The sequence below is a fragment of the Melozone crissalis genome, unplaced genomic scaffold (genome assembly GCF_028551555.1).
Source record: "Melozone crissalis strain CALT ecotype California unplaced genomic scaffold, PUWL_Pcris_2 ptg000068l_1, whole genome shotgun sequence".
NCBI classification, from domain to species: Eukaryota; Metazoa; Chordata; class Aves; order Passeriformes; family Passerellidae; genus Melozone; species Melozone crissalis.
The window spans coordinates 7,862,103-8,003,113 of NW_026535846.1; the positions used below are offsets into that span (position 1 = coordinate 7,862,103).

The following is a 141,011-nucleotide window of genomic DNA, read 5'->3' on the forward strand; positions in this document are numbered from 1 at the left end:
CAGTCTGGGGTGGTGACACTGGGACCCCAGGAGGAGCACCTGAAGGGTCACACAGGGGAGCTCCTTTACAGGAGCATGGATCTGCTTAGTGTCAATTCTCCATTTCATGGTGAGCTTAAATCAGTTCACTAGGCCTAGTTTGGGTCTCTGAGACACTGCTTTCAGATCTCTAATGCACAATGTGCTGCCTGTTTAACCAAGAAATACCTTTAAATCTGTAAAAATCCAGGTCTCAAATGCCACAGAAAATTCTTCTGAAGTCACAGTTTTGGAGATCTATGCTGCCTCACAGCACTGGGGGACTCTAAATGATGCCACAAACTCAAAGGTTCCCATCCTGCCTGCAGAATCTCCTTGGAGCCTGCTGGGCTGGCTTTAATTGCTGCTCAGTTCTGACTTGCACACACATAAACAGGTAAAGGTGTCACACTGTACCTGCTCAGAAAGGCCATGCTTGCCCAGCAAGTGCAAGGAGGTAATTACATACAGCCATAGAAGGCAGCAAACAAATGTGGGTTTGCCTACAGCCAGAATGGTTTGAATTTTTCCCTTGCAGATACTCTGATTTCTTTTATGCTACACACAGCCCTGAAGAGCCTGGATCAGATAAGTTTCAGACTCTGCTGATAGCACTCATCTCTTCCTGCACATTTTTACACAGTGCATTTTATTCCAGGCTTAGTATTTACCAAAGGGTTTATAAGTAGGGCAAGAATTCCTCTCCTAGTTGAATCAGACTGTAATTAGCCATTTCCAGTGGCTGTTCCCTGTAGGTTGTTTGTGTGCAATCACACCTTTGCAGGTGTTTTCTGGTCCAGATGCAGGCTGGTCCAGGCTAAATGTGCTTTACAGTTCAGTACCCCATCGAGGGTGACTGTGGTTTATAAATGTTTTCTAAACCAGCAACAGCTGACTTGTAAAAAAATAACAGAGCTGTTCATTCCTCCCCCATTCTTACCTTTTCATTGATCCCTGTTTTCTTTCAGCTCAGAGCTGTGTGCTCATCCCTGGATGTGCACAGATGGCTCCAGAGGGTGGCATTGCAGCTGTACTTTCCTATTTACACATCACTGTGGGAGCTCCAGGGTGTGCTGGACACTGGTTCTGTGCTGCAGAGCCCTCCCAGCTTCTGAGAGCACAGATGGATCCTCAGGGCAGGAGGTCACAGACTTTTCCCTAGCCAGTATTTTCTGCCCTTTTTTGCCCCTAATTTGACTTCTTAACCGTTTGGGGAGGAGCAGCAGTGCACAGGCACAAGGGAATTGCAGTGTGAATTGGGTGAGTCCAAACCAGCACCTGGCATTGATGGGGCAGGGAGCCTGCCCTGGGAGAAACGTCCTTGCTGAGAAATGTGGGGCTGGGGCAGGCAGGGCAGAGAGGATCCCAGCCCAGCTGCTGAGCCCTGGAGCCCCTTGCACCACCTCTCACCCAGGGCACCTGCAGCAGGAGCAGGGCTTCTCCACAGCCTGCACTGAGGGTGCACCTCCCGGCAGGCCCTGGGGACAGAGCTCTGCTCCCACTGCTGGGGCTGCACTGAGCACCTGGGAGGGGCAGGACAGGGACAGGGGCTGGCCTGGCCACTCACACTTAGAAGTGGCCACAGTAATCAGAAATGAAGGTAATTGGAAGAGGGCTGAAGCTCATTAGAGGGTTGGGCAGGAGATTTTGTCAAATCAGTGCACTGTAACTAGGGGAGGAAATTCCACAGTCACCCTGTGCTGAGTCAGGTGTGGTCCCAAGCAGGTCCTGCAGGTCCCAGAGGTGCTCACACGTGCTGGTACCACTCAGACATGCTGCACTGATTGACTCTAACTATGTGTAATGCTTTCCCTTAGGGTTAAAAACCCTAAGGGTAAACAAATGACCCTCATTTGGAGGCAAGGGATATAAATAAACACTGAAGGTCAAGGTACCCAAGGATTCTTGAAAGAAAGAGACACCTTTGACAAGATGATAACTTTACCTGCTTCACAGCAGATGCTTCAGTGCCATGAATCCTGCTGTGACAGCCTGAGGAAAGCAGAGAACAGCAGTTCTTGAAGATTGTGTTGCCAAGCATCATTAGCAACAACAGGCGTATCTAAGACAGCTCCATCAATGGGGAAAATAATTTGGAGAAAATTCTAATTACATTCCTTTAAAGCCCCTCTTCCAGTAGCCTCACAGCACAACCTGTGCTCTCCTGCTTAGCTAAGACAGCTAAATACCCAGAGCTGCAGACAGAAGCACAGACATGTTTCTCTAGAGCACAAGCAGCTTACAGTCTAATTTTCTAGAAGTGTCTTAGGGCAGATTAGTTTCATGCCTGTTGCAGGCAGCTTTAGCAGGACATCTTAGGAGAGGAAAGAACCAGCTCCTACATTTCACAACTGCACAGGAGCATTTTCAGGACAATGCTCTGCTATTTTCTGGGCCAGGACTTTGCAACTTAGCCAGGAAAATGGGTTGTTACAGCTTTAACAGAGCCAGTTCCTTCTCCAAGCCGCCCTCTTTCTCTTCACATGGTGTTTCTCTTCCAGAGGTTGTTCTGCCTCACAGCAGTGCCAGGGTTTATTTGAGAAGATAACCCCATGTTCCTCTCCCCCTGGAGCCTGGATGTTTTGCTGTCACAGCAGCTGAGGTGACACAGCAGCTCAGGACAGGCCATGGGAGGGGTGTGTGCAGCCCCACATGGGCTGGGCAGAGCAGCAGCAGACAATATTTCTGTGCTGCTTCATCCCTGGCTCCACATCTGTCAGCAGGCAAGCAAAGTTTGATTTTTGAGTGGTAATTCTAGCATCAGGTCTGCTTAGCAACTGCTGAATCTTCTGGTGTTTTGTGGGCAACCACCACCACCGGGCTGCTGATCTGATCAGTTAAAGGAGTTTCTAAATGGTTTTGAATTTGTCCAGTGAGCTTCACAAACTCAACAGTCAGCAAACTGTATGCCCATGCTCAGTGGGTACAATATCCTTGTTCTCCTGAAATCATAATTTGCTTCTCTTCTGTGCAGTTTGAAAGTAAAAAAGAAATTGAGTATTTAAAAACCAAGCCCCTTCACCCTTCCTTCAGCTCAGCTAAATGACAAAGCAGATTCAGGCACAAGAGTACTGTGACACTCCTCTAACCACATTTGTCTCTCAGTGAACACTCCTTTTCTTTGCATTTGAAGGTACTAAAAATTATACCAGTTGTCCTTACAATTTTTCTTCTGATATTTAAACAGCATGTTAAAACTGTAAAAAGAAGCTCTATATTAGCTGAACTATGTATTTGCTTTGTCTTTATATCCAATACAAGAACAATTATATAGCAGCCCATGGACTGCTATATAATTTGTAAAGCAACTTCCCCAGAATTCAAGCCATGATCCAGAACACATTATGGTGTTGTGTCATCAGGCTAGACTTAACCTGGCTTAAAACAACCCAACCAAAAGCACTTTTCAGTGGCTGAGTTGCAGCTCTAAATAAGCCCACTTCCTTTCTTTTATTTTCTATTTTCTATCTTTTTTTTTACGTTTCCTTTTTCCACTAGGCAAGTTCTCAGGTATCGCCTTTTATACTAAAAAAGGCTATTTTTTTCCCCTAAATCAGTGTCAACACTCCAGTTTGCCATAAAGAGACCATATCAAGAGTTGCTAACACCAGCACCAAAAACCCCATATCTGGTACACAATGAAGGACTCTACAAGAAGGTCTCAAAGACAAGAGTTCTTTGCAACTCTCTGTTTATTAAAAATATATGTCTCCTTGGAAGAAACACTGTTAACCAACTACTGTTGTCATGATTGATTCAGTACTGTCAGCTATGCCATGGAGTACATCATCTTTTCTCCACGTGACTCGAGAGAGGGAGACAGGCTATTAGGAAAAAACAGAAAAAAGAAAAGAAAAAGACAAAAAAAGATAGGAATGTGTGACTAGCACCTTAAGGACTTTTGTTTCACTTACTCCACTTCTTCAGGGACCGACATTTATAGCAGCTGGAGCAGGACCAGCGGGGCAGGGGCTGGATGCCCGGCAGGAACCCATTGCCAAAGTTCTGTGTGCTCCTTTAGGGTCGGTCCCAGCGGCAGCAGAATCCTCCTGCCCTCCACTGTGCTCACAGCTGGGGCTGCTGCAGAGCCCTCTCCTGGCCCCAGGAGCTGCTCGGTCCCTGCAGGGCTCCTCCCCAGCAGCACAGGGACAGTGTCACTGACTGACACACACAGAGCCATCACCTCGGGGACAGGGACCGCAGGAGGAGACTTACCTGGGCGTGCTCGGACAGCGACCTCCTGTGCTGTGGGTGGCTCTGTGTGAGGAACAGCATCCACAGCTCTGGGTAAGGTGGGAGCACTGGGACCTGGACTCTGAGAACCCAGCACACGCTGCTCAAAGGCCACGAGAGTGTCCCCAGCTCCACACAAGGACCTGGAGCCCACTCAAGCACAAAGTGTCCTCAAAGACAGACATGTCTCAGCTTAGGGCCAAGTGTCTCCATGCCTCTCCTGAAAAATGCCAGTGCCCAGGGCATGGGGCACCTCTGCCCCTCAGCTGCCAGCTGAGGCACCACCCCAGGGCGTTGGGGTGGCTGGGGCAGGCAGCAGAACCCAGCTCCAGCCACAGATTCACACAGAATGTCAGAGCCAGGCACGGTGGCCGTGCTGTCACCTCTGCTGCAGGGAGGGCCCCTCGCGGGACAGCCAGCCCTGGCACGGGCACACAGCAGGGCAGGGGACAGAGAAGGGTTTAATCTGTCACTGATCTGCAAAATGGGAGTGTCCATCCAAGGCACAGCTGGGGGCTTTTCCTGCCAGTGGCTAATGCAGAAGGGAATGCCAGTGTGCTGCCACAAGCCAGAATGGGTCATTCCACCTGCACCCACAGGTACAGGGCCAGTCCAACATCCCAGGTTTTTCACAGCAACACAGGACAGTGAGTACATTTGTTCCATGTGGCCAGTAAAGTATTTCTTAACTAAACACCACAGATCTAGATTCTATTTACAATAGAGCCAGCTTAAAAAATAAGTTAAAAAACTGGATTTTATACCCATTCAGTTCATCATTGACAAGAGAAAAATGGAATAATAATAATAATAATTATAATAATAATAATTAAAAAAGCCAACACAACAACACAATATGGTTTTGGTTTAAAATCAGCTTAAAAAAATAGAACCAAAAGGAAACCTCTCATGCAAACACATAAGGTGATGTGTAAAACAATGTGCAATTTAATATGTAGCATCATCCATTCTCTTGCTCCGCAGCCTCCTGCTCAGTCTCTGTCTCTCAGCCTCTCGCAGGCCAGCTGCTGCTCCTTGCTCTGGTCCCTCCTGCACAGGCTGTACCAGTCTCTGGCCTGTCTCAGACCCAGGGGGGCTGCAGGGAACTGGCCTGCATGGGAGAGGTTTCCAAAGCACCTGGTACCGTTTGAGCTCTTCCTGCCCAAGTGGACTCCCTGCGCCGAGTGCTCGGGACAGAGGAACTGAGAGAACCTTGCAATAATACAACACCTTCCCAGAGAGGTCCCTCAGATTTCCTAGTCCACATACATATATATATATAATATATATATAATATCTCTCCTCTATATTATATATAAATTACATATACAGATAAATAAAATGCTTTCTGCTGCCCCATCTGTCGCACTGTTCAGAGCTGCTAGACGGTCACACTTGGAAAAATGCCCCTGGAGCTCTGATACCAGCTCATGTGTTCAGAGTCCATTGTTTCACTTGTCTTCTTACATTAGTCCTTAGCTGCCTCCTCCCATCTTGATTCTTCGTTTAGTTAATAATAATAATAATAATATAATAATAACAATATAATAATAATAATAAAAAAACGACCTTGAATGGGTTTTCGTCTGTCTCTACTGGAGCAGTGGGAAGGTCCATGCAGGAATGGTGGGAACAGTCACGTGATGAATGATATGAGTTCATCCCAACAAAAGAAACAGGACTAGAAAACTCAATTTTGCGACGATCTAAAAAAGGGAGCAGGAATAGTTTTCATATCCCTCCCCCTCGGGGCAGAGGGCTCGGATGGGTGGGACTTCAGAGATCTTCTGCTCACAGGGAAGCAGGAGGGAGACATCTTCAGAGTTTCTCTGGGGACGGGACCCAGATGTAGTGCCCGGACTGGTCCTCAATGATCTGTTTGATTTTGCTGTAAATTTCTTCAAGAGAGTCTCCTTGTACGATGGCTGGAAGAGGAGAGAACAAGCAAGACCCTGAGCCCCAGGCAGCACTGCCCTGAGTCAGGGAGAGCCCTCCTGGAGCCCCAGAGGGCACAGCCTGCAGGGGCTGAGCCAGGCGGTGTCAGGGGAGCTGCCCTGGGCCCCGTGACACAAAGGGTTAAAGCAGCACCTCGGTGGGGATTAGCCAGCGCTGATCCCAGCTGGCAGAGCTCCTGGCTGTGTGCAGGGCCCTCCACACCAGGCTGCTAATCAGCTTTGCACGCTGTGTCAGGCACCGGGGCTGCGCTGACCACAGCAGGGAAGGCAGGGCTGGGGCAGCTCATGGGGTGCACCAGGAACCCCCCCGAGGTGCCAGCTTCCTCCCTTCCCTCTGGTTTTCCCTCTGGCTGGCTGCTGAGGGCTCCTCCTGTTTGCCTCCTGTGCTGCAGGGTGGGAACACAGAGCTCTCAGGCTGGAAAGGCTCCCAGCCCCAGCCCCATCCTGCACTCCCCTGGGCTGCTACACCACAGCAAGATGCTCAAGAAGGGCCAAAGCTTTCCTGCCTCTGTCACCCAGCCAGGACCATCCTCCAGCATCTCTGCTCCCTCCTTCTGAGTAGCTGGCACAGAACCTGTGGCAGTGACCATCTCTCTGCCCATTACCCAGTTCTTTCAACACATTTCAGCCAACAGCATTCCTTTTTCACAGGTCAACATCAAACTCGCCCTCCAAGTGCACAGTGGCATGTTGAGGGCCTGTTTTCCTGGAAAAACAGCCAGCAGCTCTGGAGCCCAGGACAAGAGGTCTGGGGAAAGCTCACCGTGTTTGTACCCCATTATTTGCCCAGCTGAAATCAATTTTTGGAAAACATCCTGCTTGGGGTTTTTCCCAGTAGCTGTTAGGCAGGTAATGCACAGTTTGGCAACATTTTCATTCCTCAACTTCAGAGGAAACAGCTATTGCACTGGAAAAAGGATGGAAGACCAGTTCCTCTGCCTCTTCACCTGCCTGTGGTTTTCCAGAATTAATCATGTTACAAACATTAGTTCCCTAATGCACAAGGATGCCTGTGTCATGAGCAGTTCATCTCAGCAGGCACAAAGTGTCAGCAACCCCTGACTGGCTCTTGAGCAAAGACTACTTAGGAAGCAAGCCAAACTTCCAGTCTTTTTTGGTAGATGTTTTATAATAACTCAGGACTGTCTCCACCATTTAGGTCACTAATTTTTAATCTTTCCCCTTTAGAAACTTCTCTTTTCTCTTTTTGAAAATGCTCCCTGTTTCTCCCATGCAGGGAGTTTACTTCCTGTAGACTTGTAGCACTCTGAAACCCTGTGCTTCCCCTGCTCGGGGATTTTTAGATTTTTATTATTGTTGAAGTTGGCGATAAGCTTTCACAAACTCAGAAAATCCTGCCTGACAACTTGTCTCCTCCTCTCTGACTGGTTTACTCCTATCCACTGATCTTGGAGCAGTCCCCTTGCAGAGCCCTCCTGGCAAAGTGCCATTTCTGTCTTGCTTTGATGAAGCTGGACGTTTTCCCATGACCCTGCAGTGGGACAGTGCTGGTAGAGAGGTCACAGCTGCTGGATGGAAAAATGAAGTAAATCAGATACAAGCCTGCTCAGGACACTCACCTGTGAAATATTCTCCAAACTCTTGCTCAAGTTTCATGGCTTTGTCAAAGACCTTGTTGGCCTGTTCATATGTCTGTCTCCGGTTCATCTCCCTGCCACACACAAAAAATAAGAAAATTTTCAGCTCTTTTTCTCAGCAATGAACAGAAGCAAAAATAGCCCACAGAGCCAGGGTGCCTGGGAATCCTCTGCTCACAGGAATGGAAGGTGTGCAGGACCCAGCTCCACCCCCCACAGACCCCAGGCTGCCTTGGCCCTTCATCTCAACCTCCACAGTTCCTCCCACTGCCACCTACCCCAGCCCCTGCACCACAGCACGGTGGAAGGGAATTCAAACCCAGACAACCCCTTAAACTTGTGAGACTGCTGCTGCCTGCCTAGGGTTTCTCATCTCCATAAAACACAGAAATAAGCAATGTGACCCCTTCTGACTTGAGAAGGGTTTTCCCAGGCCCCTTGGTGCCAGCAGAATTCCTTCTGATCTCAGGGTCACTCTCAAGCTGTTGACTCTCCCCACAGATAATACTCTCTGCTGCTGCTGCTGCTCAGAAGAGTTGCAAGCTCAGCTCTCCCATTCTTTCCAGCCTGCTCTACCCAGGGCCAGGAGCAGCAGGACAGGCACAGAACACGGTGCTGCACTTACATGAGGGCTTCAATGGATTTAGGTTTGATGAAAATGGCAATGGGATAAAGTTGTGCTTGTCGCAACCTCTTGATAGCATTGCCAGACACATCCAGGATGCAGTGCTTCCCCTGGAAAGGAGACAGGCAGGATCAGACCTACCCACACACTCTGCTCTGTGTGGGAAACAGCTTGCTCATACAGATGTGCTTGGAAAGGGAGGAGCCACAGAAATGAACCCCACTCCTGAGGCACGAGCCAGCTCCCAATGGCCTCACACTCCTGCTTGCTCAGGGCAGGACAGCAACAATGCAAAGGGACTGAGCCTTTGTCTGGACTTGTGAAACTATTTACAAGCCCTGGGTAGCTCCAGGACTCCTCCAGAGGAACGCTGCTGCTTTGAGGGCACCCAGGTATCTCCATCCTGTGAGTCCTGAGCACAAGGCTGGGCCAGCAGTGCCAGGCTTTTGGGTGGAGTTTGGATGACAGAGGTACCATACTGAGGCAGAGTAACACAGCTGAGAAAAGCAGCCACATGGCTTGGCAGGACTCTGGAGGGAGGAGAGGATCTGCTGTGCTTGCTTAATGTGGTTACAGCCCTTGATTAACACCGGGGGGAAGGAGGGGAGCTGCTGGATGCATCCCAGTGCCAGGAATGGCACCTGGCACTCACCCGTTCTGCCACCGCCCGCACGGACTGGATGCTGGTGCCATAGAGATTGTCATTGAACTGCCCAGCCTCTATGAACTTGTTGTCCTGGATGTCTTTCTCCATCTGCTCCCTGGACACCACAAAGTGATAGTCCTGGCCGTCCACCTCGTTGTCACGCCGAGGCCGGGTGGTGTCTGCAGAGAGTGGGGACCAAGAGTGAGCCCAGAGTGACCCCACAAACCAGGAGGGACAAACCCACCCTGTGCTCCTGCCCCCTCCCCACGCCACAGGCAGGACCCTGCAAGGAGCAGAGCAAGCCCTGTGCCCTCCCTCCAGCTGTGGCCCCGAGCTGGGACTTACGGGGCACGCAGGAACCAAACTTGTGAGGGAATTCCGAGATGAGGTCGTCGTTAATTCTGTCCTTGGTCGGGCCCAGGATGATCACTGGCCTGGCATAGTGAACTGCAAACAAGAGCCACAACTTGAGCCCCACCTGTGCTGCAGAGCTGACCCCAGTGCCACTTTTGGCATGGACCTGCCCTCTCCCTGCTGGCAGTGGGTGCTCCTGCTCACATGGGCACCCAAAGGTGCCTCCTCTGTGAGAGTTTATCTCCTCCTGGGCATGGTCAACATGTCCTTCCCATCTGACCCAAACCATCTGCATGGCCCCAGGGAAGGTTCTGCAGGTCTCCAGGGTCGTGGATCAGCAAAGCTGCTCCCTTGCTTGGGCAGGAGCCAGATCCAGCTCCTGGCAAGGACAGACCACCGAGGCTGGGACTATTCAGCCTGCAAAAGGGTCTGCAGGGTTTGGGCATCAAGCAGGGTTAAAGGCTGTGGGCTGTGGCTGGGGGGGGATGCTCTGCTCTGCAGCAGGGACTGGGTCTGAAGCAGGAAGGGATAATCTTGTCCTCAGCTGAGGACTAAAGCCCAGCTCAGATTTAGCTCTGGATCTCTCCCTTGGTCTTGCAGATCACACACAAATCTTTTCTGATTAAAACTGGGCAGTGAGGCCAGGAAAGCCGTGCACACCTGGCTCCCCTGCTGCAGGCACCACACGGGACTCCCCTTGCACCCACCCTGCCCCGCTGCTGTGGCAGGAGGGGAGGGCCCACAGGACCCCCTGGCTGTGCTGGGCACACAGGTGGCCCCACTGCAGTGGGCACAGGGCAGCTCAGCTCAGGACTTACTTTCTTGCCGCGTCACTGGCTCGTACGACAGGATGGTGTCCTCTTGTCCTTCTGCAACAGAGCCAGGGGATGGAGGTGAGCACTTGCAGCGGCTTTCCAGCCCCTCTGCAGCTGTGAGGAGCTGGCCCCTGCCCCTCCAGCCTCCCCCAGCTCTGGGGACACTCCAGACCGTCCCCTTCACTCCACCCACCGATGTGAAGCATGCCGGGCATGCAGCTATGTGCCCTTGAGCCACTTTAATTATTCATGTCCCAGCTCTGGGTCAAGCCTCCTCCTTCCCTCCCCCACTGCTGCAGGCTCCAGCCCATTGGGATGTTGTGTCCTCCCTGCAGGTATTTAGAGGACTTTCTGGGGACAGAGGGAGCATCTGTTGCAGCTGGATCCCATACTCTTGTACAGGCTTGGGCTCCAGGAGCCATCTATGCTCCAGGCCTGGCCTCTGGCCATTGCTGCCCGTAGCAGGCACTGAGGATGGGGGATCACCATGGACTGGGAGCCACCACCCTGCCCTGGAGCAGCCAGGAGAGAGCAGGGAAGCAGGCAGGCTCACTGCTACTGCCAGCCCCTGCTGTCCCTGCCCCGAGGAGGGAGCTGGCTGCAGCATCTCAGTGTCACCAGCAGGAAGGAGCAGCCTCCAGACAGACAGGATGGATGTGCCCAGACGTGCACACGGACACACAGACACACGGACAGGGGCGGGAGAGCAGGTGCACACACACTTACTGGAACTGCTCTCGCTGTCACTGGTGTTTGATGTCACGCCCTCTGCAAAGCAACCAGAGAGATCCCTTCAGAAGGAGCCTGGGCAGGAGGCACGGGGGCAGCCAGCTGTCACCCAGCACTGGTGACCAAGGGCAGGACAGCAGTGGCTCCCCAAAACCTGCAGCCCAGCACCCAGTGGGACGAGTCTGTGCCTCGTGGGCAAGGGCGGCATCGTTCACCCTGGGCTGGGAGCCCGGGGACATGCAGGGGATGCTCCAGGAGGGGACAGAGAGGCCAGGAGGGCCTGCCTGGCACATGTGAGGGCATCCCAGGCCGAAGGAAGGGGGAGTGCACAGGGGGTGCTGGCAGGGGAGCAGTGCAGCATGCACACAGCGGGCAGGGAGGGCACGGCTGTGCTGGCACAGGGATGGGGACAGGGGATCCACTGCCTCTGGGGACGGGGCTGGGACACACAGAGACAAGACAGTGACAGAATGGGACAGAGTTTGGGGCTTTGCTTGCTCAGGCTGATCCTAGTGCTGCGACCACCCCACAGAGCCTTGCTGGCCGCTGCCTGCCCCAGTCAGGCTCTGCACTGCCTGGGGTGTGGGGCTTGGCAGGGAACCCACACCCCAGCTGAGAAGCCCATGGGGCTCCTCTCCCTATTCTGCAGTTCTGCACATGTGGTAACCCAGAGAAAGGTGGGAACACCTCAAAATGTTGTCACCCTCCCCATTCAGAGCAGGCCCACCATGGCCACGTCCCACCCACACTGGAAGTGGCTCCGAGTGCTGAAGCACCAACCAACGCACACAGGAGCAGGAGGAAGAGGATGAGGAGGTGCAGCAGGCACTCAGGGCACGGCCACCACCCCCACACAAGCTCCCCCACCCCGTCCCACGTGCAGCAGAGGCACCTCAAGCCCCGCAGCCCCCGGGCTCCTCCTGCCCTGCAGCCAGGGAAGCACAGCTGCCCCAGGCACGCCCCAGGCACCGCCAGCCACGCACAGGGAACAATGTGCATGAGAATTCAACTTACTCAGGTTCTTTGCTCCATAATAATCGTCACTTAACCCAGGGAAGTCCTGATTTCACAGACAGCAAGAAGGGGGAGAGGGGGAGAGAAGACAGTGCAGGAAAGGGGAGTCGGAGGGACGGGGGAGACAGAGCCAGACCAGCATTAGTGACAGGAGTGCAGAACGGCCCAGAGCTGCAACTGCAAGTGAGGTTAAATATCTTCAGAGCTGACACCATCAGCCCGCTGCCAACACCCTGCCTTGTCTGGCTGGACCCCCTCCGCCCCCCAAGCTCACCCTCTCTGCCACAGAGCCCCCAGGAGCCACCCTGGGCCTGGGGAGGGCAGGGCAGCCACAGCAGCATCGCTGGCAGCAAGCAGTTGCAGCCCTGAGCTGCTGGCACAGGGGCTGAAGTGTTTCTCCTCATGGGGTGCACCGGCAGGGCACAGCGGCTCTGTGCCAATCCAGCACAGCACACAGTCCTCCTCCATGGCAGGAGGACACATTTTCCCCAGCTGTGTGTGTCAGCTGCCCCACACCACAATGCTTGCACAGGTGGAAATGGGAGGCAGAGTCCCCCCAGTGCCAGCTGGGATGGACAGGGCAGAGCACAGGGAGGGAGCTGGCTGTGTGCCTGTGACACAGGCAGGGAGAGAGGGGCCTGCCCCATCCCCGTGCTGTGTCACCTCACTGCAGGGCAGCCAAAGCCAGCCCCAGGTTCAGCACGGATCTCACTGGAGCCCAGCCATGTGCAGGCACTGCCAGAGACAGGCGGACACACAGACAACCTCAGCACAGCCAGAACCTTGGGCTGTCTGCTAAAATCAGCTGGCACCAGCCTGGCATGGGCAGCACAGGGATGCAGGGAGCCCTTGGAGCAGCCCAGCAGCAGCTCCTGCTCTGTGTGACACCAGGACAGCCCCAGAGGGAGGGGACGTGCTTGCTGTGCTGGCACTGGGGCACAGACACAGCTCTGCCTTGCCCACTGCCCCTTCCCAGAGGTGTGGGCACTGCCAGCTGGGCGCCTGCCCGAGGAGTGGATGCAGCCCAGCACTCAGAGGAGGGGCTGGGTTTGGGGAGCAGCTCCAGTGCTGCCCACATCTGCATTTGGGGCAACAAGATAAACACCCTGCCTTTACTGGGAGCCCCAGGGTGGTGAGAGCTGTGGAGCCCCAACATCTGCAGCCAACTACCAGAGATGTGCCTCAGCCATGGGTGGGCAGCAGGGTCATGGCTTCCCTGTGAACACACTGGAAGGGCTCTCCAGTGGGAATGTGAAGCTGTGAGTCACTTCTAGGTAAGATGGAGCTGGGATTTCCCCAGGCCTGAGCCCTGGCAGGGACAGGAGAAGCTCTGCAGGAGGCAGCCAGCCCCTCACTGGGAGGGCAGCAGGCAGAGGGAGGGAGCAGAGCCTGCAGCAAAGGGGGGAGAGCAGGGGGAGGCAGAGCAGGGAGCTGGGCGGGTGTAAAGTTGGATGAAAAGATGAAGACATTGAACATGAGAGAAAGGAAGAGAGTGCCAGACTGCAGCTGTTGCTTTCATTTCCAGCTCCAGTTTCTCCCTAGCTGCTGGCACGACTGTGGAGCACAGACCTGAGTACAGGCAGGTGCCAGGACCCCTGGCTAGGGAAAGGTGCTGAATCTCTTCCCTCAGGGCAGGGAAGCTCAGGGGTGCAGGCTTTCCCTCTCTGGCCAGCTGCTACTTACGTTCCTGTCCGCTGCTCTCCTGGGCCAGGTTCTCTTTGCTCTTGTAAAATGGGAACTTTCGAGAGAGGCGGAAACTCTTTTTACGTTTCGTTTTGATCGACTGAAGAACAGGAGATGGGAGGAGGACAGAAAAAACAATGGTGTTTAACACATGTGGGAAAAATTAAAATGGAGACACAATGAGGAGCTGTGGCAGGGCAGTCACCCTCAAATGAAATCATGGAGATTATGTGAGAACTGTAATGCAGGAAAAAAATTAAGCATGGAGAAAAACATGTGGTAGGGATGCTGGGAAGCTGATGGGGCAGTCAGTAGCTCTGCAGGGGTAGCCAGGCTGCTCTCCCTCTCTTGTTGGCCTGTTAGGCACTGCTCGTGAGGTGTGAGGGCAGCTACCTTCACCAGCTACCTTCAGGCAGCTCCAAGCCATGAGCTCTGCCACCCCATCACTCCAATCATGGCTCCTTCCCAGTGCTTTCACACCATCCTGGGCTCCTCTGCTCAATCACTGAGGGTTTGTGCCAAGCAGATGTGGGCCTGGGGCAGGTCCAGTCACACAGCTCTTTGCCTTGGGATTGGTTTGAGCTGCCCCATGAGGAGCTTTTGCTGCTGGGACTCATCCTGCCCTCACTAGGTACCAGTTCCAGGTGCCCCACTGAGCCCCAGATCAGCACTTACCCTGTTGGACTCAATCATGCCAGTCCTGGCGTGGAACTTCACTGTTTTCAACCGTGCTCTCTCCTTCTTCTCCACCCTGATCAGGAGAGAAAGAGCTGCTAGTCCCATCCACGTGCCCTCCACGCTGCCCACGTGGCTCCTCAGGCAGCCAAAGGCACCCTTGGGTGGTGGCCCCATTGGCAAATGGAAGCTCCTTCCAAGGAAGGGGCAGATGTGGAGCTGCCTGCCCTGGGCCTGGCCCAGGCCATGTCTGCAGCAGCAGGAGAGGAGCCAAGCCAGCCTTCCCAACAGGGATAGGGACAGACTCAAGGCTGGCTGTGCAGACCTAAAGGCAGCAGCAGCCAGCTGCTCTGCTCTCTGTGACTCCCCGCCGCACAGTGAGAGCTGGCTCCAGAGCTGGGCAGACTGACAGAGGACACAAGGAGCAGCCCTTGCTCTCACACGGAGACCCAGACTGGCTAACACCAACTCCCCATCCCCACAGGCACCACAGAGGGGGCTGACCACTCCCCTCCTCACCCGGAGTCTCCCCAGCTTCGGAGAACCTGCCTAGGGCAATCTGCACACGGCCCCAGCTTGCAACCCAACCCAGCTGCCCTGCAGGCTGCACGGGGGCAGGAGCACTGGGACCACAGGGAGATCCCTCCTGAGCAGGGCCCTGGGGCTGCAGGGCTTGCAGAGCTCAGGGAAATCCTGGTGTCACTAGGTGTGACAGCTCCTGGTGTTGGACACTCACCTCTTCTTGCTGGGGATGACCCCGATCTGCTCGCTCTCGCCGTGGGCTGTCACCAGCCTGGCCTGCCACCACTCGTCATCCGAGGCGTTGATGACGTGCAGGATGTCCCCGTAGGAGAAGCTGAGCCCCTGGCTGGGCAAGCAGCTGTCCCTGGTCCGGTCATAGTCAAAGAGGGCTCTGGGAGGGGCAGAGAGCAGCAAGGCCTTCTCTGAGCACGGCCAGGCAGCGAGGGCAGCAGCAGTGCCACCCTCCTGGGGCACTGCCACCGTCACACCTGATAAAGTTCAACCCAAGCCCTGCCAAGGTGAGCAGTGCTGGCAGCCACCTGCACACCCCTGGGCTGGCAGGCTCAGCACAAGCCCTGAGGAGTGCAAGGCAGGAACAAGAGTGACTGAGAGAGAGACTGGACTGAGAGAACTCCCTGCTGACCTCGGCTGCAGGTGCACATGAGCCACACTGAAAGTGCCTGTGGTTGGTGAGCAGGCCAGGCCCACAGCAGCAGCCTGAGGAAGGGCTGCTCCCCACCATCCCTCCATGGCTGTAGGGCCAGGGAATGGGATAGGGAACATCAGACCCCACTGCTGGTGGGTGGTTGCACTGGCAGAGACCACCAGGCCACCACAGCTCTGAGCACAGCCTTTATTTATGTACAGAGCCTGTGAGTGAGGAATGCATCTCAGAGCATATATATCTACTTCCACAACTGATCCTTTTCATAGCCCTGAACACCTCCCCTGAGAACAGTTTATTGAGTTTAAAATTATCTTCAAAATTAAACTAACCAGCTATAGAAAAGACTTTGGTTTTCTACTAGAGGAGCACAAATGCTTTTCCTGCACACCAGCATCACACACAGCACTGCACCCTGTACCCATAAGCTGCTCTCAGAGGCTTCACCTGCAACTTGTTCTACTAATGTCAGATCACACAAACTGTGTCTGCTTTGATGCATTAACTTGCAAAAAGACAAAGAAAGGAACAAGTCACTAAAATTACTGGCAGCAAAATCTCTTGTATTTGGTCCTGGGACACTGGCCCCGCTGGCCCCCAGCCCAACATGAGCCCAGCATGGCAAACACTGGGTTGCTGCTGGTTTAATCCTGGCCCTAATAAACCTTCTGCAAGCAGGAGAGATGTCCTCTGCTCTGCTCATTACCCCCTTCCACTGTGGGGACTCCAAAAGCACACTGTAAATGGAAGGGCTGTGGGATCATGTGGCACGTCCCTGGGGAGCTGCAGAGCTTGGAGAGCATTTCTGCAGGGGAGTGCTGGGCTATGAAACCTTCCAGGGCACTTGGGGATGGGTCTTGAATGGGAAGAAAGGCTGCCCCATGGGGAGGGACAAGACCCAATGTGCCCTGTGCATCCAGATACATTCAGCCACCAGATCTGCTCTCCTTGCCCAGTCTGCTCAGGGCTGGGGCAGCTCCTGTGCCTGTTCCCCCTGCAGGGCAGCCTGGCTGGAGCTGGCAGCAGAGCCCCAAAGGGTGCTTTGGCTAGAGGTAATCGAGCCTTGCAGGCAGCTCCAGGCCAGAAGATAAGGCTGCATGTGGCTGGCAGGCCAATGTGAGGTCAGTGCCGCTGGCCAAGGCCTGGGGAAACTGGTCAGGCCGGTTTCAAAGGCAGGCAGGCTGTGAGGAGCCCTGCCCACTGCGTGCAGCCTGCCCTGAACAGGGCCCGTGCTCCTCCTGCCCACTCTGTGCAGCCTGCCCTGAACAGGGCCCGTGCTCCTCCTGCCCACTCTGTGCAGCCTGCCCTGAACAGGGCCCGTGCTCCTCCTGCCCACTCTGTGCAGCCTGCCCTGAACAGGGCCCGTGCTCCTCCTGCCCACTCTGTGCAGCCTGCCCTGAACAGGGCCCGTGCTCCTCCTGCCCACTCTGTGCAGCCTGCCCTGAACAGGGTCTGTGCTCCTCCTGCCCACTCTGTGCAGCCTGCCCTGAACAGGGTCTGTGCTCCCCCGTGCCCACTCTGCACAGCCTGCCCTGAACAGGGCCCGTGCTCTCCTCCCTGCCCACTCTGCACAGCCTGCCCTGAACAGGGCCCGTGCTCCTCCTGCCCACTCTGTGCAGCCTGCCCTGAACAGGGCCCGTGCTCCTCCTGCCCACTCTGTGCAGCCTGCCCTGAACAGGGCCCGTGCTCCTCCTGCCCACTCTGTGCAGCCTGCCCTGAACAGGGCCCGTGCTCCTCCTGCCCACTCTGTGCAGCCTGCCCTGAACAGGGTCTGTGCTCCTCCTGCCCACTCTGTGCAGCCTGCCCTGAACAGGGCCCGTGCTCTCCTCCCTGCCCACTCTGCACAGCCTGCCCTGAACAGGGCCTGTGCTCCTCCTGCCCACTCTGCACAGCCTGCCCTGAACAGGGCCCGTGCTCTCCTCCCTGCCCACTCTGCACAGCCTGCCCTGAACAGGGCCTGTGCTCCTCCTGCCCACTCTGTGCAGCCTGCCCTGAACAGGGTCTGTGCTCCTCCTGCCCACTCTGTGCAGCCTGCCCTGAACAGGGCCTGTGCTCCTCCTGCCCACTCTGTGCAGCCTGCCCTGAACAGGGTCTGTGCTCCTCCTGCCCACTCTGTGCAGCCTGCCCTGAACAGGGTCTGTGCTCCTCCTGCCCACTCTGTGCAGCCTGCCCTGAACAGGGTCTGTGCTCCCCCGTGCCCACTTTGTGCAGCCTGCCCTGAACAGGGCCTGTGCTCCCCCGTGCCCACTCTGTGCAGCCTGCCCTGCAGGGCAGCACAGAGCCCGTGCTCCTCCAGCAGCAGCCACCAGCCCCCAGGACAGGTACAGCAAGGTCTGTGCAGGGTCAGGGCACCGCAGAGCCAGCACAGGAGGCCCTGGCACCCCAGGGCACCGTGCTCCATGAGAGCAGCCCCTGGCTGTGCTGGCATGCAGCACACCCGTGGCTCGTGGCTCGGTGCCCCTCAGGGCGCAGGGGCAGACGGCAGCTCCGCTCTGTCCCCAGGCCAGCTCTCACAGCCAGCAGAGCAGATGGCTTGGCTGGAGGGCAGGGGAGCAATGCCAAGGACTCCCATGGCTTCCTCCTGGTGCCCAGGCACAACGCCTGCCTGACCTCCATCCCCACCCAGCACGGCCCCGGCACTGCAGACTTTGCCCTCAGCAGTGCAGGGAGGTGACAGGCAGCATGTGAACCCGCCTTGCCCCTGCCTGTGCTGCACCCCAGCACCCCCAAATCAGCTCCAGCAGGCACTGGGGTGCCCAGCTCCAGCCCTCCCACAGCACACAGGCTGCAATGCAGCCACACAGGGCTGACTCAAGCAGCTGGGTAGCAAGTCCTGTAATTGATGTCCTGTCCACAGCACAGCAGCTCAGCTGGTTTCGGGTGAACTGTGCTTGAAACTACCCCGCCCAGAAGGGCTAGGGCAGCCTGGGCACCCGGCAGCTCTTCCCAGCACGTCTGCAGGGTGTGTGTCAAGCACAGTGCTGTGATGGGCCACACTGGGGAAAAGCTCTCCCCCGGGATCACCCTCTCAGCAAGGGACAGCCCAGCTCCTCCTGGGTGTGTGTGAGGGGCACAGCGCTGTGGAGGCCTCCAAAGCCCCATGGGGGAGATGCACCAAGAATTAAGAAATGCTACAAGTACTGTGGAAGCAACACGGAGCTCTCTGTTTCATAGGAATACTTTGATCCATGAGCACCTTTCCAGGCAGAAAATAGGCTCAACTCAAGCTGGACCCAGCCTAAACCCTCCTCCACACATGAGGGTGCCCACAGGACAGCAGGGGAGTGAGGGCAGGCCTAACAAGATGATGTTTATTCAACACTGCACCCAGCTTGTCGCACACCCCCAGGAAGCCCTGGGATGCTAAATCAAGCAAGATGCCTGCAGAGACTTGTGGGAAGGTGTGAACTGCAGGAACGCAGAGCTGCAGCTCTCCCCTCCTGCCATGCCAGGCTTGCAACATCTCCACCCTGCCTGAGGTCCCTCTGCACAGAGCAGCCATGCAGTGGGAGATGCAGCTGAGGCTCATGCAGCCTTGGCCCTTGCCATCCTTCTCACAGGGAAGGAGAAGCAGCATCCCTTGCTCCTGCCAGCCTCACCTGCAACAGGCTGCGCAGGGTTAGGATTTACAGCATTATTTTAATTACCAAGTTAAAATTACTCATTAGCGCTCATCCCACTGGCGCTGTGGCAGGAGGCAGGCAGGGATTGTCCTGTCCACACAGGACTTGCAGCAGTTTGAGCTGCATGGCTGTTTAACCCCTGCCTGCCTGTCCTGCACCTGGCTGCAGACCAAAAGTGCTCTGAGGGCTCAGAGCAATAATCCTCCTAAGAGCTCATCTCCCATCCAGCCAGATCCTGCCACAGCAATGGCAGGACGAGACAAGGAGAAGCCTGTTAGCTGCTTCAGAGAGAGTGCCCTGAAAGCTGCCACGAGCTGCCTGGGGCACAAGCAGGGCTGGATGCCCCCCATTTCCCTGTTCTCCTCAGTGTGTTGGGCTGGCCAGCAGCCACCCAGGCTCTGCAGAGACCACTGCTTTCCAAGCTGGAGCAGACCTTGGGAGAGGCATGCGAGCACCCAGCCTTGACAAGCCAGTGCACAAGTCTGGTGCTCCCTCCAGGCTTTGTGATGCATCCATGGCACTCACCCTCCTGGCCCCTGACACACCGAGCTCTGAGGCTCTGCAGAGCCCAGGCTGAGCTGTAACATCCCTGCAGCAGCCACGGGGATGTGTCCACGGCACTGTACAGCCCAGGCTGAGCTGTGACACCCCATGCAGCCCACGCTAGGGGATGTGCCTGTGGCTCTGCATAGCCCAGGCCGAGCTGTGACACCCCAAGCAGCAGCCATGCTGGAGGCTCAGCACAGCCCAGGCTGAGCTGGGACCACCCCCTGCAGATGTGCCCATCCCTGCTGGAGGCTCTGCATAGCCCAGGCTGAGCTGTGACCCCCCTGCAGCCCATACTGGGGGATGTCCCTGTGGCTCTGCACAGCCCAGGCTGAGCAGTGATCACCCCTTGCAGCCCACACTGGGGGATGTCCCTGTGGCTCTGCACAGCCCAGGCTGATCTGTGCCCCCGCTGCAGCCCTCCCCACCCCCGGGGGCCGTGCCGGTCGCTGCCGGGGCAGGCGGGGCCTTACCGGACGTAGAGCGATCTCTTTTCGCTGGTGCGGAGCGAGCCCGAGCCCGAGCTCATGCTGCTGTTCATCATCTGCTCCCGCAGGTCGTGGATCTTGGACTCGAAGCGGCTGTACTCTGTGGGGACAGGGCTGCTCAGTGCCGGCACAGCTGGCCCCGGGCTCATCCCCACAGGGCATTGTGCCCACCGGCCTGCCTGGCACTGCACACGGAGCTGGAGAGGTTACAGAGCCGTGCAGGGGTCCGGGCAGGGCATCTGGAGCAGGCAGGGCTCCAGCTGCTCCCAGCCCCACCACAGCTTCCCACACAGCAGCTCAGGCAGTGCTGCTGTGACCTCCACTGCTCCTTGAGGGAATGGCTGGGACTTGGCAAGCTGCTGACCTACAGAGCAGCTCAAAACATGGAGAGAGAGAGCAAGAGCCCCTCCAGGAGACCACTGCCCACCAGCTGGAGCAGGGAAACAACCACAGCCGCTGGGGGAGTCCCCAGCTACCGCTCTGCTGGCAGCAAAAACCTTCTCCTCAGCAGGAATGGGGAAAGGGAGGCAAAACACAAAGTGCCTGCCCTTGGAAGAGGAGCAGGGAGGAGGAATTCACCTTTTGCTTCTACATCCCAGCAGCAGAGACGTGCAGGAAGAGCTGGGGAAGCCTCCAGAAGACACCAGCCCCTTCCTGCCAGGCAGCTGGGCAGGAGCAGCCGCCAGCCCCGCACCCAGCGCTGCACAGCCCGACCTTCAGCCTCCAGCTGGGTGTAAAGGTCGGGCTGACACGCAGGGGTGGAGGCTCCAGGCCTCCCTACCCAGGGCTGAATGAGGAAAGTGCAGCTGTGGCTCCAGGAAAGCTGCTGGCACTGCCACAGCCCACACTGCCAGACCTTGCCTCACAGCCTTCATTTTGTCCCATGGGCAGGTACAGGTGAGAGAGGACCAGGCTCATTTGTGCTCTAAGACTTGCCTAGAAAGTCTTGTCCACGACCCAGTGGTTTAAATGTGGCTTGGGATTTAATTCTGGGGAGGGGAGCATGGCAGCTGTTGAGGAGCAGAGCCACAGCTGTGCTGGGCTTGTGGAGCCACCTCACATGGGGGGAGCAGCAGCATGGGGGGAGAGCTCAAAATGCTCTGTGGGCTTTGTTTGGGAGCCAGCCCCTCTCCCATGGACTGTCAGTGCAGACAAAAGCAGGGCTGGGGTTGTGGGATGGTGCAGCTGCAGCTCAACATTTCCTGACTCTACAGCCTAGGGATCCCCCTGGTACACCCACTTACCAAAGATACATTTTTACTTAAGGATTGGGGAAAAAAAAAAGGGCAATACACACAAAACCTGCCAAGTGGCACACAGAAACTCCATGCAAAGTCCCTTCTCCTGCCACGTAACACCCAGAGCTGCTGCAATCCCAGGCAAGGTCAGTTAATGTGGGGACCATGAGAGCCCCTGGCTGCCCCACACCAAGGGGCACCCACTGCCCCACCTGCCTTCCTGCTGGCAGAGGGAAACACAGACCCAGCAAGGCATGGACAAGGCTTATTTCACAAGACAACTGAATTCTGCCACCCAAGCAGCACCAGGGTTTTACTGTGCTCTCAGCAGAGGGAAGGGAGCTCCATCCCACTCCACATCTCTGGACCCACACAGCTCATTCTGCCCTGCAATACCCACAAGCTCTTGAATCCCAGAGGAGCATCTGTCAGAAGTGGATACAGCTGCTTTTTAAGCCCTCTTTGGTACAGAAGGGCTGTTTTCCCCTCAGAAAGCACCACTACAGCCCTTGTCCCCAGCCAGGTCATGGCAAACCCTGCTGGGGCAGAGATTCCCTGCACACCCAGCACCGAGGGGAACACTGCTCCTGCTGCACAGACTCACTCCTCCACAAGAACTGTGGAGGATGCACTGCCTGGGACTGGGCAGGGAACACAGGGCAAAAGGAGAATTCTCCACCCAGCATCGGGGTGGGGGTGTTGGAAGGGCAACCTGTGGGTGCCACTGCCCTGCCAGAAATGGCACATGCATCCCCCTGCAAGCAGCCCAAAGCTCTCAAATGCCCCCATTTCAGCTGGGGCACTCCATGGAAAGGGCCTTTCCTAGTTTTGCTGGAGTGGCCACACTGCTGGGAGGAGTGGGCAAAGCCCACTAACATGACAAGAAGCACAAACCAGGCTGGCTGCAGCAAACTGAAGGACACAGGGGCTACTCTGGCTTTAACCCCAGAGAGCAAACAGAGTCCTGCCCTAGGAAGGGTCTGCAAGGAGCCACCAACCCAAATTTGCTCCAGCTGAGGAGGGCAGAGAGTGGAGGAGCAGCCAGCCCCAAAGCAAACCCACTGCCTCCCTCCCAGAGCAGGGGAGATAAGGATACCCCAGGATTGAGCACAGGGCACTGCCAGGTGCCATGGGCACCCTTTAACTGCACATTGGAACAGCCTGAGACAATTACCAGCAGATCACCCCCAGCAAGGAGTGCCCCTGCCTTTGCTCCCCAACTTAGGGCCAGCTTGGCTCTGGAGCACCTCCTGTGCAGCTGAAACCCTCGCAGGAAGCTTGCCCAGGGTGCAGCAGGGAGGTGAGCCAGGGCTGATCCCCACAGTGCTCAACACGTTCAGGACATGCTTATCAACACTGCAAGGTATGTAACAGGTGAGCTGGCACCTCCTGCCCCAAGTGCCAGGGCACTGTGTGCCAGGATGTTTGCTCTTCTCACTCAGCAGCTCGATAAAAACACCCCTGCACCCTCCCACTGCCTTTCCCTTTCCAGGGTGTGGGTGTTCCTAGAGCTGGGCCTGATTCTGTCCATCCTCAGTGGAATCCCTGAGTGTGCACATGCTACAGACCACCACCAACAGGCAGGGATCACCTGCCTGCCCCAGGATCCCAGCAGCAGCACACGTGTGTGACACACCTGCAAACACACCCAGCAGAGCCAACAAAGCCCTGGCTCTGCAGCTGAGCACCAGGAGACAGCACAAAGGAAAGACACTGCCAGACAGGGGAAAGCAACTCCTGAGTACACATAAAGCCCTGGATCCAAACACTTCTGCCCAGGCCACGCCATCAGCAGAGCCCAGAAATGCTCAGTCACAGGTTTCAGCCCAGCCATTTGCAAAAACTACTGACAGCTTCAGCCCAGCATTTTAGCACCCTGACCCCAGACACCTTCCCTCTGCACAGGCCTAGGAAAGCAGAAGGAAGCACAGCCACAGGGAAAGCTCAGAAGCTTTTACAACTCATTGCACAGCCTTGGAACTCCCCTTTGAACAGACTGACTCAGAGAAGGGCCATAATGTGACTTTTTATACTTTCAGGTGAGGAATCCAAAGCTTTCTTGCATGGGGTGTGAGGAGGGGGAATTGCTAAATCCAAGTGCTGGTGATAGCAGCAGGCAAAGGTCAGGGGGAGCAGTGCTCAGAGGGAACAGACCTCACAAAAACTCTGAGGAACCATCACTCCCCCTCCTCAACAGCAGGCAGCAGTGGTCAAAGGTGCTGTGCTCAGAAGAAGGGTTAGAAAGAGGAGTTGCTGTCCTGCCTTTCTTGGTTTGGTCTTTGATTCTTTTCCCTCCTAGTGTCTGGAAGGACAAAACAGGGAGGGCCCCTCATGAGACTGCACAAGCAGCCTCTCTGCCCCCTGGAGCCCCAGCGAGGACAGGCACAGAGCACACTGTGCTCACCCAGCACCCAAGGCAAGCCCTGCCCACGCTCAGGTACAGAGACAGGTGCCATCCTCCACCTCTGCTAGCAGGGAAGAACTTCTCAAATCCCCTTTCCACCAGCATCTCCTCCTCTGGCATCCTACAACCCAGCTCTCCTGCTCTTTCCACATGACAAGCACAGAAAAGGCAAACATTTGAGAGCACACAGCCCATTGAGTGGGTCCAGCCACACCCACAATGGGGGCTCACACCCACCAGGGAGATCTTTCTCCATGACTCTCAGCCCTTCAGGCCGCTGGAGCACTGAGGACAACTTCCAAGTCACAACAGCCTGCACTTTACAGCCACAATGCTGCCTCCTGGGATGGCTGCAGCCCCTGTGCCGGGTGCTGCTGCCCCAGGAACCATCATGGACGTGGAAAGTCACCAGCTACAACACACTGACATTTCCGCCTTGGTCTAAGGGGGTTTCAAAACATTTTGTCCAGTTTGACATTTAAGAATCACTCTCGGTTGGTGTCTTTGCCAAATCTCAAGTGGCAAAGGGAGCCAGAAATACGAGAACATTAAGCTCTTCCTGGAAAGAAAGAAAGAATGAAAAAAAAAAAAAAAGCCAAAACAAACAAACCCCACACCCACAGCAGAGCCCGAGCAACACCAATGACTCCGCACCCCAATGGCCTCTGCCACGGGATGGAGGAACAGCGGACAGCGGGACCTCGCTCCGCGATGCCACAGGAGGCACGGGATGAAGGGCATGGCCTGGGGGCCATCGGCCTCCTGGAGAGGACAGAGCAGCTGGTGGGGAAATCTGGTGGAGAAAGCCGGTGGGGCCCAGGGGAGAGGCGGTTTCCAGCGGACGGGAACGGCGGCATCCCGGCACGTGCACGGTGCGGCCCCGGGATCAGCCCCGGCCCCGCTCCCTCCCAGCGCTCGCCCTCGCAGCCCCGGGCCACGCTCCAGCCGCCCAGCGGAGCCCCGTTCCAGCATTGCCCGCTCCCTTCCCGCTGCCCCCGGCGGCACCGCCTGCCCCGGCCGCCGCCGGGGAACCCGAACCCAGCGATAAGGAAGGGCTGGGGCGGCGCCGCAGGTGGGATGCTCGCAGGGGGGACGAGCCCCAGCTCAGCAGCGATGCCGCGGTCCCAGCCCCGCCCGCACCGTGATCGCCCTCCGGGACCCCTGAGCTCTCCCGACCACGGGGTACCTCCCGCAAGGCCCGCGGGACCCCACGGAGCCGGGCCTCGCGGCGACGCCCTCCGGCAAGCGGAACACTTCCTCCTCCCCCGAAGGCGACCCCGGCCCGTGGAGCCCCCGCGGCCCCGCTGCCGGTGGGTCCCGGCGGGGCTGCCAGCGCTCACCTGAGGCGGGGCGGCCGCGGCCCCGCACCCCCGGCCCGCACACAAAGCCGCGCAGGCACGGCCGGCGGGACGGCGCGGCCCCGCCCCCCTCCGCGCCCGCCAATCGGAGCCCGCCCCGCCCCAGGGCCACGCCCCCGGCGGAGCCTCGCCCGCAGCCCCCCGCCCCGGCCTCCCGACGGCGCGCCAGCCATGCCCCGCCCCCTCATCTGCATAACACAACTACCTCATCTGCATAGCCACATCCCTCATTTGCATATCCCGCTCCCGGTGCCGGGGCCGAGCGCGGTGTCTCGTGGCGGTACGGTACCTTCGGGCCGGTACTGCGCGATGATGGTCACCGTCTGCCCCGCCCGCTTCAGCGCCGCCGCCGCCTGCTCGTGGGTGGCGTTGCGGAGGTTCACGCCGTTCACCTGCCGGGACAGGGACACAGCGGCTCCGCTGAGCCAGACCCACGGGACAGGAACCACGGGGTCTGCCCTGCGCCTCGGCCCCGCTGCCCCGCCCTGTACCGGTACCCACGGTACCCTCAGAGCCGCATCTCTCTGCCACTGCACGCTCAGCACCACGCCCGGTACTGGCACCCTGCTACCCCGCCCGTTACCCACGGTATCCTCAGAGCCGCATCACTCTGCCACGGCACCTCCCGCACCACGCCCGGTACCGGGACTTCCAGCACCGGCATCCCCGGTACCTGCCCCAGGCCAGGCCCCCCACCGCAGGCAGCCCGGGGCCGTGCCAGCACACTGACACCCGGGATGAATGCCCCAGAACCGTGCCCAGCCGGGGCTGTGGGACCATGGAGGGGCAGAGGGTGCCCCACCGACTCACCGAAAGGATCCGGTCTCCCCTCCGCAGCTCCCCGCTGAGGTCAGCCGGGCCTCCAGCCAGGATGAAGGACACAAAGATCCCCTCACCATCTTCCCCCCCAACGATGTTGAAGCCCAGGCCGGTGGAGCCTTTGTGCAGGATGATTTTCCGGGGCTCCCTGAAAGGACACACAAGGGACAGAGAGAGACTGGGGTGAGGAGCAGCAGAGCTGGTGACAGGCTCTCCTGTGCCCAGGGCTCGTGGCACATTGGTGGGACTGGAGTCACCCGAGTGCAGCCTGGTGTGACTCAGCCCTCAGCACTGTGGAGACTGATAAACCAGAAGAGGTGGCAGGTGGAGTGACATGAGACACAGCATGGACAGAGACAGAGGATCCACCGTGAAATGACACACAGAAACACTGAACTGCATGGTGGCATCAGATGCTATGAGCCAGGAGGGTGGGATCAAGCCCCTCCATAGCATGGGAAGTGTGCCTGCAGCCCATGAACCCCTCCAGTGCCACAGACCCTGCACAGCTCAACAGAAGTCCTTCATTTTTTGATGACTTAATTCTGTCACAGCTCAAACAATAGGCAGGCAAAAGCAGAAAGACAGCCTGGCTTCGCAAAACTCCTGTGTCAGTTTTTGTCTGGGAGAAAAAAACCAATGTGATGGGAACAATGGCAGCTCCCAGCTCAAGCTCTGGACTGAAATAAGGAATAAATGATGCCAGACAATTAGCACAGGCTGGTGGTGATTGTCAGCCAAGATCATACCGGAGACCATCAGTGCATCCACTGTGGCTGGATCCTGGGCACTTCAGACCAAAGGCCTGACATTGAGCTCAGCAGCCTGATCACCGATTCACCTGCCAGCTATCAGGGGAAATCTCTGGGCTGTGTTAGGAGGGATGCTGGAGCCCAGGCATAGCACTGAGTGAGGTACCCTAAAATGCTGGCAGACTTGTGCTGAGAGAACCCCAGGGCACTGGGGTGGGGGGCTGGAACACACCAGAACCAGCAGATCAGCAAAACCATGGAGATGCTCAGTCAAAAGATGCTCAACACCAAGTCCTCAAGATGTTACCAGCACTTGGCTTAGGGGCAGTGGTGAGGGGGCAGGGAGGGCTGCAGCCATCAGTCCCTCTGCAGCAAAGCTGTGCCCAGGGCTAGAGTTCTCTCAGGGGAAGAAATAGGTCAGGTTTCTGGGTCTGCAAACCCTGCCTCCAACCAGGAGATGAACTTGCTCTGCCCTTTGGGTTTTGCTGCTGCCCAAGCAGCGTGCAGGAAGCACAACCTCAACTCAGCACCCCCAGCACCCGTGAGGACCAGACAGTTTGCTGGAAGGCAAAGAGATCCTACAGGAATGAGGGGAGGAAATGAAGCCCCAGCCAGGTACATCGCAGATCTCAGTCCTGACGTGCACTCTTGGCTTCCATCCCTCTCACAGGAGGCATGGCACAGATCCTGCAGGCAGATCCCATGCTGAATGTCAGTGTTAACACTGGGACCTCGGCACAGAGCAGCTGAGGGGATCCTGTGGGGCTCTACTGGGTCTGGGTTGCTGTGGTGGAAAACAGATTCTTTGGTTCCCAGCCCTAGGTGCTGCAGGACGTGAGGGTCACTGGAGCCACATCCGCATCTAAGCAGCACCTGTGCCATAGGAGGGGGAGAGGGTGGAAACTGGACTCTGCTATTCCTGAAAAATGGCTGGCAGGAGCCTCATGGGACACAGCTTCTTTTCCAGGGCAGCTGCTGCCTTTCCCCACACTGGTGAGTGCATTTGGACCACACTGGTCCCAGTGCACAACCTTGGTGCCAGCAGACCTGCAGTGATGGAGCTGCTCTGGGGGGTCAGCAATGCACAGGAGGCTTTCAGCACTGTTCTGGGGGGTCAGCAATGCACAGGAGGCTTTCAGCACTGTCCTGGGGGGTCAGCAATGCACAGGAGGCTTTCAGCACTGCCCTGGGAAGCACGAGCCAAGTGCTGAGCCCACTGCAGGCTGTGGATCTGCTGGGTGGCAGGGGGCTGTGTCTGGGCACGCTGGCCCAGTGGTGCCAGCCTGTCTGCAGTGGGGCCTTCCACAAGGCAGCACCATCCTCTAGTGGCCACCAGCACGTGCTGCATCAGGGCCACTGCTGAGCCATCACTGTCACTGCCAAGCCTCTCCTGGGCCACTGCTGAGCCATTGCTGCGCCCCTGTCACTGCCAAGTCACCACTGAACCACTGCTGAGCCATTGCTGTGCCATGGCCACTGTCAAGCTATCACTGAACCATTGCTGAGCCATGGCTGTGTAACTGTCACTGCCAAGCCACTGCTGAGCCACCACTGTGCCATGGCCATTGTCAAGCCACCATTGAACCATTGCCAAGCCATTGCTGTGCCATTATCACTGCCAAGCCACGACTGAACCATTGCTGAGCCATTGCTGTGCCATGGCCACTGTCAAGCCACTACTGGGCCACTGCCAAGCCATCACTGTGCCACTGTCACTGTCAAGCCATTGCTGAGCCACTGGAGAGCCCTGATCATACCACTGCTGGGCCAAGCCACAGCTGAGCCACTGCTGGGCCATCACTGTGCCACTGTCACTGCCAAGCCACTACTGGGCCACTGCCAAGCCATCACTGTGCCATGGCCACTGTCAAGCCACCACTGAACCACTGCTGAGCGATTGCTGTGTCACTGTCACTGGCAAGCCACTGCTGAGCCATGGCCACTGTCAAGCCAGTACTGGGCCACTGCCAAGCCATCACTGTGCCACTGTCACTGGAAAGCCACTGCTCAGCCACTGGAAAGCCCTGGTCATACCACTGCCACTGTGAGCCACTGCTGGGCCATTGTTGTGCCACTGCCACTGCCAAGCCACTGCTGAGCCCTCACTGTGCCATTGCCACTGGCCAAGCCTAAGCTGGGCTGCTCTTTCTGCTCTCTAACCCACAAATGGGAATGCTGGCAGGTGCAAGAAGGACACCCTGCTGGGACCAGGGTCTCTGGTGTGTTTTCCAAATATTGTGACTCAGCCCCTTCTGTGGTGCACTGTAATGGCAGACAGCACTGCTCCTGCCTGTGGCATCATCCCCCTGTGCCCTGACAGCACAGAAGCTGCTACACCTGCTGGGGATGCAGTGCCAGAAACAGGCTCCAGAACTGGCACTGATGGTGCCAAGCCCAGCGGGAGAGGTGGGGAGGGTGGGGGACAGTGCTGCACAGGTCATGGCGTGCAGGGACACCCAGCTGTAGCTGAGCACCAGGAGCTGAGAAAGCCCCCAGGTGACAAACATGAATGCAGACACTCTCCAGGAGGATGGCAGACCTACAGCAGATCAGTCAGGGTCTCCCATTCCAGCATCCAGCACTCAGCTGCAGAGTGGGAGAATCCTGGACAAAGCCACTGCATCCTCCACTGTAGGCACACTCCCAAAACCAGCTGCAACCTTGCTCCAAACAGCAGAGCCAGCCCTAAGCCTATGTCAAATGTTGGTTCTTATTAATCACCCTAAGCCCTACAGTCCTGGCCCTGGGGACAGCACATTCAGAGCACTGGCCCCAAGGCTGTGACAAGAAGAGGGGAAGCTGTAACAATCACCTGTAGAGCAGGACTTTCCAGGTCTCTCTCTCCCACCCTCACCTCAAGGCTTTGGAGAAGTTTTATACTGCATTTAGGCTCAGAGCAATGTTTCTTTATTTCCTGGCTTCAGGAAACAAACCTGTTCATGCAGATTAAAGGATTCTACTGGGGCAAAGGGGGCTGTGCCAGGGCTGGACAGGGGGCTGTCAGGCCAGGGGCTGGCAGAATTACACCTGGGTGCAGGTGGTTTGGGCTGCCAGTCTCAGGGAGCACAGCTTGTTTGCAAGGCTGAGCTCCCCCTGGCCCTCCACCCCAGTCCCAGCTCCACCTGGGGACATCCTGGCAGCCTGCGGCACTGCTGGATGGCACCATCAGGGCAGGGAACACCTTGTATTGCAGCCATTGTGAAATAGGCAAGAGAATGAAGCTGAAATGCAGTTGTGTAAGGCTTGTGAAAGAGCAGGAGAGGGAATGGAGAGGGAGTGAATGCAGCAAGGCAGAGATTGACACAGCAGGGCTGGTCTCAGGGGGTGAGCACAGAGCTCATTATGGGGACCTCAGGCATTGCACTAAATGGCCTTTTGAGGCTCTGCACTGGCAGTGGGGATGACATTGAGCCACCACAGAGGGAAAGTGATGGACTGAGAAGGAGCATGATGGGGATGCTGCTGCCTGGTGCTCACCTGGTGAAGTCATCATCTCCAATCATGTGCCGAGGGATGGGCGAGTACCGGGACGGAGTCACCTGGGCAGGGAGGGGATAGGCAGGCTTGCTCTCAACGCTGCCCAGGTAGCCCAGACTGGTGTTATGGCTTATGTGGTTGTCAGCCAAGCCTGAGAAGGCTGCAGGGAAAGAGAAGGCCATCAGGAGCAGAAATGCATAGACAGTGAGGACATGAAACCAGCCCAGCCCTGCTCCCCAGCCCCGCAGCCTGAGGTTCCCCAGCCCCAGTGCCCCCAGCCCCGGATGCCCCCAGCCCAGCAGGCTGAGGTGCCCCAGCCCCAGTGCCCCCAGCCCAACCCTGCTCCCCAGCCCCACAGGTTGAGGTGCCCCAGCCCCATGTGCCCCCAGCCCCATGTGCCCCAGCCCAGCAGGCTGAGGTGCCCCAGCCCCGTGCCCAGCCAGGCGTACGTACTGCTGGCGTAGTCGGGGGGCGCGTACATGTCGTTGAGGTGGATGTTGCCAGGCTTGGCCACTTTCAGGTACACCATGTCAGAGGTGTTCTTCAGGGCGGCCACGGCCTCCTCGTGCCGCACGTCCTGCAGGTTGGTGTTGTTCACCTGCCAGAGGGAAAGGTGGCACGGCTGAGCAGGAGGGCAGGGAGCAGGGCAGGGGAGGTGCCACAGCAGCTCCAGAGGCATTGTCCCATCACCTTGGGCTTGGCCCTCCTGCCTGCAGCCATTACTGAGCCTGCCCTGCCACAGCAACATGCCAGCAGGAGCCTCAGGGAAGAGGGGTGAAGATGCTGACAGGATGGGTGCTGGGGTTCAGGATCAGCACTGCATGGCAATGGGAGCTGTTCAGCCTCTCCTCACAACTGGCTGTGGGCACGGGGCTTACCGCAAGCAGCCGGTCCCCGATCTGCAGGCGCCCGTCCTTCTGGGCAGCGCCTCCCTCGATGATCTTGGTGATGTAGATGCTGTTGTCCCCAGGGATGTGCTGGTTCCCAATGCCCCCTGCAATGCTGAACCCCAGGCCTGAGGGAGAGTGAGAATGCAGGTGAGGGACAGACAGACAGACAGATAGACAGAGACCACAGCCACTGTGCCTCACAGGCATTCACACCCTGCTCAAACCCAGCAGGCAATGGGTCACCCCAGCCTGGCCACCATGGGGCTATCCCATACCCCATGTCCCACAGCACTGTGGGTCTGTCCCATACCCCTGTCCCCCAGCACTGTGGGTCTGTCCATACTCCCTGTCCCACAGCACTGTGGGTCTGTCAGTCCCATACCCCCTGTTCCCCAGCACTGTGGGTCTGTCAGTCCCATAGCCCATGTACCCCAGCACTGTGGGTCTGTCCCATACCCCCTGTCCCACAGCACTGTGGGTCTGTCCATACCCTGTGTCCCACAGCACTGTGGGTCTGTCCCATACCCCCTGTCCCACAGCATTCCACGCTGCTCAGGCACCCCTCAGCACCCTGCACTGCAGCGGTGCCACCCTGCATGCCACACCCCCCTGAGGCTGCACCTCACAACATCTCACACCAAGGGTCACCCCACGCTGTCCTGTGGGGCAGGGGGGCACCCTGGCCCAGTGAGCAGAGCTCAGGGCTCACCTTTGGGGCCCTTCATGAGGTTGACCTCCATGATGGTCTCCGGCGGGGGCTGCCGGCGGCGCACCACGAGCCGCACCACGGGGCCGGCCTCCTTCAGGGCCTCCACTGCTTTGCTGTGCACCACCTCAGACACGTCCACATCGTTCACCCGCAGCACGCAGTCGTTCACCCTGTGGGCACAGCGTGGCCCTGAGCATCCCTGGGGAGTGACTGGCCCGTGCCATCCTCCTCTGGTCACCCTGTGCCACCCTCCTCCAGCCACCAAATGAGAGCTGCTCAAGCTGGCAGATCACGCCCTGCTGGGGTGAGAAAGGAATCCCTCCCAAAGCAGGGCTTGGTCCCCATAGTGCACCCCTGATGGAGATGGGAAATGAGAAGGAAGGCTGGGTCCCTGCCCTGGGCTGTAATGGGATGGGTGGGACCACGAGCCTGATACAGGGAGGGGAGGATGGGTGGCTACAGACAGGAGGCTGGTGGTCAGCGATGGTGGACAACCCTGTCCAGAGGGGATCTGGCTGTGGGAAAGAGACATATGGAGGCCAAAGACCATATTGGGAAAAGGGGTTAGGCCCAGAGGGTCCAAGCAGAGATCCTAGGTGACCCCCTGGCTGCTCCCCCAGCCCTGTACTCACCCTAGACGGCCATCCATGGCTGCTGCTCCCCCGGGGATGATCTTGGTGATGAAGATGCCCGGGTCATCTGGAACGTGGGGGTTGTCGATGCCTCCTGCTATGCTGAATCCAAGGCCGGAGTTCCCCTGTAGGAAATCAAATGCTGTGTCCTGCCCCCATGGGCACCTGCGTGCTGCCAGCCCTCCTGAAGCGGTTCCCCCCAGCTTTGGGACTGCCTGGGGCGCAGGAGGAGCCCTGACAGCAGCTCTCCCACCGCGGGGTGCCCAGCCCAGGGGGCTCAGGGATGCTGCTGGAGGAGAGGCTGGCGTTCCTCAGTGCAGCAGCGTGGAGCACTGAACAGATGGAGGCAGAGTGGGAACCTCCCTCAGCACCGCGTCTCCACGGAGAGCGCGAGGCAGGCGGGGAGCTGGGGGAAGAGGAGGTGGTCCTTGGCGGAGAAAACCTCCCCTTGCTGGCTGCTCCCCAGGAGGAGACACTGATGCTGCAGCCTGCATGGAGCAGCGGGGATTGTGCCAGTCACCAGCATCCCACTCCTGCCCCTCTGCACCCTGGGATGTAGCCCTGGCACAAAGCCCAGCTGGAGACCAGCAACGCTGATGACAAAATCTACAGCTTTGCGTGGAGGTGGCGATCAGGATGGAGTGGGCTCTCCAGTTCTGTCTCCTTTTCCTCACAGACATGCTTGTCCTGCCCAATTCTGCCTGGGGGGATGCAGGGACCACAGCTCATCTCCAAGCCATCCCCCCAGCACCTCAGGATTGAGTGCCTGTGGCCCTGTGCCGCCTCTCCCACTTGCAGGATCCTCATTAGTGACACACTCACAGGCGCTGCTTCCGGATCCATGCCTGATGCAAGTGGACAATTCCTGCCTTTTTTGCTCTGCCTTGAAAATCAGATGGCTCCTTGCCTTGTTTCCTCATGTGGAAGAGCTGACACTTACTCACAGACAGTTGTGCCTGCCTCTCTCATAAACAAGTGGGCTTAGGCCAAGCTCTCCTGGCTGCCCATGGCCCTGGTGCTCAGTGGTGGATGAGGGGGTGCTCTGCTCTTCCAGGGTCCCTGTGGACTCCATCTCCCCAGGATAATTTAGCACCAACAGCCAGATGGGGATTGCCCTTCTCCCCAGCAATTTTGCCCCAGCATCAGTGATGCAGAGCTGGCTTGGTGACACTTGTGACACAGCACCACCAAGAGCCACCAATGCCTGTCACTGTGCAGTGCTCCCGGATGCTCCCTGGCCAGCTGGGATTTGGCTGGCATGTGACACAGAGGCATTCAACAGTAAAGGGTCTAGGCTGCTCTCTTTCCTCTGTGCTGGGTTCTGATTACCCTGTGCCTGGCTCAAAAAAGCTCTTTACTGTCACAGAGACCAAGCCTGGCTGCAGCAAGGGAGGCGAGATTGCAAAATGATCTCCAGCCATTAGTTGTGCCTGTCTGTGGAAGGTCCTTGGTTAGCTACAAAACCTGGAAATGATCTGGGAGGTGTTAATCTTTATTCTGATAAATCTCAAAAAGGAGTTCAAGGGATTTCTTAGCTGACATCAGCGTTGATGCCCTGATGCCAGGGCAGTTCCTGCTGTGGACATGTGTGGTGGGTAAACACAAAGCCATGTCCCTCTGCAGATTGTGTTTCTGCTATTATTGCCCCCAAAATGCTGCTGCATTTACGTTTGTCCTTACAACAAAGACAAGGATTAATAAAAGTGACTGACCACGATTTTGGGGTGCACTGAGGTAAATTCTGGAAGCCAAACACCTCAGCAAGGAGACAGTCTCACCCACAGGCACCAGGGTGCTTCTCCTGCTTTAAGACAGGATTGTTGGATCCCACCAGGGACCAGGGGAAGGACCTGGGTATGGTCCATGCTGGCCCGGGCTGCTAAGCAGTGAGATTCCCTCATGATTCTTTGCTGTCGGAGAATGAATTGCTGCTTGGGGCTTTGAAATGAGGGCATCAATGAGTGCTGCCTCTCTGCGTGGTCCTGACAGCTCTTTTCCTGTTCCCACCATGTGCTGAGGACAGAGGATGCTCTGAATCCCTGAGACAAGGCTTCTGCCCGTGACTGGGGCCCGGAGCAAGAAGCACTGAGCCCAAAAAGGAAGGAAGGAACCTCTGGGCTGGTTTCGTCAGGCACGCCGGGGAAGCGGTGGGTGAGGCGGCAGCCCCAGATAACCTTCCGTCCACCCACCTCTGTGATGCAGAGCCAGGGGAAGGAGGGAGATGACTAAAGGCACAGAGGAACAGGATAATGAGCGCTGCCTCTTCCCCTGCAATGCCGGCCACGCGGCGAGGCTGAGCCGCCGGCACGGCACCAGGGGGAGGCAGGGGCTGAGGGGAGGGATGGGGTGATGTGGGGAGGGAAGGGGGCTGTGGGGAGGGAAGGGGTGATGTGGGGAGCAAGGTGTGCTGTGGGGAGGGAAGATGGGCTGTGGAGAGGGATGGGGAGCTGTGGGGAGGGAATGTGTGCTGTGGGGAGGGAAGGGGTGATGTGAGGAGCAAGGTGTGCCATGGGGAGGGAAGATGTGCTGTGGAGAGGGAAGGGGGCTGTGGAGAGGCCAGGTGTGCTGTGGGGAGGGGAGATGGGCTGTGGAGAGGCAAGGTGTGCTGTGGAGAGGCAAAGGGAGCTGTGGGGAGGCCAGGTGTGCTGTGGAGAGGCAAAGGGAGCTGTGGGGAGGCCAGGTGTGCTGTGGAGAGGCAAGGTGGGCTGTGGGGAGGGAAGGTGAGCTGTGGGGAGGCAAGGGGAGCTGTGGAGAAGCAAGGTGGGCTGTGGGGAGAGCGGGCAGCCTCCCACCACAGCCACTCCCAACCAGCAGGGCTGTGCCTGTCTCTCAGAGTAAACCCTGGGCCAGCTTTTCCCACTCCATCACGCCATCTCCATCCCTCCTCCCCGGCTGCTTCCTGGGCAACAGAAAGCCCTTGGTGCCCTGTGTGGTGCTGGCTTGCCCCTGGATAAACCCCACACATGGGGGGAGCTGATTCCAGCCATGGCTGGTGCGGCACATGCCATCACCTCTGTGTTGCCAACAAAGAAAAGGCTTGAGCAGGAGCTTCCTCCATCGTGGTTTGTTTCACTAAATAACCTGTTCTTGAGCTCAGCATCCCAAGGCTGTGTGCCCTGGAGTGACAGGGAGCCTGGTGGCAGGGTGGCTTTGGTCCCCGTGCCCAGTTGTGGGGTGCACCCAAGCAGAGCTCCCCACACCTCTGTTTTCTGACAAAGGCAATAACAAAGAGCCCCCCCATGCTCTGCACTTATCAATTTGTGGGGGTGAGGGTGTGAAAGAGGGAGAAACCCTCCTCCCTCCCTTCTGTGTGCAGGGGGAGAGGGTAGCAGCAAGCCCACCCTGGTGGGAGCCAGGCTGGCACAGCAGGTGTAACAGCCCTGAAAGAGAGGGGGACCAGGGACCAGGCTCTCCCATGGCTGTGCAGGGATGTGTGGGGGCAGCAGGGCCGGGGGTGGGCGAGGGGGAGGAGGCTGCTGGTGGGTGGGTGAGCAGTACTTACCCTTTCCAAGACAATCTCTTCATACTTGAACATCCCATCACTGCCATTCATCTGGAGAGAGGGAGACAGCGTGTTACGACTCTCTGCTGCTCCTGGGGGAATTTGTTTTTCCTCTCTGGTAGCTGAACATGAAGAATCCAACCTAAAAGCTGCACCATCACCGCTGAAAAAGCCTTAAATGCAACTGCCTGAGCCTGCCCTGGAATTAAACCATGTGCTGCTTTTCTCTCTGGGCATGAGCCAAAGCCCACTGACTTTAATGCACTTCTGTGCAAAGCCTTTATTCTCCCAGCTCATTTCTCCAGCCATGAAAAGGAACACAACCGAAGGCACAAAAAGAAATAACACCTTTGTTACGCAGCATATAATTAACCTCAGGAATTCACTGCTTGAGGAAGGCAAGAGAGGGGGTCGGTCCATTTAAAGGGAAAAAAATGTCTGTACATAATAACATAATAAACACCTTTAGCAGCTTATATTTTTTAAATCTTTTCGTAGCATGACTGTATTAACAGGAAATTCGGGATAATTTATTCTACGAAATTAGCTGGGTGCAAAGGAAACAAGGTGTGAGAGAGTGAGGCACAGTGAGAGGTGCAAACATTGTGATGCCCTTCTGTACAAAAATGGTGTAGCCTGTCTCAGAGCTGTACACCACACTGATCCCCACGCTCAAAAGTCTCCCATACCCCAAGCATCAAAGCAGAGCTCTTGAAAGCATAATGAATAGAAACAAAAAGGGATGCAATTGTAGGCTGTAAAATGGTAAATGTAGACTCAAAAAAAAAAAATCCATTCTCCACATAATCAACAGTGCACAGGAAAAATGGTAATGGTTTCACTCCATATCATCAGGATCAGGCCAGAAACAGCTGCCAAGGTCTAAAATTTAGCAAGATTTGCAATGCAATTGGCTACTGAAACATCCAACACTTAACAGCAACAGTTTCAAGGAAAACTGAGTTGGAAGGGGGCCATGGAATCCAACAGCTGGCCCTGCACAGACCCCCCAACAATCCCACCATGTGCCTGAGAGTGATGTCCAAATGCTCCTGGAGCCCTGGCAGCCTTGGGGCTGTCACCAATCCCTGGGGAGCCTGTTCAGTGTCCCACCACCCTCTGTGTGAAAAACCTTGTCTAATGTCCAACCTAAACCTGTCCTGACACAGCTGCATGCCCTTCCCTCAGGTTCTGTCCCTGAGCACCTGAGAGAAGAGATCAGTGTCTGCTCTGATTCCCCTCAAGGGGAAGCTGCAGACTGGGGAGCTCTGTCCTCAGTCTCTTCAGTCTCCTCTCCTCCAGGCTGAATGAGCAGAGTCACCTCACCCTTTCCTCATATGGTCTCCTCTAGACCCATCTCTACCTTTGCAGCCTCCTTTGGATGCTCTCCAACAGCTGTAAATCCTTTTATTGTGGCCCCAGGGCTCGAGGTGAGGCTGCCCCAGCGGGATCAGAGCCTGACAATCCTCCCTTGCCCATCAGGTGATGCTGTCCTTGCTGCACCCCAGGCCAAGGATGCCCTTTTTGGCTACCAGGGCACACTGTTGACTCACATTTATTTTGGAGGGGACTGAACTCAACCTCATAATTTGAGTCATTCTGGAGAACAAGGGATGGGACACGGGCAGTTCTGTATGGCAAGGCAGAGGCAGTGGAACCTGCACTCAGCAGGCAAACAAACCCCTCTCTCACTGTGCAGTCCTGCCTCTGCCTGTGGCCTCTGGACACCACGCAGGGCTCCTCATGTGGGTTTTACATCCATCATTAGCTGATGGCTCACAGATCATATGGAGCCACTTTCTGCATATGCTCTGTACCCCAAACTGGAGTTGACATGCCTTTGTTTGGACACAGTTTCCCTCATGAGGCACCAGCATGCTGGCTGTGTCCTGCTTTCCCAGCTCCTTGCTATCTGCACAGCCCTGCCATGCTCCACACCCCCAGAGTGCTGGGGCATTCCATGGAGGGGCCAGCAGCCATCCTCTATGCTAAAGCATCATCTGACACCACAGAAGAAAACCCAGCGAGGCTGGCTGAGGCTCTATTGATGGGTAGGAAGAGGAAACAGGAGTTTTTCTGGGTGGCAACAATCAGGGGCCCAGGCAGAGGAGCACTGCTGCAGGACAGGGTCTGGGGTAGGGCTGTGCCCCCTGTGACACACACACACCCTCATCCCCTGCCCTGGCATGCCAAAGCAATCCCACACCCTGTCCTGCACCTCAAGGATGAGGCTGGGCAAAGAGATGGGAATGAGGGTCCAGGGAACACAGGCTGGGTGTGCTGTCCCTCCTTGGATGTGCCCTGTGCCTGGTGCCTCTCAGCCATGGAAAGATTTCAGGGGACAGTTCAGGGTTGGGACATCAGATACTCCAACAGTAGGATACTCAATCCTCTCAGCACATTGGGAAGGGCTTTGGCCAGCCCTTACAGGAGGATCTTGCAGCAGAAAAGCACCAGAAGTGGTGAGGTTTGTTGCCCTGATTTTTTAAGATTTTCTAAGCCTTCTGATGTTGACACTCTTGTAACAAACTTACACACTTTCTGTAAATAACTCATTGTTTTGCATTCTTTTATGGAGGAAGAGAAAGTTGATAAACTGTTGGTTTGTCCAGTGCCATTGGAGAGGTGGCACTGTCACCCTCCAATCCACTGTCACTTTTGGAAAACTATAAATGTTGAAGTTAGAAAAGAAACTTCCCTTTTCTTCACCCTGAGAACAGCAGTGCGTGCGCTTGTGTTCTTTCATGTTCTATAGTGACAGGGGTTAACCCACAACAGGATCACAGCCAGCCTCAGAGGGTCGGGCACACATGGTCAGTGCCACCTTCTGCCACAGTGGGCAGACAGGCATTGCTTCCCTTGCCACAGGTTCCCCCTCGGGCATGGGCTGCTTGTCCTCCTCTCATCTTCCCATATTGACTAACCCTAAGTGCAGTCAGCTCGCTGGCCTGTGCCACCCTCAGAGCCTCCCTCAGCACAGCCTCCATCCCATCCCATCCCATCCCATCCCATCCCATCCCATCCCATCCCATCCCATCCCATCCCATCCCTCTCTGCAGTTGCTATCCCGGTGCGTGGGGTGCAGCCTGGCCTCTCCCTGGTTTTCCAGCAGCTCGGATTGCTGGCACCCTTTGCTACTACACACATTGTCCTCTGTGCTTTGGCACTCGGCACAGTTGCCACACAGGCAGCCATATGCACACCCACGGGCGCAGGGAACAGCGTACACATCCCTGCAGGATGGGATCTGCAGAGAGCTCTGACAATCTGTGAGCCACGAGCAGAGCCAGCGCGGGGCGGGACTGCCAGCGGCACCGGGGCTGCACCGAGAGCCCAACACTGAGCCTGTCACACACCGGGGCTGCACCGAGAGCCCCAAACAGACACCGAGAGCCCAGCACAGAGCCCGGTGTCACACACCCAGGGTGCACCAAGAGCCCAGCACAGACCTCAGTGTCACACACCTGGGCTGCACCGAGAGCCCCACAAAGAGCCCTGCACAGACCCTGTAACATGCCTGGGCTGCACTGACAGCCCTGCACAGACCCTGTCACACACCCAGGCTGCACCAAGAGCCCTGCACAAACCCTGGGCTGCACTGAGAGCCCCAAAAAGACCCTGTCACACGCCTGGGCTCCACCAAGAGCCCTGCACAAACTCTGAGTTGCACTGAGAGCCCTGCACAAACCGTGTCACACACCCCAGTGCTGCCAGGCAGCTGAGCTGGGATAGCCCCCCTCCCCAAATCCCCAGGCTGCCAATGCTGAGCAGTGTTCTGTACTGTTCCCACAGAACCAGTGGTGTAGGTGCTTGCTTGGTGCTGTGTCTGCTGGGGTCAGCCAGGCCTGACCATGAAGTTTTGGCACTGGTTGTGTTTTCAAAATTCACGCAATGGAATGCCAGTTAATTGTATAAGGAAGGCAAACGAAGAACTTAATATATACCACGTAACCAAGGGAACAAGCCAACAAAGCGAACGTTCCAGCGTCGGAAAATCAAATACCAGTCACTCACCGATGGCAAAAACCTCCCCATGATACCCACCAGAGCTGCCAGGACCTGGCTCTGCCACAGACCGATGCCCCTGTCCTTTGCCAGTGCCCTGTGCTCCTCCCCAGATCCTGTTTGGGGCCATCTCCAGAGGGAAGATGCCTGGCTGGGAAGATGCACCACACCCTGCTCTCCTCGGGTAACACCTGCAGAGCTCACAGCAGTGTCAGGGGCCAATTAGCTGTTCCCAGCATATCCTGATCCTAAGCAACACCTGGTTTCTCATGGAAAAGAGGATGGATATTTTTTCCCAGGCCCTTCCTGTGCAACAAGCCCACCTGAGGGCTCGGGAAGAGGCGCCTTTGCTGGCCCTCTCCTCCTTTGAGCAGGAGGGGAATAGTTACCGATGATGGCATTTAGCTCATCAACAGAAGGCTGCAGAGCGAACACTCATCTGATAAACAGAGGAGCACACACCTTCCAGAGCTACTGCAAGCTGTCTGCAGGCTCTGCCGGCCAACACCGCCACAGCCCACGTGGAACACCCCTTGGAATTTGCTGCAGAGTAAGGATTTGAGGTGGGTTTTTGGGTTGGGGGGTGGTTGGCTGGTTTCTGTGGTTTTGCTTGTTGGTTTGTTTTTTAAATAAAAAGAAGGCCAGATTCATAAGGCAAAGATCAGGTTCCTCAAATGCAGCCCAGATAGGCAACCAGGCTGCAAGAGTAAATCCCCTGCAGGAAGGGTAACAGAGCTCACAGTCCCTTTTGGAGCAAGGTCCTGCCCGTATCCTGTGCTTGGGATGTGAGCACTGGGACCTGCTGGTGGGGCAGCCCTTTATCGAGATAATGGAGAGGGTCTGAGGACTGCAGAGCCAGCCCCTGGTTGTGCCAGCCAGCCCTGGGCGTGGAGGGCACCTGGCAATGCCCCACAGCTGCCCCAGCACGGGGAGAGGGGAGCAGCCCCGTGCCAGGGCAGCGGGTGCAATGGGCACCTCCCTGCTGGCACTGGCACCACCAGCGCTGGCACAGGAGAGCTCTGCCTGCCTGCACATGGCAGGGGGCCCAGGGAAAATAGGTCAGGAGCTGCCTCCCTTCACCTGCCCGTGTCCGTGTGTCCTGCTGCAGCACTGAGACCTCCTGACTGCCCTCCAGCCACCCCCTGGCCTCAGCCCCTCGTGTGCAGTGCCCACGGGGCTGGCCTCGTGCACAGAGGGGATAAATGCCCTGTTTGGGGTCAGCCTTTGCCAGAGGAGCTGAGCTGGGCAGAGTGAAGGGTTTGCAGCCCTACAAGTGCACAGCCACACTGCCTGGGAACTGGCACTGGGATGGGCCCAGCCAGCACCTGGACCAAGGTGTGAGGGACCCACTGGCTGAGATCAGGCCTGGAAAGCACCTGCCTTCCTCACACCTGGCTTTTAGGCAACTGAAGGTGATTGCACCTCATTGCTGGGCAATGAGGCACCAAATCAAGCTCCAAGGAAGCCTGAAAACCTTCAACTGAAATCCTCACTCTGAAACCTTCAACTCCTCAAGGGCTTTGGAGTGACTTTCCTTGTTCATTTTGGAACTGCCTGGCAGCAAGAAGTTGTTTTAGCTTCAGAGAGGCAGCTCTGAAATGCAGAGACCTCATCTGCCATGGAAACTCTGTTTCCAATTCTCCATCTCCACATTATGGACATGCTGGGCAAAATACACCAAGATGTGAAACTGTGAGCATGGGTGATGCCCTCCAGCACTCGCCTTAAAATCATCAAGGGATGATTTTAACATTGCAGGCATTTTATAATGGGTTATTTGGGTTTTTACACCCTGGGGGTGCTGGGCTCTGCTCAAGCCACAGACTGAGCCCCAGCCATCCCAGTGCTGCAGCCCCCACCTCAGAGTGCTGCTGGGGATGGGAGTGGGTGGATGGGGACATTGAAATGCAGAACAGACTTCTTGATAAACAGGCAGGGCCAAATCAAGCCCAACAGCCAGTCCAATGCAATCAATGGAACTAGAACAGGAAGGAACTAGACTACTTCCATCTGTTTATCATTAAGGAAAGCAATGAATAGTTAAGTAATTAAAGACTGGAAGACGTGAATTTAACCCTTCCAAATACATGCTGTACGAACGGGCTTCAGATTTTGGGTTTGTAAAAAACCCTCATGTTTCCAGACTGGGCATTTTGGTTTTTGCAGCAAGCTCCTGGTGTGGCTCCTTTGCTGACCTGGGAAACTGCTGAGGTTCTGGGCAGTTGTTTTCTCTGAAGCCTGAGGAATCCAGCACCCCAGAGAAGGAAAAGATGGAGCAAGGCCTGTTTCCTGGTATAACGTGGAGTAGAAGGCAAGAGTTTCCAGGCTGGATGCTGACAGGAATCAAACTGAGCTGTCTCCCCTGCTCTGGGCAGCCAGAGGTGACACAGACCAGATCACAGCCAGCAGGGCACAGCTAATCTGGCGGCCCTTTGGACCCCTGCAGGACAGGTGCTCCCAGCATGTTCTGCTGAGTTTGGATGGATGGGAGCAGTGACTGTCACCCCCAGCATGATGCTGGCACCTGTCTGGGTGCAGAGCACCCCCTGAAACCCAGCCAAAGTGCAGGGAGAAGGGGTGGACACGGATAGGGAGGTGGAGGGAGGGAGGGATGTGAGGTTGATGAGCTGGAGCCAGGGAAGCAGCCAGGAGGGCAGGAATGTGGAGTGCCCTGCACTGGAAGGAGTGGCTGCTACCCACATGAGGGCTCCCAGAGGTTCCTGGGCCCTGCAGGGCTCAGGAACCTGCCTGGGGTGACAGAGCCTGTCCTTGGCCCCTGGGCTCACCTCTCCTTGCCCTTGGGCTCACGGGCAGGGAGGAGGGATGGGCACGGATGGAGGGTGGCACAGGATGCAGTGCTGGTGCCTGCAATGATGAGTGGACAATGTTCCTCCAGAGGTGTGACATTTGGTACTCAGGGAGGGTACAAAATGGATGTGAAAGCAGCCTTTCCACCCAGGAATTCCTCTCTGCCCTACCATGTGTTTGGGGAAAGTAACCTTTGGGGACAGCTGCTCCCCTCTGCCACATTGATACAAGGCTGCTGGACCCAGGGCCAGCACACTGAGAGATGCACCACTGCCTTCCTCCCCAGTCAGGTGGCTTTAATTCAGGCTTAATTAAACCATACAGCCAGGGCTGAAGAGGTCTCAGCCAGGCTCTCCTCCTTTTCTGTGGCTCTTCTCCACAGCCCAGTGCAGCTCTGATGGGCACTGACCCCACCACAGGCTGTGGGCTGAGATCTGCAGATTTCTACAGGGCAAATTCAACCCCCAGAAGTCACCTGTGGCAAATTCACCTGTGCCCACTACCCTGACTCCAGAGATGGACCCACCCCAGCGCTGAGTCCTGGTGCTGCTCCACTGCTGTGGAATGCAGCTGCAGTTTGATTCATCAAAAGTAAACCTGAGGCAAAGCACCCAGCCCTGGCAAGCTGTGAGCTGGGCTCCTTTGGGCAAAGAAGGGAAACACCCCACAAGCACAGAGCCAATGCTGCTGGCCAGACACCCATGCTGGCCACCCTGCTCCCTTCATCTGCCCCGCAGGAATGAGTTACAAATGTTCTGGGGACGGATGGAGCAGGAGGCAAACCCTGTCTGCCACAAACTGAGGAGGATTATCTTATACTACGCCACTACTACACGGTGCCAAATGCTGCAAACACACTCACCAAGCACTGCTCAGCTGCTGGCAGCCTTCAGTGGCAGAGGAGCAGCACCTGGTGGGCCCTGCTGCCCTGAGGACTGGTGAGCGAGATGCCAGCAAGCACCCAGAGAGCTCTGCACCCCTCCTGAGGTTGCCTAAGGAGGCTGAGGCAGTGCAGGAAGAGACCCTCAACCCCCCTGTACGGGAGGCAGAGGAAATGGCTGTATGATTAACCCTGACACAACCATCTGGGATCCCCAGCTCCTCTGCTGAGTCCTTTTGCCTTGTGCCTCCCTGTGCTGGAGCCCCAGCATCACCTGCTGCTGGCCTTGGCTCTGTGCTGTGTCACCCAGCCCCAAGGTTTGGGGTGGGATGAGCTGTGGGGACATGGCGTGGGTATCAGGATCTTCTGCTGCCTTACCAGGGCCTCCTTGAGCTGGGAAAGTCTTTCCTGCCTTGCTGAGCAGGGAAAATGCAGCACTTGATCAAAGGAAGCAAAAGGAAACCGGGAGACTTACAGAGAGCCCTTGTTCCAGCGAGTCAGTGTTCACCATAATGGGAGCGGGGTTGGCCTGTGAGGAGACAAAAGGGGGATGTCACCAAGCTGAGCCATGGACCCAGCCCTGGTGGTGCACTGCCTCTCCCCTGGCCACGCCAGCACGGACCCTCCAGGCCAGGCAGCACTGGGAGCTTCGGGAAGGGCTCTGTTTGTCCAACAGCCCTGGGACAGGAGCAGGGCCACAGCACAGCTCTGGGCATCAGTCTGTCCTCAGAGCTGGTGTGTCCCAAACACCCCATGGCCTTGGCTGCTGGGAGGGACATAGGGAACACTGGAAATTCTCTCAGGCCTGCGTCAGACTCCCAAAATTTACGTGAATTTCACACTAGCGAGAGGTGAGATATGAGGAGTAGGGAAAGAAGCCTTTCTGGGGGAGGAATTTACTGCCAGCACACCAAAAACCTTCCAACAGCTGCTGTTCCTCCGAAGCACAGGGCCACCATGCCCTGAGAGAGGTGACAGCATTTGTTCCCTGATCCTCATGACTGCTGTGCTGGGCAGCCTCGGCCCATCCTGACAGCAGCAGACGCATCTTCCTGTCCTGGAGGGCTCCCTGTGACCCTCTCCAGGTCCCTCCTCCTCGGCTGCCTCTGTCTCGGCTCGCTGCACATGGCGGGGCAGGCACAGAAGGAGGGAGGGCCCAGAAAGGGACGGGAGAAGGTGCAGCGCCGTGGGCCGGGGGCGGGTGAGGCCAGGGGAGGGACGGGACGGGACCGGACGGCTGGGGATTAGGGACGGCCGAAGGAGGGACAGGACGGGACGGCCGGAACCATGGGGAGGCCGGAGGAGAGAGGGACGGGACCGGGAGGGACGGGACAGTCGGAGGAACCGGGATGAGACGGGAAGGGACGGGGAAGGACGGGACGGTCGGAGGAACCGGGATGAGACGGGAAGGGACGGGGAAGGACAGGGAAGGACGGGACGGGACGGTCGGAGGAACCGGGGTGGGAGGGGACGGGACGGGACGATCGGAGGAACCTGGGTTCCTCCGGAGTGGGACGGCCGGCGATCTGGGACGAGGGTGGCCGGCCGGAGGCACGGGACGGAACGGGGGGCCGGAGGAGGAGGAGGAGGAGGAGGAGGAGGAGGAGGAGGAGCAGGGCCGGGCCGGGCCGGTGAGGGTCCCGCCCCGGAGCTGTCCAGCGCCGCCGCTGCTGAAGGCGGGGGCTGCCGGAGCCTCCCCGGGCGCTGGCAATGAGGGAGGAGCGGCAAAGCCAGAGGCAGATCCAGGGCTGGCATTCCCCCCGGCACACAGCGGAGCAGGGCAAGCCTGGAAGGGCAGCGGGGGCTGGAGCTCGCTTCATCATCCTCGGGCTCGTGAGGAGAAGAGCAGCGGAGTGAGACAGGAACCACCGGGGAGGGGGAGTGAGCCTGCCTGGGCATCACCAACACCAGCCGGGCAAGGTGGGCTAGGGAAACAACCACCAGCACCACTGCCTGCCCATTAACAGCGTGTTGGACCACACGGCCCCACAGCCTCTGATCTGTGATGTTTCCACAGGAACCAGCTGCCTCCTCATCGCTCCTGTCTGGGTTTGCCCATCCCTGACTGAGAGCACCTGTGAATGCCACACCAGCCTCCCCCGTACCCCAGCACAGCAGCCCCACCGTGCCCTGCTTTAGCTGACCCTGTTTCTGACTATTCACTCTCCTCAATTAGTGGAGGAGAGAGTTAAGGACCAACCAGCCTGTGGTTTAAATCCTGCCCTGGAAGGTTCTGCTCTCATATGGATGGAGCAGGAGGTAGTTAATTTGATTTATTCAGATGCTTTCTGATCTTTCCTGCAGCTGTAACTATTGGTTACAAAACCATAGTTTTTATGGCAATTAATTCTCTAACTCAGGCAAATATGACCGCTTCCAAGCACTCCTGCCAAACCCCTCCTCCACACAAAGGAGAATCACAATTTTCAGGTCCAGTGTCTTGGGATCTCCAAGTCCCAGAAGCAATGTTAAATGGGGAATATCCCCTCTCTGGCAGTACACAGTCCTTGTATTTAATCCAGATAATTTGAGAGATAGAATATATTAAACCTGGCAGTGGCTTTTATTAGTCCCCAGTGCAATTCTAGGAAGGGATTCCACATTTCAAGGCAGAAAAGAAGCACTTCTACTGCCAGCAATTAACAACCGGTAACACATCAAGGTTTGAACACCCAGATGCCAGCTCTTATTAGATGAGTTTCCAGGAAGGATGCAAAGAGGCAGCCTAAGTGAATGTAGCCCATCATGTGCCCCATGATTTATAAAAAGAATTCACATCCACAAATGATGCTTTGGATCCCTCCCAGGGAGAAGTGCTCTATATAATAATGTTATAGAGGCTTTTGCAGGTCCAGCCTGAGTCTTCCACTGAGCCCCACTGCACTCTTTGTTGAATTAATAATAGCCCAAAAATCACACATCACATTGCCTCTCTCACACACTGGTGAGCCCTGAGGACATATTTTGTTCAGCCTGCTCCCTGTGCACCGAGCATCCTTTGCAGCCATTCCACACTAGTGATTTTTTACATCTCAGAATACTGCTAGGAGCACAATTTACCACTCAGGCTCCAGATGGGACCCCGGAGATACCCAGTGTGAGTGGCTGCTCTAAAACAAAGTCACACATGGTCAGGAGGAACTCAGACCAGGAAATCCCCACTTGCTTTCTGCAGCCAGCTATTCCAGCTACTACACCAAAGGTGTTTGAGCATTAGTTCTGACTTCCACTTGTAAATATTTCAATATCTGCACTTTGCCTGTCCTACTGAAGAGACAGATAAGACCTAAAACTCAGAAATAAGCAGAGCACCTGAAAATAAAAGCTTTTGCCTCCCTCCACCAGTCAGGCAGAGGTACTGAGCAGCTCTGCTAGCCAGGGGAGGACAGAGACAGTCATAATTTTTTGCTGGGCAGCAGGAACGTGCTGGTGAATTAACCATGCCTTCAGTTCCATAGGGAAGGGTAAGTAATTTATGCCCTAAGGAGCAGGGGCTTGCAATACAGGGAGGAGAGGGAACAGGGCTGTGCATTCAGCCCACATTCAATGGCGGCTGTCAGATCTCTTCCATCTAAACCCCTTCATCACAATATTATTTACCAAGCCCTGTTTGCGCTTGGGGGGATTTAGAATAGAATATATATATATAAAAATATAAATATATAAATAAATATAAATATATAAATAAATATAAATATAAATATAAATATAAATATAAATATAAATAGAAATAGAAATAGAAGTAGAAATAGAAATAGAAGAGGTCCAAGTGCCACCAATGTCAGCAGAGCTGGAGGTGCCCTGAACTCTCTCCATCAGGCCCCTGGTCTCAGGGGATGGAGGCTGCAGGGACTCAAGGAGGACCTTGGGCAGTGAGGAGGGCACTGCACAGCTGCAGAGAGATTGATCTGGGCACAAAGCCAGCGAGGCAGAGGACAGCTGTTGAGAAAATCTGGGCAGCAACAGGAGTCAAAGGAAACCGTGGTGAAGGGGGATGAAGTTTGAAGGTCAGGATTGAAGAGCTCTCTGGTCTCACGGGGCTGAGAGGAGCAGAGCCTTGCATTCACTGAGCTCAGCACAGCAGTCCTGGTGGCAGCCACAGCCCAGGAGCTGATGGAGGAGCAGCAATCTGCCCCAGGCAGCCCCAGAGAGGGACTGGCTCCCTGTGCAGACCTTCGTGCCTGTCTGGGGCAGCTGCCTCTGTGGTTGAAGCCAGGAGGAGGCTGTGGGTCTGTGTGCAGGGCAGGAGGGATGTCTCCTCCTCTACAGGCTCAGCAGTACCACTGCAGCACGTGCAGGGAGCAGGCCAGCAGTGTTGGAAAAAATCTCAGGTACAGGATGTGCCCTTCAGAAGCACCCTTAGATATCCCCTCTGGGTAGTGATCTGAGAGGGACTGCTGCTATTTGGGCTCCACTTGGGCCCAAAGTGGCAGCCCAGTGACACTAACACAGTCACCTGGGATCACCAAAGCCCCAAACAACTACAGGTATCACCCCTCACCTCAGTTCTACTGCTGTCATCTGCTGGCACAAAGGTAGGAACTGCAAAACATGATGATTTTCCAAAACTTCCAAGCAAAAGAAAAGCTGCAATTACATGCAAATGGAGGAGGCTCACTAGCCTGCTGCTGAGGGTTGGGTCCTGCCCTGTGGCATTTCCCCAGGACTGCTCTCAGGGCTGGCACACAGGAGCTGGGCAGGGAGACTCTGAACTGAAAGTCCAAGATGATGTCTCCAGAACTGAGATCCCAAAGCTTTTCCAGCTTCACATCCTCCATAAAACCAGCATGGGGCCAGCCCACAGAGGTCAGGAGATGTGTACCTGCTGGAGGCAAAATACACGTGCTACAGGCGTCCCAGGACAAGGCAACTGGATTGTGATCACAGATAAACACATTTCCATCTTCACCAGCAACAGGAACAACAGCAGCCTCCAAAGCAGGCCAAACACACAGAGCTGCTGTCTGCAGGAGAGTGGGGTGTCCCATGTGTGGTGCAAGGAGGAATGTGCAGGACATAGTGGCTGCTTGAGACACTGGTCTGCTGCATGAGAAGCAAAGCACTAATTTAACTCCTTTGTTTCCCCAGACTGGATCAGAGTGAAAATTCAATCTGTCTTTTAATATCCTTTGTTTCATATCATCTGAGGTATAATAGCAGTGCTCAGAAGGAAATGGCTCTGAAGATAAGTGAAATTCCATCTTTACATCCCTTTAAAAGCTCTCAGGAGCAGAGGTCACAAGTGGGGAAATGCCCAACAGAATTATCTAATCAGGGCTGACACTGAGCTGCTTGTAGTCCAGCTCCATCTGCTTTGATTTTTTTTTTAAAGGGTGTTAAAGCATGGAGAAAGCTGTGCATTTCCAGCTCTGGAAGCAGCTGCTCTGTGGCAGGACCCAGCCCTGTTGAGTTCTGGCTGTGAACAAGCAGGTACAGGCTCGGGGTGCTGAGGGTGCTGCAGGATGCCCAGACACAACAGGATCCTGTGGGGAGTGGGTTTGCACCAAGCTGCTGAATCAATGTCACAGGAACGAGCTCAGGTCCTGCCTGCACAGCCCACACAGAGCCCCTGCTCAGCTCTCACCCTGATGAGCCCTGACACACTCATCTGCTTTGTGCCAGCCTGACTGCCCACACGTGCCCAGATGCTGCTTTTACCAATGCTGGGCTCCTTCCTGCCCCAAGCCAGAGCCCAACACGTGGCTCCCACCGCACCTGGGAGGACACAGCTCCTCCCCAGCAACCTGAACTTGTGGCCAAGGCCACACAGAAACTCATTCTTGAGGCTCCCTGAGGCAAGGAGGGGAAGAGTCTGGCTCTGCCATTTCTGAACAGCAGGTGTGTAGAGCAGAGAGGTGCTGGCATCTTCCCTCCAGGTTGCCCCTGACCCCCCAGAGACCCCCCTGGTTTTCCCCTGGCTGTGCCCAGAGAAGCCACCTCGCAGTCCTCCTGTAGGAAGCAAAGCATGGCACATCCCTCCCCAGACTGAAGCCTGCTCCCAGCTGCCCCATGAGATGCAGGGCTTTTCTGACATCTCAAGACCAAATCCATGCTTTGACCTAACCCTTCCACTCTCAAGGGGAGAGGTGCTGGTCCCAGGGCTGGTCCCATCCTCACAGATCCCTGTGCTCATCTCTCTTTTCTTTCCTGAGCTTTACATGGTGGCCACCATGTAAAGGTTGCTGAGGTTGCTTGGAAGCATCAACAGAGCTGGAGACAGGGAAAGGCAGCAAAAGAAAACAGAGGATGAAAACTTTAAGAGGCTGAAGAAGTCCTAGGCCAGAGATGAACAACCCTTGCTTTTAACTGGGCTGGATAAAGGAATTCTCTCTGCATTTTTCCTCATCTCCTGCAAGAGCAACCTGTTGGCTGACATGGTTTGGGCAGGGGGAGGACACGACCCAACAAGTGTGCCTGCATGAAGGGGAGTGACAGGTTGAGCCTGGCCCCTGCCCTCCTGCACGGCTCAAAACATGGCACCAGTGATGTGGGGAAGGATGCTGGGCTGACTTTGGAGCTTGCAGGTGCCCGCACCCTGTGCCAGTCCCATCCAGCCAGGTGCCAGCTGCTGCCTCCCTCCCCATGCTCGGCTCCCAGCCAGCCTGGTGGCCTGCAAGCAAGGGCAGCCCTTCTCTCCAGGCTGAGCTGGGCTGTTCAGGGGGCAGGAGCAGGCTCTGGGGCTGCACTGCCCCTGCCCCACGGCTGCCCCTCGGCACCGGCTCAAAGCGCCGTGGCCAGCCGGAAGCACGGAACACGGGACTTGAAAGGTCCCTGCTCACAAGGAGCTTTGGCAAAGCCACCGAAGTGCCCCAAGTGTAATGTGAACACAAGCAGCTACTGAAGGTTTAATCTTTGTTTTGGTGCCTTTTTTTTTTTTAAAGAGTAGCTTAAATAGGGACTGGGAAAAAGCCTTTACTCGGTAGCAGCACAGGAAGAAAGCTTCCCAAAGAGCAGCTCTGTCAAATATAAGTTTCCATTTAGAAACCATTAAGGCCAGGGTGTTCAAACTTGAAAGTTAGACATCCTGTTCCAGGCTCAGCCCACTAAAATAAGTGACCCAATTTGCAGAGCTTCTGGACTTCAGTAGCTTCTCTTTTATCCTGGCGGTACCAAATAAAATTTACTTGATTCCTTTTTGCACAGGAAGAGTTGTTATTATCCGAAAGAGTCACATGCTTTTATCTTCCTCTCAGACAAATACATATGTATAGGGGAAAAAGAGAGAATAGGAACAGTGTTAAAATAAAGATTTCTTTGGTTCCTGGGATTCAAATATCCTAATTTCTTCTTTTCAGTAAGTTCTAGTGCACACCCAGTTAACAAGTGTTAAGAAACCTGTTTCTGTAGGAAAAAAAGCAAACTAAGATCCATCAACAGAGATTCAAGAAAAATTCTAGTTAATACAAAGGTGACAAGAAGGTATCTAGGGCCTGGTCTGGGGTGCTCTGAAGCACTGCATGTTCCCAAAAATAATTACACCCTTGGAACAGCCCTTCCGCAAGCCCCATTGAGCAAGCTCTGCAAGTTAAACTGCAGAGTTCATTCCAAATTCAGGTATTCTGAATACCTGAAAATTCTTGTTAAACACTGTATTAAAAGTTTTCATCTTTAAGTCCCTGATACATGCTCACAGCATATTGCTGGATTTACAACGAGGGCCCTTGAGGACTCCCTACATCATCCCATCTTTGCATGTGTTAAAACCAGCTGTGAGCATTAGCACAGCCCACTGCACCCACAGTGCTGGCACAATCTCCCAGCAGGGCTTACACCCATCCCTGCATCACAGCTGCCGGGCTGAGCCCCGGGCTCTCTGTCCCTCCTGCCTGCACGCAGGATTTGGGGTGGCAGAGCCCCCCAATCCCCACATGAGCGGGGCAGGACCTCCCTCTCCTGGCACCCAGAGCCCAGGTCCCCTTGCAGAGCATCCTGCACCGGGCTGTGCACAGCGGGGCCCGGCACATCAGCACGGCCCTGATTACTCCTGATTAGTCTTAATGACTTCCCCTCTCTAAATGAGCATTCACAGCTCGGGAAGGAACGGAAGCTTCTTTCCTCCCATAATAGCACAGGACGTGCCGAGGGGCTTACCCGAACAAGGCAGCTCTCCAGGAACAGTGACAGTGACAGCTCCTGCTGCCTCCTCCCACCCTCCCTGCGCCAGGGTACCGGGCTGGGCCTCTGGTACAGCTGTCCCTGGGTCTCCCTCTCATCCAACCCCCATGGGACCCACACCTGAGGATGGCCAGCAGATCCCTGGCACTGGTCAGGACTGGGCTCAGGCAGATTCAGAGGTGGTGAAGAGCCGGTGGAAAGCACAGCCATGGGGGCATGGACATCCCTCCTACAGGAGTGACAGCAGTGCTGTCACAGTGCAGGCTGATGGGCTTCCTGCTGCCCCCAGGTTCCTCTCCAGGAGCAACTTCCTCCACACTGCACACACCCCTGCTGAAACGTGCCCGCGCTTGGCCCTGCATGCCTCACCAAGCACTCTCCACCTCCTCCTCCTCCTCCAGCAGGGTGGCAGGGCCACATCCTCCCATTTCTGGCAGGTACTTTGCTCTTCTTCTACAGGTTGCATTGATGGGATCTCTCCCACTTCTGTGGCTTCAGACCCTGCCTCTAGAGCAGCAGCTGCACCCCTAGCACAGCCAGCTCAGACACAGCTCCAGCCCCTCTCCTGTGCAGCTCAGGACCCCAAAGCCAGCATCCAGGCACAGCTCTGGGGCTGCAGTCTGCACATCTGGGCTGGCTGGCAGGCAGCACTCAGTAATCCAGCTGGAGAAGAGCTAAGCTCAGTCCTTCAACTCACTTCTCTAATTCCAGCATTATCCCTTACTGCATTAAAGGGATGAGTCAGAAAAGCCAACAAGCACAAGGGTGCAGCCCCTGTCCAAGGGACTCACGTGCCCAAAGAAAGGGGGGAAACCTTACAGGTGAATCAATAAGCTAAGGAGAAAAATGTCCTCAGCTGTTAACTCCTAAATGAATTCAGCAGTGAAGGAGCACTGAGAACATCTGATTCTCCTCACTCCAGGGGATGGGTGACAGCAGGACACGGGATGCTCCGGGGCGGGTGAGGAGAACCAGCTCACTCAGCATCTGTGTGCCAAGGTTTTCCCAGGAGAGGCACAGGAAAGGGGTATGACTGTAAAAAAATAACATTATCTAGGCCTTGATTTCATCTGAGGGGCAGGAAAGGAACATCAAAAGCACGGGGAAAATCAGCTTCTTGCCAGGGGGCAAGGGGCGAGGGTGGGGGCGAGGGTGGGTGCGAGGCTGGGCTGGGGGGAAGCAGAGCAGCTCAGCGCCTGCTCATAGCAACTCAGCTGGGTGATGACGGCAGGAGCACCAGATGGAGATGCCCAAGAAGCAAGCTGAGAGGTGAGATCAGATGGAGGGGGATATATTAGGAACAGACACGCAGAGTTACACATCGTGAGTGAGGAGGTGACAAACAGGTCTGTGGAAGGGGAATCAAACTCTCACGAGGGAGTGGAGTGTGATGGGGAGTGAGGGACAGGGAAGACTCTCTGGGACTCCGGCTGGCAGGGGGACATGCTGGAAGAGATGCTGGGGGTGGAGGGAGGACAGGGGCCCCACCAGTGGCCAGAGAGCAGGGGCTGAGCAGGTGGATGGGCCAGGAACAGACAAGCACTGTGTTCAGCCATGGAGCCAGACGCAAAGGACAAGTTTCACTACAGTTGCATCTACATTTAGGTTGCCAAAAATACCTTTCACAGATTGGCTGTCTTTAATTAAAAGGATGTCTCCTGTGCTCCTGGCACGGTACAGAACTCATCCTGCCACGTGGGGCTCTGTGTGGAAGCTCTGCAGGGGGACTTTCCCGTGGGACAGCTCCTCTTTGTCTGCATCCCTCCCATCCTGCCGGTGCTGGGCAGCTCAGGCAGTGGTGCTCCCCTGAAATGCCCCTCCACAGTGCAGGCACAGAGAAGAGAAGGAAAACTTCACCCCCTTCCTGTTTTGGCTTCTCTCCTTCCCTCCAAACACGGAGAACGCCTTCCTCCTCTCTCCTCCTCCACGTTTCAGTGCAAAGATTTAGCTAATTTCTTCTATGAATAGCACGGGAGTAGCCATAGCAACATCACCCTGCCAACCTCACCACCTCCACTGCCTCCATGTCCCCGGCACCCTGTTCCTCTCACCCTCCCTCGCACCTCCCCAGGGAACATCTGGGGCTTCAGCCATTTCCCACAAACCAACCTGGATTCCCACAAGCCAACCTTCATTCCCACAAGCCAACCTGCATTTGGCTCCCTGCCTGCCCCCCTGGTGCTCTCCCTCCCTCCTTCCTTCCAGCCATACCTGCTCATCACTCAGGATCCTGGTCTGAACCCCCACGGTTTCTCCAAGGCTCCTTCCTCCCCCTGCCCCAAGAGACAGGAGCCCCAAGCCCAGCATCATCTGAAGGCTCAGCAAAGGCCAAGATGTGCTGTCCTGTGCTCACCTACTGCAGTAACTGCCCAGGGCATGGGAGGAACTCAACAAGCAACATTTGTGCATTGAAAACCAGCCTGAAAATCAGTGAATGCTCACTGCTGAGGGTGGGCAGGGAAGAGCTGTCCCACTCCTCCTCCTGCCTGCCCATGAACACTTCTGCCAGGGGTGGAGGCCACACAAGCCTGGTGTGCTCTGGGCATCTGCAGGTGGTCAAGGTCTCATTGCAATGACCACCCCAAGAGGAGAAAGGGACCACAGAGAGGGGGCAGCAGGACTTGGCATTCCTGGCCAAGCAGGGCCAGTAAACCTGGGGCAGCCCTGGGGGCACTTCCTCACCACATGCCAGGGAGCTGCACTGCCCTGGCCCCTGCCCCAGCCACCCAAAATGCACACGAAAATGCTGGTGACACCCTTGAGACCCTCATGGGGCTCTGGTCACTGTGCCTGGCACCGGAGTCTTCAGAGTGAGCTGAGACTCAGGGCTGGACGTTCCCTGTGGGAGGGAAAGGTGCTGCTTCAGGACCCTCAGCCCTTGGAGCAGGGCAGGGGAAGGGGCTTGGGCATGGGCAGGCAGCTGAGCACCCTCTCCTGAGAGGCTGTGGGGTCACTGTGCAGGGCAGAGGAGGGTTTGAGCAGTGCTGCACATCAGGGATGCTCCCCTGGATCACACTGCTGGTCCTCCCACAAAGCCAGGAGTCCTCCTGTCACCCCAGCCTGGCAGGGAGGAACTGAGCTCCCCACCAGCCAGCAAAGGGGGACAAGGAGGGCACAGGGCCAGTGGGAGGGATAGCGATGGGAACAATGGAGGACAGCAATGACATCAAGCGCAGGGATTGGGAACTAATGAGCAGGGAACAGGGATAGATAAGGGAAAAGAAATGGGAGACATCTCAGGGGGGAGAAGAAAAGCAAAGCAAAAACGATGTGAGATACCTAGACCTCTGAGATTTCCTCCCTCCCTGTGGTGAGGATCAGGGATTCTCAGTTACTGGCATTGCCTGAGCAAGCTAAAATGTGTCCTAGAGAAGGGGAGAGGCAGGAGGAGAGAACAGACGGGGGCTGGACGTGGGAGGAGGTGCAGGTTGACGCTGGGACCGTGCTGTGTGTTGGGCAGCACGTGTGGGCACGTCTCACATGCCGTGGAGCTGCTCTGGCTGTGTGAGTGTGCCATGATGTCAGAGAACATACAGCACCATAGGCAACTGGGAGCACGTTTCTGATGTCAGAGCACTAGCACACGCTTCTCTGCCTGCACGAAGAAGGAAGGGGAGGAAAAACGCTTAAATGAGAGCTGGTGAAGCTCCCCAGGAGGGTAACAGATCCCTGCTCACCTGGGAAAGCCTCCTGGCCTGTGCACCCCTTCCCACCTCAGCTGCTGGAAGTGCTTTCAGGGACAGTGAGCTCATTTAAAGGGGCAGCCCTGAAAAATGGCAGCCCTGCCTCCAGCCAAGGCTCTCCTGGAAACGGAGGCAGCCAGTGAAGGAGATTGCTTTGCATCTGCAGCCTCCAGCCAAATCCACCCAGAGCCCAACACCTCCCGGCCTCCCAGAGCCAAGTGGACCTGCCTGCCCGGGCAGAAGCCATGCCTAGATGTTTCCATGTCACCACCTTTTGTCCCTCTGCCCACCCCTGGGCTGGGAGGAACATGGACTCCTGGGGGCTCAGGCGCCTTGGCTGAGGAGGATGAGGAGGAGAGCGTTGCTGAGGCGTTTGCTGCAGGCTTTACTCACAGCATTCATTTGCTCCACACCGGGGAGCGGCTGCCTGCTCTGATACAGGCACTGCACACACCACACACGTCATATTCTACATGCAGACCCTGCTATGCTCACACAGCCTCAAACACTGGCATCCTCTGTTGCTGGCAATGCCGTGAGGAGCTTTTGATTTTCCTTTTTTTTTTGTTTTTTAAACATCATCAGAAAGGCAAAGGCAGAGCAGAGACTCCCAACGCGGACTTTCCGAGCAGCCCAAGCTCCATGGCAGCACCACAAAGAGACAATGATTTCTCTTCCACCATTGCAAAAACATGAAAGGCTCCCCTGCCCAGGCTGCCACGGCAGCAATGCAGCTGGCATCACTTCCTTCTCACGCTGCTTGCAATCGTCTTACCAGGAATACTGGGCCGGACCTTTCATGCAAGCAGGAGCAGAAAGGAGGGAGCAAACATGCTTCGATTTTCTGCTCCCCCAGCTTGCTGCTTTGGATGGAGGGAAGGAAAGAGATAGTGGAGGAAAGATGGAAGAATGCTTGCCAGGAATCAGCAGGCGAGAGAGAACTGAGGCTGATTTTGATACAAAGAGAGAGAAAGCAGGACCAGGCTCATAGGAAGGTGGCTGGAGTTTTTGGTGCCTTCTGTAAATATAATCTGAGCTATCAGCTATGAATTTAATTATTTCAACCAGAGCTACAGTCAGACAGTAATGAAGAAGAAACAGAGGAAGGGAAGAAGAGGGTTGTGTTTGCCGAGAGCAGAGGAGGAGAGAATTCCCATTGATTCCCCTGTGTCTGCCTGCTACAGCATCTTGAAATAATAATTAGAAGGATCAATAAGAAATCATGTGAGGTTTGAAGATAATGAATGAAAGAAGCAGAAGAAGCAAAGTGAAATGCCTTTCTCTCAAGCAGGGTAAATTGTTTTTCAGGCAGGGTCTAGCCTCCATTTTAATGCTTTGCAAAAAGATCCAACCATTTTCTAAGCTGACTTGTGGGCTCAAAACAAGACTGGTCTCTCTATTTAGTGGAGAGAGACACAGCCCGAGAATGGGTCCTGGAGAACACTAATAAAATGAATGTGTGGGAAGAAATGGAGGCAGTGAAATGGGGCAGAATGCACACAGCACGCCAGCGACCAGAGCAGGGTTACGTAATAATCTCGGGGAGCAGGGACGTAGCAGCAGAGCGAGGAAACCACAACTCAATGGAGAGTGGGTGACAGTTTGGGAGCGCTGGCAAGCAACACCGCGAACCCACGAGGCTGCCCAGCGGGCAGCACGCACCATGCCTGCCAAACACAGCCCGACGGGATGCCCTTGGTGCTGCCAGGGCTTCAGGCACCGCGAGCGGCGAGCACCTCAGCCGGGGCGTCCAAAATACATCAACGCCCGACGACCACCTGGCGCCGAGCAAGATCCGTTCGGCCCCGTTCGGCCCCGGGAATGCTGCTCCGGTGCCGGGCTCCCGCGCCGGGCAGGACCGCAGCATCCAGCCCGAACCACGGCAACGCCGACCCGACCCGAGCCACGCCGCCGGTACCCATCCCCGGCATCCCCGGCGGCTGCTCACGCCCCCGGGGTGATGCTGCAGGAGCCGGGAGCCGCCGGGAACCCCGCGTCACCCCGAGCGCCGCCCGCCCCGTCGCGTCCCGCACCGGGGAGCCGCGTCCCGGGGCCGGCCCGTACCTGCTCGTACCAGTCGCGGCTCGAACACGTGCACTCGGGCCACCAGCCCGGGCCGCTCCCGTTCACCTTGGCCGCGCTCTTGCCCGGCGCCGGCGGCGGCGGCTTCAGCGCGGCGGGGTCGCGGGCGGGGGGCCCCAGCTTGGCCTTGCCGCGGGCGGCGGGCGCGGCCCCCCCGGGCGCGGGCAGGGTCTGCGAGCCGTAGCCGCCGTAGCCGTACTGCTCGTGCTGCCACTCGCCGTACGAGGGGGGGTCCATGCGCCGCAGGGCCGCCATCCGCGTTACCTCGTAGCACTCGGGGCACTTGCAGCAGTGGTGGTGCTTGTGCATCGCTGCCCTCACACCATAGAGCCGGCAGGGAGGGAGGGAGGGAGGCGGCGCGGAGGGGCGGAGGGAGGCAGGGAGGAGGGAGGGAGGGATGCTCAGGGGGCGGCAGCGGCCCCCGCCCCGCGCAAGGCGCGCCTGCCGCCTCTTCGCCCGCTCGGCGCCCCCGGCCCCGTGGGAGGAGGAGGAGGAGGAGGAGGAAGAGGAAGGGAGGGGGGTGGTGTTACAGCGCGGTGATCTCCGCGGGGGCGCGCCGCGGCATCGTCCGCAACGCCACTCGGTGCCGGGGCCGCTCCCGGCGCGGGGCGCGGGGCAGCAGCTCCGAGGCGCTCCGCTGCATGGGCCGGCTCAGCCCGGCTCGGCTCGGCTCGGTGCGGGACCGCGGCACCTGCGGCGGCGCGGAGCATCCCTCACCCTCCCTCCCCCGCAGCGGCCAATCCGCGCCGGCGGAACCTCCGCGCTCCGCCCCGGCGGCGGGGGCGCCGCTCAGCCCCATCCCCACGCTCATCCCCGCGCTCATCCCCGCATCCATCCCCGCTCCCATCCCTGCTCCCATCCCCACGCTCATCCCCGCTCCCAGCCCCGCTCCCGGGCAGCCCCGGCCGCGCCGCCCCCGCGCAGGCGGCATGGGAAGGAGCAGGATGGCAGGATGCTGCTCTCCTCACTCATCACCTTGCGGCTGCCCCCAGCCGTCTCCCGGAGCACCGGGCAGCCCCTGGGCAGCGCTGGGTTCCTCCAGCCCCGCGCGGCCGTGGCAGCCCTGCCAGCTTTGTGATGGACGCCAAAAGGGGCTCACTTTGCTCCAGCTGCGGGCCGCACTGGAGTAGGAAATAATTTTTCCAGATCTGAGCTGGTAGCTAGGCTGGTAGCAGCACCTCTGCATCAGTTGTCACCTTGCTTTTTTGGAAATGTTACTACATGTGCTGCATCCAGAACAGCACCCTGGGGATGCTGCCACTGCCCCGTGAGCCACAGGTGCACTGAGGGTATAGAAACCCCTTATAGACGGCCTTTGCTGGGCCTTCCACCTACTGCCATCAGCGGATGGCAAAAGCAGAGCAGAAATGCCTGCTGGGGCAGCAGGGCAGGGGTGCTGCTCCCAGTGCAGCTCAGAGTCCTTCACCTCTTGCAAAGAAGTGCAGGACTGGAAGAAGTTCAGAAGAGCCATCCAGATAAATTGATGGGGAGAGAGAGAGAGAAAAACCATTACAAACCCCCACATCTGACCATTTAGAACTTGAACCAGGCCTCTTAATGCTCAAAGGTTGTAAAAAATACTAGGGTGGGTGAAAAACTATTTTAAAGAAATGGTACATAAATATGTAGAATGACACATAAATATGTAGAAGAGCAATGAACTGTGCACTGTGTACACAAGCAGGAGGGGGTCACAAGCTGAGCCACAAGATATGATGGTGCAACACCTCATTTCAGGTTCCAAGGTCTGCAAGGCTCCTCCTGGCCTCCTGCAGCTGGTGCAAGATGACCCTGGCAGGACCACGGCTGTGGGAGGAGGAAGTGCATGATGGCTGGTCAGATAAATGCCCACTCCTTGTTCCTTCAGCTCTTTAAACTGCAGTGCAAAATTACTTCTGCGCACAGAGGTGCTCCTGCAGGGCTTGCTCCCAAGCAGCCAAGTGAAATGGTTGCTTCTGGGTGAAGGGGAGGGGGCAGAAGACACCCCATAATCAGCATTGGTGCCCCCAAGTACCATGCTCCTGCATGTCACTGTCTCTAGACTGCTCACATCACCTCAATCACAAGGTGGCTTAATGCCACAGGGTGCTGGAGTGGCTCAGACACTGAGATTTCCCTGCTGCAGGCTCAGGACAGTCATAATGTCCCTGGACAAGCAAGTTTAGAGCATCTGTGCTCCCCAAGCACAGCACAGCTGTGCTGCTGGGCCCTCAGGAACAGCTCCACAGGAGAGGCTCACCCTGCTGCTGGCTCACCCTGCTGCTGCCCTGGGCTCTCTCTGGACACTGACCAGCCCCAGGGGCACTGTGGCACTGACCAAAGAGGTGCACCAAGATGAAGCCAATGACTGCACACCAGTGTTTCCACTGCAGAGCTCAGTGCCACAGGGCACTGCAGAGCCCAGGAGCTCACCAGGGCAGTGTGGGATGCCTGCAAGCAAAGCAAGCTTGTTCTGAACTAATCAATGAAAAACTCAGTGTTTGAGTGCATGGCAGGAAAGTGTGCAGTGCTGGCTTTAAGAGAGGACTTTACACTTCAGGTTTTAAGAAATTAGGATTATCTCCAGATCTTCCACCTAATTCTCACACCATAGAGCCAGCAGGGAGGGAGGGACTGGGGCCATCCTCGTGCCATCAGATGGGAATGGCAGGAGGGACTGGGGCCAGACTGAAGCTGAGATAGAGGGTTGCTGCTCCAAAGTAGAACAAAAAGCCTTGTAAAAAAGCCAGGTGGCCATTGTCTCCCCCATGGGAACAAAAGGACGTGAATGCCTTGTTGGGTCTCCACCCATTGGCACCTCTGAGATAACTTCATCAGTGAGATGTGCTCAGTACTGGGCATGGCTAATTACTGCTCCACCCCACTGCAAACCTCCTTCCCATTGTGGTTCCCGCATGGCATGGTCAGGTTCCAGGGACCCTGCAGCGGCCACCCACTGCCATGGCCTTCCCCAGAGCCATCTTGGGGCCAAGCTCAGGCAGGAGCCCCAGTCTGCAAGAGGCTGATGGGTGTTAGGAGAGCACCAGGGAGCTGCAGAAGCAGAATTTGTCACCCCAGCTGCTCACGGCTGCCCTGTCCCAGACATACCCCCTGTCACTGTCCTGGGATGGGGCAGGCAAGGACACAGGCATTCACTCAGGGAGGAAGTGCGGAAGCAAGGGACAAGAGCTGTTAGAGAAAAATGCTTTAATAAGGAGCTGGGTGAACAATAAAGAGAAGCATTTACTTTGATTTTTTTCCTTCCCATTTTTTTTCCTTTTTTTTGGTGCATCCTCCACAAGGAAGGTGTCAGGTCCTCCCTAAGCTCTGCAGCCTTCACAGCCATCCATGCCCACATGGGAAGCACCCTCAGTGCCAGCCCCGGAGGGCCAGAATTGCAGCCTCCACCCCACAGCACTTCCCCCAGCTCTCTTATCTCTTAGTGCCTCATTGCCAGATGCAAACAGAGGGGTTTTGTGCCTCAGCTGCCACAGCTCTTTACAGCCCTTCCTTACCTACAGACATCTCCCCATCCCAAACCCCACATTTCCCATTTCAGCTGCCAGGAGAGTTGTTTCATTCCTGTGCATTTGTAATGAACTGCATGTGCCACCTGCTAACCTCAATTAAAAGGGAAAAAAGCAATCCATGGTTGCTGCTGCCTGCTTGCAACGTTCCCTAATGCTGCACAGGATCTGGGATACCTAATCAAGCTCAAGAGGAGGCCAGGGCTGGTTGGCCAGGGGCATCCACACTCTGTATTTCTCCAGCCTGTTTAGTGAGTGGTGGCATTTTGGGGACTGGAGGTGGCTCTGCTGGGAGAACAAGTGAAGTGGGCACCTGCACTGGGGGCCAGGCCTGTGGCTGGCAGGGCAGGCGCAGTGCCCAGCCCTTGAGGCAGCTGTGCGCATCTTGCTGCAGTAATGTGAGCTTTGAGCAGGGCTAGAGGAGATGGGAGCTGGTTTCCAGGCAGGTGCCTTCATGGAGGGAAGTGATTCAAGAGCTCTCTCATTCTCTACCCTCTTCCTCCCGGTATTCTCCCCGTCTTGTTTAAATTCTGCTTTGGCAGCTGCTCCTTTTACAGGTGCTAATTTCAGCAAAGTGTCAAGAAATCCCCGGAGATGATGCTATTTACAAGGCACAGAGATGGCACAGAGATGGCACAGAGATGGCACAGAGCTACGTTTGGTCTGGTGTCACCGCATTTCAGCCCCTGCTGCCGCTGCCTTCCTCTCGCATCAAGTCCTGCAGGAAGAGGAAGGCAAGTGTGAGGGTTTGCTGTACCTACAGCCCTGCCAGGATGGGGATGTTGGCTGTACCCACAGCCCTGCCAGGATGGGGATGTTGGCTGTACCTACAGCCCTGCCAGGATGGGGATGTTGGCTGTACCTACAGCCCTGCCTGGAGCAGGGGGATGTTTGCTGTACCTACAGCCCTGCCAGGAGCAGGGGGTGGGAGGATGGAGCAGGCTGAAGGCAGCCAGTTCCTTGCAGAAACAGCAGCCACGTGAGGGCTTGACTGTCACCCAACAGGAGCTGGGTCCTGCCACGGGAACCAAAGCCTCAGGTTTGCTCTGAGTCTGGGTGCAGACAGGGAGGCTTTAGGGATGCTCAGGAGGAAGGGGAGGACAGTTTTTCATGGGGGAGGTGCCTTTCTCCATCACAATCACCTGCAAAAAGACACCCAACACATGCAGCCCAGGGAAATGTGTCTGTGTGGGCAGGCTAGGAGGAGATGAGCAGCAAAGACAGGGACCAGCTGAACTTGGCTCAGTCTGGCAGTTCCTCAGCACTAACACAGACCCCACCCAGCAGGAATTTGCCATTTGCTGGGCCTGAGGCTTCTCAATTGGAACTTGAAGAGGTGATCTGCAGGGCTGGGTGCACAGCTGCTGTGGGCAAACTGGGCTGGAGGCTCCTGTGAGCACTGGAGGGTTTGTGCACTCACAGCTGGGTGGGAAGGGGCAGCATAAGAAACATCTCACTCCATGGCTTCTCCTTCCTGCCACCAGCAGCAATTCACACTGGGAAAAGTGCAGCTGGGATAACAATCACCAGCCATACCAAGGGACCAATAGCTCTCAGCACTCTCAGGACAGATGCCCAACAAATTATTCTCCTCCAGGGCAAAACCATTTTTATTTTTTTAAAGATCCCTAATACATTGCCCAGTTGCTGCACCCTTGCTTGTGGCAGCAATGGCACAGGAGTCTATAACAGGCTCCATTGGCTGGTTTCTGCAAACTCACATCATGGACAACTAAACATCTTCCATGGTGTTCTGGGGAGGGGAGAGGAGTGATGGAGACCTGAGCAGGCCCTTCCAGCAGGGCTCAGGCTCCCTGCCTGTAAAGGAGAGCCTGGAGGCGTTATTTAATAACAGCCAAATGCAGCAGGCTGTATGGAATTCCTGACAGCCTCACAATGCCCACAGCTGCTCTCCCCATGCCTGGCAGGGATGCTGCTGCCCTGGGCTGGGGCACTGGAGGCACGGGCTGGCTGTGGCTGCCTTGATGCATTTTCCTCCACAGCAGGGGGAGCCTTGCTGCTGCAAGGGCACGGCAATTACAGCGCTGGGTCAATTACCCACAGCCTGTGGTGCTCACTCCTGTGTGTGCCTCATTTCCTCCAGAAAATGACAGAGCAGAGGGAAGGTTGGACACTGTGACCAGGGCACCACTTCACCACTCCACACCAGGGTCACAGCAAGGTGTTTTGAAGTCTCACTGTCTTTTAGAGAATTGGTTGCTGTTTTTTGGGTACTGTACCACATAGGCTTGTGCCTAGTGTGACATCACCAGAAATCCTGTTTCCCTGCATCCTTCACCAGTCCCAGGCTGTCCCTGGGTCTGGTCACATACATCAGCCTTAGTGGGAGCCAAACACACGCAGCCTGGGCTGTACACGCCTATGGAGATCTCCTGTCTGCCTCTGCCTGAGCTGAAATGACCTTGGGGCCACAGAGCCCCACGGGCTGGTTCTCAGGGCTCCTCACCAGCCCATCCCTGCAGGAACAGGCTGTCTCCTTGGAGCGGGTCAACACCTGGCTCGGACAGGGAGGAAAGGGCTCAGCAGCACTCTGCCCACACCTGGGGCTACCTGGGCACCACAGACCTGCCCAGAGGGACCTTTCCCCATCCAGGGCTCAGCGATGTCCCTTCCTCGATTATTCCCACCCTGCCTGTGGAACAACTAGGGGAACTCCGTGGGAAACACGCATTCCCCCTTTCCCCATGCCAGCCCTGCTCCAATCTGCCCCTTCCAGATGGAGCAAAGCCCATTCCGCACCTCCCACCGCCCACGGCCAGTGACTCACAGGGATGCTGCTGCCTCATGCGGGCAGTGCTGCCCCAGAACACACTTCCCGCCGGGGAAACCTGCCCAGCCGCGGGTGACAAACCGGTGCCGGTGTCCCCTGGAGCCACGGGTGCCCGCGGTGCACGGGAGGAGCGCGCCTGGCCGGCCCGGCGTTGCCCCTTTAAGGGAGGAGGAGCCGCTGGCAAATTTGTGAATGGCTGTCCCCGCCCCCGCCGCGCGCGCCGCCCGCCCGGCCAATCAGCGCGCGTGCCGCAGGCTCGCGGCCCGCGCACGGGGCCCTCTTAAAGGCGCAGCGCCGCCACCCGCCCGTCCCCACACGGCCGCTTCGGGAGCCCCGAGGTGACCTTCAGAGCGGGATGAGGAGCCGCTGCTGAGGGCAGGCTCAGCCCTGCCTGCCTTCCTCACGGGCGACACGCCAGCAACACAAGCCCTGGAGGGTGGTGGCGGTGCTGAGGGTGATGTGCCAGCTCCCCTCACCCTGAGTGCAGGGCTTGGGCAGGGACGGTCAGGCCGCAGGGCCCGGACACCCACACTGCCAGAGCACACGGCGGGGCTGAGCTCCCCCCAAGGCCATGGGCTGCCATGGTGTGAGGGAGAGCAGGCGGCTGGGAGAGTGTTTCAGCACCCCATCATGTTCTAGGCCAGATCAGGAAGGCAGGAGCGCTCCCACAGAAGCGCAGCACTAAAGCTTACGAAATCTTCCTGCAGAAACACCCCACGAGACTCAGCTGTGCAAAACCTACCCCTGCACAGAGGGGAAACAGCTGTGCAGCGTGTGCCAAGGGGAGGGAATGAACAGTGGGATTGCAATAAACCCAGATATGTCTCCCCCTCCTTGCTCTCCACTGCTCCTCCCTCAGTCTGCTCTAGGCCAGGCTGTGAAATGATCTGGTCTAAAAATACCCCTCAAGGGGGGCCAGCCTGGCAGGACACTGCTGATTTCCTGCACACGTGCAGGTGGGGAGCTGGTGGTGAGGCTGGGCAAGCAGAGCTGGCCAGGCAGGATGGTGTCCATGCCAGTGCTCTGGGCACAGACTGGTGTACCTGAGCACTGCCAGCCCCTACAGCTATCCAGGCCACAGGCTGCAGGAGGCTTTGCCTCAGCCTCAATATTTGGAATAATTTTTAGGTGCAATGGCAGCGAGACTCCTACAAGGTGCTTGGTGCCTGCAGGGCTCTGCCAGGTGCTGCCCTGGGGTGAATCCTTGCTTCCTGCAACAGGGCAGGGACTGGTTTGAAATGCAGCCACTGCTGCAGCCCCGCACGGTTTAACCCTCCCTGAGCAAGGCAAGAGGAGGCAGCACACAGCACAGAGCACCTTTCCAAGGGCTCACGCTTGGATTCACAAGAGGAATGGCTGATTTCCAAACCCACGCTCATTTACTGTCCTCCCCCTGCACTTCCCCCAGCTCCTACCAATGCTGAGGATAATACATCTCTCAGCGTAGCTTGATACTGATCCTCCAAATCCTAAAGACCATAAACCTTCATGAGCAGTTATCATGGCTGCTTTATTTATAACAGTGCCAGTACTGCCTCTGCCACCAGAATCCTGATCTCTGTCCAGCCTGATGCCATTAAGATTCAGTGACGTTCCCCCAGCTCCAGCACTCCAGATAGAAAGCAGCTGGCCTGCCAGGCTCTGCCTTCAAGCTTGGTTTGTTTCTATAAAAATGGCGAGGAGAGGAGGAGAGCTCGTTTGTTTCACAGAAATGCACCTGGGGGATTTGTCCTCACCCTCCTGAGGTGTGGGGTGGAGGACAGGGTGGCACATCCCATGCTCTGGCTCCACGTTTCCTGAGCCTCTGGTGGGTCTGTGCTGCAGGAGACAGGCTCCAGCTCTTTGCTTTGGTTGCAGCAGGAATATGGTCAATCAATCACCTGACGAGGCAGAGCAGGGAAGGAGAACCTGGTGCTGCTGTGTGGACCCTGCATCAGCACATTTGGGAAACTTGATGAGCAGAGCAGAGAGCCAGCAGAGGCAGTGCAGGAGCTCACAGCTCCTGGCCAAGACACCGATGGGGCTGGTCCCTGATCAGTCCCCATGCTGCTGGAGATGCCTGTGAATGGTCTTGGTTCTTGATTTCAGAGCTGCACACGGAACTTCTGAGTGTGGATCTCATCAGTGTGCAGGCTCTCCAGCAGCTGTGCTCCCCTGGGGACAGACAGACACAGACACTACATGGAGGCAAAGCTGAAGCTCTGATCTGGAAGCAGGATGGATGGATGGACTCCAAGCCTGTGTGGATGGCTCTGGAGCATGGCTCTCTGTGGGACACTCCCCAGAGCCTCCCCTTCACTGCTCCCTTTCTGCCATTGCATGGGGAGAGCTGCATGCACTCACACTTTCCAAATGCCTTCAAAACAGTGACAATGACTTGGGTGAATGGAGACACCACATCCAGCAAGATTTTCCTATGCTGCACAGCCAGAAACACCTTGTGTCTGCAAGGATCTTCCTTTTGCTGCTGGTTTTAGACAAGAAGTCCCCAAGTAGAGTAGGAATAGGTGACCATGCATGAGATTTTGGTTTGACAGCCTGGTGGCTCTACTGACTTCTTCATCCTTTGCTGAAGATGGATGTTGAGCTGGGAGAACTGAAGTCAAAGGATGTCCATCTCTCCAGCAGGAATAGCAAGCCTCTAGTAAAGCTGAGGCCATTCAACCCCAAAATGTCCACTGAAGTGACAGCTCCTACTGACACAGCCCTTCCTGACCCCCTCTTTGAGCAGCAGCCTCCCTGGGACACAGCTGCCCAGCTGGGTGTCCCTGCTGTTCAATGTGTGTGTGTTACTACAGACACACACCCTCTGGAGTTCAGCACTTTGGCTTCTGAGCCTGCATCTGCAGTGTCAAAACACAAAATCGCTGGAGAGCATCTGAATGCCCTGAGGCATCTGGGCACAAAGTGGCTCAAGTGACACTGGGCAGCAGCTTCTGGGCTGAGGGTTGCTGCTTTTCTTCTCTGCTTCTCCTAAAATGAACATGTTCTCTCTTTTGCTTGGGGATTCAATGGGAGAGTTCCCCCAGGAGCTGGTTTGTTCTGTGATCCCATTGCTTGAGCATTGGCCATTTCCTGGGATTTTGAGGTTGCAGAGCTGATGCTGATGGGCTCAGGTTGAGATAAAGCAGTGGCCTGGTGAAGTCTGGCCTGCAGCAATGGCCTCAGCTGCCTGCCCAGTCAGCCCACAGGGAGGACATGGGCTGGTGGGGACAGCAGGGCACAGGCAACCGAGCAGCCTGACAGGGGCTTCTTGCTGGGGCTGCATTCACTGTCAGACGTTCGCCCACACCAGAGATCTGCTTCATTTCCCTGACGCTCCTCGCAACAGCAAACAGCTCCGTGGTGCTTCCCCTCTCCTGCATCTCACAGAGAAAATGGAGAGCGGTGAGAATGCAGCCAAGGCAGGGAGCGGGGAGCTCACAGCCGGCATCATCTGCCACACGCCCATCCCATCCTGACCCTGCGCTCCCGCCCGGCAAAGGTGCAGGCACGGGAACGCCCTTCGGCCCGGCCAAAGGCACACTGGGAAAGAGGAAAAAACACTTGAGAGAAGGACGGAGAAGCAGCCAGCCGGTCGCCACGCCGGCGGCACAGCTCGCCTTTCTCTGCCAAATGCCCCAGGCAGCTCCATGGACTGTGTGGCACTCGAGCCGTGGGTTAGGGACACACGGATGCATCTTCTTGTGCAGCAGAGAGGGCTCCTCACACCCCGACAGGGCCTTCCTGCCGGAGCTGTGCCCTCCCTGGGACACAGGGACGGGAACCGGGGCATCTCTGGCCTCAGCCCCGACGGGCTGGAGCGCAGACCGGCCCTGTCAGGCTCAGAGGCACTGCACACCCCGCACGCAGCCGGGGCAGCAGTGACCCCTGCCAGCGAGCTCTCCTGCTCACCGGGGACTGCAGGGCACGCATGGAATGCCTGTCCTCTGAGGCAGCTCCTCGCACTCTCCATCATATCAGGACCTGCTGCTGCTCCGTGTCAGCTGTCAGGCCGAGGCAGGGCAGAGCTGTGAGCTGAGGAACGCCTCGGCGGGCGGGAGGGATGCTCGGGGGCGGGAGGGATGCTCGGGCAGGCGGAGGGATGCTCGGAGGCGGGAGGGATGCTCGGGCGGGAGGGATGCTCGGGGAAGGGATGCTCGGGGGCGGAGGGATGCTCGGGCAGGCGGGAGGGATGCTCGGAGGCGGGAGGGATGCTTGAGGGAGGGAGGGATGCTCGGAGGCGGAGGGATGCTCGGGCGGGCGGGAGGGATGCTCGGAGGCTGGAGGGATGGTCGGGGGAGGGAGGCATGGTCGGGGGAGGGAGGGATGCTCGGAGGCGGAGGGGCGGCCCCGCACTGGCGGTGACAGTCACAGCGGCTGCGGAGCCGCGCTGGGGAGCAGGAGAGGGTGGCAGGGGAAGAGCGGCGCTTCCTCGCAGGCGCAAAGCTCTGCTCATCAGCGGCATTGTTCCTCTTTCCTTTATCTTTACAGCTGGCTGCTCCCTGCACGGAGCATGAAAGCGGCGTTTGCGGAGAGCAGCAGCCTCCTCGGCAGCCTGGGAGCGCAGGCGAGTGACACCGGCCACAGCAGCGTCCTCCTGAGTCTTCCCGCAGCACAGGAGCCCTGAGCAGCCCTGCTGAGGCAACCACAGGGCTCGGGAAAAGGCTGGAATGAAGGGTTCAGCAAATAAAACCTCACTAGCCCCAGAACTCAGGCAGGGTTTTGCCTCTATTAGCCTCCACAGGGCTTTTTATCTGGCAAAGTCCCTTTGCTCTTGCCCCGTTGAGAGCTGAACATCTACTTTGCCACGGAGAGATGGTTTCAGCCCGCCAAGCCTCAACAGGAAGCACATGTTGCTGCTGTATTTACCGGCACCTCTTCCTTTGTAGCAGCCATTTGCACGCTGCAGGGCTCTTCAGAGCACACCCATATCCTTGCCAGCAGGCAGAAATTTCCTGTTCCTGGAAGCATTTGTGTGGAGAGACAATCTATTTGACACGCATCTTCCTGGCTGAAGCAGGTCATGGTAGCTTTTGCTCTGTTAACATTGCTGTGGAGAGCTGTGGGCAGGGGAGAGGACAAAGGCAGGGCAACGGAAAACTTATTTACATTGCTGGACGCAGTAAGGGAACTGCACTCAGTTCAGGTAGGAAAAGCCACTTCATTGTGTTGCCTTTCATCAGTGGCAGGGTGTCCACTAGAGCTCTCATTCCTGGGCTGATGGCACCAGGGTGGCAGCAGGTGCTCCCCTCTGCCCTGGCATTAACTCTCATCAACTTATACAAGCTTCCCTGGTTCTTCCAAATGCACTTGGCCAGCTCAGGTATTTTTGTGAAACCTGCTTTGGAAATGCCTGTGGCATAAAAAGCACACACTGAAGGCTGGAAAGCAGCAAGTCCTCATGGAGCAGGGCAGGAGCTGGGTGTGCAGGTGTTGTGCAGCCCTGGTGCTCTCCTGCATGCTGTTGCTGTTGAGAACTGACACGGGATGTGATGCTGGCAGGAGCTGAGGTGTCCTCAGAGCCTTCATGCAGGAGTGACAGAGGAGAAACAGGGCCTGTGCTGTGGTCCAGCAGCACAGCCTGCCCCAGTCTCCTGGGGAACTGCTGGAAATGCTTCCCTCTGTCAGGGCCAGGCCTGTATTCAGCAGTGAAGGTGACATCCTGGGAAAGGCTCACCACTGTGATGAAGAACTCTGCATCCCAGCACAGGGGCTGCTGCAGAGGAGCTGCAGCTCTCCAGCACTGCTTGGCTCCAGTTTGCAGGAAAGCTGCTGGGTTTCTGCAGAAAGCCAAGTTTCAGGCAGGACTACAGGCATGGCAATACCTGGCACTGAACACTACCATCCTCACAGCTTTTCACCTCCAGCTCCCTGCTCTGCCTGCAGCCATGCTGTGAAATGACCATCCTCTGGGATGGAGGAGGTTGCAGATGAGAGCTCTGCCAGAGCACAGAGCTCCCAGAGTCCCAGTCTGCCCACCCAGGTCCCCACTGTTCCTCCATCTCAGGGCAGTGACCCCCTGCTCAGGGCTGGCAGCTGCGGCCCCTGCAAAGGGGTGACCCCTAAAGCTCCAGCACCTGGCACCAAGGACTGGCCCCATGCTGCCACGGGCTAGGAAAGAAGGAGGCTGGAAAGAATGACAGGAATTATTTCAGGTCTGGAACAACCTGCCTCAACAGCGAGCGAGTGAAGAAGCCAATCTGTTTAGTTTATCTAAGGGAAAGTTAAGAGGGAACTTAGATGCATCTATAAATACCTACATGTTGGGAACACTCTGATTGCCAAGGTCCTTCATCCTAGCAAACAAAGGCAGCAAAATTTCCTTGCTGCTGGGAGCTGAACCAAGAGAAATACAGGCTAACAGTAAAATACAGATTTTTAATGTGAAGGATAAATAATCATCAGGCCAGCCAGGCCAGGGACAGAGCAGATTCCCCATTGTATGAAGCCTTACAATCAAAACTACATGTCTGCTGCTAAAGGAGACATTGCAACCCAGCCAGACATTTGGGGCTGGATGCAAGACTGCTGTACTTCATGGCCTGGGACACTTAGGAAGAAAATCCCTTAAAATCACAACAGAATCTGTTCCCAATTGCTCAGGCTCTCACCCCCTCATGGGTTTTGCCCTGTGATTCCCCTGTGGTGGTGTTTCCCACCCACTGGCAAATGGAAATCAGCAGCCAAGCTCATCTTCTTGTCATATCCAGAAAACCACTGTCTCACCCTTCAAAATCTGCTAAAGATATGGTGAATGATTGAAAATGCAGAGAGAAACAAGAGAAAAGGAGAAATTAAACAGTAAGAGAAAAAAATGGGGTGTTACCCATTTTATTGCAGTCCAGAAAAAGAAGGGAAACATTTAAAAAAGGACAGAAGAGAGGCAGTGCAATTTTTGTATTTAAAATACTTTGGAAGAATACTTAGACTTAGCAAACAAGCATTATTTCAAACTTTGCCAAGAAAAACAACATTTTCATATAATTTTAAATCTGTGGTGAGCTCCATTCTTCCTGGCCACTTCATCCTTCCCAAAAGTGCATTTTGCCCTTCACTCATCCCTAAAACTCCCCTCAAATGCGTAGCCCAAAGGATTTTCTTGCACCAGGTGGAGGCTGAGCTTTACGATGCACATCCAAATAAATGGTGTTTCCAAGTAAATAAGACAGCAGAGAAAAGCTCCCGGGAAGCTGAGGAACGGACCTGCCATTTAAGAGCTCGGAGAAAAAAATATGGAAATCTGCAACGTGGGAGCGTGCCAGCGCCGGGGGCGAGAGGGACGGGCCTGGGAGGATTTCCAGCTCCAGCAGCCTCGTTATTCCTGCGCCACATCCACCTGCCCTCCCAGCCCTCGGGGCTCACACCACTGCTAAGGCAAGGGGATGATTTCAGCACTGTCCAGCCCCTGGCACAAGTGACTGCTCCATTTTCTGGTGAGGGCATCAGCAGGACAGCCAGGAGGACACCCTGCCAGCCCCAGGGGAGGGACCGAGAGCGCGCGGCTCCGCGCTGTGCCCTCAGTGCCAGGCAGGGCGGGAGGCGGCGTGGGGCGCACGGAGGCTCACCTGGGGCAGGGTGCTGTGAGAGCTGAGCACCAGGCTGCACACGCTGGCTGGTGCCTCTGTCCGCCGTGCTGTCACCCGCACCAGCCGTGGCGCCGTCCCCGCAGCGCTGTCCCCCGCGGCGAGCCTCTGCTCACGGTCCCAGGAGCAGCCCTGAAACGAGACAAAGTGGGGGCACACGTGGGTAGGGCAGGGCAGCTGCCTCCAGGCTCTGCTCTGCTGCTGGAAGGGCCAAAGGGAGCTTTTCCCCATGGTGCCTTTGGTGGGCATCCCCCATCTCATGTCAGCCTGCCTGGCACTGGCCCCAAGGCCAGCAGGGTCACTGCAAGCAATCGTTTTCTGGCCCCAGACTCTGGGACTGTGCCATTGCTGGGTTGCATTTCACGTTTCAGCAACACAAGACATCTCAAACACATTTTTTTAGGGAAAGAAGGAGGGATTGGATGGTGTCAGTGCCAGGAAGCCCTGCCACTGGATGCTTTTTTCATCCCCCTCACAGATAGGGCACAGTGGAAGGAGCAGGGGCACTGCTCATACCAGCTGTGCAAGGCCCACAGTTGCTTCCCTGCTTGTTTCCACATTGATTTTTCAATGCCCTTGTTCAATCCTGGGGAGTCACAGACTGGCCTGGCCACAGAGACCGGTGGCTGTTGACAGCAGAGTTCAGAGTTGGGTGGATCAAGGCTACAGGACACCCAAAAAAACCAAAGCAGGATCCCACTGCTTATGGCATAACAGCACTAAAAATTTGTTCTTAAACACATACTGGAGTTGCAGGTTTCACTTTAACTAGAGGGACTGGCAATGTGAAGGGGGTCAAGAAAAAATGGACTGAAGCAGTTCCTGAATCAGAGGAACACAAATGTCTCCTGCAGTGATTGTGGGCTGTTTTTTGTCCTCCTTGTTCTTGATGCCCAAACTCCTTTAAAGTGTTCTTCCTTAGATGATATCATTCAGCTCCATCTTCCCTGTGTGACACTTAAATTTGGAGTACCCCAGGTATATGATGGGAAGCCAGTTCAATCTCTGAGGCAGAAAATGGTGTTTATCTGATAAGGTTATTTCACTGAAAGGAGGAATCCCTGAATTTTTGCATTTCTGCACAAGTGTTTCCCTAGATTAGGGGGATCAGTGAGTAGGGGATGGAGGCAGTAAGTGGGGGATGGAAAGAAGCCCTGCAAAGACATGAGGCAATTTTATTTACCTTGGCGCCTTTGAGATAACTGAGACCCTACTGCTCAATTCCTGCCTCTCCACCTGGTGCTCTATCTTTTAGAATGCTGTTGAAAATTGAGGAGAATGCAAATAAGAGAGACACAAGTTATCTGAAAGCTGGGAAAAAAATCCTGAAAAGGGAAACTTGAAAGACTCAACCTACTTCACTTATCAAAAGTGGCTGGATCAGAGAGCTGAAACGCCTCCATGGGAGACAGTGTCAGACAGGAGCAAATAATCCAGCTGCAACTGCAGAGCAGGAGCCAGAGCTGGAGCTGTTCACATTATGAGTAATTCAATTAACACTTGTGAACCAGAGAGGTTGCCTCATTAATGAGACAAGCTATCACAGAGAGTGTGGGAACAGCCTGGATGTGAGCTGGGCAGGGGCTGGTGGCCAGCAGCCCCTGTGCCCCTTGAGTCCCTCTCAGCACAGGACGTGCAGGGTCTGGCCCTGCAGCACCTCGAGGGTGGCTCTTACCTCAGGCAGGGTTTGGGGCTCCCTGGGTGTGACTGTGGAGCTGGGCTCGCTGTCCCCAAGCTGTTCCCTGGCTGTGCCATGACGTGAATCCAGGCTCGGAGACTGCTCGGGTGCAGAGCGCAGCGTGAAATCGTAGAATTCATGGATATCTGCAAAACAGCAGGAGGAACAGCCTCAGGACCAGGGGGCAGCCTGATGCCTGACAGCAGCCTCTGTGGGGTGCAGCACCTGTGACCTCCACTCTGCCCCCAGGGTCTGAGCCCTCTGGGGGAGGCTGGCACCCTAGGACAGGGCTCTGCTGGCACCCTGGGACAGGGCTCTGCTGGCACCCTGGGACAGGGCTCTGCTGGCACCCTAGGACAGGGCTCTACTGGCACCCTAGGACAGGACTCTGCTGGCACCCTAGGACAGGGCTCTACTGGCACCCTGGGACAGGACTCTGCTGGCACCCTAGGACAGGGCTCTACTGGCACCCTGGGACAGGACTCTGCTGGCACCCTAGGACAGGACTCTACTGGCACCCTGTGCTTGCTGTGTTGTTCACCATTCACCCTGTGCAAGGCAAGAGGTGTACTGGGGTGCCTGGCTCACTGTGCAGTGCCCATGGCTCTGGAAGGCAAGGGAATGTCCATGGAGAAGTCCACAGGGGCTAAGAGCAAACTCAGCTCAGCAGCATCAATCCAACACCCACCCTGTCCTGCTCTCCTCTAGGCTGTGCCAGCCCCAGGCATGGTCCCTGTCCCTGCTGCTCTGACAAGCCTCCTGCAGCAGGCAGCCCCTGCCTGCCCTGACTCTGATGGGCTATTCCCTCCCCATCACAGCACCCCCAGCCTGTGGAGGGGCTCCCTTCCCAGAGGACAGGCAGAGAAGCCACAGGGCACTCAGTGTACAAGCTCTAAAGCAGGTGAGTACAGCTCTGTTAGCCCCAGCTCCCTCCCTGGTATCTCCCCCTTTCCCCCTGCACACTGCCACAACAGGTATGGCACCCTCATTCTGGGCTCCAAGGACCTGAGGCTGCTGCTGTACACCACAGTGGCTTTAGAGAGAGGCAGGAAAATGGGGTAAGCCAGCCCTCACTGCTCCAGAGATAGTTTTGGGGTGAGACTGGGACCTGAGAGCAGGTAAAGCTCCAGAGGTGGGAGCCCAGCCCCTCTCCTAGCCCAGCCAGGAGGATTTTACCCTCTCCAGGTCACACACAGAGGATTCCAGGGAGCAGAAGGGCTGCAGTGGGCTCTGCTCCTCCCTAGGGAAGCTCCCACTGCTGCACACTCAAGCACTGCTGGCCCCTGTTATCCCCAGAGCCAGCACCTCCACAGTGGTCAACATATCCACTGCAGAAGTGTTTAATTTCAAAAAGGAAACTACATCAAAAGTGAGAACTTGTTTTTATGAAGAAACTGAAAGGGGTAACAAAAACTTGTGGGAGGCTCTGAGCCTATTTAGAGAGACCCACTGGGACACCAGAACAGACATGGAGTGTCTGGCTGGAGGATACTGTAAAGGCGAATGGGAGGAAAGCAAGGCTTGACTGCAGAGGAAAAGAGGCTATTGAAAATGAGAAGACATTCATCTAAACTGCTGAAGCTGCATCTAAATGAGAAAACCAGAATGGATGGTAAATGCTGTCAGGTTAAAGGTAAAGCTCCAAGAGGTCAGCCAAAAGAGTTTGGTAAACGCCTTCCAAAAGCCATAAAAAAAAGCCATAAATCCCTTCAAGCACCTGGGAAACAGGAAGCCTGGCAGAGCCTGCAGGGCCAAAAAGTCAAGGCAGCATAAATGAGCACTTGAAGCAGGAAAAGACACAGCAGGAACCTGAGATTATTTTCTGTACCTGCATCTGCTGTGGAGGAAGCTGGAGAGCCCCACTTCTGTGAGTGACTCCAGGGGCAAGCTGTGGCTCTGAGCTTGAGGGGGATGTGGCCACTGCCATGGCACTCCCTGGGAGCTCAGGGATGAAGCACCTGCCCTTGCCCTCCAGCCTGTGATTTCTCACCTGAAACTTTGCCACAGCCTGGCATCACGAGGTATTAAACACCCACATCACAGAGATTTCAACAGGAAATCTGGTGAGCACTGGCAGTGCAAGCAGGGACACGCTGGCCACTGCCTGAGGCTGGTCCCTGGCTGCAGCAGGATGCTCTCCCTAAGCAGGGACACCTAATGTATTTATATTTATGCAGCTGCAAATTTGTCTTACAGGTTCATCAATGCAGGCCTGAGAGAGGAGGGTCTGCTGAGCAGGGATAAGATCAAGTGAGGAGGGTCTGCTGTTCTCAGTGCTGAAAAATACAGCTTGACCAAACTCTAAGACCCAACCATGAGGACAGGCAAGACATGGAGCAGGGAGCAGCCAGAATGTGCACTCTGATATGGAAGTGAGAGTCAGGAGTGGTGAGAAGAAGAAACAAAAGAGCTGCTCGCACCTTTTTCAGCACAAAGCATACTTTGCTGACTAATATCTAAAAAATGCACATGACTGACAGTCAATCACTTTGTGCTATAAAAGGCCAGTCACACTTTTACACAGTGAGAACTTCCATCATACCTCCCTGAGGTGTGTGAAGATCCTTCCCTTGGGTGGGAACACCCCTGGAGGTCACTCCTCAGGCTGAGTCAGAGATTTGCCCTTGGTCATTGGTGTGGGTGAGTGACATCAATCTCTACTTAGTAGTTGTTTAGCTTGCTTAAATATAATTGCTTTAATATTGCTTCAAAACCAGTGCACTACACTAGTAATTATAGCTATCCATATTGTTTAGTAAATAATTCTGATTAAGTTCTTTTTTTTCTCTAATCCTTATCATTATAGTAATAAATTTAAACAAATAATTTGATATATTTATTTAAATACATTAGGATTATCATCCTTAATCCTGTGGGACAAAGTTGTATAAAGGTTCAATTACACCTGTATAATCCTTTAGACATACATCATTGACAAAGTCTGGGGCTAAATTGGATCCAGCTGCACCCAGGCTCCTCTCTGAGGATGAGTTTAGAAAGGAAGGGTGTCCTTTCTTCACCTCATGACTCAACATGAGGGCTTTATAATAAACTTTGTCTGGAGCTCCCACTCTGCAGAGCAGAGCAGGGCTGCACACCCAGGCACAACTCCCCATCCTCTCTCCCAGTGTTTAACCACGTGCCCAAGCACTGCAGCAGCACATCCCTGATGCAGATGGGACAAGAGCAGCTTCAACCCCATCTTGCAGCTCCCAGGGGCTGCCTGGTCTGTGAGCTCCCAGCTGTAGAGGCAAAGCTGATATAAATCTCAGCTGCAGGCAGAGCAGCTGGGTGCCCAAGGGCAGCCCAGCCAGGCTCTGTGGCTGCCCCAGTGCAGGGAGCACTGTGCCACTGCCTGCCATCATGCCACTGCCTGGCATCAGTGCCACTTTTGGAGCTGCTGTTTTGTGCTGCCAGGCTGTGTCCTGTGCCCTGGGAGACAGCTGGCAATGATGGGAGGAGTGGGAGTCCCCAGATGTACCCACCACACCTGGGGTACCCCTTCTACAGCCCCAGGCTGCCCCTGAAACCCTCCCAAACCAGACACGAGGCTGCAGCAAGCCCTCACTTCACAGCCAGAGACACTGGACTTTGTTTTTGTGCTAAAACATGTGCTAACCCTCTGGTTATAAAAATAATAATTGCGTAACAGGATAGCAGCAGCTTCTGGCTGCACGGATTACACTGGGAACACACAAAACTTTGCAAGAATGAAAACAGGATTTGAACAGCCCCATTGTGGGGGTGTGCTGCTGCTGGCACCCCCGTTTGTCACCCATCTGCTGCAGGAACACAGCCTGGGGCAGCCCAGCTGGCAAGGAGCCTGAAGGGCAGGAAATCTGTCCCCTGAAGCAGCCACTCCCCACCTCCAAAACCCTCAGCCCAGTTTAGGTGCTTGCCAGAAGAGAGAATTGTTGCTGGCACCAGGGATTAGAGGAGTTTCAGGATTGGTGGACACGGTTCAGGCAGCAAAGGACAGAAGTACATTTTAGGACACATGCACGTGGCATTAAGATAATATAAATATATGCTGGCTTCTCTCAATTCTCATGGGCATCACAAATTGCACACAAGTCTGCCTCACCTGTGCACTTTAAGAGCAGCACTACCTGAAAAGCCTCCATAAGAGGACACTGTGGTAGCAAAAGATGAAGCTGCATGTTCTGTCTCACAGCCCAGTTTCTGTCTGATGACATGTAAATCCATTCTGGATCTAATAAGGAAATGTAACTCAAGATTTACAGAGTTTATAATTTTTGGAACAAATTTTTCCTGGGGTTAACACATCAAATAAATGTCATTAAATATTTCCATAGCACCGGCATTTATGCACTAAAGCCTTGCCCTTGTGCCAGCCAGCACATGCACTTCCAGATTAATGCCATTTCTTCCCCAATGTGTGCACTGTCACCAGCTGCAGCACCCCAAGCAGAAAGCCCAGCCTTGCAGCAGACCCATTGCCATTCACACCCATGGCTGCCACAGCAGATCTTTTCCAAGCCAGCTGCAAGTTTCCATCCTTGCTATGGGCCAATCTGCAAGAGGAGGAGTCCTTGGGGTTGGGCAGCCTCCAGATTCCTCCAGTTTTCCACTCTGGCTCCTGCAGCCACCCGGTGAAGCCATTACACCATCCCCAGCTGTGCTATTGGCAGGCAAGTCTTGCTGGGGTTTTGCACCCAGGGAAGCACTGCCTGCCCCTCCTGCCTTTATCACATCAGGATGCTCATGAGGAAACTTTTGCGGGGTAAAAGGAGCTGCAGGGGAGGATTGGGAGCCCAAGCAGCTGACAGGACCTACAGAGATCTTCACTGGCCGGTGCTCAGGCACAGGAGAGAAGCTGAGTCCCAGAGGATTTTTGGGAGGAGCTGCTGGCAGCTGGGACAGCTGGACTCACACAAACCCTGCCTGTCCAGCTTCTCCCGCTGCACAGGGCACAACAGCCCCTTTCAGGCTCTGGGAAGGAAAGGTCAGGGAGCTGCTTTTGTGTGCAAGCCCCATCCTCCGCACCACACAAGAGACCAAGCACCTCCCTGAGGGGCTCCACGGAGCCGAGGGAAAGCGGGGTCACCATCGCCCCAGCCCAGGCTCCTGGAGCACCCCTGTGCTGGGCTGTTTCCTTGCAAGTCACGCACTTGGCTCCACAGCCTCAGACACGGAGAGAGGGGCCAGCAGAAGGGAGCCAGCACAGCCTGTTTTCCCTCTGCACAGCCAAGGAATTTCTTTTGTGCTGAGCAGGGTTTGGCACATTCCAGCAGGGCAGCTCCCGCAGCGCGGGCCGTGCCGAGCCAGCCGTGGCACCGCCGGGACAGGAGCTGTCCTGGCACGGGCAGTGTGCCCCCGGCACAGGCAGAGCCAGGACAGGGAGGTGGCCACAGGGATTTAAAGGGCTGGGCCGTGCTCAGAGGAGTCTGGCAGAACGTGGTGCATGTGCAGAGCAGTGCTGGGTATGATCACAGTGACTGACCAATCTGGCACAGCACTGGTGCATCCTGGACAGAACAGAGGCTGGGGCTTCTGGAGACCCCAAACCAGCTTATTCTTAAAAAAAAAAAAAAGCATACAGAAAGTCATAAACCTGGCATTTTTCACGTGGAGTAACTTGGCAAACCCCATGATGTTTGGCACTGCTGGGAGCTCTACTGTGGCCTGATGCATGTTGATGTTCTGTCTCCAATCAGTCAGTGTGTGCTCTAGGACAGCATTACCTGCAGGAGCAGGCAGCCTGAGGACAGGGATGGACCATGCTCACACATTCATCTTCCCCAGGGGCTGAAAACAGCAGGGCTGTGCTGCTGAAAGGCTGCAAGGGGAGGGAGCTCTGCAGCTAAAGCCTCTCCATAGCCAGAAGCTTCTGGCATGGCATGGGGCAGTGAGATGGGAGCTCTGCACTGAGCAGTGTCTGTCTCTCCTGCAAATCCTCCTCCCACACCGAGCCAGCCCTGTGACTCGGAGCAGACTTCAGACAGAGACACAGTGGCCCACTGGGAAAAGGAGGGGTGAAAATAAAAATGAAAATAGAAATGTTCCATCATCCTTGCAGTGCTGTTACTGTGCTCCAGTGGGTTCAGACCATGGACACGAGGCAATCCAGTGTGAGCCAGTTGTGTGTAGCCATAGTGAGCACACAGCCAGACACAATGTCCAAGCTGGGACAGAGACATTCTCAAGCCCACACTCCAAGGGGAAGCAGGGGGAGGGAGCTGAGGAGGGGGGGCGGAAGTAATTAATGCAAATTCCTAGTTTAGGTAAACACATCTAGAGAAAGGCTCGCTCTGGCACGGGGAATTAATATCCTGTTAAACCAGTTGAAAAGGTCACCAGTAAACAAGAGACACTCCCAACACTCCCTCGTGCCAGGGCTGATAGGACAGCAAGACAAACGGCGGAGAGCAAGGAGCAGGGACGCTGCAGCATCCGCCTGCCAGCCTGCAGCTGCAGCCAGCTCGTGTTCTCTGCAGCCACACTCCCTCCACAGCACTCCTGCACTAACAGCAGCACCCTGGGCCTTGGGAAAGCTGCTTTGCTGCCTTCACACAGCCCCAGGGAGGACTGGCCAGCATATGAAAGCAGCCAGGGGTGTTGGGCTAATGTCAGGTTGGTCAAGGTCACAGCCCTGCTGGGGATCCCTGCCTCCAGGCTGGGAATCACCTAGAGAGCAGGTTGTATAAATTAAGAGATAAGAAAGGAGATGTACACTGGGTCCATCAGTATGGGGCCCACCTGTCCTAGGGAGTGCACCCTTGGCACATTTCTGTGCTGCTGCTGGCACAGACATTCCAGCACAAGACCTTTAAAAGGACATGCTGGGACTGACTGGAAGTCTCCAGGTGATGCTCCAACAGCAATTGAGAAAAAAGGATAGAATAAAATTACTCAGGACACAGCATTCAACTTCATTTTCAATGGAAAACCTGAAGCACAGAGGAGCTGCTGGCAACTCATCTCTGCAGGCACAGAAGTGGAACTCAGACTGCAGAGGTGTGAAGAAAAGGTGAGAGCTGCCAAGAGAACAGCGAGGGGGAGCACCAGGGCTGAGACAGCCTTGGGTCAAAATGCACTGAGATTGAGCCACACAGCACATGTGGAGCTCTGCACCCTGGGGCCTGGGCCTCCTTCTAAGAGTGCAGAGCCTCTGGGATGCTTTCTCTTCCACCTCACCAGGGAAACTCAGCTTCTTTCCCAGGAGATCCAGGAACAGAAACCACCAGGGCTGCATACATTTCCCAAGACTCACAGTGACCAGAACTTAAGGAGAATAGCAAGATAGCTGTATTGCACAGAGAAGCTGCTTAGTCCAGAGAGACTTCAGCTGCATTTGTCTCAATCCACATGGAGGACTTTATACAGTGCTCAAAATGCCATTTTCCGGTGTCCAGCCCCAAAAAAGCCTGGCTGTTAAGTCATGTGTGAAATGGAACTGCTGGAACAGTGTGTTTCTCACAAGTGCTGGTGGGTCCAAGCACAAGAAAGAACAGAATGCCCCAATGGAGCTCGGGTACATGCGGGTTCTCTCTTAAAGACAGAAAAATCCAGTTTTCCTTCCTGGACACACCTGGGCTGCACTGCACAGAGAGCACTCACAGCAGGGCACGGTCCCTTAGCAGGTGCTGGATAGAACAGGCATGGCCTGATTGAGAAGGTGTTACCCCTTGTCCTCAATAGACTGAGGAATGCTGTTCTCTAAAAACACCCAGTGATTGCAGCCCTGCTATCTCCTGCCCAAGCCCTGGAGGGGAAAGACAGCCCAGCTCCCTGGCACTGCATGCCACGTGTTTCCACAGAATGCACTGGCATGGGATCAGGCTCCCAGGAAACCCCACTAAACACAAGGACTGCAAGGGACTGCAAGGCAGGGGCTTACCCAGCAGAGCCTGGAAGAGTTCACTTTGGAAGATGTGCGAAACTTTTCCAATGGAAGCTTTTAACTCCTGCTCCTCCGGGGACCGCAGGGTGCTTTGGTATCTGGTCAGAATTTCCACTGCCCGTTCAGTGTCTGCAGAGATGACACAGGAGTAACAAGGGATTAACATTTTGGGATGCTATGCGAGTTCAGCCTAGAATAATGCCTCAAGCTGCCTTCCAGTCTGGATTTTAAAAAGTCAGACAGCCACAAAAGCAGCCTTCCTTACACACACCTGGGAAAGCCAACCCTGCTGAGAGCCACTGAGGGCCCACAACAGAGACCTGGGCAGGAGGAGAGGCAGTTCTGCCACCAACCCTGAAAATCAGGGACTAAAATCAGATTAACTCTGAACCCTGTGGCACTGGGCAGGCTGAACACCTCTGCCACCTCCCAGGCACAGAAGCTGTTGAGGAGCTGGACATATTCTGGTTGCACAGGGCTATGAATACTACTGCAGGAGCTGCAGCCTCCCACATAGGGCCAGATGGCTGCAGCAAAGCTGAGCGTAGGCCCATTCACGTAGTGCAAACAGCTCAGCTACAGGAGTGGCAAAACTTGGGTTGCTACAGGGTGAAGCACAAGAAGCAGCAAGCAGCCGTGGGGCAGCAGGAGACAAGTGGGACAGGAACACGATGCCTTGGGGTCAGAGGAGATGCTGGTGAGGAGGGGAGCTGGAGGCTGCCATGAAGCAACGTTTCGGTTAATGACTGGGCTAGACATAGCTATGAGAAAAGCCTGGACCTAAAATAGTGGAGCTGTGATCTCCCTGCCTGGACATCTCCACACTTCTCTGGGCAGACAGCCAGAGCTGCCAGTGCAGCCTCAACCTCAGATGTGACCCATGTCTCAGGCAGGTGGTGAGCTCCTGTGGACCTTCAGACCATCCCTGCCCCATCAGTGGATGTTTCCCTTTGTCACCCAGGCAGACTGCAGACAAAGAGTGTCTGTGTGGGAAGGCAGGGAAGCTGTCCCGCCACTGCTGGAGACTCATCTTTTAAACCAGGAACTCATGCAGAAAGGATGACCCTGCTCATCACAGGGCTCTCGAGAATTCAGGTCATCAGACAAGGGGGCCTGTGTCTGCTTGGGTACGTGCCACCTGGTGTCCCAGCTCATCCAGCCTTCCAGCTTCTCCCTGGCTGAAAGGAAAGGGAAAGGGGGTCCTCCTGCCTGTGCCACCAGGCCACACTGACTCATCGTGGGAGCAGAACAGGGAAAGGAGTCTGGTGAAGCATGAACAGCTTTGACTTGGAGCTGGGCTCCAGACTTGCTCCAGGAAAAGTAGGGACTCCCCTGAGCTTTATGGCAATCCTAACCCCGTGCTATTACTTAGAGCTTCCTTTTCTGCAAGATTAAACAGTGGCTTCAGACACTGCCCAGCACACCATGAGCAAGGCTGAGGTGTCACTGCCTGGTCATTCCTGACCTTATCAGCAGAACTAAAGAAGCTCATGGAGAGCTGGGGCCACCACACCAGGATACAAAGATTGTGAACCTGGTGTAAACTTCCCATCACAGCCCAGGCTGTGCAGCAAGAGTGGCAGGCACCGCGCTGACCCCTGTGCTGCTGGCCACCCGTGCAGGGTGACAGCTGTAGCAGGGCACTGCTGTCCACCCGTACCTGGTGACAACCCGCGGCAGCAGGGCACTGCTGGCCACTCATAGTGGGTGACAGTCAGCTGCGGCAGGGCACTGCTGGCCACCCATAGGGGTGACAGCCACCTGCAGCAGGACACTGCTGGCCACCCGTACCGGGTGACAGCCAGCTACAGCAGGGCACTGCTGCCTCCCCATCTGGGCAAGTGCTGTGCACCCAGCGTGACAGGGAGACCACAGTACCCTTCCTACAGCTCCCACTTCTTGGTGTCCAGGGCCCACCTCCACGTGCCTCAAGGCGCATGCAATCCCACGTACAGGAAGCCCCTTCTGGCAGAGCCCAAACCCCCATGGCCGCTCTCCTTCCTCCCCGCAGCACGCAAGGGATCTGCAAGCAGAGCATCCCACGGCCACCCACTCTTAGCCACGGCAGCACAACGTGTCCACAGCCCGAGCAGGGCGTGGAGCGAGAGCGCCCAGTCCTGGGGTGTTAACCCCAGGCTCGCACGGCCGCCCGTGGAGGGGAGCGAGGGCGGGAGGTGCCCGGCAGGACGCGGGGCACCGGGCGCGGTCCCAGCGCGGGTCCCGGCGGGGCAGACACTTGTTGAGCGCGGGGCCGCGGCGCCCGGCGCGGCAGGCAGGGCCGGGCAGGGCGCTCCTTACCTTCCCGGCGGATCATCGCTCCGCCGTGGCCGACGGCCGCTCCGCTCCGTGCCAGCCCGAGAGCGGCCGAGCCACCGCCCCCCCCGCCCCGCCCCGCCCCGCCCGGGCCGGCCGGAGCCGCCCCCCAGCCGCGGGCACCGCCTCCGGGAGCGCCCCGCCACCGCCCCCGGCGCTCCGAGCCCGCCGGGCCGCGGGCAGGCTCGGCCTGCGCCCCGGGAGCCGCGCCCCGCCCGGCCTCCCCTCGCTGCCCGCTGCCGAGGGCCCGGCCGGTTCCCCGCGCCGGCGGTGCGTGGCACGGAGGCGCCGCGGAGCGAGCCCGCCCCGGGCCGGTACCGTCCGGGCTGCGCCGGCTCCTTCTCCGGGCCGGCAGCGCCGCCGGCAGGGGAAGGCGCGGAAGGGAGGACGCAGGCGTGCCCGCCGCACCCCTTCGGGCTCCGTCTGCCGCTCCTCTGCTTTATTGACATAAATAGACAGCAACAAGTCAAACTGACACGGTACCCTCTCCCTGTTCGAGGCCCTGCTGCAACGGGACCGATGCCGAGTCCCAGCGCTCCCTCTGCTGCCCTGGAGCAGCAGCAGGAGAGTGAGCGCGGTCCTGCCAGCCCCTGACACCCAGCACCCCCAGCTCTGCTTCTTCTCTTCCGCGAGCAACAGGCACTAACTGCTGCACGGAGTGCCAGGACCCTGTCCCGTGAAGATGAAGCCAGCAGCAGTAGGGACGGGATTTGTGTCCAGGATGGGAGGGTGAAGAGCTTGGCTTTCCCTTTGTCTTTTGAAAAGCCACTCCACATCCTCCTTCCTGAAATTCCTCAAGCCATGGGACAGGGCCGCCCCCAGGGGAACAGCCCTTAAACCAGGTGTCCCATCCCTGGCTGCAGAGGTGCTGACAACAGGCAGAGACAGCCCTTCCCCTGCACCAAACAGCCACCCAAATCCCCGCTCCTGTCCAAACCCCAAGGGAGACGTCTCAGCTCCAGCACTGCTGGATAAATATTCTGCCCCTAGGCCACCCCTGCAAAGCTTTAGTTCCTCGCTGCCAGTGGGCAATGAGAACTCAGTTCCAAGTCTTTTCAGCTGAGGGCAGCTGTGCACCATGAAAGGAGCCAGGAAGGCCACGGTGGAAGGGAGGCTCGGAGGAAAGGAGCCTCGAAGCTGGCCTGCGGAGCGCTCCTGCCTGAGCCGTGCAGGGCTCTGGCTGCCCTTCCCCACAGCTGACACAGGCGTCACTCTTGCATCAGGCTGTTGATCTTTGTGAGCAGCACATCCGTCTCAGACTCTGAGGAGACAGAGAAAAAGCATTTATTGTGGGCAGCCACCATCCCGCAGCGACAGGCGGAGCAGCCTGAAAAGCAGGTTTGAGGATATTCGGGAAATGTGGGATGCCCTAGTGCTGCCCCACAGGGCTGCTTGTTAAGAGCAGGACAGGAGGAACTCCCTGGGCCGGGATTCCCTTCCCTCCCCCAGCCATCCCAAACCACTCCGTCACGTTTGGCTGGGGAAAGCTGCCTGCCTGTCAGGGAGAGTCCCAGAGGCAGAGCCCGGCTCCAGGGGAGGGAAGCTCCCGTTCCGTGCGCACTCACCCGCTGGCCGCCTCCTGCGGGAACATTTCCTAGGAGATGGAACAGGATCGATGTTAGCATGCAAGTCTGGTCCCACCGTGCCCTCCCCTGAGCTGCCAGCTGGAGGATCTGGGGCCCCGCAGTCCCTGAGGGAGCTGCTCTCAGTGCCTGCAGCACTGGGGAAAAGGACAGGAGCAGGAGCCCCAGCCTCAGCCCACCGAGCCCTGCGGTGCAGAGTGGGTTAACAAGTGTGAACTAAAGCATCCAGCAGCTTGAGGCAGGGCCAGGACAGACTTTTAGCTGCAGCTTGGAGGTGAAAGTTGCCCCCACACACTTCTGTCTTACTTAGCCAGACAGGAGAGCACCTCCCCAGGATCTGAGCCCAGAGAGGGGTGGCAGCAGGTTTGGGTCTGCACCAGCCACCCAGGGCACACTACAGCATCCCCCAACAAAGCTGCCTTGGGAGAGGGAAAGGGATCAAACCTACTTCATCAGGACGAAGGCCCAGATGATGATAAGTAAGGAAACACAGTCCACAACGATCCAGATCATGAAGTATGTGCTGCTGGGCTGCAAGGCAACGAGACAAGCCATTGAACACCATCTAGGGGTGGTGTGCCATGGCACAGCCCTGTGTGCCTGCTGTGCTACCAGTCCATTCTACAGGGTGGCATGCTCCCATGCCAGTACAGCAGTGAGCAAAAGTCACCCTCCAGGCAACTGCACAGGACCCACAAGTGCCTGGGACACAGGGCTGTGGGGCAGGGTGAAGCATTCAGGGGTCCCTTACCAGCAGCCAGATGGGGTGTTCCATCTCCTTCAGCACCTGGCAGGCATTGGTGGTGACAGAGCTCACCCCTGAGCACCACAGCACGGAGAAGAGCCAGGGCTGGTTCACCACATACAGGTTGACAGAGATGTTGTCCTGGCGGTACTGCCTGTGTGGGGACAGCTGTGGTCAGGGTAGCAGGCAGCAGGGTGCCACCACACTCTGCACAGCCAGAGGGGGCTGTACATGATCCAGCATTTGCAGCCACATGGAGCAACTGTCTGGAGATCCAGATTTGCTGGCAGGGCAGAGCACTGCAGCCAGCTCCATCCTCTGCACCAGCCCTGCCTGAGAGGGACACTTGTTCACAAGGCACACTCCCAGCTCTTCCCAGAAGCACACCAGTACTCAGCACCCCCACCTCTGCTGGCCCCTGGGACAGTCCCCAGACCCCCACAGCTCCCAGGAACTTGGACAAAGCGTTCTCACCTGATCTCCTCAGAGCTCATGTCCTGGTAAGGCAGATTGATGTGCAGCACTGGCTCCTTCTCATTCTCGACCCTCTTCCGGCCATAGACATGCTGGACACCTGGGGCCTGCTGTTTGACATCTTCCCTGAAGCCATCTGGAAGCCAGAGGACCTAGGCAAGAGCCAGAGAGCACATGCAGAGGAGAGGTGCTCCAGAGAGTTTGCTCTTTTCCAATATTCCCTCACAGGTCCAGGCTCACATGGTCTGCTTAGACAGCTGCTTCCTGCCCCCCATCTCCACACTCAGCTCTGCCATGAGGATCTCAGCCAGGACAGTCTCCTAAGAGCTTGCCCCAGCCAAGAAATAAGCACAGGTCCCACTGAAGGGAGAAAGCAGTTCCAGCCAAGGAAATCTGCAACAGTTTAGTCCTTTCTGGGTCTTTGAATAGCTCAAGACGTGAATCCATTTATCCCCAGCTCGGCAGCAAGAATGCACCCTGGATCACCACTAGAGTACAAGTCTTTTCTCTGTCCCCTCCTGCTCTGCATTCCCAAAAGGCCAAGCAACGTGATTTGAGTGCTGATTTGTCCCCAGAGGGCAGCACATATCCTGTGCTGCAGGGGTTGGAGGAAGCATAAAGGGAGCACAGGAGGGTGCAGCAGGAGTCCCAGAGCTGCAGGGAGAGGTGTGGTGGAGTGTGGGGAGGTGAAAGCCCAGCATTGTACTCCTCTTCCTGCTGGCAGTGTTGGTCTCCTCCCTGGCCTGAGTCATTGTTTACACACCAGGGTGGCCAGTGTTGGGAAACCAAAGTATTTGGAGGGGTCTGAAGCTGTAGGCATTAAACCCTAATTATTGGTAACTTCTCCCACACGTGGGCAGGGCTGCCCAGCAGGGATCACATATGGGGTGTATGGGGTGTCAGGGATGGTCAGTGGGGCTGGCAGGGCACCTCCCACCACGGCAGGGGTGTGACAGCAGGGCCTGGTACGGGTGGGGTGGTGACCAGCTCACCTGCTGCAGAGGGATGCCTGACTGTAAAATCACTCCCAGGGTGACATTGACGAAGTTCTGGTAGTCACTGTGGTTCTCAGGCCGAAGGTCAAACATGATGGAGAGGTTGCTGTGCTTGGCTGCCTCTAGAGCCTGTTCCAGGGACGGGATCCTCTGCTCAGCTGCCTCCTGGCGATCACCAGGAGAAAGACTCTGCACAGTGGGGAATGGCCTCCGCTGCAAGGGTGAGAGAGGGCAGTCACCACAGGCAGACCACCTGCCAGCTTCCACATCCCAAACAGAGTCCCCTGGGGGACTCTGTTCCCTACACTGGCCTCTTCTTCTGCTCTCCAGTGCAGACAGGCACAGGGAACCTCCCTATGCACATCCATGGGCACCTGTACCCTTCTCCCCACTAACAACAGAATTCAAGCAGCCCCAGCGCCTGTGGGCACTCAAAGCTGCTCAGCAGTAGTTAGTCACCTTTTGGGAAGAGCCTGGCCACAGCTGCCTTCAAGCCCAGGCAGGCTGTGCTGCTCAGAGCAAACATGAGACATCCCCTCTGAAAGCAGCCTCCTCCATGACTCAGCTGAGGAGTCAGAACAAACCCCAGCTTGGGGCATAACTGCACCCAAGGGATTTGTGCATGTTTCTGCACCCTGTCCATATGTCTGCTAGGACCAGGAAAGGTTCTGGAGCCCCAGGGCAGGGCTAATGCTTCACCCAAGAATGTACCCATTCCTCACCAGCCACCCTAAGGACATTCCTGACCTCCAGAAACCAGCTGCCAGCATCCAGCTGCTGCAGGTCTGTCCAGTTGAAGGCAGTGCTGTTCAGGGCAGCCCTCTCAGGGAACACAGCCTGCACGTTGGTGGTCCTGGTGAGCTCCTCGTCGTGCATGAGGAATGGGACCCCGTCAGCACTGGCAAAGGAGCACAGAGGAAAGCCATGTGTTGTAAGCTGTTTGTCTCCTATCCCTGCCCTGGCATTTCTACCCCCTCCCAGCCACCTGCCAGAGTAACCCCCACCCTTATTCTACTTGTGGCCCTTTACACAAAAATGTGCACCTAGAGACCAAGCCACCAGCCCTGCTCTCTGAAACACCTGTCCCAGTAACAGGATTGCATGAGATGAACTGGAGCCAGGGTCTGTTTTCCAAGCAGTACCCCTCCCCTGATGGAGCCTCCCTCCCCAGAAGGCAATCTGCATGGGGAGGACAGAAACCCAGTACCTCTCCCAGATCATTGGGACACCAAGCTGGAGCCTGTCCCATACTGGGAAGGTGGGAGTGGCAGAGCCCTTTGAACAGAGCTGCCTGCAAATGCAGGCTGTAGCAGTCCTCCAGGTGTCTTCCAGAATGCCCCCTGTGGGAGGTGACATCCCAGGATACACAGCCCCTTCCTCCCCCTGAGCCCCTTTACCTCACCATGACGTCTGTCTCAAAGACTTGCACATCACAGTCCACTGCCTTGTGCAGTGACATGAGGGTGTTCTCAGGGGCCAGCTGGAAAAGGGAATGGTGTTAGTGCAGGGAGCATGGGCAGGATGGGCCAGGGGCAGGCACTCATCCTGCCTGGATGCACCCAGCAGCTTGGCTGGGCTCTAGGGCAGCCACAATGAGCCTAGGGTGACCTGGGTGTGCTGGGGGGTGGGAAAGGACTGGGGGTAGACAGGCAGAGCCTGCCTCATCCCTGCTCCCCAGCCCACACTACACAGCCAGGCTTTCTGCTGGGACTTGCATGCTCCTGGTCCAGCAGTGCTCAGGCAGCAGCTCTGTCCTGCAGCTGCTGCATCCCCTCCTCACCCTGTGTTCATCCAAACTCCAAGCCTGGATGCTGGGGGGATACCACTGTTCTGGGCTGGCCAGAGCTTGTCCAGGCCTGTGGCCACCAGGATCTGTGCCCCACAGCCAGGCACAGCCTGGCTCTTCCTAGTGGAGCAGCCTGCCCATCCACAAGAGCACTGCCAGGGTGCTGGTCACTCACCATGGGTGCTCCTCGATGGCCAACTAGGGCTGGCTTGGGGGGCAGCTGGTTCTCCTCCATGATGCAAGGGGAGGTGATTCCCAAGGGAGCCAGGTAGAGTGCAATCATTGCTGCACAGTACACAAGCAGCACAACCACCCTGAGACCTGCAGGCACAGACAGAAGTTATGAGGTACAGAGGAAGTATTTTGCAGGTCACTAGGAATAAGCCAAAGCTGCTTCACCTGGCATTAACCTGTCATTGCCTTAGGTCAAATACTGCACCCTCATCCTCAGGAACACTGTGGATTTATTCCTGCCCTTGCTCAACTCAGCACTTCTGCAGCACTCTGCCACCTGCAGCCCTCCTTCAGCTGCAAAGCAGGGAGGGCTGAAGCTACAACAAGGGCTGCTCATGAGAAACCACCAAGAGCAGGCATTGCTGCCACACTGGAGACCTGTTCCCACTACTGCACTGCTCCCTAGCACCACTCTGCCACCAGTGCTGCCCAGCTGGGTGGCAGGACCCAGGGCACAGCCAAGGGGACAACTGAGAGCTCAGAGGGGTTACCTGTGCTGCGGGTGCGGTAGATGAAGCTGGCCAGGGGCCAGGCAAGGAGCGTCATTCCCCCCACAGCTCCGATGTGCAGGAAGGGACCTGTTGCCTGGGGAGGCAAAAAACACAGGGTGTCAGCCAGCACCAGTGCCTGTCCTCAAAATGCACATGTCCCAATGCCAGGGATCTGCCCCTGCAGCCAGTACTGGTGGAAGACCCACAGTGCTGGGAGGGAGGGACAGGCTTCTGGGGGACAGAACACTCTCCCTGCTCTGGTCTAGCCACCATTCATCAGTCTGGTGGCAGCTGCTCCAGGCAGGACTGCAGGGACAGAAAGAGCACCTTGCCTGGCCAGGCAGCAGAAGTCAAGGGCAGGGAATTCATCCCCAGTGCACACAGCCATGCTGGGGGCTTCAGTCAGCACCCTTCAGCTCAAGGTCAGGCTCTGGGTACAGCAGGGGAGTCCCTGCTATGGAGGTGACTCACCTGCAGGGAGATCCATGCACTTTTCCACTCCTCTGCCCACTTTATTCCCAGCCCTGTGAAGGCTGCAGCCACCACCAGGGCAGTCAGGATCAGCAGGACCTGTGGGGCACGCACAGGGCAGTTAGGGGAGCACACAGCATCCTGCAGGCCAGGTAGAATCCTCCTCATCCCTTCCTTGTGAACCCCTCCCAGCCCTGATACCCATTTCCCCATCTGGGTTTGCAGCTGAGCTCTGTGCTCCGTGCTCTGAGCACTGGGAATATTCCCATCCCAGAGACATGTGGCTGAGGAACTGACAGCTGCAGCCCGGTCAGCAGGGACACACAGCCACTGCGTGGGGTCACAGCAGCCATGCACAGCCCCAGCAGGCTGGTCCAGCTTCTGAAGGTGCCAGGGCAGCCAGGGCAGGCACCATCTCCCTGCACCTCCAGTGTCTCACCTTGTGCACCCAGTGTAGCTTCAAGGGCTGGCCACAGAGCTGCAAGCACAGAGCGAGGACCTGCAAGGGCAAGGAGCTGTCAGACTGGGCTGTGCCCACACCTCAGCCCTCACAGGGCACAGGACTCAGCCAAGGAAGCTCGGGCTGCCTGCACAGGCAGGGGCTCTGCCCGTGCTCAGACTGAGCCGGCCCCAGATGCTGCAGCTCCTCCCTGCTCAGCACAGCCTGTGCCCAGCACAGCCCCATTTCTCCAGCTCAGCACAGTCTGTGCCCAGCACAGCCCCATTCCCCCTGCTCAGGGCAGCCTGTGCTCAGCACAGCCCCATTCCCACAGCTCAGGGCAGCCCCATTCCCACAGCTCAAGGCAGCCTGTGCTCAGCACAGCCCCGTTCCCCCAGCTCAGGGCAGCCCCATTCCCCTGGCTCAGGGCAGCCTGTGCCCAGCACAGCCCCATTCCCCCAGCTCAGGGCAGCCCCATTCCCCTGGCTCAGGGCAGCCTGTGCCCAGCACAGCCCCATTCCCCCAGCTCAAGGCAGCCCCATTCCCCTGGCTCAGGGCAGCCTGTGCCCAGCACAGCCCCATTCCCCCAGCTCAGGGCAGCCTGTGCCCAACACAGCCCCATTCCCCAGCGCAGCAGGGTCAGGAGGGCTCACCAGCAGCACAGATGAGTAGCTGATCAGCACAGCTGTAGCTATGAGCAGCACCAGGGACCAGTCTAGCCACAGCTTCTTCTGCCTGAAGATGAATCTGCCAGCAAAGGGGAAGGTCAGAGGGGCAGGGGTGACGTGGGGAACAAGGCTCTGTGTAGATCCTACTCACTCGTTGAAGTTGTGGAAATCATTGAGGATGATGATAGCGAAGTAGAGCCACACCAGGGTGAAGAGGAAGACGCAGAAGAGGAAAAGGAACCAGCTGCAGTCATACTGAAAGGCAGAGATGAGAGTTATACACATACCCTCAGGGCTCCTAGCCCCCAGGCAGTGCTGAGACCCCTGGGTATCACCCAGCCAGCAGCAGGGAGCACAGGGGGTCACAGCAGGAATGGCCAGGGGTCAGGCACTGAGCTGTGCCATGCAGAGGGACCAGAGCCACCCTGGCTGGCTCTTTTGGCTGGAGCCACACTACAGAAAGATGGATCAGCATGTCCTGCAACAAACAAAATCTTCCTTGGCCAGGGTGGGGACGATGGCCCCTGTGGCAAGACTGCCTCCTTTCCCATGCAGCACTCCATGGGAACAGGCTGGGACTTTGCACACAAGAAGGGGAGGGGAGCCAGGTCCCATTCCCTTCTAGCTGCACCATCTGTGAGCTGGGCAGAGAGCAGTGCAGGGCCTCAGAACCGCCCTTGTAGCAGTGAGTCTGCAGGCTGGGTCCAGCTGCACTGCCCACAGCCACAGGTGCCACGTGTGTGCGGGAGGTGAGGGGTGCCACAGGCGCCAGAGGGACACCCAGCAACCCGGACTTATTTGTACATTGCAGGCAAGACAGGACAAGCCGCAGCAGAGCCACACCCATGGGAGTCGGAGACCTCAGAGGATCCCAGGGCCTGGCCACTCCCAGGTTACAAATTGCTGGGGACACCCTCCCGGTGGGGCCACACCCAGCCCAGAACTGTGTCTCCCACGTGCCTGGCCAGGTGCCCCGGGACCTGCCCAGCCCCAGGGCTCTGCTCTGCCCCAGGCACGTGAAAGCCCCACTGCTAATGCTGCTCTACCCCTCTTGTCACCCAGCAGGAGCACAGCCCACCCTCCCTGCTCCAGGCCAGGGCAGTTCCTGGGCAGTGAGGGTGCCAGCTAGCACCCCAGCTTTCCTGGGGCTGGGCCCTGGGAAGCAGGAGCAGCAGCAAGAGGTCAGCAGCTCAGTGTCTGGGGCTGAGCATCCCAGCCAGAGCCCTTCCCCGCCCCTGCCAGCACTCTGAGACTCCCACAAAGGGGCTGGCAAGCCCCAGCTCAGCATCACTCAGGTATCACCTTGGTGGTTCTCAGGCCCTTCCTCTTCTCCTTCTTGGCAGTGATCCACTGGCAGCTGTAGGGGCAGAGCAGGCAGGTGGCACAGGTGGAGCAGCAGCCAGGGGGGTCTGCCATAGCAGCAGACTGTCCCAGAGCCAAGGTCAGGTGTCCTGTGGGGGATACACAGTGTGTTGGCACAGAGCTCCCAGCACACTGCCCCCACCCCGTGGGGATGCAGCACTGAGGCATTTTGTGTCCAGGTACCCTGGCAGGTGGCCCAGAGTGCTGGGACACAGTGGGGCTGCTGGTTGTGTCCCCAGACAAGGCATGGTGCCAGGGGAAGCAGCAGTTCAGGGTGCAGCCCAACCTGTTCAGCAGGCTGTGCTGGGACCCTTCACTCAACAAGCTGGAACAAGCCTGGAGCTGGCAGGGAGCAGGGCCTGGGCTCAGCCCAGGGCTCAGCACTGCCTGGGAGCCAGGACCACTGTGCAGGCTCCAGGGGCAAGCAGCCTAGCCAGCCAGCGTGACAGCACCACTGCACCCAGGCTTCCCCACCTGCAAGGACTGTCCACTGCCATGCCATGGCCTGGGAAGTTCCTGTTCTGATCCCTAAGTGCAGGTCCTTGTAGCTGCAGCACCATCTTGGCAGCCCCTGAGCTCAACCTGCACACCAAGGAATCCCCAGTGGGGCTGGAGGAGCTGCAGCTGAGCAGGCACTGGGTGGCTTTGGTCCAACTGCTTGTGGGGAACCCATTTCTACAGCCACAGAGATCCTCCAGGGCAGGGCCACCACTGAGTTCCCAAGGCTGGCAAGAGAACGGAGCCAGGATGCTTTGCTATGATCTCCAGATTCCTGGTGCTTGGCTGGAAGAAGCAGGGAGCCCAAAACAAGATCTTCCTCAATCCATCCAGAGAAATCCCACCTTTACTATTGCTTGTGCTGCTGTGGAGCTGCTCCTCCTCACCCCAACCTCCCCAACAGGCCAGGCTCACTGTGCAACACTATCACCCTGCACATTAAGCCTGGCTCTCATTTCACTGTGACCACTGAGCCAGGCATGAGAGCCAGCTGACCACATCCTCCCAGCTACATCCTCTCCAGTGCTGGAGTGCCTCTCAGAGCTGTGTCCCATTCCAGGCTGGGCTGTGGAGAGAGGGAGCAGAGCTAGCCCAGCTCCCCCCTGGCCCAGCCAGCCAGACCACAGCAGCTCTGCCATGCCCAGCCTGGTCTGCCCCTGGAACAGGGCCCCTGGAACAGGGCAGCACCCCAGCCCATCACCTTGCTCCTAAATACCACCCCATGGGGGGCTCCAGGGTGCAGAGCCTGCCCCAGCACCCACACAGAGCACAGGGTCACACACAGGCAGGCAGCATCCCAAGAGCAGGACCCCATCCCTGGCCAGGCAGCTTCTGCAGGCTGGGGCATGTCTGGGGGCTGCCATCAGCAGGTCCAGCCAGCCAAGGCACAGAGGATGATAAGCAGCAAAACCAAGCCCCACATCTGCTGCCTCCTCCACCTTCCAGGCACCAGACCAGCAGCTGTGACCTGCTCAGTGATGGCACTGAGGGAGTCAGCCTTAACACAAGGGATGCCATGGGTCATACCCCTGCTGTCACCAGAAGCAGAGTCACTACTTCCACCAGTGGGCTCAGCCAGCCTTCCCTTGGCGTCACCCTGTCCCCTGTCACTGCTCACATGGGCAGGGCACTGGTGTCAGCAGCTGCTGGCAGGCTCCCACGCAGGGTACATAGTACAGGAGGAGTGGCTGTGGGCACCAGCTGCAGCTCAGCTGCTCCAAGGGACTGCTGCTGCCAAGATTGGAGCTTGGCAGAGAGTGGCACAGGACTGGTCACAAATCTGCCCCAGTGGTGATGTTGGGAGGATTTGGAGGGGAAATGCCACCCTGTTCTCCAGCTCAGAGTGCAACTGCAGCAGCATCAGTGGTTATGGCAGGGCACACATCCCAGACAGAGCAGGGATAGGCACACAACAGACCCTGCTCAGCTTCTGCTCTGGCTCCAGTGGGAGAGCAGCAGTGGGAGTTGGGGCTCCATCATGGCTGGAAGGACCTTCCTTCAGCTCCCACCAAACAAACCCCGTGGCACACTCAGCCCTTGTGTGCGAGGCACAGGGAACCTGAAGGACTGACAAACCCATTGCCACAGTCACCGACACAGCACCGTGTGCTGGTAGCCTCACAAGCACCTTTGGGCTGGCACAGGACAACCTGGCGGCCATACGCAGATCAATATCCCCTTGTCCTGGAGGAGCGAGCTGAGCCAGCCCAGGCTGTGTGCCATCGGGCAGGTCAGTAGGAGCTGGTGCCTAACCCTGGGCTCCCTTTCCTCCTAGGACGGAGGACAGAACACAGGCTCAGCACGGGGCACAGGGGGACCCCAAAACAGCGATTGCAGCACAGCGTGGCCCAGATCCCCCACTCTCAGTCTCACACCCGGGCAGCCAGTCGTGGGCTCCCCGTTCCTGCTCTCTAGAGCGTGGGAACAACACGGGCACCCCTCTTCCTTCCCCCTCACCTTCCCGGGACCATCACCCCCTCCCCGTGCCGCCTGCCAGCCCAGGGCAGCATGCCCAGGGCCGGGGCAGCCCCAAGTACCTGCTCCCCGCGGATGTCGCGCTGCCGCAGCCGGGCCAGGTGAGCGCGGGGCTGGGCTCTGCCGGGCCCATGCGTGCCAGCACTCGGCTCCGCCGCTGCGCTCACACCCTGCAGGGTGTGCCCGGCCCGGCAGGTCCGCACAGGCCGGCGGAGGCGGGCAGACTGCGAGCGGAGCCGTGAGGAGCGGGGGGCCGGGCTGGGGTCAGGGCGGGCTCCGAGCAGAGGGGGAAGGGGCCCCGGGGCCGTCACGCGTCGCGGCGCGCTGGAGTTTGCAGGCAGGCCACGTCCAGGCAGAGCCGGGCTCCAGGGAGAGCTCCCGGGAGATGGAGGCAGAGCTTCGTGCATCGCCGCGCCTTTGAGACAGGGGCTGCGGGAGCCCCTCGGACAAAAGGGGACTTTTCTCTTGCCGGCAGAGGAAGCCTGAACAGACACAGCCCAGGTCACCGCGGCTGGCCCGGCGGACACACCGGGGCATGCTTTGAAGGCAGAAGCACAGAAGTAAAAGTGCTTTTCTTGCCTTGAGCCGAGAGAAATGCTTCCGAATGAGTGCATCTGAACTTTGCTAAAGCAGCAGATGAAAAGAGGCTCCAGACAGGCCTGATGCCAGCTGAAGATGGATGGGCTGATGCCTTCCATCTTCCCCCTCCCTCCCTGTAGCACAGCATAGCTGTCCCCCCCACCCTCTGCTCCAGGTCTCTGCTCCAAGTGAGCCAGGATGCACGATGGGCACTCAGACTTTTCTGAGTCACTGAATTGATCCGTCATTGCCTGTGATCTCAGGGGACCCTCTGATCTTCTGCCACTTGCAGAAGACCTGAGAAAGCTGATTTACAGGGAGGTGATGGCATTCTGCAGTGACATAGCAACAGCCAATTTAGGCAGAAGCCTCAGTGCTCAGCCCTCAGCTGATCCTGTCCCACACTACTGTTAACAACTCCGGCACAACTCCTTGGGCAGCTCCATGGAATGTGCTGATTAAGGCCTTATCAGTGGATGGTCTGGGGCACCGCAGGAGGGCTTGTGCAGGAACACCCATTGCTCTGCACCTAAAGGAGTAAGCTGAAAGCATTGCAGTGGCCAGGAATATCCCCCAGACAAGCCAGCAGCCCTGCACACACAGATTTTGTCAGATGTGAGCAGTTTGGCAGTGAGGTTCACCTCCTGCATCCATGTGTTCTGCTGACTCTGACACAGATCAGATGCATGGCTGCATGAAGAGCAAAGCTGTGGGCACGAGCCGTCCCAGCAGACCTGCGCCCCAGGAAAGTCCCTGGGATGCAGAGAGCCCATTTTATGGGGTAGAAGGTTGACTGTAAGGGATTGGATTGCAGGTTTTGAGGACATGAATTAGCGAGCAATGAAGTGAGGTGAAGGATCACTCAAGCCAAGAAACACCTTAGGCAGCATGTAGGGGAAAACCGAGAGGGAATAAAGAGACCAAGGAAGTACTGGAGGAGGGGAGGTTGATGCAGAGCTCCGGGAGATCAAAAAGTTGTGGACTTTAGTGGAGTGAGGCAAAGTTTATGGAAGAGGCACCACGGGCAGACAGAGCAGCGGGACAGGCGGGGGCGTCCGTCTGACCGTGCCAGGCTGGAGCGCGTTTCTCGGGGGAGCCGAGCCGCTCCCACCCAGTGCTGCCGAGGGAGCCCCGGCCCCGGGCACCGCCGGGCGCGCCTGCAGCGCCACCTGTGCCCACACGAGGGCGGCAGCGCGGCCCGTCCCGCCCGGCGTGGGGCTGAGGGGACGGGAGCGGCGCTGGGGCCGAGCGGAGCCGTGTCCTGATCCCCCACGGGCCCGGGCAGCGGCCTCGTAGCGCTGCCTGTGAGGGCCGGCAGCCATGCTGGCCACTGCCAGGGCCGCGCGGGCACTGCCGCTGCCTGGCCGCCAGACGGCGACCTCGGCCCGCGATGCTGCTGCTGCTGCGGGAGTGCGTGAGGATCGGCCTGTGCAAAAGGGCAGAGCTGAGCCGGGGGTGTGACCCAAAGGACAGGGCTGTGACCCAAAGGACAGGGCTGAGCCCACGGGTGTGACCCAAAGGACAGGGCTGTGACCCAAAGGACAGGGCTTAGCCCGGTGCCGTGACACAAAGGGCAGTGCTGTGCCCAGGGCTGTGACCCAAAGGACAGGGCTGTGACCCAAAGGACCAGGCTGATCCCAGGTATACCATGCAAAGGACAGGGCTGAGCCTGGGGGTGTGACCCAAAGGACAGGGCTGATCCCAGGGATACCATGCAAAGGACAGGGCTGAACCGAGGGTGCAATCCTATGGATAGAACTGAGTTTATGGGTGTGACCCAAAGGACAGGGCTGAGCCCAAAGGTGTGACCCAAAGGACAGGCTGAGCCTGGGGATACCACCCAAAGGACAGGGCTGAGCCCAGGACAGAGCTGTGCCCAGGGGTGTGACCCAAAGGACAAAGCTGAGCTTATGGGATGGGGGTGTGACCCAGAGGACAAGGCTGAGTTCAGGGATGCCACCCAAAGGACAGGACTGAACCGGGGGTGTGATCCTATGGACAGAACTGAGTTTATGGGTGTGACCCAAAGGACAGGGCTGAGCCCAGGGATGCCACCCAAAGCACAGAGCCAAGCTCAGATTTGATACTCAGAGGACAGAGCTCAGCTCGGGGCCATGACACCAAACCCAGCAGACTGACATAAACACAGGCATCATTGACATCCCTGCCAGCTGAGACTCATCTCCAGGAGCCAAGTCGCAGATGAACAGTAAAGCTAACAACCAGAGTGTATAATCAGGCTGGTTTAGCTCTACCTGTCTCACTACAAAGTCAGAGGCATCAGAATTAGTGGGAAAAAGACAGAAAATTATGTTCCTGTCAACACAGTTGGATGAGCTCAGGTACAACATCAAGTGTTGCATTGATGTAAATAGAGTTTGTGTCCTGCCTTCACTTGAGAAAGTTCATCTGTGAGTGTTCTTTCAGATTATGGCAAACTGATAAAAACACAGAGAGGAATGGTCTAAATAAGCAGAGAAAGTTATGTTGGTGTATTACAGTGCAGATGAAGTTATCATCTCCCTAGACTCTAAACTTGGTGGGTAGAGCAAGTATTTTCAGCACATGTGAGAGACTTAACAGCTTCCTGTTAGGTTCCTGTTTGTCCACTGAACTGGTCACAAACTAGTTATTTCAGGAAAAAAAGGCAAGCCATTATTTCAGTTACTTCTGTTTTTTGCTATACTGCACACAGTCTATAATAAATATTCCTTTTAAAGATGGACTGTTTTAGGGAATGTTTTCCCTTCACATAATCTCCTATAGGACCCAAGACCAGGAATAAAAGGGGAATGCAATACAGGTTTGTGTAACATTATTTCACACTCTTTCAGCTTGTAATAGATGACAAAACCTCAGCATTTCACCATTTCTCTGCTTTTAACACTTAAAAAGCCAGTGACACAGACTGTGCTTCCACCTCAGCCAGTAGCAGACCTACATAAACTGATAGACCAAGGCAATGATCTCCATCATTAACCTAAAGTCAATCTGCCGCAATATATATTTTGCTACCTATTAAAGCTGTCCTGCATAGGCACATTAAGAAATCAAGTTGTTTGAAAGAACTAATCACACAATGAACTGCCTGCTTAAGGGGAGGGTGTATGATCATGCCAGTAGTGTCAATTTTTTTTTCCATAAAGGCCAGAAGCTTACAAAGAATTAAAGTCTGTGGTGAGCAAGCTTTGAATCAGATTTTTTTTCCCTCCAGAAGCGGGCTTAGTTAAGGAGCTCAGGAATGCAGATTGTGAGAGTATTATTCATCTTGAGGAAAAAACCTCTGCGGATGACTGTACTTATTTCAGCTCTTATCACAGAGTTTGTATGATACAAGGCAGATCACTTGACCCAAACTTTTCATGGGTGGTCCTTAAAGGTTTAATTTCCTGTGTACTCGAAAACAGCATGGAGCAGATTTTCAGGAGTGCTAATCACTAACTGTTGTAATTGAGATGAGCGATGGGAGCCCCGAGGATCAAATGCTAAGGAGTGTTAAGAGTTCAAGCCACAGGGTGACAGCAGATCTCAGCTTGGGCACTGCAGCAGTGCTGTGTTTAGCCCCACTGTTTTGGTAGGAATCCAACACCTCTCGAGGGTTTATGGAGATTTAGTAAGGTAAACACAAGACCACAGCAGATCATAGAATGGCCTGAGTTGGAAGTGACCTTAAAGACCATCCAGTCCCAACCCTCCTGCCAGGGGCAGGGACACCTTCCACCAGAGCAGGTTGCTCAGAGCCCTACCTAACCTGACAAGTTCTTCAGGGATGGGGCAGCCACAGCTTCTCTGGGCCATCTGCCAGTGCCTCACCACCCTCACAGTGGAGAAATTCTTCCTGACATCTAATCTAAACCTGCTGTCTTCAGTCTGAAGCCATTCACCCTGGGCCCAGGCACTCCAGGATCTTTTGAAAAGCCCCTCTCCATGTTTCTTGTGGGCTCCCTTCAGCTACTGGAAAGCCACAATAAAGTCACCCAGATGGCTTCTTTTCTTCAGGCTGAACAATCCCAGTTCTCTCAGCCTTTCCTCCTAGGAGAGGTGTTCCATACTTTAATCAACTTGGTGGCCTCCTCCAGCAGCTCCATGTCCTTCCTGTGCTGGGGAGCCCAGAGCTGGAGGCAGCACTGCAGGTGGGGTCTGACCAGAGTGGAGCAGAGGGACAGAATCCCCTCCCTTGACCTGCTGGTCCTGCTGCTTTTTGGGCAGCCCAGGACACTCTTGGCTTTCTGGGCTGAGAGCGCACATGGCTGGGTCCTGTCCAGCCTCCCATCCTTCTTATCCAGATAAGCAACAGTTAAAATGTTCAATAAATGTTATACTACAACATACGGTTCAGAAATAATTTTTAGGCAGTGCCACGTCACAGCCAAAGAGAAAAACAAAAAATAATTGAAACAGGTAACTCCTGCTTTCATTAAAAGAAAAACACCCAGTTATCAGATTCTGATAGTTATATCTTGTAACACATGCCATGCTTCATTCATGATTCCAAGGACCAAAATATTTGGTTTGGTTCACACACAGCTCTTTTTTTTTTGGAACTTGAAACTAGTTTAGAATTTGAAGATGTTTGTCGTTTGTCATTTCCTAATTGCCTTATTGCATACTTAACTGAAGTCACAGAATAACAAACTTGGCAAATCTTAAGTATTAAATTTAGGATGCAGCAGAAGGTATGCTCACAGGCTACACTCACATGCAATTTTGCATCTTAACTGCATATCTTTGTGTTTTGTGTAATCTATACAAAGGAAGTGAACTAATTTAATTATAGCACAAGTATTTTTTCTGTAAGTCCATTTCCTTTATATGGATAATTAACTTTACTGGAAGTTAAATTGCAGGCATAAATTACTGAATGTGGCAACACTGATATTCTGTAGATCTGGTTTCACCTGCTCTGCATGGAAAAGCACTTGACTAGTGGTCTATGTTATTTTCTGATCAATATTTGTGGGTTTTTTTCCAGGAAAAAAATATAATATTTACTCTGTCAATAAAACCATTTATGTGCCACTTACTGCCATTGCTCTACTACAAAACCATTTGTAGTTAGTGTTTTTAATGCTTGCTTACTTACTTTTAAGACATACTATTATTTTTGCACTGGGATAAGCCTTTACTGTGGAGTGTTTGCTCCTGCCACACATCTAATTTCTGCTCAGAGTTATAGTTACTGTAGAACAGCATTTTCCCCCCTTTCAGCATGTAAAAGCAGCTGCAAGATCACTGCATTAGGTCATGCTGTGGAACACAAAATTGATTTGTTGCTTGAGCTGCCTTTCCCTCCTTATGGTTTCAGAAGCCTCCCATGCAGTCATTACCACTCCCCGATGTTACTGTGAAGCCACAAACTTTGTTACAGCATTAGTGGGGTCCCAGCAGCTGTCTGACAGAATAAAACCCTGCAGCAGCATTTATGTCAAAAATGAGCTGAAATCCTTGACAAAGAGGTCAGCTCTCCAGCTATAAGGAGGACGTGTCAGGATACAGCCCAAGCTGCAGAATACCTTGATTGCTTACTTTGCATTAAAGTATTGCACAGACCCTGGCTGAGGTCAGTCCTTGCCCAAGGAGTGTCCCTTCAGATCCCCTGTGAGCCTTGCCACTCATGGAATTCCATCCTGAAAATCCAGGCACAGAGCACAAAGCCCTCTTGCACACTTATTTTACCATCGCTTGTTCTCAGCAAGCTCATTTGAGGGCGAGCAGCAGTTCTGTGAGTCACAGTGTGCTGCAGTCATTAATACTCCCACTGTACTTGCAGTGCTACTGTGCTTTTCCTCTTAATACCCATAAGCTGTTGCTATTAGACAGCTTTGCAGAGCTATTAGAGCCTGTCCTGCAGCCTTTAGAGAAACAATTAATTATATTAGATGCTTCTATAAAAGCCAATTCCTCACATGTGGAGCTACATTCTGTGCTTTATAGTAACTGCAAGCAACTAAATTAAAACTAAAGCTGAAAAAAGCTCCAAAAACAACCATGAAAAGAAGCTCCCAGATAAAGAAAAGGCCCAGAGCATTCCCACTTACCAGGCAAAAGCAACTCCTCGTTTCACACTCTCTGCAGTATGGAAGCAACAGCTGTTTGCCATTGCCAAATTTATAGGAGCAGCCTCCAGAAGTGTGCTAAGGGTGGGTTTATATAAGGGCCCTGGCTAGGGAGTGGCCAGAAATGTGGTGGAGTTGTGGGGTTTGTATGTCCTTAGGTGGCTGGTGGTGTAGCTGTGTCATAGTGAAGTCAATGTGTGCTGTTGCTTAAAGAGAGGTAGCTCTTCTTTATAAAGCTAATATTTTAGGTCTAGAATACTTAGTTAAATGTTATTTATCTACTTTAAGTATAGTTTCCTTGCTGGTTTTCTTTATGATTTATTGTCTTGTGCCTCTTTAAGGTTGTTTCCAGCTGTAAGTATCTTTAGGTACAAGCTCTTCTGATTTATTTAATATGGGTAAAATATTACAGTTCTTAAAGAAGAAAGGCTTTAGTACTGTCTAGCATGCATTTTCCCACTTAACTGTTACAGATACCTACTATGAGTATTTGCAATTGCTCTCTTTTAGTTACTACCCTGTGAATTTTCTTCTGACCCTTTAACTAGTCCAAAGGGTTTATGTGGGGGATTTCTAGCTAGTGGTCTGCATTTGTATTATTTTTCTTTATATTTTCTCAGAGCTACTGTGTAATCAGTATCTCTGGGGCTTAGCTTTTGGCTGCCTGTGGTTTCCAATATGCAGTATTTATAGTCAAAATACTTATTTTGAGGGGCAAAGGTGTCTGCTGAAGGGGCTTGTGCAGTTTTGAGGATAGCAATTTTCAAGTTTAACCTTTTATGGTTTGTATACTCTGAAAACTGCACTGCAAGAGATCCTTGCTGCTTTTTCAGGTGTAAAGGTTGACAGCATGGAGAGGCTTGGCATTGTGTCTGAGCTGTTTTGATGAGGAGTTACCACCAGAAAATACAGAAGAAAGCTGGTTTTTTTTTTTTTGGTAGCTGGTTTGCTAGAATCCCACCAGCTTGTTCCTACAAAGTTTTAATTAATGATTTGAAATAATGGTATAATAATAATATTATGCTTACAGATAGTTTTGCTTTTGAGTCAGTAAAAAAGTTTTGCTTTTGAGTCAGTCAAAAAAAACATCTGCCTATTCAGATGTTATTAAGACCAGTTAAATAGTAACTTTGGAGGTAGTGTACTTAAAACAGCATGGATCTTTAGTCCTTTTTTCCCCCCAGCTTCATTATAATTCAAATTCCTGCAGTTACAGCTTGTGCACTTAAAAAATGTGCCAAGTGCTTTCCCTCACAATGTAGCTTGTGATAAAATACCCTTTTATACTTTTTTTCCAAGTTGTTTTTGGGTTTTGCTCCAAAACCCAAGGAAGTTTTTGATCCTGTGTCCAGAACAGAATGTATTTTGCATTGGGAAATAAAACCACACTGGTAGTTGTTTTCTGTGCTGCAGCACACATGCATTAATACTCTCTGAGCACCTGTAGGCATCCCTGTAGTGCTTTCTGGGTTAGGTACTTACACAGAGATCTAAGGGCTGTTTCTGGGGCTTACCTTATCTGAAGAAGGTGCTTGAGTGCCCAGAATTTCTGTTCCTCTTTGGCAGAACTGGGCTGGTCCGTGCCTTGCAAAGGTGTGATGGGTTTGGAATTGGTGAAGCTGATGCAGAGGGTGATCTCCCTTCTTGATCACTGCAGGGTGATGCTGAAATGGGAGGGTTTGTTGCCTGAAATCCTGAACTCCAGCACTGTGAGCAGAAGCAGCACACCTGGGAAAGGAGGTGTTACACAGCAAGCCCTGAGAGGACCTTCAATGGCTGAAATGGTTGTTGAGATGAAAAATGCCCCTCATAAAATTGCAGCTGTCACTGAAGGTACCCCCATAGCTTGTACCTCATTGCATTGGAGCTGTAGGAAATGTGCAGCTAAGGGAGGAAGGTGATTGCTGCCTCAGGTACTTGCACTTGCTTGCCTTGTCAGGTGCACTTGCTGACAGATGGCTGTGAGGAGCTGAGAATATGCCTGGCTCAGCGTGGAGGGCTTGTCTTGGCACTTGGGCTGTTTTGTCACTGTCAGGCTTTGTTTGTGGCTTCTGCAGGGTTATACAGAAGTAGAGCAAGAACTCGAGACTGCCCTTACATGTGAAGTCTGGCATGGAAGGAAGCAACGTGCTGGTTGGCAAAACAAATTAAAAAATGGTAGGGAGAACATAGGGAATGCATTCAGGATGAATCTGAAATGAACAAACCCCAACAGGGATGCAGCAGTGACTGAAGGTTTGCTAGGAGGTTTAATTGGTGATAAGATATCAGGAATAAAAGTGCAAAGCTTAGATGGATGTTTTTGGAGCCTTGTGACCACATGGAGTTGTGTGGCACTGGTGTGTTGGGGGTGTTTGCCAAGGGTGTTTTAACTTCTCAGATCCAGGCTCTTGGCTCATGAACATATAGTCAGCAGTTTAGAAGGATTTACTTAAGTAATAATGTATGTTTCACTACTTTGTGCGCATGATGTAGGTGTTTTATATTATGTTAAATTCTGAATGAGCCTCCCTGGGTGTTAGTCACTTGGTTAACAGAGCTAGGTTATGTGACCATTAATATTTCTGTGAATATTCTAATTACTTTTTTTCTGAAGGTTTTTTCTGTTGTGTGAAGCCTAGATAAGCGTTGTGTTTTCTGTTTCTGTAAAACACATGTAAACACATGACAAAACAAACACCCCCACCAAATGCCTAAACACAAACACAGAAACCCCAAACTTATTCTAAATCTGTTGTGACTTAAGCAGAGGTGGCAGGTAACAGCCTGACTGCAAATACTAAATTAGGTGATTTTTGTCACTTCAGGAATGTGGCTGCATTCAGTCACAGAGGGATGAAGCATTTGGAGTAGCTCCCTAAATGGCAGGGGACTGGTAACCCAGATGGTTCTTTCTGGCTCTTTAATTTCCTGCCCCAATGTTGATGGAGTTCCAGGGCTGTCCTTTCCTGTTCCCTTTGGATAAGTGCCTGCTTATCCCTTTTATAGACCATGGGGAATCCTTGAGCAGTGCACAGCAATCCCAGTGCAAGTGTGGGATTGTTGAGAACAAAGGTGGGATTTTTTTGGTATAACAGCACAGGCCATTCCTGTTTTTGCCAATGTGTGGTGGCCCTGAATGCAATGAACTTCCCTTGCTGCCTCTTGAAGTGTGTGGTGTGGATCCTGTGTGCATCCCTTGTGCAGCAGGCACCTCACTTCTGTCAGGTAGTTGGTTTTGACTTTTGTGAATGAAGCTGTGTGTGTGCTTGAAAGCCAGGGCCCTAAAAATCCCTGACATCTGCCTCCTAAATTGTATTCTGAGTGTATAGGAAGAAACTCATCTGAGATTAAATGGAATGTGAAATGATGTTTAGCTGGGAAGAATATGGATTTACTGCTGGTGATCAGAACAGTTTCTGATAATAAATATAAAGCACTGTGTTGAAGAAACTTAAACAGATACTTAATGGTGTTTCTATAATCAATGTGAAACATGCAAATGAGGTTGCCAGATGGCACAAGAGATACTCTCATAGATTCTAGCAAAATAAATAACACTTCTTGCAATGAAAGTCAACAATGAACAGAAATAATGCATTCTCTTACAGTAATAGGATATTCATGAACAAATAGTAGATTCCAGCCTAATCTGCCATGACCAGAGGGATGGGCCAACATCTCAAGTATTGACAAAAATTTTTTTCTTGGATTATTTAATTTTTCAATTCATCATTAAGCAATAAAATCAATGACTCAAGCCCCTATTTGAAGGGAGTTGTAACCTGAGACCACTCTACTTGAATAGAAGCCCTCAAAACAAGCCTGAGTACAAAATTTCAGGCATATGTAACTAGAAAGAAGTGTAAGTAATCTTGGAAAGCTGCCAGGGTCTTAAAAACCAGACTGAGATACTTATTCTGCATCAAAAGGCAGATCATAGTGATGGCTTTGAGAAAGCATGTGCTCTTAAGGATGAAATGAAGTTTTTCTTATCCAGAGCTCCTATACTTCAAGGAGCAGCATGCATTATTGCTTGTATTGTTACTTGATTGCACTTGCCTGGAAATTACCAGGATGAAACCATTTAAAATGCTACACACTAAGCAGTGTTTTTGCTCATCTCAGTTTTTAATCTGTTAAGAAACACAGTATTCATAATTAATACAAATCCTATATGTAGTTAATTTTTTCCCACACAGTCTGTGATAGGCTGGTGTAGCTTTTTTTGAAAGAAATACGTCTGAGTCACTGCAAAGGTATTTGGTAGGAATTGCAGAGGTATTTGGTAGTTTTCTCACACAAGTTTAAAAGTGTTCCTTTACCTTCCTGTGCCATCCCTGTGTGTGGATGTGTTGTGCCACTGGAGCAGCAGGCTGGGCCTGGGGGGAGGCACTGCTAAACTCTGATATCTCTGTCCCAGCTGATGCCGCTGGAGAAACAAAAGGCTGAAATTGTTCTCCAAAATGCGGGAGTGGCCTTCATGCAGGAAAGACAAGGCTCCTGGGGAAAAGTGTAAGAATGAGATGGGCTGGGGAGGCAGAGAAGGAGCTCTGAGCCAAACTCAGAGCCCAGGACAGCGCTGGCTGCAGGCTCAGATGGATTCTTGTGCAGTCCAACTCCAGCTAATCGTGTGCTCCTGGGTGCTCTGAGCATTTGTTAGCAACTTTGAGAGAGGCAATCTCTTTTGATTCATGGAGCATCATCACACTGGGGATCTAACTCTCATAATTCTTGAAAATAATCACAGTGCCTTAAGATTGAAGAGTTTCAATGAAAGGATCTTTGAACTGAAAATAGGTTTTGTGGTAGAGAGATATTGTGTTGAAGACCTGGCAATTTTTGCCTGAAGATCAGGCAGTTTTTCTGTTCTGGAGTCTGGTGTCTTAAAGCCAATTCAGTGTGTGGTTCTTCCTGAGAGTTGGAGCAAGATGATCTTTAAGGTCTCCTACAACCCAGACCATTCTATGATAAAGAATTCAGGTGAGCTAAGCCTCAGCAACCTGTAATTAAACAAGAGTGCAGGCAGTCTCTGGGGGCTACAGGGACCTGCCTGGGAGCACAAGCTACTGCTGGTGGTGTGTCCATATGGAGCTGCAGGGCCAGGGGGTGGCTTTTTGGGAAGAATGATAGTGGCAGGTGCAGCCAAGGGCCCTGCTGCAGTGGGCAGATGGTCGTGATTCACTTCAGCACTTGAAGTAGCTGTTCAGGATGCAGGCATTATCTGGGATTTATGTGCCAGTAAATGACCAAGCATCTGATCTTCGAATCTGTTTAAACACCTAAAGATCAGAGAAAATGCACTTAAGAACAGTGGGAATTTCTTAGTCACTGAAAGCAATGAGATCAGCACCTTTTGGTTTCTTAGTCTGATCACTGGGCTCTGCTTCTCACACAGTACTGTGTTCCTTCCCCATGGTCACTCTTTTTCTCATGGTCACTCATGATTCTGTTCTCCTTGTCAGGTGATGTCATTATTTTTTTTTCCCTCTCACAGCACTGATGTGAGCATGAGAATCCAGATGAGCCAGAGCCAGGTGTCAGCTGAATGTTGCAGAGTGCCAGTGTAGCTGAGCACTGCAGCACTCTGCGTGTGCTGAGCCCTGGGCAGCATGCAGCCTCCTCTCCTGCATGTGCTGGGACAGGCACCTGTGCTGCTGGTGGGCACTCAGACACAGCAGGGGCTGCTGCTTCAGCAGGAGGAGCCCAGATCACTCAAAAACTGTGAGAATATAAAAGCCAAGGGATTCCTCTGCTCAGGCTTCCTCCCTGGGAGCACCAGCTCGATCTGGATTTGTGTTGCTGTGCCATGAGCCAGTGGGGAATCCTGTGTGAGTGTGGGGTGTGCAGGGACCCCACTGGGTCACTGGAGCTGCCACTGCAAAGGGGCTTCAGTCCCAGCAGGGACAGTCTGGGGTGGTGCCACTGGGACCCCAGAAGTGGCACCTGAAGGGTCACACAGGAAAATTTCCCTAAAATCTGGGAAATGTGAGGACACAGGGCCGGGAATGGAAGCTGGCAGGTGTGCTGTCTTGAGGGTGGCTGAGTGTTCCTGTTTTGCTCCATTTCTCTCCTTAGCTGCCTCTTCCCTTTCCTGGTTCCTGTAGGCAGCACATCCCCAGGAACAGGGCTTTGTACCTGGGCTGTTTGCCTTTGGGTGAGCAGAGGTCCTTAAGATAATTTCTTGTTCCCTAAAGTGCAGATAACTGCCAGCACTGCTTTCATACTGAAAATACATCTGTTATGCAACAAGTATCATTGTTTTCTGTATAAATATGACAGTGTTGAGGTTAAGAATACCTCTCATGTCCATAAGTTCCCAGTATATTCCTTGAGCCTACAAAGTAGGCAAACCACCTATGTATGAGTTTTCCTGCAATGAGCCCCATTCCTGAAGCATGTGCTCTACCTGCTGCTCACAGAAGGATGCATGTGAATTATTAATGATATAAATTACTTTGCAACTAGCTGAGCTGAGCCATGAACCCAGGGCATCAGGGTGAAATCCACTGTGTGTTAATGTGGTGATAGTGTAAAGATCAAAAGTACCTGCAATATCCTGGAGTTCATAAAGAGGCAGCAGCAGAAATGTAATAAAAAGGAAAAGGAGCAGGCCCTGCTTGTTTCTCTCCTTGGATTTGCTGTCAGGTTTGTGATGAAGCACCAGGGCTGGAACTGTTTTGTCAGAGATATCAGGCCTGTCTGAGATCCCCACTGTTTTATCTTACTTTTTTTTGGTCTTTTACTTGATTTGCCTCTTAACCTTGCGCATTGCACCTGCCATTATGCACAGTTGCTAAACTGCTGTTCAATTTACCCCAAGTGTGAGATGTTTTATGTTGAAATTGTTCAGCTCAACTCCTGTGTTGTTTCTTAGCTTTCATCAGGGCAGGTTGCTCTCTGGCTTGCAGTGGGGAGCCAGATTCAGAGCAGTATTGATGTGTTTTTCCCTGTTTGCAAGGCAGGGGAGACACAGCCAGGCATTTTAACCTCTCTTCTGTGAAGACATTGTAAAATATAAATAGACAATCTTCAAACACCACTGGTGAGCGTATCTTGGGAGTTTCTGAATGTATTATTCTTTCAGGAGTCTCTTGAGTAAATCGCTGAATAAATTGCATTCTTACACTGTGGTATTGGACTGTTGAATAAAACAACATAACTATGTGCTGCTTTGATATTTTTATTAGTATTAGCAGGAGATTTGGGAGCATTTACTTATTTGTACTTTATTGTATGTTTGTGCTGCACCATGCCGTGCTAATTCAAAAATCCCAAAGTGAGTAAAAACATAATGTATTACTTTTTGCTAGAAGTGTCATTGCATTAGGCACTGGACTAATCCCACCTGAGATGCTGAGTGGCTCTGAGTCATGAAATTAAAATGGAAATTTCATGAAAGGTGCTGAATTTGCAGAACTCGTTACAGTGTTTGCAGCCCATCATTTATAAGCCAGCCTTTTTTTTTTTCCTCTTGAAACATATGGATGACAAATGGAGAGGTTTTCTTCAGCTCTTCCAACAACCAGTGATTAAATTTACAGAACTCCTTTTACATTTCTCAGCTCTAGCTGATATAATAAAACATTTTATCACTGGCTGGGTGGTCCCCATGGTACTGAGCTGTATGACAGTTTTCAGCATCAGGCCAGCTGTTGTTTTTATTTCAGACTAAATCTTCCAAAGATGGATAGCATGTAAAATTAACAGTTTCTTGCCAGGGAAGTTTGGAAAGTGGTGCAGGTTTTTGTTTTAGTCCTAGAGCAAATCTATAACTTGGAGTAGCTAGGCTGAGAACACAGTGATGGATTATAATTTTTGATCTTAGCTCTGCACTGAGAAGCCTGAAATGGTAGGGAATGTGCCTTCCCTGAAAGAGATGCTGCACTGGATGAGGAGGGATTTCAAGTGTGCATTTTATTTGTATTTGAAATGTTGCTCTTCAGAGTTTGTTGTAACTGAGAAGCATCTTCTGGCAGTTCAAGATATTTCTCAGGATAAACAAATTCTGTCCTATTAATTTTTTTTCCTCTAAATAAATTCTTGCTAATGAAAACCTTCCCCACCTCACTGTCACATGCAAGGATGGAGTTTTTGCAGTGAGTGTCTGAGGCTGGGAACAGAGGAGTGTGGCATGCCTGGCGTGCAGCATGATGTGTTCTCATGCCACAAACCCAGAGATCCTTCAGGGAAAGGCTGAGTCAGGAGCTGCTCACACGACACAGCAGGGAAATGGCCCTTCCTGGGCCGTGCAGGGGAGGCAGACATTCTTACCCTTGTTTATCCTGGTCTTTCCACTTGTGTAAATTCTACTTAATGAAAAACTGGAGTGCAGAGTGGCTGGACAAGGAGGTCAGAGCAGGGGCAGCTGTGGCCTGTGCAGCATCTTCTGTAATCAGCTAGCCTGTGCTCTGCTGATCCAAGTGCTGGGCTCCAGTGGGTGAGCAGGCAGGTTCTGGCCCTCAGGGCACCTGGGATCCCCCGTGCCGTGCCATGCCGGGCAGTCACACTGGGGGACAGCCGTGCTGGAGGCCGGAGCTGCTCCTTCTGAAAGCCTTGCAGGCACTACTGAGCAAGCTCTGCTTCTCACAAGGTTTAATACCAACAACTGGCTATTAAGCAATTCTCTGCCTCAGGCTTAGAGCTCCATCTGGATGTGAACTTGGCAGGAACTTTGTCTTGGAGGATCTGATCTCATGAAAAGTAGCAGCTCCTTGCTGTGTCTGCTTCTTTCCCTGCCTAGGGAAGCTGAGGAGGACAAGACTCTTGGCTCTTTATTCAAGCACAGGGCTGGTGTCAATTTTAATTTTTTAACTGCTCAGTTCTTAAGTCAATAGTAGCAACAATGAGACCTTCACAATCAGATCTTTTTCTTATTGAAACCTGTTGTAAAATTTGAGACATGGATTATTCCTCAAATCAAGGAATTCCTCACATTGAGCCTGTGCTTTGAGCTGGCCATGTGCATAACTCCATTTTTATTTAGCATGGTATGTGCCTGAGGGAAATATTTCAAAAGCTGAGAGCACAGGATGCTCAACAGCTCCTTGCACCTATGGAAATTCCCTGAGGGATGTCCTGAGCAGGAGAGTGAGGTCTGGGTGCATGTATCAATAACAAAGTTTCTTTATTTAATGTGAAGTGGCTGCAGCTGCAGTCCTTCAAGTGAGGCATTTCCTCTACACTGTACACAAGGGTAATGAACCCTTAATTTTAACAGGTACAGAGAAAGATGACCAAAGGAATGAATTGCCTGTTTCATGAGTGGTATTTCATGACTGGAAAAGCTTGGCCTGTAAAACTTACTAAAAAAGGTGAGGAGTGTAGTTGCTTTCTTTGGTACAGCAAGGAGTTAAGTACCAAAGAGAAAGGAAAAAGTCACATTGGAAGACAGCATTTCCACAAGTACAAATCAGGCATAGTTAAATCAGTTAAAAATCTGCCTAAAAATAGATTGCCCCAAGAAGGTCTGTAAAATTCTTCTACTAAAGGCCAAGGAGGCACAAGTGTTAACTGCCTCTGAGATGGTGTTTGGACAGTTCATGAACGGGAGGGTACGATTTGGTGCCTGCAGTGGTGGGGGCTCATTCTCAAGGGCTGGGAAATTCTGCAGCTCTTTATTGTGACAGCCAGTATCTGGTGGAGATATTTAAGCTGAAATGTTCTCTCTTGGTCTTTGAATCGGAACTGAATTAAACTCTTCAGTGGAGGCTGGGAGAAAAATGTGAAATAATATAAGTGCCTTGCAAATGCTTCAGTTACTATTAAAACAGGCAGCAAAAGATTGTCAGCCACATCTGGGAACAGCAACTGTGGGGGATGCTAATATCTGTCCCATTGCCAGTAATTTTTTTTAAGTACCAACACAGAATAACACTACTCAATAAAACGGCATAATTCCTCTGCCTTTAAGCACAGCTGAAACCAACTGAGGAGTTGCTTTGGGGACAGTAAGTCTTGCTGTGTGGTGTCCCTTTCCAAAGTCTTGGCATGAGACACAGATCCTGGGATGCTCCCCGGGACCAGCACCACGGGGGCTGTGAAGGAAGGGGATTGCAGTGACCTGGCCAGGTGTGTTTATTGCAGCCTGGACACCACTGTGCTGCCTTTGATTGCTCATGAGCTCTGATGTTGGAGTTGGCCTCTAAGTGAGGTGCTGTCCCCCAGATTTAATGGTTGGGTGTTGAGATGATCCCATAAAAGCTTCGGCTCTAGTGCATGCAGGAAAGGAAGGCCTGGAGTGTTCATGGATGCTGGGTAGAAATCAGCTCAATGTGCACCGAGGCCAAGGTGTCAACAGCTCTGGATTGAAGTGGCTGATTCTGGACTGGCTGTGGCTGATGATTTTTTCTCAGGGCAGTATGTTGAGGGTGAAAACTCCAGTGGCTTCTGACCAGTGTGGCTGTGCTCTCCAAGAACATGGCTTTCTGCAGGGAGAGATGAAATATTGGAAATTTTAGTTTGCATCAGCCAGGATGAGGAAACTGCACTTCTTAAGAGAGGTTTTTGGGTGCTCCCTACCCACATATCTGTGTGGGACATTTAGACAAATAAGCTCTTCCAGGGGACATCCTTCATTAGGAATTTCCAGGTTGTTTCTACAGGAGTCACCTTTTGGCCGTGTTTGCTGCTGTCTAACTTGTTCTTTGGAAGACAAAAGCTTTCAGTCCTAGTCCAGATCTCTGAATTTCCTTATACAACAAAAATCAAGCAGGGACAGAGGTGCTTGAAGATGTCAAGTGGGAAGTAATTTAAAAGTGAAAGGGAAGCATTACTCTGCGAGCTAGCAAACCTTATAAAGGATTATACTTGCTCATGGCAAGAATCATTTGGCCTGATCCCATGGTCTCTAGTGGAGAAGCAGCTTCATCCTGAAGTGACTTGCTGTGCTTAGGTTCAGTTCAGTCTGTAGGTGTGCTGGCAGGAGTGCAGGAGCACTGGGAGATGGCTGTGGGGTGCAGCACAGCACCTCAGTTACCCAGCAGAATTTGGCTGGGATATGGTGCTTAAGGTGGCTGCTGGTTACTCTGTGATAAAAATACAGCTACAAAGATCTTGGCTGGCTAAGGTTCCTAATTAAAAAGTGGGGGTTTTGCAGTGGGAAGAGATATAATCAATGTAAAAAGTTAAAAAGCATTCCTCTGGTCCAAGCAGGGGCTTCTGCAGAGTGTGGACACCAGGAATGTGCCTGCACAGAATGTGCTGCAAGGTCTTAGAGCAGAACATTTTTCATCTCCTGGTCTTGCTGATTTTGGGAGATGAGTTATTTATTTTTTTAATGAAAGACTTAGTCATGCTTTAAATCTACTTATGGATGCATTTTTGATTCAATGACTTGATTCTATAAAACTAGCAATCAAGAGCATGTGTGTAAGGACATTTCTGGGTTTTATAGCTCAAGTACATCTCAGCCATTAGTTGCTTTTAAATCAGCAGGTCCTACTCTATTAATGAAATGGTTTTGATCTGCAAACATGCAGGTTCTCTGATTACAGTGTTATCTTCAAGATTGCTATAAAAAAATTAAATATATTCATGCACCTTATCCATTTCACAGTCAAAGCACCATCATGAAACCTGTTCAAACAAACACAGAGTGAATACGGATAATATCTTGATAAGTAAAATTTTGCTACCAGAGAAGAGTGGGAAGACCCCAGTCTAAATATCACCTTGGAACAGGCACACAGACTGTGGGAGTCTAATGTTGTAACTCTCCAGATGTTGTGCAAATATCTGTTAGGAAAAAAAAAAGTGAAATAACAAGGAACAAAAATGATGCACCACAATTGCAGGATTTATGAACAGAACTGTAGGTAGAAATGGATGGATTCTTTTGGATTGTTGCCACCCATGTAAATGAAAATCTGAAAAACCTGTTAATGAAAGGTGTGTGATTTTTGGCCTGAAAGCTGTGACAGACTAAGGTAATAGCTTAAATGTGAGTGAAAAGAATATTTTCATGGGGTTAGTGTGAGACAGGGTGTTTCAGAAGCTTTGAGCTGCAGAACAAAGGGCTGGATTCATTTGGTTAAATAGATGCTGAAGCTTTGGGCTGCCAGGTGTGAGCCGTGGAAGGCCCTGCTGTTCCATGGTGCTCTGTCATAGCTCTCAGTAATGATTCACCCCATGGGCAGTGCATGGGGCCTTTTCCAACTGTTATTGGATATCTTCTGATTTAATAAAGCAGCTTCAGTAGCAGCATAATGTGGTGGTTTTTGATCAGTGCACTGGAGGGTTTTTATTGCTTAAACAGATTAAGATACTGTACTACAGGGCTGCTCAAAGCAGCAGTTCTGCCTTGACTCTAAGCTTGCATAAATTGCAGATCTCTGGTCCTCTGTCTTCATGGGAGCACTATTTCAACATAGCTGGTAGTGGTTAAAATCATTGCTAGTGTCAAAGGAAATGGGATCAACAAATGAAGTGAAAAAGATGTCTTTCCTTCTAGCTCATTTGGATTGTGCCATGTGGGACCATATGTCACTTGACCTTTATTTCCCTCAGCTAAATAGGATCAGTACTAATGAAAACAAGTTCAGAAAATAGATCAGATTGCAACACAGCTTTGGTTAAAAAAAAAATCAACAAGTTTCTTGTTTCATCTCTGAAGCATTTCTGTAATAGCGTCTGTGCATTTTGGAATACCTTCTTTTATATGGCTACATTTTTCTTCTTCATATACATGGAAATTTGGGATTATAGGTGCATAAAGAAATACTCTGTTAAGTAACTTGAATTTTATGTGGGCAAAGGGGTTGAGCAGCACCCTATGTTTAAAATCCATGTTTTACATTATCCAAGATATTTCTATTATGGGATTCTGTAGTGCAAACATAAGTTCTAGAGCTTCCAACAGTTCCATAATTGATTATACAAGCTGCTGATTGCCCAAAGCCACAAGTGTGAAATGTGATGGAGCAATGTCTTATCTCCTGAACTGTAAGAATAGTAGAAAAATAGGCAGACTTTCCTGGGTTTAGAAGTTGCATGTTTTTTTGAAACTAAAATGCTTCTTCTCTGTCTGTTTTTAGCCTACTTCATTCCATTTTTTTTCTATCAAAGTGATCCTTGTCATAAAAGAAAACTCCAAACCCTGATGCTATATTAATGATTTAAGACTCCAAAAGAGTCTGCTTAGCTCTGAACTCCTAAATAGCTGGGTAAGTTCTGCCAATCAGTTTTACCTAGTAGGAAAAAGTCTTTTCCTAAAGAGAAATCTCATGGTTTTCAGCCAGGGGAAATAGTGTACAAGACAAAATGGTGTAATCCCGCAGACACATCTGCAGAGGCTGCATTGCCTCTGGATGTGCTCTTTCCTGTCCATAAAAAGCTGCTGTGGAAATTTTCACCTGTTCTTTGGAGTGCTGTTGAGTCCAGAACAATCATACTGTTTCTCGGGGAAGAGTCCATCTTTTGAATGCTGTGTATGAGTGTCATTATTTGTCCTTAATATCCCACTGAACTGCTGTGTTGTAGCTAATTATGTTCATGGGGTGGAAGCTGTCACCACTCATAAATACCTGCTGTGTTGGTGAAATACATAATGCAAGTTTTTATGCAAAACAAAGATCTCAAAGATGTGTGCGATGCTTTTGGGTTGCTTCTAAAATGGTGGGAAGCAATGGAAATGTCAACTGTAATTAATGGCATTGCCTTGACTCACCACTTGTCAGGTTAGAGTACAAAAAGGTGAAACTCACTTGTCATCTGCCTTGCTGAAAATGTGCTGCCTTTCAAAAAACAAAGTGATTCACAGCAGAGTCTGATCTGGTCTGGGAGAGTGGTGATGCACAGCAGGAAGTGCAGCTGGAGGCCAGTGACTCGTGGTGCCCCCAGGGTCAGTGGTGGGGCCAGGAGCGCTCCTCATTCCTCACCTGGATAACATCACAGTGACCCCTGGGCAGGTTTGCAAAGGATGCAAAGCTGAGAGGAGTGACTGGTGCACCAGGTGCTTTCACTGCCATTCAGAGGGACTGGGACAGGCTGAGAAACGGGCTGAAATGAATCTCATGAAATTCAACAAGGGAAAATGCACAATCCTGCACCTGGGCGGGAGTAACCCCGTGTACTAGCACCAGCTGGAAAGCAGCTTTGCAGATAAAAGCAGCATCCTGGTGGATGCCAAGCTGACTGTTGTAGGGGGATGGAATATAGGTAGATGAAGGTGGTGTGGAAAGTAATCTTACCCCCTAAAGAGTCGCAGCTGGGTTAATTATTAAAGATTAGGAGCAGGCCAGATGTTAACAGGCCACACCTGTAGCCAATAAGAAGAGTGTTATAAAAGAGTGGATTGGTGGGAACTGGAGTCAGTTGGCTGCTGTGAGGATGAGGAAGAGTCAGTGCCTAGAGGAGATGCCTGCAAGAAACATCAAGAAGGTACAAAACTCTAGCAATATGGAACCCTTGCAATGTAATGACAACAGAAATATAATGACAACAGACTGTGAGCAAGCAGTTGTGGGAAAGAAGGGCAGCAGCCTCCTGGGCTGCTTTGGGAAGGGCACTGAGAGCACAGCAAGGGAGGTGACCCTTCCTGTTTGCCCAGCCCTGGTGAGTTTGCATCTCAAGCACTGTGCCCAGGGCTGGGCTCCCCAGTACAAGGGACACACCCCGGTGTGAGGGCAGTGCAGAGCCAGGAAGGGGAAGGGTTGAAGCATCTTACACACTGGGAGAGCTGGGACTATTCAGCCTGCAAAAGAGGGGGCTTGGGGCTTACCCATGTACATAATGAATGCCTGATGGTGGGAGAAGTAAAGATGATGGAGGCAGACTCTTCTCATTGGTGTTCAGTGAGGCAATAAACACAAGGCAATAAGCAATGAAACAAGAAGCAACAAATACAAATTGAAATATAGGATATTAGGCATAAAATTTTTTTTTCCTCTGAGGTTGAGTGAACACTTAAGGTGGTGACTCAACGAGGCTGTTGGATGACCGTTCTTGGAGCTTTTCAAAATTCACCTGAACAAAGTGATCCATCCACTCTGCCTGCCACTGCTCTGTGCAGAGGATCCAGAGGTACCTCAGCCATTTTGTGATTTTGCCTGGATGCAGCCATGTGCCTAAACCCTCCTGTGAAAGGTAGCAATTGAGTAGGTGCACTAACAGCCTGAATAATCCTCTGTTACTGTGAGTAATCATCTCTGCTTGGATTTACAAACAGCCCTTTATGTTCCTGAGTGACATTAGTCTATTATCCTATTGTTAATCACTCCATTTGTTAGGAAGAGATAAAACTTGAGATAAAACTTGCTCCATTGGTTACCAGTTAATGAGCATTGCAATTGGAATGTAGCTTTGTTGCACACAATTGCAGTGACCATGTGAAATAAGAATTTCATGAATTGAGCATGACGTGGAGGGAACTGTGCCTGAAACCTGACCCCTTTGAGTTAGTGTGTGAATGACTGCTGGAATTGGATTTATGCTCTGTGATCTGCAGTGTTTGCCCCTTGGTGCCTGCAGCCTGTTAAAGAGCCTGAAGAGGAGCAAGCACTCGTGCACTAATAGGTTATTTCTTATTAAATTAAGCTCAAGTGTTGCAGGAGCACTGGACTAGATGAGATCCCTTGGATTACTGAGTTTTAGACCTTCTGCAGTGGTTCACAACTGTTCTGCAAAACTGCTTGGTAGAAGGTGTGTGTTGATGTGGTGGAGTTCTTTCGTCCTTTGGCACTGCCCCCTTACCTGTCTGGGGAGCTCTGCCACTGTTAGGTTAAATCTGGTTAGTTTGTATTCATACAGTTGTCTTCTGTGCTGCACATGATCTGAACACTTAACCACTACAATTCCTTTCCTTGTGCTTGTTCCCTAATAAATTTAGAGGGGGAGGTATATTGGATTTACATGGCGAGATTTGCTAAAATGAGCAGTTTAATGTTTGCAGTTCCAGGAAAGCTCTTGTGGGAGAGCTGTACAAAGGTCGCCTTCAATCTCTGTGTCATGGTCTTAATATCTTCTGAATTTCAGTATTTTGCTGTGGCTGGACTGGTGCCTCTGTCATTTCTCTATCAGATTAAGGCTGGGTTGGGTGGGGCTTTGAGCAACCTGGTCTAGTGGAAGGTGTCCTGCCCAAGGCAGGGGAGATGGAACTGGATGATTTTTCAGGTCCCTTCCAACCCAGGCCTTTCTATGATTCTATGATTTACTCAGCAGAGTGAAGTAAATTAAAATTCAGGTCTCACTATTCATTTGTTGATTTCTGATCTTTATTTTAAATGAGTCAAGAGCACAAACCTCAAAAATCTTCTTGGTCTTAAATGTCAGGTTTGAATACTGTAATTCAGAGTTAGTATTTAAATGTGTTACGGGCTTAGTTATTTGTTCTCAGCATTATGTAGGAGAGACATGGAAGTAAAACATCTGACTCTCTGTTCACTGCTCAGGCATTCATAGTCATCTGTGAGTTATTAATTTCATCTAGAAATTGCCTTCTCAATAGAACTTTTTAAAATAATGCTAATGAGATTGGTTTTACTGTGTGCTAAATATCATTACAGATTTGAAAATTTGGCCTGAACTTTCTTTTTATTTTCCCCCCTTTAAAAAGGACCCTTGCATTTCTTTCAAGTGGGTTGCATTGCCACCATCGAAATTACACTGGCTTGTAATAATTATTTTTTAGTATAATGGCTAGAAGAAAAGGGCCTTCTTGTGCAAAAAAGAAATAGGAAATGCATCAGAAGTACATTTTTAATGTGCTCAGAAGTTTTTAGAGAGTCTGTAAGGTTACCTAGTTTGTATATTGTAAACAAATATGTATACTCACCTTTTTGTGGTAAAATAGATTTTAACTGAACTTAGCAAAGAAAAGGCTCAAATAACTAAAAATCCAGTGAACTATAGTAGCTTTCCACTTAGCTGAGTTGTTCTGGGAGCTGAGTCTCTCCCTGTGCATTTTTACAGCTGGGTGGCAGCATTTCTGCAGCAATTCATTTGTATCTAAATGAGCTGCTCAAAGATTTTTATTTGGCTGGATCAGATGTTACGTACTTTGTTCCTCTCAGCTGTGATTATCCTTTTTACAGCAATATAAAACTCACCAAATATTAGTTACTTGTCTGTGATAGTGAGTCCTAATGATGCTGCTCTGGATATGAGTAGGTGCAGGATTTTACAAAATGAGAGGAATTTATAAAGCAGCATGGCAGGGACTCATCTGCTGACCATTCTGTCTCCTGCTGCTTGGGGTACTCCCCTACATTCACAGTCTGTGTTCAGGATTCCAGCTCAAACACCAGTTTGCTTCATTTATTCACGCCTCTAAAGATCAATGCAAACAGACTGCCTCAATGGTCTGAACTGATATAATTTCCTCAAATCATTTTCCATTCATATATGCCGCTGCTCACCTACATTGGTAAATGAAATCTTAACGGTCATGCTGAATTTTACACGTTTAAACTTTAAGCCATTGGATTTTATTATTATTTGCATCAGAAGGAAAAATTCCCCACCATCATGTTTACATCATTGTGAAATTACCATAGGGCAATCACATATCTTTTTTATATGCCTTAAGCTTTTATACCCCTCATTGTAAAGTTGGCTTTTCCAGGTTATTCTTATGTCTGTTCTTTGAATTCATTCCTGTGTTATTCTGCCCTCTCTGCAACTCATTTTCTGAAAGGATGTGGTTTTCCAGCAACGTTTTACTAGGGTTATATATATAATTACTGCCATTACCCAGATTTTAACAGTTATTCTGCATTTTGGGTGCACCAGACATGCCCTGAGGTCAGTCTGAGCAAGTTACTGTGTCTGTCTGCTGTAATCCTGCCACCACTACCTGTAGCTTGGCTGTGTTAAAGCAGGTTTAGATGGATTCTGACTAGTCTGTTGGCAATTCACATGGTCCTGTATCTTTTATTACCTGTCTTCATTTTTACAGTATTGAACTTTGTGTTAGCTGCCAACTTTATTAGCAAAGATTTTATATTGCTCATAAAAATATTCAGCAGCACTTGGTCAAGCCTGTTCCAGTGCCCACCCATCCTCTGGGTGAGGAAGGAGCTGAAGCCCTGGGTCTGGTACCTGTCCTGTGACCATTTTTTGACTTGGCAGATTGGACTGCCCTTTCAAACCCCTTCCCTTTGACTGGGAGGAGTGATGAAAAGGTCACCTGCACCCCAGAGTCATTTACTGCTGCTCCCAGAGCTCTGTAATCCTTCCTGATACCTCTCAGACTGTGTCTGGTGCCAACATTATATGGATTAAATCTAACAGTTTGAAAAAATTTAAGTATATGTTGAGATAGCTTGATCTAGGAGATGAGTGATCTTGTCAGCTTTACAGGTTTGTTTGAGAAGATTTAGAAAGGCGTGGAAAGATTATGAAACCATGTTGACTGTCATTAATTACATTTTAGCTTCTAATTCTTTTTTGTTATGCGGTTCACAGTTACTCTTCTGTAGCCTAATATGTTATACAGACTGTAACTCCATGGGTGTCCTTGCCAGTTTTACATCTTAAAACTACCCAGGGAGTCCTTCAAGCCTTGTGAAATTCAATGGTTTATTTGATTTATTAAACACTGGAATTTCACAGAATATGCTGGGTTGGAAGGGACTCACAAAGACCATCGAGGCCAGCTCCGGGCCCTGCCCAGGACACCCCACAGTCCCACCCCGTGCCCCAGAGCACTGCCCAAAGGCTCCGTGAGCTCTGTCAGAGCTGCTGTGAGCGCTGCCCTGGGAGCTGTTCCAGTGCCCCAGCACCCTCTGGGGGAAGAACCTGTCCCTAATACACAATGAACCTTCCCTGATACAACTTCAGCCGTTCCCTCGGGTCCAGCACAGAGGGGGATCAGGGTCTGCCTCTCCTCATCAGCAAGCTGTAACTGCAGTGAGTCTGTGCTCAGTCTCTTCTCCGGGCTGGACAGACCAAGTGACCTCAGCTGCTTCCCTTCCCCATCCTTGTGGTCTCCTTTGGATGCTCTCTGATGGCTTGATGTCTTTTTTGTATTGTGGCACCCCAAACTGCCCCAGCACTTGAGTGAGGCCACCCTGGTGAGAGCAGAGCAGGACAATCCCCCCTTGGCTGTGCCTGGTGCACCCCAGGACAGGGATGTCCCTCCTGGCTGCCAGGGCACTGCTGACTCATATTCCATTTAGAAGCCTTCTCTGTTTATCTGAGTGGTGCTTTACAGATTCATGGATGCAAATCTTTTGGATGTGCCAGTTGGAAAATGCAGAGTCTAAATGGGTTCCTCCTTCCGTCACAGACAGTAATCTTTGTATTGTGTGTGTGACAGGCAGGACATACGTCTGCTTAAAAAGAGTCCACAACTATCTACTGTACTTTTCCTTAGTCTATATCTTTATTTAGGATTTTATCAACTACATTTATTTGTTTGACAATAATCTGTCTTACTTTAATTTTGTTCTCGCTATATTTTAGAATGCTTCATTTCCCTTAAATGCACCAGTTTTATTTTCTCTAACCATATTGGCTATTGATATCTTATTGGTTTGCTTTTATTTCCTTCCTTTTAAATCCTTCTATTGATCACACATCTTTGAACTCTTAATTCTTGTTTGGCACTGCTGGTTTTCCTGTTCCATTATACTTAATGGGTTTTATGTTTGCTTTGCCATTTTAACATCCTCTGGCAGAAAGATTGAGTTGCCAGTTTCTCTCTTTACATTATTGTGTTCATGGCTTTCTAACCCATTTGCTATTTTTGTTGTGTCTTTTTATGGTAAATAAATGGCTATTAATGCTCTGCAGAAAAATACTGGATATCCACAACAAAACCACTCAGCTGTCCTCAAAAAATTTCTCTTGCACACAGACATATGATTTATTTTTTCTTTTACTAATCCAGCAGGCTAGGATTGTGCTTTCAATTAAAATGGCTTAGCTGAAGTAATTAGGATTTGTTGCTGTCAGCATGGATAAACTTGATAAAGAAAGAGACTAAATTATCTCATAGGGTTTTGTCTTGACTGTTTTTGTTAGCAAGTCTAGATAAATAGCTTGGAGCCATTATTGCTGAAAAGCCAGTTAGCGGCTTCAAGTTACAGCTGAATGCTGGCACCATTTGAACAACATTTGATATGGTACAAAACACTGTCTTCTCTGTGATACAGTGGTCATCCCATGGCCTGTGGCCGAAGGCAGGATACTTTGAGTAATTGCTGACTTAAATGTCTTGTAGTGAACCTTTTGCTCTGTTCCTACACTGTGGATATGATTCTTTCTGTCTTGACAAGCTGAAATTTCTGTTGCCTTTTCTTCTGCCAGGCTGGCTGCTCAGGGGTGCCCTCTGCTCCAGCTGCTTGCCAGTCACTCCACTGCAGAGCAGCTTTTCCCTTGGGAAATGGGTCACTCCTTTAATTCTCCTGACTGCAGCAAGGTCCCAGCTGGGCAGTCCCACCTGCAGGGCTTGCTGTGTCCACAAATGCACCTGGGAGCGTGCCGGGACCCCACACCAGGGCACGGTGGGCTGAGTGTGGTGTCATGGATCAGTGGGTAAATTCATGGCATGGCAGCAGGGAGATGCCTGGCACAGACTTGGAAAGGTGATGGAAGGCCCTGTGGACTCATGAGTGGCAGCCAGTCAGTGTGGAATGGGCAGGAGAGTCCTGTGGGAGCACTGGGCATCGTGGCCAGACTGTGTTTGCAGTTTGCAGAACAGAGAGTGTGGAATAACAACTGCTCAGGGCTTGATGCTCATGCTACGTGCATTTTGATGCCCATGCTACGTGCATTTCAGATTGTGTGGGGGTTTTTGGTTGTATTTTTTTAACTTCCGATTAGCTCCTGTCTGGGTTTGTGATGCAGCTGGAGGGAATTTCTAGGCCATGTGCAGCTGGAAGAGATTCAGTTCCCATGCTCTGAGATGCTGCAGTGTGCATCAGAGCACTCTGGAGAGGGATGCTGGTGAGGTTCAGTGCAGAATTGCACTCCTGTGTCCATTGAAGCACGAAGGTGTTCCCAGTAAAGTTCCTTGGCACTGCTGCAGTGTGCATGATTACCAGGAGTAAATTCCTCAGGCTACAGTAGATATCTCTGGTACCTCTGTATGGCAATTACTGTGAAGCACTGAGACTACTCTGAAGCTTTTTCTGTCAGCTCCTAGTTAAATTGGAGTTTCCATTTATTTTTTTGTATTTTTGTTATTTGAGTTCATGAAGCCAAATTGCAGGAACATAACATATCTGGTTGTTGGATGAAAGTTCCCCCAGTTTGTAGTCTAAACTCACAGTAATTAATCTGCTTAAAACCATATATGCTTCATAAATATCTTGTATATATGTTATCCTCAGGCCTGCTCCTAGCAGCAGCACATCCACCATTCTTTCATAATACACCTTAGCTCCCAGCCATTGCACCAAGGAATGCATTATTCACAGGCAGAGTAGTTGTATGAGTATATAACTGAGGATTCAATGGATCCTTTACACAAATGTTATTTCTTATTTCCTTTTCAGTAGCAAATGAGTTCTTGCCTTCAGAAATATGTGAGCACTGCAAGAGGGAGGCAGTGGTAATAGTGCAATAAATTGGCCTTAGAATTCTCAATCCAGGATTGGGTCATACTTATAGTTCACCACCAGAGCTGCCATCCTGCTGCAATTGTGAGATCTGGGCTCTGGGCATGTGCTGGATCAGCTTTAACTGATCTGCCAGACACTCCCAGCCCTTTCTCCCCCACCCTCCTCAGCAGGGCAGGGGGGCAAGAGGATGGAGCAGCTCATGGGTCAAGGTAAAGACAGGGAGGTCACTCACCAGTTACTGTAGTACCAATTGTTATTTCTACTTCTTCACTGAGGGAAGTGGTGGGATAGATATAGAATTTTTTGCTGAAGAATTGGAGGCTGAAACTATCAATATTGTCAGCGGTTTGCAAATGTTTTAAATTGACTACATCACATAATCCTAACCCAAATATGAAAAATCCAAAATCCTTTATTGAATAGAAAACTTCTTATCCATAAATTAAAGGGCTTGAATGAAGTCCAAAGAAGAACTGTTCATCCATAAATAACAGAGCACATGACTGGTGCTTCCTGCACCCTTGATGCAAAGGAGAATCTTCTGAGGACAGGGCTCTGAATCAGTGATGCTCTTTTGCCTTTCAGACTTGTTCAATCATGGACTTCTGAAAAGATTTTACTGATAAATATTTTCCTTGTTTAAACTTTTTGTCCTGTTTTTGATGGTGCAGCTTTCACAGCTGTCACAGGCTCTTTATGCTCTGACTATAAGATATCTCTCAGTGAAGTCTTGGAGATCCCTCTGGGCAATCCCAGTTCTCAAACTGAGCACTTCAGTTTAGTGGGACATGCACTTTATCTCTTCAACTTTCCACACTTGTCTCAAGTTTCAGGCTGCTACAGGATGTTCTTGCCTCTCCATATCAGTAACTTCAAAGAAGTAAAAAGTAAGTAGGAGGTCCTCTTGCTGACAATTTAAAAACCAGGGCGGTAAATTTTATTTTAGTGAAGTGGTTACAAAAGTAGAATAAATTTACAGGGGAAAAAAAGCATCAAACAAAAGCAGCTGTTCTGCAGAGAATATGCCTGTCATTAGGCTGTTACCTCATACTGTGTTTCTCTGCAGTGCTTCTGGCAGCATCTCAGTCCTCTGCTTTTGGGGCTCTTTAAAATGTATTCTGCTCTGGTACCCCTCTCTAATTGCACTTGAACGTTATCAGGATGCTGGTGAGCACTAATGAGTCTTCAAAGAAGTATGTAGGGACTTTCACTTCCCTTTTGTTCATGCTAATTAAGTTAGGGAAATTTTATATTGTGCCTTGATTAATTCTGGGAATTTGTAAGAATGCAAATGAACATTGTTTATCTGAGGCTGAGTTATCTTTTGATATGCAAACACACTTTGATATGCTGATTTTCATTAACACTATTACCTTCCTCTTTGGGAAGGACTTTGAATTACAATTACAATTCCATCCAGCTCCTCTCTGCACAGAAGCTGTGACTTCTGCTACTCATGTCTTATAATTGGATACAAATTCCATAGTGTAGAAGTTATCTGAACAAATTTCTTGTTAGTCTGGCAATATCAGGGATTTAATCTTGTTTTCTCTAAGTCAGACTGTGTCTATACTAGTTAAACAGGTGACCAGTGTGGTTCTGGATTCTTCCACAGCATTCATAGTCCCACGGTATACAGAGATGACCTGCATTCTGCAGGCCTTGGTCGTGGGTGATTTTACTCTATTATGCTTAAATCTAAACCTTTTATTAGGGGAATCCTTGAGTAAAATAGTCTAGATACCAATATAAGTGAATAAACAGTTTTATAAACACTATATTTAGCATAGATTTATTTTTTTAATGAACTCTTGGGAGCTCCTAAGGGATCTGTTAACTGTTTTTTTCTGAACAGATAGGCCAGAATTTATATATGAAAAATATGCAGTCAGTTTCTTTGTAGCTTCTTTGCATTTTCCTGGTGCTTCTCACTGAAAACACATATGGAGGGCTGTTCGTGATGCTATTTTTATTCTTGGTTTGTCTCTTAGTATATGCTGAGCGGTCTATTATAGAGCACAGAGCTAGATAATGTGTTCAAGTGTTGTGGATATAATAAAGAAGGATCCCCTAAAGCTTTTGCTTTCTAATTATATTCTGGTTTAGCCCACAATGTGTCCAGACATCTCTTCCTTACTCTGAAAGACACCCTAAACATTAGAAAGTGCCAAGCAAATTAAAGCACCCCATCTAAATAAACAACCACATGGCAGAGTCCATATGTTCTAAAATTAGGCATATCTATGTTTAAAACAATGTATTAATTCTGCTGCTAGAAAGGGAAATCAAACCAATTCCCTTGTGCGGAAAGAATCATGTTGCATTTTGAATGACTATTAGCATAATAATCACTTCTTGTGATATTTTTCAATTTAGTCTTTTTGAAGCAAACCCTGGAAGAATATTTGCTTTAAAATAATTGTATCACAGACTTTAAATGCAAGCTGCTTTTAGTGATGCTGATGTACCTTTTAAGCTGCCTCAAGTTAATGCTCTGCCCCCAGATGAACTCTGCATTTTGCATGAGAAGGTGGAATCCAAGCTTTGTGTGCTTTGGAGGTGACCTGGTGCAGATTATGCCTCAGGACATGTGTGATTCCCCAGACATCCATCCCTCTCTGCTGCCCTTCAGCCCTGCTGCTCTGTGCCTTTGCTGGCCCCAGGCAGGGCTTCCTGCGTTTATAGGGAGCAAAAGTGCTGAGCCAGGGGCCCAAGGCAGAGGCTGAGCCTCCTGGTGCCTCTGGGGCTTTGTGGCAAGGCTCACAAACTGATGTCACTCACTGTGTGCTCCAAGGAAGGTGCTGCAGATCTTTTAAGAACTAAGGCTTAGTTACATCTGAGATGTGGAGATTTCCCAGAGAAACCTCAATGGTTGGAACTCAAGGCAGTGAGAGTTAAGAATTTGCGTAATTATTTTGGCCGTTTTTGGGGGTAAGGAAGGATGTTACATTTGGATTTATTTTATTCTCATTCTTTAGGAAAGCAATTCTCTGGCTGTAGGACAGATGAATCCACTGAAGAGCAAGGCAGGTTTGGTCAGAACAGCTGATGCCAGTGAACAAGAGGTGTGTCTTGGGTTTAGTAAAAAACCTGCTCAGTACTCTTAAGAAATCTAAACATGTACCTGCCTGTAAGCCTAAGCAAAATCTATGGAGAAATATTTGGAGAAGCTTTTTTTTTTTGACAAGTTCTATTGCTGTGACTTCAATGAACACCTTTCACGAGCAGATGTTTCAGTGCCCTGCTGTCCCTTGTCCTGCCTTGTGTTAATATTCAACTTTTAGGTAGAAAAAGTCTTGAAAGTCGTCAGTTTTTCAAAACACACGAAAGTAAAATATCATATGTATCTACTTGGCGGACTCAGTGCAAAGTGCTCTCAGCCTGAGCTGAGCCTCTGTTGTCCCAGAGCTGGCCAGGGTCAGGCAGCAGTGACTGTGGGGCCAAGGTCTCTCCTCTGCTCCCTTTTAGCTGCAGCAGGAAATCTGACATTCTGAGCAGACCCAGCTGCTGGGCAGAAACCTGAGCAGCAGAGCAGGGGTTTGTGCTGGGATAGTGGGACTAGGAGAAGTGGTTAACTAAAATCTCATGGAAATGGGGAAATAATGGTGGTGTGGTTTGTCCTCTGGTGGAAATTAACAGCCCAGACTGAGAGCTCTGCTCCTTGTCCTCAGCTGCTGATATATTTGTGTATTGTGTTTGTGTGGCCAGGGTTTTGGTAGTGGGGCGGTTACAGAGGTGGCTCCTGTGAGAAGCTGCTGTAAGTTTCCTGTGTCCAATTCTCCCATTTTTCTGTATTCTGCACTGTGTATTAATTCAGGGCAAGTGAGGAATAACCCACTGGTGGGTTACTGACTCTTACTTTTGTGAGTAACTCCTGCCTTGCCAAGGCTTTGGAAAGGAGTTGAAGGTTGTTTTCCTGTTTGCCCCCTTGCTTGGCAGGGGGCAAACAGGAAAACATCTGCTCTGCTCTTTCAAATAGATGATGCTGTCATGAAAAATGCCATTACAGAAATGTTGGTCACACTCTGACACATCTCCCTTCAGAACTGTCTAAGTTTCTGAGATAATGGCTCACAAAGAGTGCTACATGGCTACATGTTTGTAATTCGAGTATACCTTCTAAAATGAGATTGTTTCTGCAAAAAAAGTCCTTCTTAAAGTGTTAAAGCATCATCTGTAAATTGACAGATTCACTGAGCTGGCAGAGCACTCCCAGAGAGCAGCACAGAGGCACCCCAGTGTTCATCTTGCACCCAGTCCCTTCAATCATGCTGCTGTAAACCACAAGAATTGCTTGAAATAATGTGGAGCTGTTATTCAAAAAGCAATTCATGCTACAACCAAATACCTCTCAAAACATTCTTTTGCAAAGCAATAGCATAACATGAAACAAGGAATACTCACTGGAAAGCAATGAACTTTTGATGTCAGTTTATTTTGAGCAAGCGTTTCAACTTCTGCCTAAGTATGTATAAAGTGACAGATTGTTTACTTCTATTTGACATACTGTATTTTTCATTTTAAGTTTGCTTTGTAGCACAATGTTGTAAATGCAATGAATGACTCAGTCAACCTATACTTCCTGAAAGCTTTTTAGCATATTTAATCATTGTCTGTTTGGAGGTAGCACAATTTATTGCTAAAATGCTTGTGTTGTGATATAAATTATGCTAAGAGGAAAAGTACAGTGGTTGGAGCAATCAGAGTAAAAGTTGATCTGTGTAGTGAGTGCTCTGCAGAAAGTAAAAACCAGTTGTTTGTTGAATATTTATGTGATCATATCAAAATGATCCTGTCCCTTCTTGCTGAGAGCAGCCAGCAGTGCACTTGATTCATTGCTCACGAGGTGATTTTCCAATTTCCCAGCAGAGATATCAACACTGAAGTCCAGCTCTGTTTCCAGCACCTCTTTCTTCCAGTGTATTTTGTTTCTTAGTTAGAAGGAAGGCACCTTCAATGCTAGTGGGATTAACACTTAAAGGCAGGCAGGCAGAGCTGAGTTTGAACCAGAGTCTGAGCTTGAGCAGGAGGTGAGTGAAGGATGCAGAGCTGCTCCTGGCTCTGCCTCTGCTCTGCTGAAAGGGAGACTCTGGCCACTCTTTCTCTTCCCCATGCTTTAAGCTGCTGCAGCAAAGTGAGTACAGTTACTGTGTGAGTAAAAGCCTCTGAGGACTGGGTTCTTTTGCCTTGTGTTCCTGTTATCTCCTATAAAATGTGCCAGGAATCAGAATTTAATCTAAGATATCTCTTGTGTCTTCATCTATTTATTCCTTAATTGGTCTAGCCTGCCAACTGGATGCTCAGCCATACTGGCAACTTTTTTGATAAGCATCATTATCCACCCAGGACTAGACAGCAAAGGCCAAATAATTTAATAAAATTTGCTGATTAGCCACCTGCTTATCGTGGCTTTTCTCACAATTGAAATTACTGGTGGTGCTGGTGGTAATATACAAACTTCTGTGGAATAGTGAAGATTACTGCCAGAACTGCTTAGATTTGATCCGCTGTGCTGTAGACAACAGCACTGAACTAAAAAATATTTGCTTAATGAATAGCACATATATGGTATTTTGCCACACAATGTTTACTACTTGTTTATCTTCAGCTGAATTATGTCAGTGAAATTTGAAGTGAAGAGAAAGAAATATTTGAATTCAGCCCCAATTCTAAAACCAGTGTAGGTGCTTCTGGGTTTGAATGAGTAATCCTTCTTGGTGGTCAAGAATTTATGTAGTTGAGGAGGAAAAGACCTGTGTGGTCAAACACAGAGTTATAGTAAGCAGCGTTCCAGCCTCATTTTCTTCTAGTTTATCCCAAAACAATCCTTAAGCATAGTCATCCAAAAGTGTTTGTACATTGTTAAAGTGTTTTGTATACTCTACAGTGAGTAAAGAAGCAGATTTTCTTTTCTATTATGCGCAAGAAAGTTAAATATTTAAGGAAATACTTTGTTATGGTAGTGAGTATCTTGAATGGGTTACTTAAAAAATGTTGTGATGATTGAGAAGCAAATAAGTGATACCACTTACACTTTTACATCAGCAAATTCAGGTGAGATGAAGATTTGCTAGAAGTGGCAGGCTGTAATGCGTGCAAGGAAAATCACATTTGGTTGCACCACATCCCACATTTGTTAGGCAAAGTGCAGGAGAGAAGTGTTTGTTCATTCCTTCTGTGATGGGAGTCAGCAGAGGGAGGTGCACTGATGTTTGGCTGGTTTGGGTTGGGTTTTTTTGTTCATTTCTGAAACTCTTCCCAGAGCTCTTCAGTAGGTTTGTCAGAGCAGTCAATGGCTTTAAAAGTCTGTGTGGTGTCTCCCTGTGCCTTAGGGAGCCAAAGTGAGTTTTTTTGTTGTTAACGCCTCCTGTCTGCATTCAGGGACCGATGCTGTTATCTCCAAAATCAGAGCAAGAGACTGAATTTGCTTTCAAGGAAGCAGAATATGGTTCTGCTTTGTTTGGTTTTGAGTAATACACAATGTCTGAAGCTAAATGCATGTGAAGCATCTTCACATAGGCAAATGAGATTCAAATACAGATTGCACTGCAAACTGGCCAGCTTTGATTAGGAGATGAAATACAGGTAAATCTCTTTTAGCTTCCCTGAAAACTGGAATTACTGTTCCCTACTTAAAAGGAGTCAGCTGAAGAGCAGCCGGAACAAAAGAATTGTTATTCTTGTCTAAAATAGAGAATTATTGTCAGGCTTTCCTTATCATCATGAGAATCTGTTTTACAGAACAGTACAGCTGCCTAAATGATACATTTTGATCTCCTGCTGAGTTTTTTTAATGGAAAGAATTACTTCCTTTTTTTCATTATCAACTTTTTCTTTTTACAGACAATATTTATTTTGTTTTTGCTTTTTGTCTGTCTTGCAGATGTTAATCATTTAATTCTGACCTCACTTAATCCGTTTTTACACAATATTGAATAGATTTGGTCTCAGTTTATTTTACAGCTGAGATAAAAACTCATTGTTTCTCTGCGTAAGAATGAGCGTGTTGGGATCTGTGATAAAACCTATTGAAAAATCTGAAAGCAGAACCAGCCATTAAAGCAGCTGCAAAATTCATTCACCCTAATCTGGGAGAAGACCTGTCAGAGACTTCAGTTGTCACTGAACTTGTTAGAATCACATCAGAGAGTCAGAAGCCTTTCTGAGTGCTGTGACTGACTGTGAGACAGAACTGCTGCTGCTGAACCTGTTTCTGTAACTTGGAAACAAAGCAGAAACAGAACCAGTCCACAAATGCACTTTGTTTACTGAGGAAAATTTATTTTTTTATATTTTAAGTGAACATCTTGTTGCTGGGTTTTGGCTTAACTTAGTGAGTTGTAATTGGGCTCCTCAGAGGAATTGATGTTCTACACATTGAGTGATAAAAATGTTTTCAGAGAGCTTTTATGCCAGCACAGAAACTTTAATAGTTTATTCAGTCCTGGAAACAGGAGGGAACCACTGGCACATGCAGTCATGTTCTCTGGAGCAATATTTCACAGGAAAGCAAGAGCTTCCACTGACTTTTATATGTGAAGTAGCTTAAATGTTGAAGAACTACAACAGTGTCTGCAAATCCTGCTTTTAACTTTATCCAGTTTCACAAAAGGGAGCACTGCCAACTGTCCCCACTGTGTGAAATTTGGTTGAAAAGAAAATATTCTGTTAGTTTCCATAAGAGCCCAAAACAGTTTCTGAAAACCTGCCTCTCTTCCCTGTTCAGAGAGAGGATTCATTGCTATTGACTCTGCTCCTGATGGGGCTAAAAATCAGTTCTCAAAGCCTTTGTGAGTTGCCTTCAGACTCTGGAACTGCTGCTTGAGGCCCAGTGTTGCAGACAAAATTACATTTTCCTCTAATTTTCCTCTGTCTCAGTGTTTGGTCCCCAGGTTTAATTCTTTTGCCTTTTCCCCTACAGATAGAATTTAAAAATTGGCATTACTGTGAGCCAAGGACATTGATAGCCCATGTTGTAGATTAGCCAAATCTTGCCTCTTCTGCTTATAAATTTTGAAAGGATTTTGACCAGTAGAGAATATCTGATCCTCTCAAAAGCCATAAATGCAAGATATTGTGGATTTTTCATTATCTTTTAAGAATTATGAGCAACATGTGATGATTTTGTTTCTGAAACCTTGCCTGATGATCCCTTGCAAACTGAGGTTCTTAGATACTCACACCGCAATTCTGTGCCAGTTTCATCTTTTCTCACACTACTGCCAAATTTTTCTTGATCATAAAAAGTCCCTTAAAATCTGGCAACAGATCTTCCTTGTTCCTGTTTCTGGGCTTAAATCAAACTCAGAAAGGTTTTTCTTTTTAAATTATGATCCTGGCATTAGTCTTTAAAAATTAATTGTTAAGAACTGGTTTAACTTGAGCCTGATTTTTTTTCCTTCTTGCTTCTTCACATGAAGCTCTGCTAAGGCAAGCTCTTCTTGTAACAAACATCCTCCATGGTGGAGGATAAGAGAGCATGTACAGGAATCATTACAGAACGTACCCAAACCTGTCAGCTATCTTAGTCATGCTACAGTGCAATTTTTTGAAGAAAAACACCCTGAATGACTTAAAATGAATGACTTGTGATTTTTTTTTCTTTAAGTGCATCTGAGTTTGAGTGTTTCTCTGGTGTAACTTCAGGTCAGGTGTCAGCGTAACACCATGAAATCACCTCGATGCAATCTGAGTTAAAATGATGTCTGGATCAGACCTGGAGGTCTCTGCATTGGCAGATGAGCAGGTACAGAGAAATCTGAATATCTGAGGAGGTTTCTGTGTATATCTTAGTGTAATCATTCTGGTTTTGGTTCTGAGGTGGTAAGTTCAAGTTTTTTAAATCCGTTCTGGAAAAATTCAAGGATTGAAAATATATTTTCCCCAGGAACTTCATGAGAGTTAATGAATCATGCTATAAAAACAAGGTTGGAGTTCAAATCCTATGTTAAAGCAACATAATAAGGGGAATTTTGTTATAACTGTAAATTCTTGGTTGGTGGTTTTACCTTAGGGCAGAAAGTCAAAACTGAAGTGAGATTGCTGATCTTTGTTACAAAGTGACTTCAACAAAAATGCCCAAAACCAAAGGACAGTAATTTTGTAGAATGAATGGTTTCATCCACTTACTCTAAAGCCTGTTTTAGGCCACTCTTGTATGTTTTATTTGTTTTATGCCATCTGAAATTTTAGAGACACATTTTCCCCCAGTCACCAGTTTTACCCCATCCTTTGGACTTGCTGTGGGACATTGAGAGCAGAGCAGTGGCACCATGGGCAGCAGCTGTGCCTAAGGCTCCTGCAGAAATTCAGAATTTTCTCTCTGCTTCACTTTCCAGTGGATTTACACATTTTTCTCAGTTGTGAATTGAATTTCCTCCCCACCATCATAACTTGCCTGTAGAGGATGACAGTGTTCAAGTGGACTTGAAAAGCAGAAGGAAACAGCTCCTTTTACTGCCTTACAAGCTCAAATTGCCCCAATGTCACTTGAAGTGTTCACAGCTCTGAATAAAATTTTGATGGATATCTTTGTATCACCAACTTAACGACTTCATATAAGGTCATTAGTCTTCAGGTTTTGACAGGACTGTGAATATATTTTACAGTTCTCATTTGTGCTGTGATCTCAGGGGTCCCAGGTAATGTCCACAGAAATCCATAAAAAAAGACTTCTGTTAATTCTTCCTGTTGCATTTGGATTCCTACACTTGAGGATACAAAGATTTTGTAGGCCTCAGGATTTATCATTTTTTGGATTTTTTGATTTAGGAGTTGCTACATGAGATAAAAGCAAGGTTCCCCTATCTCTGTGCTCTGTCTCTGGTAACAGTCAGGACCAGTTTTTGAAGGAAGGACATGAGAAGCATTGCTGGAGCAATAAAGGAAGAGCTTCCCCCAGAGGATTTGGTTTCCTCCTTCCATCTGTGAGAAGCTGAATAAAGACTTGAAGCAGGAGAATTTACAAAGTTTTAAATCTTTTGACTAAAAATAATTTTTTCTTGTTGAACTGGTGATAATTTGCCCTCCACTTCCCCTGCTGTTAATTAAATCCTCTTCATCTGTCAACAATAGAACGTAAGGTTTTTCTTAGTATCCCATATAAATGGTTAAATCTATTTATTATACATAATGTCCTAAATTCTGCAGCATCATTTGCATTTATATCTCACTTGTTTTGTTTATGTGTACTTTTCTTCCTCCTTTTTTTTTTTGGCTATGTATTTTTCATAAGCACATTTTTTATACCTTTTTAGTTTATATTTACAGAGCATAGCAAATCACAACATGTTTCATGCAATCTGTCTCTGCTTCTGCTGAAGAACAGCCACTGATTTGATGAGAAGCCAGCACTTTTAAGGTGGGTGATAAAGCTGGGCTCTTAAATCTATATATAAATGGGGTTTATATATACTTTTTATAGGTTGTCTGGTTTCTAAGATACTTGCACTATTCTGTTGGTTTAGTGATAGCTCTTGATATATGGAAGTTGAAGTTCTTTCTTTATCTTGTGGGGCTCAATCTAGAACATCAGAACAAAAATTCCTGCCCTTGTTTTCCACATGGCTCTGCTTGAGAACACCACGTGGGGCATTCTCACAAGCAAGGGACAGCTTGCAGCTCAGCCTGTGTGCAGTGCAATAGCTCTTCTTCTTGGGCATAGCTGGTGATTAGTGTCCTGCAAGGAAAAGGCAATTGTGTGCTGCTTTGTATTCCCAGGGTGAACTGAACCCCCTGTGTGTGTGTGAAGGCTCAGTTTCACTGATAAATCCAATCAAAGCTGACCAAGGTATGATTCAGACTTGTTTTTGGTGATTTTTATGCCTTAGAGGATGCTGGTAGGAACCCAGTGGTGGAAGTGAGAAGAAGTAAGCAGTGCACAGCTCAGTGTTCTGCCCACTGTGGTGTTCAACAGGAGCTCCAGGATGCTGCTCCTCTTTGCACAGTCCATCTCCTGGGAGATGCTCAAGCCATGGGAACGTGCTGATCATCTCTGCTCCCCTCCCTGCTGTCTGCAGACCCCTCCTGTGTGGCACTGGCTGCCTGTGCTCCCAGCTAGCCAGCAGCTGCCTGGGGATGGGCCAGTTTGCACATTACTGCAGCCTGTTCTGTATTCTGTGTGGGTTCCACTCTGCACCTGCAGTGTCACAGAGTCATGGAATAGTTTGTGTTGGAAGGGATCTTCAAATGTCTCTAATGCACATCAAAGAGGAGGCTTTTTGGTTTTATGTAGATTAAATAGTGTATGGATTAAGAGTTAAAAAATAGGTTTTATTTAATCATATAAGAATTGACCACACAAAATTGAGCTGAAGGTTGGTCTAGCCCAATATCCCATGTTTGTTTGATGGCAGACAAAAAAGGATGCTTGGGAAAGAGTCTAAAAATGGGGCAATGGTCTAATGGGACATCCTCAAAGATGCCTTTCCTGTCCCTAGAGATTTGTGGCACCTTAGTGGATGGAGTCTTTCTGTTTAATTGGTGGGGAATTTGGTGAGTTGTCACCCACAAGTTCAAGGACTGTGCTTAACAGGGAGCCTCATCATTGAGACCGATTGTGTGCACATTGGTATTCTGGTTCTGGTGTTTCCTACCATCAAAGGAAGACCCTGTCTGATCAAACCAGGTGTGATGGCCTGACTTACACAAAATTGATTTCTGTCTCAGAGAAACCTTGACTCATGGTTTTCAGCTTGTTCAGAACACATACATCATTACTTTCTTTTATCTTACATGCCATGCAATTAAAAGAGCATGGACTTTTCTAAAGGAGAAAAAGTTGATCAGAAAAGCCCACTGTACAGAGAATGGTGTTACAAGACACAAAACGATGCTCTGATCATGTTTTGACTTTTTTTTTCACATTTGGACACAGAATTTAACAACCTCTTGACTTTTTCTTCTTAATCAGGAACAAATTTTTTTTGTTCAATTAAAAGAGTGTCTTGGAGCTACATGGCTTCAGAAAGGTCATGTTGTAGAGCCTTGTGCAGAACAATTGTCAGTTTATTCTCCATTCATTAACTCTGCAGAAGGAGTTTTTAAAGATGAGAATGAAGTCAGTGGCACAGTTGTTTCTCTTGTCTTCTGATTCCAATTTTTTTGCCCATGGTATGCAGCTTGTAGTATTTTCTACATCTCTGTGATATGTTTTTTCTTTTCTTTTTCTTTTTTACTTTTCCTTTTTTTTCCCTTTTTTTTCCTTTTTTTTTTCCTGAATAAATTTTTCAGTTTCTCCTTTAGTCCAAGCTCCTTCAGGAGTTCATGTGCATTTCTAGACCAGCCCTAGACAATGCATTTGTAGTTTCAGGACCAGCAATCCCACCCCACTTCCCCTCCCAGTTCCAGATTTGCTGGAGATTTTGGGTGATGCTGGGTAATTTGAGCTCCTGCTTGAGACAGAATCCTGGTGATGCAAGGGAGAGTCAGGGATTTGTTGCCTCAGAGCTTCAGGAGCTGTTCTTTAACCAGCTCTCTGTGGTATTTTAATTTAGGGCTCAGCCCTATTCAATCCCAGATATGAGATCTTTATAGGAAATACTTATCCTTAATTTTCTTTGAATATGCTTTGAAAATTAGCATCTCTAATATAAATATATCAAAGCTTTTAGATTTGGGAGGATGACCAAGGGACAAATATTTAGCTTACAACCTTTTCACAAGCAGATTTAAAAAAAAATATTTACTAGGTTTTCTACAGGATTGTGAAACATGGCTGTTCCTTTCAACCTCTATTGGTCAGGATTTTTTCATTATTAGATTAATTCACTTGAGAATTTTATAACATGGCAAAATAATGTATGACTAGGACATTCAGTTATCAAATTTAACTCTCACAGGGAATTAATGAGCAAAGGTCTCAGCAGAGCTACAAATCTGTTTATTTTTGCAAGGTAATAGGAAGAACAGTCAATGTTTTTGCTGTGCTTTTGCAATTTTGATTAGCAGCTTTCAGATGTGGATTACCTGGACTTGACAATAATAGTTTCTACCTTTTGCCAAGTTTTTGCCCAGGTTAATTTGGCTCTACTTCTGTTATCCAAACAAAAATGGAAATTTTCAAATACAAAACATGTCAGAGATCAAATCACTGGGAAATGTGTGATTTTTACATGAAGGAAAACCTGTTGTGACAAAAATCATCAGTAAAATTCTATAATATGGGTAAAATGGTGCCAATATGTAAAATAACAGTATTTATTAAAATGTTATGGGTTGATATCCTTGGCTTGATTTCAAACATTTTTCATAATATTTCCCTTGATTCATTGCAATGAGGCTGCATTTGACTGGGCTGTACATATTTTTTTATCACATTTATTTACCACTTCTGGCAGCCAAAGATATCAGTGACATTTAACTAACATGGGTAAATCAAGGAGAAATATATCCCCTCCCAGGCAAACGTACAGTGTATTTAGCAGAGATAAAACCCTCTGAAGTGTGAGTTCTTCATCCACTGAATTTGCCCCAGAGCTTTGATGCAGCTCCTGGTAAACTTACAGGTATGGCATGATGGACCACTGTAAAATAGCAGGTTTGATTTTCTGATTTGTTTTCTCACTTTTCTCATTCTCTGGCGTGGGATTGAGTGAGTGGCAGTGTGGGGCTGAGTTTCAGGGTGGGGTTAAACCATGACAGCAGTGCACAGGGATCCAGGAATTCTTGTTCCTCCAGTGCAGGGAGCACCTGGAGCCAGAGGAACACCTGCACTGCCTCCTTTGGCCTGAAACACGGTGGGGAGGGGGCATGACCCCAAATCTGGGGAGGATTTCTCACCCCTTGTTCTAGCCATGGCCCATAATGCTGCAGAGCAAATGGCCCTTTAAACTTCCATTTCACTGGATTGACATTTTCTTCCAAAACCCAGAACATCTCTGACTCATTGTAGTCCCTACTACAAGCTCAGTTTGCTAACTTTGTGCAAAAAAAAGTGGGAAACTTGGTGTCTACTGCAAATTACTTATCCTGGAATGTCATACACTGTGTAGTGACATGAATTAATCTCTTAATATGCTCTGCAGTGCTGAAAAATGCTTCAGATGCCTGAATATAGCATTGCAGCAAGTTCTGATGACAAAAACATATTGCTCTTCTCATTTTTAATCTATTACTTGCTCTGTGACAGAAGGTTGATTTTCCAAGCTGTGAATCTTCCTGGTCTGGAAGATACAAAAATAATACATTTACTGGTCTCCAGGACCTGCCAATAAATCAATAATAACTGGATTTTTGTTCCTGATACGTTTGATCAATGAAGTGAAAAAATTCACAAAGTTTCTGTTTAGAATAAATCATCTTCTCAAAAGCCTGATAATTCACTAAGTTTCTGTTAAGAATAAACCATCTTTCCAAAAGCCTGTCCTTTCTGATGAGAAGATATTTTATCCTATGAGATTTTTCTGTGTGAGTGCAGTCCAAGTGTTCTCAATCAATTGCAGTATTTTTCTAATTTAATAGATGATTGCTGGGTCAATGTCACATTTGTAACCATTGCCTGAAGATGTTTTTTCCTCTTGTCATCAGAGGAAGACATTAACTTCATAATATTTACATGGTTTAATATTTTAATTTTTGTTGTAGTAATGCCGGACAAAAGAAACTGGGAACGTTATTTTCACTCCTGAGTGCGGAGGTCAGGACTAGAATTGATCAAGTGTTTGAAACTTCTGTGCCAATTGCTACAATATGCCTCAGGGTTTTTTTGTATGTTCCAGCACTCTTAGTTTTAACAAATTGGATAAGATCTCCCTGTGATGCAGCACTGCCAGCTGCTCTGGTTCTGCTCTCCTCATTACAGCTTTGGTACACCCCAGGGATGCTCCAGAACTTTGGGCAGCAGTGGAAAATGTCTAGCACTGCCTGGTACACATCACTTGTGGCTTGCTGGTACTAATGGATTTGTCCTTGGAAGCAGAAACTTAATGTCTGTCTTTAATGCATGCTTGCATTGCTCTTCCAAATCTTGTTTTTTCCCATTTATTTATTATCTTTATTTAAAAAAACCCAATCCCAGAGGGTGTTTAACAGTCCTTCTTAATGTTTTGTGCTGTTAATTATTGGAAAGGCAATGGTTTTTCATAAGTCTCTGGAATGTTTGCTTGTGTTCTGTGGTTTTGCTGAGAATGGTCAAACAAAGCACCACCCCAGATCCCCTCATGGCATTCCTTGTGCCACAAAATTGTGTGAACATGGTGTTCTGCCACAGGAAATACTGTTTATTTTTACATTTTTTTATTTTTACATTTTTTTATTTTTACATTTTTTTATTTTTACATTTTTTTATTTTTACATTTTTTTATTTTTACATTTTTTTATTTGAATTTTTTTTATTTTTACTTTTTTATTTTTACTTTTTTTATTTTTACTTTTTTATTTTTACTTTTTTTTATTTTTACTTTTTTTATTTTTACTTTTTTTTGCTTTGTTATTTTTACTTTTTTTTTTATTTTTACTTTTCTACTTTTTTTACTTTCTTATTTTTGTTTTTACTTTTATCTATTTATTTTTTAAATTTAATTTTACTTTTAATTTTTTTAACTGGATGTCCCCAGGCAGATGAGCTTGGGTTAGAGGGACAAAATATCTTCTAGCTTGGGGCAAACTCTTGTCCTGCTGGCTCAGAGGATGGATGTGGCCTCAAATAACTTCAGTTTCTGTTTGCCATCGAGAAATCAGATTGCAGATTTGTTGTGGTCAGGAGATAAGAGTGAACTTAAAGGCAGGTGAAGATCTGAAGCGTGTCAGCAGATGTATGAACTATTAGTACCCCAAGCAGGGCAAAGCCATATTTTGGAGCATTTTGGGGTGCAGAAGAAAATCATGGCTATTCACTTCTACAAAAGCAGACTCTATTTGGAATTTAAACCATTTCTTCCTTTCTATTCGCCAGGATGCAAATGCCTTTGCCAGACAGAGACGCCTCAGGGATGAAGAGGGACCAAATAAAACCAAATGAAGAGGAAGCAATATTGATGTAGCTGGAGATTTTGGGAGGTCCTGACGTGTTGGAAGGAGGAGGTAGAGGTGAGATAAAGTGGGGTTTCATCAATTCTTGCAGACAGAATCTGTTTAAGGCAGAGGAATCATCTGCAGCAACCTGCTACTCCAGTAATTGAGTTCCTGAAAGTCTTCCAGTTAATACAAGGTGCCAGAGTGCTTCAAACTTTGGGAATTGAGAGTCCTGGTTAATTTATATTTTCTGTTTTCTGAGTGCTGTGGGGTCAAAGTACATTATTTTCACAGAAGGAGAGAGGAAAAAGTAGTAAAATTAATATTCACCATGCATATTCCCAGTATGTGAGAGGAGATGATAGATGCTATGCATATGTGTGAGAGCTGGTGTCGAGAACTCGTGAATTTAAACTTGAGAGGGACAGGGCTTCATTCCAGCACATGAGTTTGTTCAGCTTTTCCCTCTTACTGAAGCAGTTGGGAGCAGACAACAATTAAGATTAGTAAATCTCTCCTCTTTCAAATTAACAAAAAGGGATGAGAGCAGCTTCCAGTGCCCACCTCTCAAGTTTGCACAGAAAATTTAAATAGTCTTGAAGCATTGTTGAGAAAGCACATAAAGAAAAAAATACTTTTTCTCATTGTTTTGCTATTTGGCTTGAAAACAGAGAGTGTTTGGTTCTGTTGGTAGCATGGATGAATTAGCTATTAATGATAAAGTTTGATATTATTTATGATTGATTTATAATGAATAGAAATATGAAAGTGTCAGCAGCTCTCAAAAAGAAGCAAAAGGAATTCTAGGATTTATAAGGAGAGAGAAAATAAAAGCCCTGTGGTCTTGGTGTACCTGCATCCTGAATACTGTGCCTTGTACTGATCCCATCTCTGTAAAAAGGATATCAAAAAGAATCTGTCAACACAACTTTTTCCTAAAGTAGAAACTAGATAATGCCTGTCAGGAACGTTATAGGCTTGGGGAATTACAAGGGAAAAGAGATCATAGTTTAATTTTCCCAAGGGTTTTTCTTCTACATGGATCCATAATTTATATTCCCATTGCAGGGATTTCTCTCAGTCCCCTTAGTAACTGTGGGTTGTTTACCAATTACAGAATGCAAGGATGAACCAGTCTGATCACATTTTAAGTCTTCCAGGATGTCTTCCCAAAGCAATTTGCTCTGCTTCTCTTGTCCAGCCTCAGGATTCCCCTTAAAAATCTATTTCCTCTTTAGAATTTGTAATCCAATAATTCAATTCTGCTCTGCTGTATGAGCAAATCTCACCCAGGACCTTGCCTAGAAAGATCTGAAAGGAGAATATACAGTGTTAAATTCAATATCTCATGACTAGCTAATTAAGACTTTTGAATTTGATGTATTACTTTTACCAAATATTAAACTCTGAAACAAGTGCTTCCATGGAAAAAACGTTACTTTTCAGACACAGCATTTGTTACTTTACATTAAATTTTGAATTTAATGTGATATGGGATTAATGTTTAGAAAATTGCTTTTATTTTATGGATTCCTTTCTTTAGATTGCTGTCCTGCATGTGAAAATGATCTCTGTGTTTTTACTACCAAACACATACTAGGAGCTCTATTGCCTGTTTTATTGTTAGATCAATATAACCCCAAATATTGGTTTAAGGGCTTTTCCTACTATAAAAAAGGGAAATAAGGATATGGAAATATATGCAAGATATGCAAATAGAGAGGAAGTGAAGAGTGTTGGAGAGCTGTGATAGCTCTGTGGTAGGCTATAGAATCTTGTGGAGTTGTCACTGCCAGGAGCCCATCCTTGTTCCTGAGATCATGTTGGCACCTTGCAATAACTTGAGCCTATCTGAAAGAGTTCTGTCTGTAAGAGTTCTGAGAAAAAACTGGGAACTCTTTTGGGCAGCTGAAAAAAATCTGGGGACTCTTTTGGGCAGCTGATTTCTGAGCTGCAGACTGGGC

The 141,011-nt window shown here is 52.1% G+C and overlaps 2 protein-coding genes across 11 annotated transcripts; both read right to left on the reverse strand.

Moving 5' to 3' along the window:
• Positions 1–4,990: 4,990 nt before the first annotated feature.
• Positions 4,991–83,318, reverse strand: DLG3 (discs large MAGUK scaffold protein 3). Of its 8 annotated transcripts, none has more exons than XM_054289853.1 (24): positions 83,245–83,318; positions 80,944–81,075; positions 73,080–73,228; positions 71,387–71,536; positions 44,138–44,191; positions 35,970–36,020; positions 32,468–32,592; positions 31,836–32,005; positions 31,115–31,251; positions 30,690–30,834; positions 30,237–30,396; positions 25,999–26,155; positions 25,478–25,580; positions 20,174–20,288; positions 15,082–15,258; positions 14,346–14,421; positions 11,988–12,033; positions 10,971–11,012; positions 10,248–10,298; positions 9,421–9,522; positions 9,082–9,254; positions 8,430–8,539; positions 7,787–7,878; positions 4,991–6,176 (listed from the first exon to the last, which is right to left on the reverse strand). In XM_054289853.1, the coding sequence occupies exons 1-24, from the start codon at positions 83,258–83,260 to the stop codon at positions 6,070–6,072; spliced, it is 2,640 nt and encodes an 879-aa protein (XP_054145828.1). In that variant the 5' UTR covers positions 83,261–83,318; the 3' UTR covers positions 4,991–6,069. The 8 variants fall into 8 exon arrangements, with proteins under 8 accessions (XP_054145828.1, XP_054145827.1, XP_054145829.1 ...); XM_054289852.1 differs by lacking the exon at positions 11,988–12,033 and adding an exon at positions 13,671–13,770; XM_054289854.1 differs by lacking the exon at positions 10,971–11,012.
• A 368-nt stretch (positions 83,319–83,686) lies between these two features.
• Positions 83,687–101,651, reverse strand: GDPD2 (glycerophosphodiester phosphodiesterase domain containing 2). 3 transcript variants are annotated; one of them, XM_054289582.1, is made up of 16 exons: positions 95,042–95,193; positions 92,448–92,596; positions 91,297–91,400; positions 91,131–91,224; positions 90,478–90,537; positions 90,039–90,137; positions 89,568–89,661; positions 89,018–89,163; positions 88,454–88,536; positions 87,804–87,954; positions 87,054–87,269; positions 86,062–86,213; positions 85,594–85,741; positions 85,291–85,373; positions 84,825–84,853; positions 83,687–84,520 (listed from the first exon to the last, which is right to left on the reverse strand). In XM_054289582.1, the coding sequence occupies exons 2-16, from the start codon at positions 92,559–92,561 to the stop codon at positions 84,468–84,470; spliced, it is 1,626 nt and encodes a 541-aa protein (XP_054145557.1). In that variant the 5' UTR covers positions 92,562–92,596; positions 95,042–95,193; the 3' UTR covers positions 83,687–84,467. The 3 variants fall into 3 exon arrangements, with proteins under 3 accessions (XP_054145557.1, XP_054145556.1, XP_054145555.1); XM_054289581.1 differs by lacking the exons at positions 83,687–84,520; positions 95,042–95,193 and adding an exon at positions 101,597–101,651 and having other exon boundaries at positions 84,529–84,853; XM_054289580.1 differs by lacking the exon at positions 83,687–84,520 and having other exon boundaries at positions 84,529–84,853.
• Between the last annotated feature and the right edge of the window lie 39,360 nt (positions 101,652–141,011).

What these genes read in the sequence shown, in the direction of transcription:
- DLG3 (XM_054289852.1), bottom strand. An exon ending in CGCGCAGTACCGGCCCGAAG is followed by an intron (nt 20,289 to 25,477) that starts GTACCGTACCGC and finishes CTGTCCCCACAG; the next exon opens with AGTACAGCCGCTTCGAGTCC. An exon ending in GCATGATTGAGTCCAACAGG is followed by an intron (nt 13,771 to 14,345) that starts GTAAGTGCTGAT and finishes CCTGTTCTTCAG; the next exon opens with TCGATCAAAACGAAACGTAA.
- GDPD2 (XM_054289581.1), bottom strand. Translation starts at nt 92,561, where the DNA reads ATGGCAGACCCCCCTGGCTGCTGCTCCACCTGTGCCACCTGCCTGCTC. An exon ending in AGCTACACTGGGTGCACAAG is followed by an intron (nt 90,138 to 90,477) that starts GTGAGACACTGG and finishes CGTGCCCCACAG; the next exon opens with GTCCTGCTGATCCTGACTGC. An exon ending in CTGGCAGCTGGTTTCTGGAG is followed by an intron (nt 87,270 to 87,803) that starts GTCAGGAATGTC and finishes TCACCCTTGCAG; the next exon opens with CGGAGGCCATTCCCCACTGT.